Source organism: Myxocyprinus asiaticus, chromosome 8 (genome assembly GCF_019703515.2).
Source record: "Myxocyprinus asiaticus isolate MX2 ecotype Aquarium Trade chromosome 8, UBuf_Myxa_2, whole genome shotgun sequence".
Taxonomy (NCBI): Eukaryota; Metazoa; Chordata; class Actinopteri; order Cypriniformes; family Catostomidae; genus Myxocyprinus; species Myxocyprinus asiaticus.
Window position 1 is genome coordinate 15,165,479 of NC_059351.1, and position 121,896 is coordinate 15,287,374.

The 121,896-nt window shown below is 37.3% G+C and overlaps 3 protein-coding genes and 3 pseudogenes across 9 annotated transcripts; 2 read left to right on the forward strand and 4 right to left on the reverse strand.

The window, feature by feature from the left end:
* Window positions 1-1,840: 1,840 nt before the first annotated feature.
* Window positions 1,841-5,406, forward strand: LOC127445567 (F-box/LRR-repeat protein 18-like; annotated as a pseudogene).
* A 5,537-nt stretch (window positions 5,407-10,943) lies between these two features.
* Window positions 10,944-42,603, forward strand: LOC127445424 (uncharacterized). 5 transcript variants are annotated; one of them, XM_051705490.1, is made up of 21 exons: window positions 10,944-11,057; window positions 11,175-11,290; window positions 11,827-11,932; window positions 12,005-12,098; window positions 12,319-12,475; window positions 12,599-12,788; window positions 13,130-13,252; window positions 16,380-16,433; window positions 16,532-16,651; window positions 18,905-19,066; window positions 25,091-25,144; window positions 25,800-25,842; window positions 25,978-26,194; window positions 26,608-26,687; window positions 29,567-29,674; window positions 29,776-29,856; window positions 38,505-38,609; window positions 38,805-38,926; window positions 39,227-39,349; window positions 39,747-39,795; window positions 41,581-42,603. In XM_051705490.1, coding segments are annotated over exons 1-21 (2,181 nt in total). In that variant the 5' UTR covers window positions 10,944-11,055; the 3' UTR covers window positions 41,656-42,603. The 5 variants fall into 5 exon arrangements, 4 of the variants coding, with proteins under 4 accessions (XP_051561450.1, XP_051561447.1, XP_051561449.1 ...); XM_051705491.1 differs by having other exon boundaries at window positions 10,971-11,036; XM_051705487.1 differs by having other exon boundaries at window positions 10,945-11,290.
* A 137-nt stretch (window positions 42,604-42,740) lies between these two features.
* LOC127445568 (guanine nucleotide exchange protein smcr8b-like) lies at window positions 42,741-46,485 on the reverse strand (annotated as a pseudogene).
* Window positions 46,486-56,210: 9,725 nt separating this feature from the next.
* LOC127445428 (mitochondrial dynamics protein MID51-like) lies at window positions 56,211-65,867 on the reverse strand. 2 transcript variants are annotated; one of them, XM_051705498.1, is made up of 5 exons: window positions 64,637-65,867; window positions 61,253-61,407; window positions 60,707-60,863; window positions 59,490-59,815; window positions 56,211-58,631 (listed from the first exon to the last, which is right to left on the reverse strand). In XM_051705498.1, exons 2-5 carry the CDS (start codon window positions 61,385-61,387, stop codon window positions 57,846-57,848), a joined length of 1,404 nt encoding a protein of 467 aa, XP_051561458.1. In that variant the 5' UTR covers window positions 61,388-61,407; window positions 64,637-65,867; the 3' UTR covers window positions 56,211-57,845. The 2 variants fall into 2 exon arrangements, with proteins under 2 accessions (XP_051561458.1, XP_051561457.1); XM_051705497.1 differs by lacking the exon at window positions 64,637-65,867 and adding an exon at window positions 61,508-61,826.
* Window positions 65,868-66,917: 1,050 nt separating this feature from the next.
* Window positions 66,918-80,186, reverse strand: LOC127445431 (RNA demethylase ALKBH5-like). 2 transcript variants are annotated; one of them, XM_051705502.1, is made up of 5 exons: window positions 80,023-80,186; window positions 74,831-75,580; window positions 72,400-72,480; window positions 72,152-72,277; window positions 66,918-68,878 (listed from the first exon to the last, which is right to left on the reverse strand). In XM_051705502.1, the coding sequence occupies exons 2-5, from the start codon at window positions 75,505-75,507 to the stop codon at window positions 68,686-68,688; spliced, it is 1,077 nt and encodes a 358-aa protein (XP_051561462.1). In that variant the 5' UTR covers window positions 75,508-75,580; window positions 80,023-80,186; the 3' UTR covers window positions 66,918-68,685. The 2 variants fall into 2 exon arrangements, with proteins under 2 accessions (XP_051561462.1, XP_051561461.1); XM_051705501.1 differs by having other exon boundaries at window positions 79,887-80,186.
* Window positions 75,550-121,553, reverse strand: LOC127445569 (unconventional myosin-XV-like; annotated as a pseudogene).
* Between the last annotated feature and the right edge of the window lie 343 nt (window positions 121,554-121,896).

Here is a 121,896-nt window from a genome sequence, read left to right on the forward strand (position 1 = left end):
TTAATCAGTTCGGTTTTACAAATCAACACTTTTGAACAGACCGCACCTAGTGACTTTTACCATACCAGAAATCTGTACGTTTCCGAAAACATTCTGGCGTTGGAAGGTACACAGGTACCCTTACCATGTTTAGCATGGAATTTTCTGACAAAATACTACATTTACTGCAATTATTGTTACTGCTGTAAAAGCATAGAAAATTAATAAATTAAAATGGGTTCTAACAGTGTAAGAAGCTTTCAGAATATTCCTGTCATTCAATTTAAGCCAAATTGGAATATGTATTCTGACTCTTTGCTTCTTTCTGCTTTCCAGGCTTTGTGCTCTTCAGACAGCATTTCTCAAACATGTGTCACCATCTCAGACTTCTCCAATGAGATTTTACTGAATATCCTGCAGTTCATTCTAAGCTTGACCTGATGCACAATGTGAGCCAGGTGTGCTGGAAACTCCGGACACTTTGTCTGGACAAGAGCTTGACTGCCCGTATACATCTGCATAAAGAATACACGGAAAGAATGGATAACACACACAACAAACACAGGGTGGCATTTTCCAAATCTACAATAGGGATACGCAATATATTGTTGTCTATATAGACCATTATTAGCATATTTAAAAATTTTTCATCATCAGTAAAAAATGGCCAATTTTTGAATGTGTAACATAAATGATTATCAGCTATCATATAAACCAATAATTTTCTGTATTAGTGTACCCCTAATTTAGAGCTGTTCAGCTGCGTCTTCAATTTGTAGGCAAACTCGGAATGCTAATTTGCCTTCGGTCCCCTCAGGAATTACTAATTGGTTTTTAGAATAGGTATTTTCTAATTAGTAGTATAATGAAATAAATAATATCTGTGGTGAAAATTACTTGAAGAGGCTTTCATGTTTTGTTCCAAAACATAAATTACACACAGTCATTGCTCAGTTGTGGATTTTGAAGCCTTTGTGTCTTTTAAAATGGTTGCTAAATAAAGCCCAAAATATTCTTTGGTTTTGACATGAATGCTTAGTGTCTGTGTACAGTCGAACGCTAGTCTTTCAAAGTAGGTATAGCTAAAAAAGTGGGGCATGGTTACTCCAAAAGGGTGTTGCACCAAATCCAAAAGGGGGCATCACTTCCTCACACAGTTAAGGTTAGGGAAACGGTTAGGTAAGGGGCTCCCTACATCTTCAATGGCGGTTTGGAGCGACTGCCCCTTTTTTGGAGCAATGCCTGCAGCTATGCCTTTCTCAGTCTTTCTAAAGGTCTGGGTATATGTTGTTTTTGTGCATTTCAGATCAGCTTGCGCACAGTCGATTGCGTTGCTTTTCAAAGTATACTCTTCTGAACGCAAACGAATACGAACTTGTTTGACACATGCCCACTACAACTGTTGTGTGATACTCTTTTAGTACAGTCAATGGGCGGATGCGCAAACGATATGCACAGATGAGCACCACGTCTATCAAGAAAATCTTGGCCGCACGCAATCAGTTAGAAAAATCATGCTGCAAGTGTTTAGTGCTCAAGCACTTTGCTGATGGAGAAATTTGCGTCATGATTCCTGTACGAAGACACCTGGTGTTCGCATCTATCCATGGTGTACTTTGGGCTTAAGGACTACAACAGTTGTCCATTTCGTAAAGCACGTTGCTCACATGCTGATGGTAGTTGGTAGTCCGTATTTAGCATTGTGATAGCAACATGCACTTTTAAAAAACGCAGTAGCTTCAAACTTAAAGTTTGAGGTATTACTGTGCGTAATTTATGTTCTAGAACAAAACTTTAAAGTCTCTTCAAGTAATTTTAACCACAGGCCTTATTTTACTCATATGTATCTAAAACTGCCATTATAAAAACCCATAGAAAATTCCTGAGGGAACCAATGGCTTGAAAATGCTAATTGTCTTCTGGGTTTTTGGACTACAACCTGAACAGCTCTATTTCCAGCACCTCTAGGTAATAAAAGGTTATGTATGAGACTTTGCTGTGCCCCATTCCACATATTTCGATGCCGTTTTGTGGCACGTTCTGCATAACGCGGAGGCCCATGCGGCCCCATTTCATGGTCGGCCCACCGGGAAAAGTCCCGGTTCTCCCAGTGGCCAGTCTGCGGCCTGGCTGTGAGACAACTCCTGAAGAATCTGTCGAGTGACATCCAGATGTTGGACCTGAGTGGCTGTTACTGGTTGGTTGGCACTACTGTGTCAGGTGTCCCGCTGTAAGGGCCTGGTCAGCCTGGACCTTTCAGGTGGCTGACTGATGTTAATACATCTCTCGAATCTGCTGACCTCTCTTCGTTTTCTGCACTCACTGGCTCTGGATGTTGACCCTGGGTTTGACCTCCATCAGCTGAGTGTGGAGGGGAAGGCTGCTTTGTCACACCTCCATGAGCTCAAACAGACATTGCTGACTCCCTCGTATGGTGTGGTGCCGTGTTGCAGTGCACTGCGCAGCCTGTGGCTCTATCTAGAGGCCAGCGAGATCTGGAGAGAAGTGGGTGGTTGTGTGCAGTGTACATACTGTATATACACAGTGCATTCAGAAAGTATTCAGACCCCTTCATTTGTTTCACATTTTGTTATGTTGCAGCCTTATGCTAAAATGCCTTAAATAAAAAAAAAATTTCACATCAATCTACACACCATTCCCCATAATGACAAAGCAAAAAAAAATGATTTTTGATAACTTTGCAAATTTATTAAAAAGAAAAAACTAAAATATCACATTGACATAAGTATTCAGACCCTTTGCTATGACACTTGAAATTTAGCTCAGGTTCATCCCATTTCTCTGGATCATCTTTGAGATGATTCTACACTTTGATTGGAGTCCACCTGTGGCAAATTCAATTGATTGGACATTATTTGGAAAGGCACACACCTGTCTATATAAAGTCTCTCAGCTGAAAATGCATATCAGATTAAAAACCAAGCCATGAGTTCAAAGGAACTGCCTGTAGAGCTCAGAGACATGATTGTGTCAAGGCACTGACCTGAAAATAGCTGTCCACCAATGGTCCCCATCCAAGAGCTTGAGAGGATCTGCAGAGAAGAATGGCAGAATTTCCTCAAATCCAGGTGTGCAAAGCTTGTCGCATCATACCCAAAAATACTTGAGGCTGTAATCGCTGCGAAAGGTGCCTCAAGTAAGTACTGAGTTAATGGTCTGAACTTTAGTATAAGGCTGCAACATAACAAAATGTGAAATAAATGATGGGGTATGAATACTTTCTGAATGCACTGTAATGTGCACATACAGACGGCATTTTATAAATCGTGTGGTAAGAGACTGCTAGTGGATTTCAAGCTGACTGTGTCTGTAAGTCTGCCACCCCTTATACTGTACTTTGTTTGTACATAATGTCTCAAATGTGATTGAAAAGTGTCAATACAAGCTATTTAGAATGTAAGTCATTAAGAATGTTAATACAAAAAAATAGGATATCTTATTAAATGGTGTTTGTTGATTAAATTTGCTGATGATGTTATGAGGAACATGCCATGGTTCAGTACAGGAGCATTGTTTGGATCAGGGTCTTATAAGGGCCAGATTTTAAAAGGTCATGTGAACAAAATCACAAAAAAACACAGACAATTAGTATTGGGCACTTTCGCTTGCTTAGTAAAATTAGTCATTATGCCACTTGCACACTATCATATTAGCATTATTTTACAACTCATAAAATAGTCACTGTTTTATGTGTGAAACTGCAGGCTAGAGCAGCCCTATTTTAATGCGAACGCTACATTGTTTTTGTACATTGCTACAGTGTCTTGTCTCTCAACATGGAACCTTCCAGCCCTCCGCAGTGCCAGCTTTCATGCAGAGCTGCGCTGATGTCATCATGTGCCACAAGTTCATGGGCGGAACACTGGTGGCCTGTAAAACACTGAAGAAATCCTGCTGGACAGGTAAGAATTATTATACTGCCTTGTAATACTAGTGACTCCTCCTGCTCTTCTGTATTGTGTATAATTATTATTCAGGTAATAAACTGGTTTAAATACATTTACACCCTCTGGTCCCACAGTTTCTCAACGTCTCGTCCAGCCCATAGTGTGGTGATTTACCCTTTGCTACATGAAGACCTGGCACATGTGATCAGGGGTATGCCACTTTGCCACCTGGATGAGATCACACTTTTCAAAAGCTGTGTTGCTGAGGAGCCTATGAAACTGTGATGGAAAGCTATAAAAAGAAAATTTTCAGTGCAATTCTTTACCTGGTGGATACCAGGGAAAATGTTTGACCATTGGTCTTGATTTGCGAGATGTGCTTACATCTCACACCAAATGAAAAATCACAGCTTTCATCAAGGTCATCTTTTCATAGTAAATAGTCAGTAACAAACTCTTTACCAACAGCAGCTTTTTAAGATTTGTCTTGTTAAAATGCATTTTGATGAAGCAAGCATTAACAAACAGAAGTAGCCTTTGCATTGCCTTTTGAACTCTAGCATAAGCACATTGCAGCATTGGTTTCAGTCCCTTAAAAAGGACACTTTGGTTGCAAAATAGTTTCAGTTCATAATATGTCAGCCTTTTCTTCTCTGGTCTCACAAGTGGTTACAAAGTTCCATTAACATCAGTGTCTTTCAGCTGTAGAATATGTAATCTGACTATTCACATATACAGTATAAGTACTATGCATAGTGTATATTAAGATGGCTAAAAACCATCAGAGAGTTTCCAATAAATGTTATCCCAGTGCACCAGTGCTGCCATTCATTCAGCTATACAACAAATATTGATTTCAGTGGTTTGCAGGTGGAAAGGAGATAGAAGAGTCTCCAAGTTTGTTGAGAAGGCCAGCAAATTGCTAAACATTTTGTATAGGTGTATGGCTTAAAAACATTGTCTATTTTAAATTACACTAAAGCGTATACATTGGTCTTGTACATAAATGTAGCCTTGTACAGCAGCTTTTAGCTCCCTGTGTTTTAGCGGAGTCAGTAAAATGAAATGGTTGAGAAAGCACATTTTACCAACTGGCAAGTGTATATACTTGTAACAGGTAAAGGATGGGCAAGGAGGAGGCAGGAACCGGCTGAACAATCAACATAAACTTTTTATGCATAAACTTAAACACAGCACGGCCACGTGTGTCTCTCTCTCTCCCGAACTGGCATCTCCAGCTCCCCTTATCTCTCTCTCCTGTTGATTAATTGACTCAGCGCTGGCCGTGCACCCTCACGGCACCGCCATGCCCTCCTCCTCCTCACACACTCCTCCCCTGCCCGATTCAGGCTGGGGCGCCATCCAGACTGGCCTAAGCCACCCCCCCCCATCTCTGGAGGGGAGACGCTGCCCTTCCAGCCGTTCTGCCAGCCGATGGTCCACCCTGCCTCCTGGGAACCTGGAGAGAGACGGGAGAGGGAAAGGGTGAGTGGGAGAGACACAGAGAGAGAGAGAGAGAGAAAGAAACACTTGCTCGCCGGTCCCCGGACATGCCGTCGCCTGGTCCTCAGCCACTCCTCTGCCCTCTGGCGGGCAACAGCCACTCCTCCACAGGTGGACGGAAGGGCTCCTCCCCTTCCTGGCGGATGGCAGCGGTTCCTCCGACTCCCGGCGGCCGTCAGCGACTCCTCCGTGCCTCGGCAGCAGAGAGGACTCCACAACAGCGCATCCCTCCTCCCTCCCGGGTTTCGGCACCAATGTAACTGGTAAAGGATGGGCAAGGAGGAGGCAGGAACCGGCTGAACAATCAACATAAACTTTTAATGCATAAATGAACTTAAATGAATGAGGATTATCTGAGGCTGGCTTTGCATATTGTATGTAATTACTGTACAAATGTTTTCTATGTATAAAATTGTAGTATTGTTTTTCTTTTTAGATTGTATTTTTTATTTTTATTTTTCTGATTAACACTTTTTATTGATTCACACAATTGACACAGAAAATCAAAACATACATTCACAGAATCAACATGTAGTAGTCATGACCCACCCTGACCCTCAACAAATATCCCTGTGGTCACACTTGAGTACACACACACACACACACACACACACAAAGGAAAAAAAAAAAATATATATATATATATATATATATATATATATATATATATATATATATAAAACTGCCAAATAGCTGCCCCAGTTTTTAATTAAATATATCTAAGATGCCTAGCCTTCTACATAACATTCCTCAAATGCCGTTACCCTCCCGATCTCTGTGCACCACTCTTGAAATGAGGGCGCCCCAGCCGACTTCCAACCCTTAAAAATAATCTGTCTGCCGATCATAACACTGGCTAGGGCCCAAATTTATGCATTTATCCCCTATATTAATGACCACCCCATCACCTAAAATACAGAGTCTGTGGCAAAATGAAATTTGAGTGCCCAATACATCATACATAAAACTCTGAACCCTCAACCAAAATTCTTGGATCTTAACACACCACCAAAAAACATGGGTTGTGTCCCCATCTTCTGATTGGCATCGCCAGCAGGTGGGTGTGTCTTTAAGACCAAGCCTATACAATCAGGGAAATTGGACGGTAACTCTTACACTCGCTTGGATCTTTGTCCTTTTTAAGAATCAGACTGATCCGGGCCTGTGTCATGGTTGGAGGAAGCTTTCCATTTTTTAATGATTCCGTATAAACTTATAGAAAAAGTGGAGCCAGTTCTGTAGCATAAGATCTAAAAAATTAGAAGGCCCCGGAGCCTTGCCTGTAGGCAAGGCCTTAATTACCTCGCCAAGCTCCTCCAAGGTTATCTCAGAATCAAGAATTTGTTTTTGCTCAGCCGACAGTAGATGAAGATGTGGAACTATAAAGATCAAGATTTAATTCTTTAAACGCATTATTAATATCAGTGGCCGAGGTAAATATTTCACCACCAGCAGATTTCACTGAGGGATTGGTAGAAAAAGACTCTCTCTGTTTTATATATCTAGCCAGAAGCTTCCCTGCTTTGTCCCACGACTCAAAGTATGACTGTCTTGCCTTGAATAGCCAAAACTCCACGTTCCACAACAAAATAGTATTATATCTGTATTTCAATCGGGTCAGTTCTCTGAAGCCATTAGACAACATTTGGCGCTTCAGCTCTGCCTCGGCACTTTTAATATTCCTTTCCAATTCCACGAGTTCTTGTGCTTTGGATTTTTTGGTCCTGCCGATGGTCCCTAAGAACTGCCTTAAGTGCCTCCCAAACCATGCCCACAGAGGATACTGATGACCAGTTGGTCTCCATATAGACATTGATTTCAGCCTTTAGCATTTGTTGGAATTCAGGATTTTGCAAAAGGGATACATTAAAGTGCCAACTATATGATTTCCTTTTCTTCATATGTGGTGACTCCTCTAAACACACCAGGGAGTGATCAGAGACTAAAATGTTTCCAGTTGAGCAATCAATGACAGATGAAAAAATCTATTCTAGAGTAAATCTTCTACAGTAAATCTTATGGACTGACCAAAAAAATGTATAGTCCCAACCAGATGGGTTCTAGATTGGACTGTTTTGAAAGAAATAGTACAAAGTCAGTAATCTGTCACAAACACCACCATTTGCACTTGGCCATAGAATGGTACAAAGCTCTTCAGGATGGTATCTAAATGTGTGAACTAGTAAGATATTTATATTGCATCAACTCCCCAACCCTGAGATGCAGATGGATGGCAAATAACTTAAATTTGTCCATATTCTTACAAGTGGAGATAACCAGTTCACCATTTCCAGTCTTTTTTGTAATTGCTAATGCTTTCTAGGTGAATAGAAGCTATAATGAGAAATACTTAATCACAGCTTATAAGAAAATATAAGTAATCGATTAAGGTAAGGTAATAACTGCCTGTAAAAGTTTTACTCAGTGCAGTATCTACTCAGACATGTTAATAGATTTAATGTTATGGAAAATAAACATTCCATTTACACAATAGGTCTATGAGTCCTGTATTAATTGAAGTGTATGGAACATTTGCTGTTAAAAAGTTGATAAAACGTTATGAAAGCTTAAAAGGAGTGCACAGTAGAATTGCAATTTTGACCAAATTTTTTTTATGATGTGTAAAAGCGCTTTTTCTGGGCTCCTTGGCAATTCACATTGAACGAATCTGCTGAAAATTATTCATGTGCATGCGCACATCCCCAGTAAACATGATCCCCAGTTGATCCATAACACCTGTACTTTCTATGATACAGCATACACATAAAATATTAATGTCATCATAGTGGGTTATGTATTTTTTGGCAACTGAAAGTAGGTAATTATGTATCCAGGTCTAATATCTTTTGCTTAAACATTCAATTAATGACAATATATACTTTTTAAAATCAAACTAAAGGTAGACATTGACACTACAGAGAGTGAGATTATATTAAAGGAATATTCCAGGTTCAATACAAGTTAAGATCAATCGACAGCATTTGTGGCATTATGTTGATAGCCACAAAAAATAATTTAGTCTCATTCCTCCTTTTCTTTAAAAAACTAAAAAGCAAAATTCGAGGTTACAGTGAGGCTCTTACAGTGAATGGGGCCAATTTTTTCAAGGGTTTAAAGACTGAAATATGAAGCTTATACTTATATAAAAGCACTTACATTAATTCTTTTGTCAAAACTTGTGTGTTTTTTAAGATGTGAAGTCGTTTAAACCAGGGTTCTTTTTCTCAGTTGTTTTAGGCCGGGTTTACTGCGTTAAGTCATCATGGCAACAATTACATTGTAAACATTGTAAAATTGGATATAACTTCACACAAAAAATGTTAGTATGCGATTTTATCACAAAAAAATCATGTTAACACACATATTGTTTACATTTTGTGGCTAAACTTTTGATACAGTATTTTAATGTTTACGGATTGGCCCTATTCACTTCCGTTTTAAGTGCCTCACTGTAACTTCCATATTTGAACTTGTTAAAGGAAAAGCTGAAATAATTTTTTGTGGCAATCAACATTATACCACAAATGCTATCGACTGAGCTTAAAGGAATAGTTCACCCAAAAATGAAAATTCTCTTATCATTTACTCACCCTCATGTCATCCAAGATATGTATGAATTTCTTTCTTCTTTTAGAAGGATTTCTCAGCTCTGTAGGTCCATATAATGTAAGTGAAAGAGCGCCAAGGAGCAAGAAGCCTTGTTAGTATCACCCTGGTAACTGCCTAGCAACCAGATGGAACACCCTAGCAACGTAGAACAACATCCAGATCTCTGCACCAGAACATCTTAGAGAGGTGTGGGTGGGCTTGTTTCACTTCGGGCAGTATACTGAGACCCTTGGTGATGAGTTTTGCCATGGCAAGCACCACTCACATTTTATTCAGGAAATGTACCTATCTAGGTCAACCAATGTAGAAAGGAAGTCCTGCCTTACAGGTAAAAGAGCCAATCACCTTTTAGATACAGACATCACCTGTCAATCAACTCGCTAACGCGCAAGCGCATTAGCTATACAAGCCAGGAACATTGCGTGTTTTAGCGTAATATGTGGTAAAAAATCACAATTTATGATTCCAATATTATACAATTTTATTGCTGATATGAAATACATTCTTTGATCATAATCTTAACCAACCGTTTTACCAACCGTTTAAGATTTTGGTGTCTTCCCATTCAAGTAGATAGGAGCTGCACTGGCATTGCTGGAAATAGCCTACCTAGAGCATTCAAAAGATGGCTGACACGGCTCGACAGTGGACTGACTTGCTAGAAAGACTTTGGTCAATCTCTACTTCACTTTCACTTTCCCGTTCTTCTTCTTCTTCTTCTGTTTTTGGTGATTCAAATCCTTTGTCCTTATCACCCCCTACAGGGAGGAGAATTTATGATAAATAATGATTTAAACATGTATCTGTTTCTCATGCACACCTATTACATTGTGTCTGAAAATATGGATTTAACGACTGGAGTCATATGGATTACTTTAATGCTCCCTTTATGTGGTTTTTGGAGCTTCCAAATTTGGCACCCATTCATTTGCATTGTGAGGACTTACAGAGCTGAGATATTCTTCTAGAAACTTTAATTTCTGTTATGCAGAAGAAAGAAAGACATAAACATCTGGGATGCCAGGAGGGTGAGTAAATCATGAGAGAATTTTCATTTTTGGGTGAACTATCCCTTTAACTTGTATTGACCCCGGAATATTCCTTTAAATTTATATTTTATATTATTACAAAGAAATGACAAGATATTTTTTAATTAAAACTAATGGTAGACATACTCAGTGTAATATTTTATTTTATTTTAATTATATTTTTATTTTATAAGACAAGGCACTGACTTCCGAGTTTGTTAAAGTCACGTGATCCAAAGGAAGCGCGAATCTTTGGCTGCGTTCCACTTCACTTAAAAAAATTCACTGGCTAACTCCCCTAAGCGCTTCCCCTTGGGGGAATCCCCGCGGCCATTTTTGAAGTCTGTTCCACTTCAGTAAGTGAGCGAGGGAAGATTCTGTTGACAGACACTCAACCTCTCGATTTTGACCGAGGGACCGAGTCTACTCTTATGTATTCTTAAGGCAGCTCCATATCTCACAATGCAACTCGATAGTGACGTGCAGCAGATTGCACTTCATAAACCTCACCCCCACACAACTGTAATGATAGAAGTGAAGTTAGGTCAATTATGCAGTTTAGAAAAGTTATATTGAGATTTAACAGCATAATACTTGTAGCTACCTTAAACTGTTTATCACACAGTTATAGCCTATGTGTTCATTGTTATGTTAACATATTTTCTTTGTGTAAATCTTGATTAGTCCTTTCTAATAATTCGTTCTAATGGAAAAAAACAATTAAACACGAGATTTATAAATAAGACTCTGAAATCATTGTTTTCTCAGGTGCAAAAATCACTAAATTATTCCACATATTGACATCAGCCTTCAACATGCTCCAAGTGATCAAAGGTTAAGGGTGTTCCAGTTAAACCCATTGCACGTCTTCCGCCAGTAGTGGACACTGGCGCAACGTAAGCAGTGACGTACTTCCGAGTCCATGAGAAGAAGTGAAGTTTGCGAGGGAAAGGGAAACAAATTTGAAATGGAACGCAGCCTTTGAACGCGCGTAGCAATTCAGTCTTACGTAGGCGTTTCGATATAACATGCAAGTTTTAACTAATTCGCAAACAAATATTTAATGTTTAAGTTTTTATGACACGGACACAAATGTTAAATAGCGTCGAATCTTATTCAGTGTTGTTTCATCTGTGATGTTTTGTAGGATGGAGCAAAATATACCGATAATTATTTTGAGCGATGAAGATGAGGATGATGAAAACTTGATGACTCACAACGATTCCTCTGTGCTAATTGTTGAAAACGAGAAAAACGTAACAGGTAACGTGTTCTTAATCACAAATACTTCAACATGACACTAACAATACAGTAAAAGGACAATGACAAACAAGTTCCATGGTATTAGCATGTTGTTGTTGTTGTTTTTTTGTTTTTGTTTTTGGACGTGTATCGTGGTAACACCATGTTTTTGTTTGTTACGTACTATGGCAATACTGTAGTTTTTGGACCTACACCAAGGTGATACCATGTTTAAAAAAAAAAAACGTATGTACTGTTAAACCATCGTCTTTGGACATGTGACATGGTGATATACCATGTTATCATTTGAAGTACCTTGAAGTACTATATAAACACCGTGGTATTTGCAAATGGTAATCATTCTGTACCATCGTATTACCACCCAATACCATGACTTTATCATGGTACCACCAGAATAGTTTATTTTAAGGGAAGGAAATCATACACTTATGAGGCAGATAATTTGTATGTGACACTATTAAATGAAAAGGCAGCTATAAAATAAATAGGAAGAAGTTGTCATTGCTTTATTTGTCTTTTGTTTCTGTTAATCTCAGATACATTGACGCATATTGAGGAACTGGATGAGGACCTGGCTATAACATACTCCCAAACTGCAACAGTGCTTCCACATGCAAGATATGACTGCTCACTAACCTTCAGGTCAGTATGTGATAATTTTGTGTGAAGGACAATGCTGGTTGTGCAAGTACTTATTTGTGTATGTTGTTCCAGCCGTGCAGAGCAAGATGTCTCAGGACCCTTACATGAGAATGCAATGCACTGTGGTCAGTGTTTTTGCTACATCTGTGACAAACTGGCCTCCATGGTGAGATCACACTAACTATGGAAATGTACACTTCGGTTATATCACATTTAGGTCTAGCTTGCATGTTGAGTGGTTGCATCTCTAAAAGAAAAAATCAAAATGAGAAAATGAATTATGTTTTGCATTAAAAAAAAAAAAAAAACGATAAACCTGTTTTGGGATCAGTAATTTTTATTTCCAACTGTGACATTATTTTCCATTTGATTTGTTTGTTAAAAAGTGTGAGTTCTGGACTGTCCCTGGCATTTGCCACTGTAATGCCCACAAGCACAGCGTCTACTGGAAGGCTCTTCGTGATAAGAGCCTCATGGGATATCTGCATGAACTTAACTTCACCTTTGACCCACTGGATATGGATTCTGACCTACGGCGTGCTGGTGTGTTCTTTCTCGCTTGATTCAAATTTTGGATTTTATTCTCTCTCAGCACATGTAAGAGAAACTGTACCAGTCTAAATCATTATAGTGTGTGCGTGTATGTACATATGTGTGGTGTGGTAGAGACTTCTCTGCAGAAATTTGCTGGTAGTCTGGCGATGAAGTATGCATCGTTTTTAATGGGATTTGAGAATCCATTACGTCCCACAAACTGTCGGTGCAGCTGTCACCGTACCAATAACGGCACTTCACAGAGCCACACCGCAGGATGTAAAGGATGCCAAAAACATCACATGAAGTTGCTCGAATATGAGTGAGTGGACTCTTTATATTATTATTATTTTATTTTGTATTTTACATAATCTGATTTGATTACGATTCTTTACTGAATAATACAGTGCATCATTCAATAAAAAATTGGGACAATTCATTTAAATTTAGTTGAGTTACAGTTCATAACAATGACTGAAAATAGGTCAAGAATTATATTTTTGTTAGGAAATGAAAACAAAATACATGTAAGAAGGTTTACTGGTGCAAGTCAGAAGAGTCCACCTATAGAAAACACCACTAATTATAAGCATTAATTCTGTAATCGATGCATTGCATTTTTAAAAGCATAATTAAAAAAGTTGTTTCTGTTTTTTTTTTTAGTTACACTGCTGTGAGTAACCATATCGAAATGTTTTTGCATGAAGCAAAGAAAGAGAATCCAAAGGCCTGTATTGTTATGCTATTAGGTGCCATCAAGCTTTTCATCACTCACACTGCTCCTGGGTAATATTTGCATACATACTATTACACATATCCTTTTCATGTACCAGTATTTTAGTTGATAGGAATACCAGTGAAATTTCATGATTGTTAATATCAGATCAGAAACGAATATGCTATTGAACGTATTCCTTTAAATTGGGGATGCACCGATACAAAATGTGTGTGCCAATATGGATACCTGTTTATTTAGAACATCTGCCAATAGTTTGTTGGTTCTGCTTTTTCATGCAACCTTTTTCCAATTACCTAGTAATTAATTAAATGACTTTGTAAGAAATTTAAATAATAACTTTATTCTCTATGTTGCTACATGTCTGTCTTGTTTCAGAATAACTGGACTGTTAAAAACAAAACACCGAAACAAAAAGCACATTATTAACTTGTATTAACATTCTTAACTCGCATTAACTGAATTCTGAGTAGGCTTCTCTTAAGTTCACAAAAAATAAAGATTTTTAAAGTTTTTTAATGTACTGATGAATGATGAAGCTTGTTTCATTTCTTTTATACCCAGCAGGAGCTGTAGGCTAATTGCGTTTTTCCGCCCCCTTTTGACTGGAAATAATCTACCTTGATTTTTGGCTGTTGTCTGCATATAATTGCTTTCATTGGCCTGTGCGTCTTTATTTTAAAGTTAAATATGAATATAGAAATGTATTATTACAATATAATTCTATTTAGCATTAGAATATTATTCAATAAGTTTCAAGTAATTGCTCAAGTGAAAAGTTTGTAAACAAATTAAGTTTAAACAACAATATTTTGAGACAAATCCATTTTCTGTCTGGCCTCTTTACATTTCATGTAAAGGGTTAGTTCACCCAAAAATGAAACTTCTCTCATTTACTCACCCTCATGCCATCCCAGATGTTTGACTTTCTTTCTTCTGCTGAAAACAAATGAAGATTTTTAGAAGAATCTCTCAGCTCTGTAGGTTCACACAATGCAAGTGAACGAAGACCAAAATGTTGACGCTCCAAAAAGGACATAAAGGCAGCATAAAAGTGATCCATACGACTCCAGTGGTTAAATCAATTTGTTAAATCAAATGTGTACATGTACACCAATGCTCTAATTATTGAAATAATTCGATTTAAGATGTTTACATGATTTGGGCAAACCTTTTCAATCCCGTTTACATGCTACTTGCCAATACTCTGATTATTTGCTGAGAAATGTGATGTTTAAATGCTTTTTTATAAATTAATCTATATTATAAAATAAAAATCTTATTGTAGTTATGTATCTTTAAATACAGCTTGGCATAAGGAAAATTTGTAAGTTTGTGAGACTTTTTGTACACTTTATTAAAAGAACCGGTTCATAAGAGTAATTTTCAACTACACTGGATGCTGGTCTTATTCACTAAAAATAATTGGTTCATAGGAGTCATTTGTTTGTGAATCGAAATAAATGCGCTGAATGTTGTGTTCCACCCACAAACTCATTTGAAAGACGTGTTTCCATTACATTATTTTGCAGTATATTGGCTTTTTTATCTCACAAACACTCAATTCAGACTGCAGCCGGACATTCACAACTAGGGAAAATATGTTTTCATTTGCCGTAGGGCTGTAAATTCTGCAGCAGGGGAGCACCACTGCTGGAAAACAGTGCAAGAAACTGCAGTTTCACATGGTGCTGAGAAGTGCTGCTGCTTTTGTTTCACGATGTCTTCGAACCTGTGCGTGAGGATAACATCATCCGTCTGCAGCACAGACGCAATTTGGTCAGAGTGGAAGAAATGCAATTAAAGCATTTACATGCTGGTATTAAGCAATTAAAATAGTATTATTCCACATCTTCAATTATCATTACTCTGATTATTAGTGTAATTCCAATAAAATAATCACAGTATTGTTTACATGAGCAACAGTTTTATTGCAGTATTGCCTTAATCACATTGTAATATAGATTATCAGGGTGCATGTAAACGTAGCCAGTGTCTTCTGAAGCGATCCAATTGGTTTTGGGTGAGGACTAACCAAAAAATATGATCATGATTTAAGAGGCTTAAATCATGATCATACCTTCTAGGAACTACCTAGAGACTGCAATAGCAAGATGCGCTGTGAAAAAGGAGTTACATTTTGGTCTGTTCTCACCCAAATGACTGGTTAACTTCAGAAGACTTGAATTAAACCACTGGCGGCTTACTGATTACTTTTATGCTGCCTTTATGTGATTTTTGAGCTTCAAAATTTTGGTCACTATTTGCTTGCATTGTATGTACCAACAAAGCTGAAATATTCTTCTAAAAATCTCTGCTGAAGAAAGTCAGTCATACATATCTGGAATGTGATGGCATGAGGGTAAATGAGAGAATTTTCATTTTTGGGTGAACTATTTCTTTAGAACAATCAACTGTTTACATTTGCGAATTTAAAATTCTTTGACAAAAAGACGCATGCTTTGACGAAGAAGCACATTTGACCATTCATGCGTGCAGCCGCTTGTTACGCAAGGTTTTTTTAATTTATTTTTTTATCCCCTTTTCTCCCCAATTTGGAATGCCCAATTCCCACTACTTGGTAGGTCCTCGTGGTGGCACGGTTACTCCACTCAATCCGGGTGGCTGAGGACAAGTCTCAGTTGCCCCTGCTTCTGAGACAGTCAATCCGCGCATCTTATCGCGTGGCTCATTGTGCATGACACTGTGGAGACTCACAGCATGTGGAGGCTCATGCTACTCTCCGCGATCCACTCACAACTTACCACGCACCCCATTGAGAGAGAGAACCACTAATCATTACCATGAGCAGGTTACCCCATGTGACTCTACTCTCCCTAGCAACCGGGCCAATTTGGTTGCTTAGGAGACCTGGCTGGAGTCACTCAGCACACCCTGGATTCGAACTCGCGACTCCAGGAGTGGTAGTCATCATCAGTACTCGCTGAGCTACCCAGGGCCCCCTATTACCGCAGGGTTTAAAAGCTGCCGCCTTTCAGTCCAACAGTGCGAGGGTACCAAATTAAGCCAGTACTCGGTACTACTGTTACTCTAGAGAAACTGGTATTGTAAGGTTTTTTTTTTTATTTTATTTTATTTTTATTTTTTTTATCGACTTGGTACCTAGTACCACTACTTTTGACATCACTTATATATGGTTACAAATCTTCTTTGCAGAAATGCCCATGCGGCTGTTGTTGTGTCTAATTCTGTGACATTGCTCCTTTGGAGGTAATTTTACAAATCTATTGTTTCATGTATATTTTTGCTGTGTGACTTGTATTTTATTATTTTATTATAAACCATGTGTTTGTGTGCTTATCTTTCAGAGTTATGACAAAGGTGTGGATGCTTTTAGTTGACTTTGATTTTTCCACCTCTTTCACAAAACAGCTACAGTCTTTCTTCCAACGGCTTCCTCTGCCTTCCAACTGCACGTTTTCAAAAAGGTAACAACACTTGCACATACATGTACAGTTGAAGTCAGAAGTTTACATACACCTTAGCCAAATACATTTAAACTCAGTTTTTCACAATTCCTGACATTTAATCGTAGAAAACATTCCCTGTCTTAGGTCAGTTAGGATAATTATTTTAAGAATGTGAAATGTCAGAATGAATATTTCAGCTTTTATTTCTTTCATCACATTCCCAGTGGGTCATAAGTTTACATACACTTTGATAGTATTTGGTAGCATTGCCTTTTAAATTGTTTATCTTGGGTCAAACGTTTTGGGTAGCCTTCCACAAGCTTCTCACAATAAGTTGCTGGGATTGTGGCTCATTCCTCCAGACAGAACTGGTGTAACTGAGTCAGGTTTGCAGGCCCCCTTGCTCGCACATGCTTTTTCAGTTCTGCCCACAAATGTTTTATCGGATTGAGGTCAGGGCTTAGTGATGGCCACTCCAATACCTTTACTTTGCTGTCCTTAAGCCATTTTGCCACAAATTTGGAGGTATGCTTGGGTTCATTGTCCATTTGGAAGACCCATTTGCGACCAAGCTTTTTTTTAAATTTTTTTTTATTGATTCATAAATTAACACAAGAAATACAACAACATCTATATAATGAATCAAAAACTTTTAACATTAAACCCCACTATATCCCCTCCCCCTACCAAACTCTCAACCCACCCTGACCCCCCCACGAACACCCCTGTGGTCAATGGAATATAGACACACACACACAGAAAACTAAAACAACAACATAAAATAACATACAATAATCAAGTATAATAATAATAAAAATAAAAAACTCTAAATTACTCCCTCCACCGCCCCTCCTTGAGATTCCCTCAAAAATGCTAAATAATTAACCCATTTCTTATTGTAAGTTTCCCTAACCCCCATCCTAATGCTCGACCCCCTCCTCGAAGGCAGCCACCCTCCCCACCTCCACGCACCACTCCGGGAACGAGGGTGCTCCATCCGACTTCCAACTCCTCAAAATAACCTGTACGACCAAGCTTTAACTTCCTGGCTGATGTCTTGAGATGTTGCTTCAATACATCCACATAATTTTCCTTCCTCATGATATTTTGTCACCAGTACCCCCTGCAGCAAAGCACCCCCACAAAATGATGCTGCCACCCCCATGCTTCATGGTTGGGATGGTGTTCTTCGGCTTGCAAGCCTCACCCTTTTTCTTCCAAACATAACGATGGTCATTATGGCCAAACAGTTCAATTTTTGTTTCATTAGACCAGAGGACAGTTTCTCCAAAAAGTAAGATCTTTGTCCCCATGTGCACTTGCAAACTGTAGTCTGGCTTTTTTATGGTGGTTTTGGAGCAGTGGCTTCTTCCTTGCTGAGCAGCCTTTCAGGTTATGTCGATTATAGGACTTGTTTTACTGTGGATATAGATACTTGTCTACTTGTTTCCTCCAGCATCTTCACAAGGTCCTTTGCTGTTGTTCTGGGATTGATTTGCACTTTTCGCACCAAACTATGTTTATCTCTAGGAGACAGAATGTGTCTCCTTCCTGAGCGGTATGATGGCTGCTTGGTCCCATGGTGTTTATACTTGCATACTATTGTTTGTACAGATGAATGTGATGCCTTCAGGCATTTGGAAATTGCTCCCAGTTCTTGGCTGATTTCTTCTGATATTCCCATGATGTCAAGCAAAGAGGCACTGAGTTTGAAGGTAGACCTTAAAATACATCCACAGGTACACCTCCAATTCAGTACACCCCCTATCAGAAGCTGATTGTCTAAAGGCTTGACATCATTTTCTGGAATTTTCCAAGCTGCTTGAAGGCACAGTTAACTTGGTGCATGTAAACTTCTGACCCACTGGGATTGTGATATAGTCAATTAAAGTGAAACAATCTGTCTGTAAACAATTGTTGGAAAAATTACTTGTCATGCACAAATTAGATGTCCTAAATGACTTAACAAAACTATAGTTTGCTAATATTAAATCTGTGGAGTGGTTAAAAAAAGAGTTTTAATGACTTAAGTGTATGTAAACTTCTGATTTCAACTGTACCTTCACTTATGGTTGTAAAAGAAGTGTAATTTACCTCTGTCTGCCTCCTTTTAAATATTGCTAATACCTTAACTGACACTTTAAAGGAATGGTTTGGGTGAGTAAATGGAATAGTTGGGGTGAGTAAATGGCTTGCAAACTTGTTGGTTTGTTATTGAGTTGTCAATTTGTTAATTATCAGTGCAATTTCAATTAGTGGCTTTTTCTCCAGCAGTCTGAACGTGCTGCGTTGGGATGATCCCTTGCTCTCTGCAGTGTTAAAAGGTCAGAATGTCACCGGACAGAAGCATGTCAAAGGTCGAAGGCTTGAAGTCTTGTTTGAATCTCTGAACGTGATTCAAGCGCGAGTCTGTAAACTTCAAAAACAAAACAAGTAAGCCCTTTTTCTTAATGTAATTAGGATTTTTGATGTTACATTTACTGCTGTTTATGAAGAATTGTCTACATTTATTTGTATTTACATTGGTATGATCTGTAAGTATCTTTATATAGGCCTGCATGGAATCTGCAAATCTCCACAAAGCCATTTTTTTTTTTTTAAATTTGAAGCAAATTTTACAACCTGGTGTCATAGAATTATTCAATAACTACAAGTTTGCAAACTGAGTTTTACATGCTACGTTCTACGTTTCGCTGCAGTTTCCCAGTGAAATTAACACTAGAGGTGCTACAACAACGTTTTATTCACTTTCACGCAAATCACAAGTACAACGGCTGATTATGAATTTATAAATACTTATTTTTCGCTCTATTACTCGCATCCTGCTATGTTATACATTTTTACTCTAACACAGGGATGGGCGACTTTGAAGGTGGCGAGGGCCAACATTTTTTTTTCTCCTTTCTACCAAGGAGCCGGATTACAAATATGCACTCACAATGTTCACCCCCTTACTCAATTTCCTCATTGTGGGTAATCTATGCACAACTAATGCAATGTGCTTTTAAAGATTTTGATAACTTTACGTATTTTTTATTTAATATTTATAAAAACATAATTATTATTGTATAACTTGAATATTTACTAAAACATGCAGTTCAAATGTACCAATTCATGTTCAATTGACAAGAATTAGATTTCAAACATACATTTTCAAGAAAATTAATCTCATTTGCATTGTCTGTACATTTGCAAAACACATGAAAACAGACAAGGATCGTATTTTCAATATTTTCAACCCCACCTCATGAAACAGCTTATGGATATTAGTTAAAATCTAAATATTATCGCCTAAATCCAAATATTATCATCAATGACAATACTGGATACAAGAACATAACATTTCAGTGCATTAATACAAAACATTTCAGCACCACACCAGCCTCGCAGCACGCACAAAGTGAACTGTCCCATGCGTCAGAGAAACATTCTCATATTCGCAAGACTTTTCAACAATCAGACAATATCATCTCAATAGCGAAACTTTAAAGTTTCTCCCTCTGACAATGACTTTTTAGTTTTACGCAAGCATGAGCGTAACAGAATAAGACGTCTTTGGTGTCACAGATTTTGTAAAAAGTTTTGATACCGATATATTTTACCCTTACATCTGTGAGGAGTGCAGATCTGGCAGCACTGGTGTACGCATCTCTCATACTGTGCATCTCTTTGATCAGTGGTGTAATGGCGAATCAAGCTGAAATCTTTCATGACAGATTTTGTATCCAGGCAAACAAAAGGCATGGGTTTACCCTGCGTACATCAACGTCAGTGCGCACTAGCTCGCTGACTAGCTGAGGTAAAATTTTGCTCAATTTACCTTACAAATGATGAACAAGTGTGAGATGTTGCATGCTAGAATCCTAAAGTGATCAGCAGGTCTGCTAAGAACAAGCGACCTCTTCTGGTGGATAGTTATAGTTATCTGCTGGTTGATAACCTGTATCTGCGGGTAATTTAAAAGGAATTAAATCAATTTGGTGAAAAATAAGGCCATTAAAATGTATTCAGTCTTAAATGACAATACTTGAGGTATTATTATTATTATTTTGTTTGTTTGAACATTTCCCTCATTGGACTGTAAGGTTGAATGAAAACCTTACGAATGAAAACCTTTCACGCCTCACAGATAGCAGAGAATAGAGTGGGCGTGCAGTTTTCACGTGTACGTTCAGCGTATATATGCACTGATCCCATGAGTGCTGCTCCGGACTCTAGATATTCCCCATTCATTTTCTCCATTGTCATTTCAACATTAACAGACTGGGCGATTACACATTTCACCAAGTTGTATCGGATCTTTCAACATACCTCAGAGGTTCATTCATGTTTTATTCGTGCTAGAAGCTGAAGAGAGAGCGCGCAGTGCCCCGCTCTGTTTGAATGGCCAGCTACCGCAATCTGTCACAGGCACCATTAAAGAGTATAAATACAACATTTATTGTTTGAATTTCGAGAACCGTGACATCATTTAAAAGCTTAAATTAAAATTATGTTTCTCCAGAAAATTACATCTGACTAAAATGATGGAGTGTGACACAATTTGTGCATCTGTAGTTGTAACCGGTGCTGTCCTGTGCTTTTACTCTGAGTTGGTGTGTGTGTGGAGATAATGAGACGAGATGCCAGTGACATCCTTTTCAAAATAAAAGACCCACATTGAATTAACTCATTTTGAAGTTAATAAACTCAGCAAAAAAAGAAACGTCCCTTTTTCAGGACACTGTATTTTAAAGATAATTTTGTGAAAATCCAAATAACTTTACAGATCTTTATTGTAAAGGGTTTAAACAATGTTTTCCATGCTTGTTCAATTAACCATAAACAATTAATGAACATGCACCTGTGGAACGGTTGTTAAGACACTAACAGCTTACAGATGGTAGGCAATTAAGGTCACAGTTATAAAAACTTAGGACACTAAAGAGACCTTTCTACTGACTCTGAAAAACACCAAAAGAAAGATGCCTAGGGTCCCTGCTCATTTGCGTAAACGTGCATTAGGCATGCTGCATGGAGGCATGAGGACTGCAGATGTGGCCAATAAATTGCAATGTCCGTACTGTGACGCCCAAGACAGCGCTACAGGGAGACAGGAAGGACAGCTGATCGTCCTCGCAGTGGCAGACAATGTGTAACAACACAGGAACACATCCGAATATCACACCTGCGGGACAGGAATAGGACGGCAACAACAACTGCCCGAGTTACACCAGGAACTTACAATTCCTCCATCAGTGCTCAGACTGTCCATAATAGGCTGAGAGAGTCTGGACTGAGGGCTTGTAGGCCTTTTGTAAGGCAGGTCCTTACCAGACATCACCGGCAACAACGTCACCTATGGGCACAAACCCACCTTCGCTGGACCAGACAGGACTGGCGAAAAGTGCTCTTCACTGACAAGTTACGGCTTTGTCTCACCAGGGGTCATGGTTGGATTCACGTTTATCGTCGAAGGAATGAGAGTTACACTGAGGCCTGTACTCTGGAGCAGGATCGATTTGGAGGTGGAGGGTCTGTCATGGTCTGGGGCGGTGTGTCACAGCATCATCGGACTGAGCTTGTTGTCATTGCAGGCAGTCTCAACGCTGTGTGTTACAGGGAAGACATCTTCCTTCCTCATGTGGAACCCTTCCTGCAGGCTCATCCTGACATGACCCTCCAGCATGACAATGCCACCAGCCATACTGCTTGTTCTGTGTGTGATTTCCTGCAAGAGAGGAATGTCAGTGTTCTGCCATGGCCAGCGAAGAGCCCGGATCTCAATCCCATTGAGCACGTCTGGGACCTGTTGGATCGGAGGGTGAGGGCTAGGGCCATTCCCCCCAGAAATGTCTGGGAACTTGTAAGTGCCTTGGTGGAAGAGTGGGGTAACATCTCACAGCAAAAACTGGCAAATCTGGTGCAGTCCATGAGGAGGAGATGCACTGCAGTACTTAATGCAGCTGGTGGCCACACCAGATGCTGACTGTTACTTTTGATTCAGGAACACATTATTCCATTTCTGTTAGTCACATGTCTGTGAAACTTGTTCAGTTTATGTCTTAGTTGTTGAATCTTTTTATGTTCATACAAATATTTACACATGTTAAGTTTGCTGAAAATACAAGCAGTTGAAAATGAGGACGATTCTTTTTTTGCTAGTTTACAAACATGAATTAGTGTAAAAAGTTAGGTCAATATTTTACAACAGAGATTATTTTAGGATATCGCACGATATGGTGAAATTTTATATTCAAAAGCATAGACCTGGAAGAGTGAATTAAAGTAACAGGGTGCTGTTCCATCGACTTGTCAAAGCCAAGTCATTATACAAATCTAAAAACGTGACAGAATCACGGAAAAGGAGATGACGGTGTTTAACCAGATTTGAAATGAGGAACAATGTAAACTGTTAAATAAACACTGCCCTTTCCACCAAAATAAAGGCTCCAAGTCTGCCAAAATAAAAGCTCCAAGTGAAGAAGTACATACTACAGAAATATATTACTGTTATATAAAAACAAATCTAATCCTCAAAATTATATTAATTCAATTTTATATTATAATAATAAACTTGAAAGGAACCCACAATGAAAATATTATTAATATAATAAAATAATATTCAAATGGGTTCCAAAAAAGTGAGTGAAATTGTATTGTAAGTTTTGCACATACTGTTAATTAACAAATGTTTTAGTAAAAAGATACAGTATGTTGGTAAATACTGCTTTTTATTAGGCGAACTGAATTGCTGTATTGGTGCAAATAAATAAAAAGCAACTGATCCATTGCAAGCTGAAGTTATGTGGTGTCTAAGAACAGTGGTAAAGCACCACTCATTCAGGTTGAACGAAGAATTTGTATTTTCAAACAGTATTCCCCAATATAGCAAAAAATATAGCTCTAAAGAAAAAAGTTTCACAGGTGGCATGACAGAATATATATATATATATATAAATTTTATTTGGTGAAGGAGAAGCTTGTTGGTAGTGTCAGTAATGCAGGGCCATTTGTGCTCCTGTTTGATGAGCCTCAGTGAGTGCACTAAAACAAAAACAAGTGGATGTTTATGTAAAATGTTTGGAGTGACATCCAGTTAAGGTACCTTGTTTATAGTAATGAACAAGCTTAAGTAGTGAACTTTAATAACTACTGTAGATGTCTGCATAAAAGTACACACAGTAAGCATACAGTATCAAACCAGCCCTTTACTCTTGCATTAGCAACATGTCATTTTAATATGTGACTTCATGTTGCATCTAGTGGTTATTATGTATATGTATAAGTATATGCATTAACCCAGCTAGTGATTGAAGTAACGAGCAAGTCTTGAATATTCTTGAGAAGGGTATTAAAAAGTATTAAATTGGATGAGCTGATACCTGCAGATACCCTGTAGCTGTAATAACATTATAGCCTGAATGCAATCTTTACATAATCCCTTTTTCAATTAACTAAAATCAATCCTCAGTCTTGTCCGACGGGCTGTATTCAACGACACTGGGCTGCCAGTTGCCCACCCCTGCACTAACGCATAACATATTTGTATGCTTGTTTTACAGACCCAACTACAGTAACACACCTATTACATTGAGATTAGCTTGCTCGGTAGCTCACCTACTGTATTAGAGCGTTGGACTTTAGACTTGGAGACCGAGGTTTGAACCCAGCCAAAGACGCTTTAAACGAAAGAAGCATATACTATTACTATAGAAGTGACACAAAATGTGCTTTTCTTGTCAAATTTGCATTTTAAAGCACTATTGGTTAGGTTTAGGTGTTTTAGGATGTGTGTTTTGTTTACCTCTCATTTATCTTTTAGGGCACTTTTGGTTAGGTTTAGGCTAAAGTTTAAGGTTAAGGAGGTAAGTTTTACACATTAAAACAGCCATCTAAAATTCACCCTAAAAACATAATTTCACTGGGGTTTGGCAAAATACAGGCTTGTGGTAAGGCAAAATTATTAGTAAATAATGACTTAAATTTTGTTTTATTTTTCACACATCCCAATTGTATGACTATCAGAAGACTTGGGGATATGGTGCACGAGTCAAATTAACTTTTCTTATACTTTTATAGTGCATTTTTGGTGTTTTGTCTTTCTTGGAGCTTGACAGCTGTGGTCACTAAGAACTACTATGAGCTTCATAAAGATTTTTCAAAATCTCTCTTTTTGTGTTGCATTGAAAAAATGACAACTTATGGATTTGTAACAACAGAAGAGTTAGTAATTGTTGTCAGAATTTAAATCTCTGGTAATTAGACAACACTTTCAGTTGCTAATAATAGTGTAGAACTCTCAGCTATGTTTAACATGTTTTACCATATTTAAATCTATTCCTTGGATTTCCCCTTGCAAACAGCGCAGACAATCTGGGGAAAAGTCTCCAGACTTTTGTGGTTCTATAGGAAAGAAAGATGATTATGAGAAAGTGTGCTGAAGAAATGTGTTTTTGTGTATTTTGTGTTTATTAGGTACCGTGAACTGGCACGCTATCTCAAAGTTGTTAAAAGCACCAACAATCCCATGTGAGTGTCCGCTGCACATTGATGTGTTCTATAAATTGAGACTGACTGATTGTTTTTTTTTTTTTTTTTCTTCTGTTTTTGCATATTATATTTATGTCTTAGTGTCCATTAGCCGAAATGCCTAACTTTTATTTCTGCATTTTGACGCAATAAATTATCATGTAGACTACCACAATAAAAACTTATGTATAATGAATATTTTAATAATAGCAAAATTTATAAATATTATGATTTAAAAAAGAACAAAATTATCATTGATGCATGAAATCAATTATGACAAAGTGGGATGTGTCCAAACATAGATTTGGCATTGACATTTATTTGGAGACTTGATATTAATCAAAAAATCAAGTAAAAAAAAATTGAATATTGCTAAACATGTTGGTTAAGTTATTATTGGTCTTATTAATAATAATTATAAAAATAACACCATTAATGTTGATGAAGGAAATCTTATTATGAATGTTTCCTAATAGAGATTTCGACATCGGTAGACCCGATGCTACAGAACCAAAAACCAATCAAGTAGAAAAGAGTGAATATGGCTAATGCATATTGGTCAAACCGATTATTGGTTTATCTCTACATATAAACATTGCATTTTGTTATTTCTTTTTATGGTGCAATCTTTCAATGGATTTTTATTGGGATTTAGGCTGCAGAGAATGAGAGACTTGGTTCCCCTTTATCTGTGCAAGGTACAATAGAAAAAAGACATTCATATATTCTGTTTTTTAGAAATGTTTTGCTAATCACTTGTTAAATTATACATGTTGTTTGCAGAAATGATTGCCCCTTCTAGAATGCATTTGTGTGTGTGTGTGTGTGTGTAGGTTGGAGACTACAGTGGTGCAGTTCACACCATGTTATTCCCAATGCATAGTGCATCTTGCCCTGCTTCCAGACTGATGCCTCAACAATTCAAAGCTTACCTCAGAATTCTCTCATCAGGCCACGCCCCTGACATAAAACATCAAGAATGTGATTCAGGAACTGGCCTTCTGATTATGCCTGATCCTTTAATGGCCACTGTGTGGACACCCATCGAAGGTAGAGAACAGACTGATGTGATTTTATTGTGCTCTTGAGCAAAGGAACCTACAGGAGTAGTTTACTCAGCCTCATGTTGTTCCAAATCCCTTATGACTTTCTTTTTACGGAGGAACAAAAAAATTACGATATTTTGAAGAACTCCAAGATGCTCTTTTACATACAAGAAAAGTATACAGTGACCAGGGGCAACCAAGCTCCAAAATAGAATTAAAAAGCACCGTAAAAGTAGTCCATATGATTCATGTGCATTATTTCTTCACAATTTATTTTGTGTTGCACTGGAGATAGTCACACAGGTTTGGAACAACACGAGGGTGAGTAAATAAAGACTTGAGTGTTCATGTTTAAATGAACTATTCCTTTAACCTCAATGTTTAATGTATAGTATGGATTCTGTGCCTTCACTAAAGGTTCATTTGTGCTCAAGATGTTGGATGTACTGAAGTTTGCACTGAGGGTTCTGGACTGTAACAGTATTGTTTTTGCAGATGTAAGTACAATCAGTAGTATATTACTGTTTTATTTGACCTTATATTGCATTCTCAAATGCTGAGTTGAACTCCTTTTTTTTTTTTTTTTTTTTATATATATAAGTGGAGCAGTTTATCTTGCTTAAAATTAAATATACTAAAATTAAAATGTTTTATATATATGTACATACACACACACTGGCGGCCAAACGTTTGGAATAATGTACAGATTTTGCTGTTTCGGAAGGAAATTGGTACTTTAATTCACCAAAGTGGCATTCAACTGATCACAAAGTATAGTCAGGACATTACTGATGTAAAAAACAGCACCATCACTATTTGAAAAGTCATTTTTGATCAAATCTAGACTTGGCCCCATTTCCAGCAGCCATCACTCCAACACCTTATCCTTGTGTAATCACGCTAAATTGCATATTTGGTACTAGAAAATCACTTGCCATTATATCAAACACAGTTGAAAGCTATTTGGTTCATTAAATGAAGCATAACATTTTGTTTGTTTTTGAGTTGCCACAGTATGCAATAGACTGGCATGTCTTAAGGTCAGTATTAGGTCAAAAATGGCAAAAAATAAAGGCTTTCTCTAGAAACTTGTCAGTCAATTATTGAACACTACAGTATTCAAAGACAAAGGACAACTAGCTCTAATAAGGACAGAAAGAGATGTGGAAGGCCAGATGTACAATTATACAAGAGGATAAGTACATCAGAGTCTCTAGTTAGAGATATAGATGCCTCACATGTCCTCAGCTGACAGCTTCATTGAATTCTTTGTTCAACACCAGTTTCATGTACAACAGTAAAGAGAAGACTCAGGGGTGCAGGCCTTATGGGAAGAAACAGAAAAACAAACAGAAAAGGTTAGAGTGGGCAAAGAAACAGACACTGGACGACAGATAATTGGAAAAGAGTGTTATGGATCTTAACCCTGTTGAGATTTTGTGGGATCAGCTAGACTGTAAGGTGCGTGAGAAGTGCCCGATAAGACAGCCACATCTATTGCAACTGCTACAGGAAGCATAGGGTGAAATGTCACCTGAGCATCTGGACAAACTGACAGCTAGAATGCCAAGGATCTGCAAAGCTGTCATTGCTGCATGTGGAGGATTTTTTGATGAACTCTTTGAAGTAGTTTAAGAAGTTCTGAAAAAAAAAAAAATTCAAATTGTAATAATTTTTCACATTATTAATGTCCTAACTATACATTGTGATCAGTTGAATGCCACTTTGGTGAATAAAGTAACAATATCTTTCCATAAGAGCAAAATCTGTACATTATTCCAAACTTGTTTGTGTGTGTGTGTGTGTGTGTGTGTGTGTGTGTGTGTGTGTGATATATAATATATCTATATGCAATTTTTTGCCACACCTGCTAGTGACGGCTGAATGAGAATTTACTGTCCATAAATGCAAATCAATATTTCTTTTTTATTTATTTGGAAAGAAGCCATCTGAAAAGATGCTTTGCATCAGGGTCCCTGTCTGGGTCCATTTTCCGAAAATGGCCAACTGACTATGTATCGGTAATAACCCTTACTTATGCAACTGCAGTGAATATTTGCAAAGTTTCCAAAAGAGATGAGCAAGGTTCAGCCAAAGTCACTTTAGGCAGGTCAGGTAATTCGAACAGTGAAATTGAATGAATAGTTCACCCAAAAATTTTAATTCTCTTATCATTTACTCTCCCTTAGGCCATCCCACATGTAAATGACTTTCTTCTGCAGAACACAAAGATTTTTAGGTCCATACAATGGAAATGATTGGTGGCCAAAGTTTTAAAGCTCCAAAAAGCACATAAAGGCTGCATAAAGGAATCCATATGACTCCTGGCATTTCATCCTCCTAAAGCGATTCAACTGATTTTTGGATGAGAACAGACCAAAATATAACTACTTCATTTACTATTAAACTTGACATTAGCACTCTCCTTGGCGATCCTGATTTCAAGCTCGATTACACTTCCTAGTGCTATCTAGCGCTCTGCATGCGTCAAACAATAGGAAGTGTAATCGAGCTTAAAATCTTGATTGTGCCTTGAGACTTCAGTGGCAAGATTTTTTGGTCTGTTCTCACCCAAAATTGATTGGATTGCTTCAGAAGTCGTATGGATCAAACCACTGTGGAGTCATGTGAATTACTTTTATTCTGCCTTTTATGTGCTTTTTGGAGCTTCAAGGTTTTGGTCACCATATGCTTGCATTGTATGGACCAACAAAGCTGAGATATTTATCTAAACGTCTTCATTGTTTTATGCAGCAGCAGAAGAAAGAATGTTGTACTAAATGTGAGAATTTTCGTTTTGGGGTGAACTATTCTTTTAAGAAAAATAACTTCAAAGTTGTTGTTTTAGTGTGGAATTTGTAGTTTCCAGAGACCAGATTTGGGTCACCGGGTAGTAGTAAAGCTGTATCTACTTGAATGGGGAAAGACCGCAAATCTCCAACATTGTCAAGAAAATCTTTCGGTAATGTGTCAAACCAACAATGAAGTCTGACAAAAATTATATCATAAATTTGACTGCTTAGCTCGAATCACGCCCCAATTTTTAATTTTAAAACATTTGTGCGGAATGTGTTTTATAGTAAATAAAACATGCAATCTTTCCATCATAAATGTGACTGGCTCTTAACTGAAAGGTGGGACTTCCATTCATAAAGCCACCCTATAGAAAATTATGATTTGTCCATCTTCAACTTACAATTTCACTAGTGGCCCTTCTCTGTTATAAAGTCTCTGGTGTTGAAGGGGTATACTGTTGTGTAGAGACACAGATAAATAAATTAGGAAACTGATACTGTTGCTTTTAAAATTTCTCTGAGTTTGTTAACATTGCTAGTATGTGCTCTTCAGGTTTGGTGTGTTTGTGTATTTGTTGTAGTCAGAGAGCTGGGTGTATCTGCTCAGTGTTATCAGCTGCAGTTATGTTGCTCCAGATGGGCTCATTGTTGGTGCATTCTATACTGAGCCTGATGTCAACTTTCAAATGGTGAGAGGTGTGTGTGTGTGTGAGAGAGAAAGGGTATTGTGTTGTGTCTGTTTGGAGAGTGTTGATGTGTGATGAAGACATGGTTATGTGTTTCTGTTCAGGTGACCAGAGTTGTTGCCAGTTCAATTCTTGAAGAGCTGACAACTTCCAGCCGTATACACATCCCCAGAACATTTGAGAATGTGAGTTTCAATAAATTAGCTCTTTACAAAGTATTTGTCCATTTAAAATATGAACAATTACTTTTTAACAAAGTATTGCATTTTTTTTTTTTTTTTTTTTTTTTAAATAAAAGTGCTTCCTTACAGATCCTCACAGCATAATTTAAAACACAATATTGATCTTATTTTTGTCAAATAAAGTGGTGCACAACATAGCATCACAATATAAATGAAAACATTGATTAAAACTTTTTAGTACAACAGCAACAACCAACTCTTGTGATATATTGCTTAAATACAGGGCACCCACGGGTCCTTAAAGTCTTACATTTACTTTATAAAATTTAAGGCCATAAAAAGTCTTGAATATCTTAAATTACAAGAAGTCTTAAATTTCATCTTTTTTTGTGATTAACATTTTTTTTATTGATTCGCACATCAAACAAAGAAAAGCAAAACATATATACACAGAATCAACGTTTAACCCCCACTACCACCCCTCCCAATCCCCAACCCCACCCTGACCCTCAACAAACACCCCTGTGGTCACACATGAGCACATACACAAAAAATAAAATAATAATCACACACATTAATAACTACACCTCTCTCCAATGCCCCACCCCGAGAGCCCTCCAAGAATGCTAAATATTTGCCCCATTTCCCAACAAACAAATCCAAATTCCCCAGTCTTCTAGATGACCCTTCTTCAAAAGCCACCACCCTCCCCATCTCCGAGCACCACTCCTGAAATTGGGGCGCTCCAGCCAACTTCCATCCCCTTAAAACAACTTATCTGGTGATCATGACACTGGTTAGGACACAATTTATGTGTTTATTCCCTATATTGATGACTGCCCCATCACCTAAAATTCAGAGTCTGGAGCACAATGAAAAATGAGTGCCCAATACGTCACACACAAAACTCTGAACCTTCAACCAAAATTCTTGGATCTTAACACACCACCAAAAAACATGGGTTGTGTCTCCATCTTCTGATTGGCATCACCAGTAGGTGGGTGTGTCTGTAAGACCAAGCTTATACAATCTAGAGAGGGTCCAATAGAATCGATGTAAAATCTTGAATTGCATAAGGCAAACCCTTGCATCTCTAGATGCAGACTTGATGTTTTATTGAATCCTAGCCCACACTCCCTCCTCCAGTACCAAGTTTAAATCTTTCACCCATAATCTCTTGACAGAAGTTAAAGCTCTGTCCCCCAGACTCAGAATTAGCAGGGAGTAATACACTGTTGCCTCATGACCTTTTCCAAAAGCAGTAATCACCACTTCCAGAGTATCTGCCGCTTTAGGGGGGTGTATGCTACTCCCAAAAATAGTACAGAGCAGGTGGCGCAGCTATAAATACCTAAAGAACTGAAATCTGGGAATCCCAAAATGTTGAACCAAATTTTCAAGCATCTCAACACTCCACTCTCATATAGGTCACAGAGTATATTAACCTCCCTCACAATCTACTCTGATCAGCAGAAAGGGGAATTATTAATACATAATTTTGGGTTCAGTCATATGCTCGAAGCGATATTTAAATAAATGTCCAAATTAAACACTCCGGACACTTTTGTCCATACTGAGTGCGAGATAACGTGGTGTAACTTCTCAGATTAGTTTGATAGAAAGGCTTTGCAATGGCAAAATAGGGGCAAGAACTTCCTGTTCAATACAAAACCAGGGAGGGGCTCTCTCAGGTGGAAGCGACCAATGTGCCAAATGTCTGAGACCGAATGCATAATAATAAAACAAAATCTTGGGTAAGCCTTGCCCAAATTTGTCTAATTTTGTCTATGCAATTTACTGAAATGTAATCTGGGACGTTTACCATTCCAAATGAAGGACTTCGCTATGCTATCAAATTGCTTGAAATAAGAGAGGGGACATCTATAGGGAGAGACTGTAGCAGGTAGTTGAATTTTGGAATACAATTCATTTTAATAACATTAACCTTACCAATCATAGATAAATGTAATGAAGCCCACCTGCCCACATCACTCAAACCTTTAACAAAAAGGGTCAAAATTAACTAAATCGCACGGATTTGCTGGGAATAAAATACCCAAATAAATAATGCCCTGTTTGGGCCTATGGAAGGCACCTGGCTGGAAAGCCGTTACTGGGCAGTACACTGTCAGAGCCAAAGCTTCAATTGACTCTGTATCCTGAGAACTTAGAAAAGGAATGAATAATTCTGTGGAGGCAAGGAATAGATCTAGTAGGATCGGAGATGAATAATAAAATATAATCTGCATAAAGCAGAAGGTTATGCGCCATACCTCCCACCATCACCCCTGGAAAATCATCCTCTTTTCTTATCGTGGCTGCTAATGGTTCCAGGGCAAGACAGAGCAATAATGGGGAAAGAGGGCAACCCTGCCGGGTGCCCCTATCCAGAGTAAAATGATCTGAAATCCATTCGTTTGTACCGCCGCTACCAGGTGTCTATATAGTAACTTAATGCAACCAATAAAAGTATTCCCAAACCCGTACATTTCCAAATTCTTGAAGATAATCCCATTCTATCATATCAAATTGCCTTTTCGGCATCAAGTGAGATGGCAGCGACTGGAGTCTGATCATTCACCACTGACCACATGATATTGATGAAATGCCTAATGTTATCAGAAGAGCTGCGGCCCTGAATAAACCCCACCTGATCTAAATGTATAAGAGATGTCATAACTTAATCAGTTAGCCAAAATTTTTGACAATATTTTAACGGCTAGCTGGATCAGGGAAATTGGATGGTAACTCTTGCACTCGCTTGGATTTTTGTCTTTTTTTAAGAATCGGACTGATCCGGGCTTGCGTCATGGTTGGCAGAAGATTTCCATTCTTTAATGATTCCATATAAACTTCTAGCAAAAGTGGAGCTAGTTCTGTAGCATAAGATCTAAAAAACTCAGCGGCAAAGCCATCTGGCCCCAGAGATTTGCCTGTAGGCAAGGCCTTAATTACCTCGCCAAGCTCCTCCAAGGTTATCTCAGAATCAAGAGAATTGTTTTGCTCAGCCGTTAGTTTTGGAAGTTCTTAATGGTTCCACAAAGTTTCTAATGTTCTCATCAGTAGACAAAGACATGGAACTATAGAGATCAAGAGAGAATTCTTTAAAATAATTATTAAGAGCAAAGGCTGAGGTAAATATTTCACCACCAGCAGATTTCACTGAGAGAATGGTAGAAAAAGACTCTCTTATATATCTAGCCAGACGTTTTCCTGCCTTGTCCCCCACTCAAAATATGACTGTCTTGCCCTGAATAGCCAAAACTCCACCTTCTGCAACAAAATATTATATCTGTATTTCAGTTGGGTTAGTTCTCTGAGGCCATCAGACGACATTCGGTGCTTCAGCTCTGTCTTGGCCCTTTTAATATTCCCTTCCAACTTCACGAGTTCTCGTGCTTTTGGATTTTTAATCAACAACAGATGAAATGAGGGACTTTTTCAGCTTGCTGTGGGGAAAGATGCATTTCTTGAAGAAACACTATCATATTTCTTATGCTTAAGAAGAGAAATAACCTTCCTTCTTTTTATGGGGTGCCCCAACCCATTCACCTTCCACGTGGAGAGAGACAATCCATTCATATTAACATTTGACATTTTGACATAATAGAAAAAATAGATTGTGTGTCAAAAACAAAATTATAAAGACCACATTCCAACATTAGTGCAACAATCAAACCCCAAACTTCCCCCCGAACCAAACAAACAGAAAAAAGAAAAACATGTGCATTAACCACAGTGCCAAATGGCGTCCATTCCTCTAAACTCAAACAGTTAATGTATGCCTACGAGAGCCCCGCGACAACTTTGCCGTTGGATTGCTCAAGTCCGGTGTTTCTATACAAATTGTGTGAGACAGAATTACACAACAAAAGATAATCTCTAAAACAAACTCCAGCCAATAGGCAAATAAACACACAGAATGTGTAGATTCATCCACACAACTGTCCCGAAGGTGTGTTCCTCCACAAAACAAACTCCAGCTGCTAGGTGGAACCAGCAAAAAAAAAAAAGAAAGGAAAAAAAAAAAAGGCGCTCATTTTCCTCGGACAGTCAAACGAATGTTCAGTGAGCCGGCCTATTCGGTTGCTACATGAGTGCAACAAATGACCCAGTCACTCCAATGACTTGCAAGAAATACTCCAGAAAACAAACTCCTGCCAATTGGAGGCATAAGCACAAAGAATGTGCAGATTCACCCACGTGAATCGTTGAGCACGTAAGTGTCTTTTAATGTCTCCAGAGCCCGAGGATTTTGAATTCTTAGTGTGTGCATGTGCAGGGAAGCCCAAGAAAGCACATTTTTATTGAACTGACGATGTTACAGATGTATAAACCTGTTAATCAGAAATGCAAATGGAATTATTTTGCGTCTCTGTAAGCGAACGATGTGCTAACACTCCTGTTTATAATCGACAAAACTCTCAATGTTACAGTTTGCAAGCACGTGAGGTTGGAGCGGTCTTTTGATGCCTTTCAAATCTTTATTTTATACCACTTTGGACAATAATTGTAAAGCTAACAGAACTGCTCAGCTGCTGAGTTACACCTGTTATATCTCCATCTCTCTAGAGCTCCATCTGACATATACAGGTATTTTCTCTGCCATCTGAATAAATTAAACAAATGTATAATATACAAAACAATAATATAATTATATAAATATTGCAATATTAATAATATACATATATATTATCTATATTTAGTATTTGTATATCATCTGTTTTCAATATACATCCTAACTAATTATGCAGCACAAAAAAAATATAAATGTTATTCAGCATATTAAACCTTATTCACAGCAGCGCCATCTTTGATATTTAATGGGAATGACAACGAGACTGTGAGGGATAGACATACAGTCTCTTTGATGAGCTGTGCTGCAGTTTAAAGTGGTTTTTGGATCGTTCCGCAGACAAAACATTGAAAAAATATCTTTTCAAGAACACTCAGTAGACAAAAAAACTCAGATGGGATAAAGGAGCTTTTTACAGCTTTATACAGCTTTATACCGTGCCTGCCATTGACGAGATGGTAAGTCTATCCCTCGTAGCCTCGTTTCCATTCCCATTAAAAATCAAACATGGTGCTACTGTGAATAAGGTCTATTGCATCACGTCTTGCTGGAAAACAAGTGACTAAAGAGAAGGGGCACAATATAGGCTATATACTTTAGGCCAAGGGTTTTCAAAGTGTGGGGTGTTAGAGCATGTCAGTGGAGGTGGGAGAGTGGTAAAAAGTATGAAATAATTAATATATACACTACCGGTCAAAAGTTTTGAAACACTTGACTGAAATGTTTCTCATGATCTTAAAAATCTTTTGATCTGAAGGTGTATGCTTAAATGTTTGAAATTAGTTTTGTAGACAAAAATATAATTGTGCCAACATATTAATTTATTTCATTATAAAACTGAAATTTATTTAAAAAAAAAAAAAAAGTTTGACTTGGACCAAATAATAAAGAAAAACAGCCAATAAGTGCCCAACATAAATTAGAACTCCTTCAATACTGTTTAAAAAGCATCCCAGGGTGATACCTCAAGAAGTTGGTTGAGAAAATGTCAAGAGTACATGTCTGCAAATTCTAGGTAAAGGGTGACTACTTTGAAAATGCTAAAATATAACACAGTTTTGATTTATTTTGGATTTTCTTTAGTCACAACATAATTCCTATAGTTACATTTATGTTATTCCATAGTTTTGATGACTTTACTATTATTCTAAAATGTGAAAATAATAATAATAATAAGTGTTTCAAAACTTTTGACCGGTCGAGCGCGTGTGTGTGTGTGTGTATATGTATGTGTATCAAGTTTTAACTTTTATATTATATTTAAAACATTGTTTAAACAGGTCTGAAAATAATAGGCAGAAAAAAAATATTTATCAAGAATCTTTGTGAAGTTTCTCTGATATTTGTCAAGCCCGCCATCAATTACGTTGTGTCACAAGGAAGGCCCACTGTCTTTGATTTTGAAAACCCCTGCTTTATGCTACTTGCATTCATCATGATTTCATTTAGAGTTTTAATGTTGTTTTATAAAAAACAAAAAAGAAAATGCATAAATGCACAATAAAATATAAAAACATGTCCAGAGACATCCAAGTAGCCTCAGTTGTTTTGTATTTTCCTGCTAATTAATTATTTAATGTGTTTTATTGCAAAAGTGGTCTTAAGCCTTTTTAAGGCCAAATAAAAGAAAAATGTAAGTCTTAAAATTAATTCATTCAAACTTGCAGATACCCTGTAAATATTATTTTTAATAATTACTTTCAATGATAATTATAACAAATTATTTATTATTAATTATAATTATCATATATTATTACTATTATTATTAGTAGTAGTATTACATTTTACTATACATTATTAACATATTTCTGTCACAAGTTGAATTGAGCTTTATTTTGACGTGAATGCTTTTCAGTTTTTGTGTTTTTGACAGTAGCTTCACACCTCCTCTGTATAAGCAGTTGATCATATGACCCAGAGTGATTATTTAGCGCAAAATACTGCAATTTTATTTTAAGTATGTAGACTGCAGGTGCTACACGCTTCACAGTGAATGAGCTTTTTGAGTGATAAGCATAAGAGTGGCTTCACACATTCACTGTAAAGTGTGCAGCACATGCAGACAGTGTATTTATTTAATTAAATTGCATCCTTTTTGTGGAGTAATCACAATTGGTCATGTCATAATTTTAATTTGATTAATTGTGCATTTATTATTTCCTAAATATGTCATTCGTGTGAGCATTTGAAAGCAGTCGTGTGTCAGTCAGAAAGTGTGCGGATATCTAATTGAGTCTATAATTGGTACTAAAGAAACACTGGTATCATGACTTTGTTTTTTTGTTTTTTTTAATCGACTTGGTACCAAAGTACCAGTACTTTTAAAATACCTAGTTTAGATGAAACATACTTTCAACAAATCAACCCAGGGTTCCCGTGGATCCTTAAGTCTTAATGTCTTAAATTCAGTTTTCCAAAATTTAAGGTCATAATAAGTATTAAATATCTTAAAAGATTCAACAAAAGTCTTAATTATCATTTAAAGAGGTCTTAAATTTGGGGCCGGAAAGACAGGAATCCTGATATGACCTAATGTGATTAATGTTAATGTGAACATTAATGTTAATGTTATTAAACTTCAAAAGAAAACGATCTAATTAAATAAATGCATGCACTGCGTCCTCCTTCAGAGTGAAAACGCAGCACTGTATTTTCTCCAGGCACGTGGGGGGCTTGTGAGTGTTTTCAGCTGTTGCAGAGCAGTTCGCAATCATTAGGACATATCGGAAATTTATGACAAGCGATCACTCACTAATGATCAACTGTTGATGATGATGATATAGTGTTGATGAAATATGACAGTTTACTTTTAATTGTTTACGTTGTAATACGTTGTAGATTATTGTAGGAGTGAACATTTTATGTCCCTTATCTATTTGAATGAGCAGTTGGAAACAGTGAAGCACATACATTTTAAAATAAGAGTCCCCAGTGTAAAAAGTCCCCGCTATGAATCAGAGCTTTTTTTTCCTCCGTGGTTATTGGTATTTTGGTTGCACCATAAACTGCATCTGGAAATTAATTCAATATGGACTCTTGTAGCCTCTTTCTGGCCCTCCCCATCACAGGAAGGAATGTCTAAGAACATTAAATATAGGCTAACAGTTTTAAAAACTGTTGGCAGATTAATTGCCTTTCAACACATCATATCAGCAACCATCCAATATCCTCTAATTTGTATTTATTTTTATAATGGTATATAAACCTGTTTTAATGTAATATATATGTGGAAAACATGTCTTGAGTATTTTAAACTTGCATATATCCTACCCTGTTTTACTGTTAAGCATTGTTAAGGCCATGTTGAATGTGTGCCCCTGCCTGTTTAAGAGTGTGATACATGATTTATTTTGAAATTGTGTGGGTTTGTTTTGGGATGGGGATACGGTATTCATTTTGTTTGTTCAGGTCTTGAAAAAGGTCTTAAAAAGTCTTAAATTTGATTTTTCAGACTCTGCAGCAACCCTGCAACCATAGTTGGCAAGTAGATTCAAAATATTTTATGTGAGAACTAAATGCAGAAATATAGTTAAAAATTAAGGCTTATTTTCTATATAAGACTATATTATGGACACTTTCATGGAAATGAATCAAACTTACCAACTCTAAAGCCATTTTTGCTACTGAAGTTTAAATCACAGATGCTATTAAAACATATATTGTTATGCTTGCATACTCCTGAGATGTGAAAGTAGTATAAGGACACGGTCTCTAGAAGCATAATGGCCAAATAAAAAGTGCAATATTTTTGTTGCTTTAATATCACCACCAAAATCAGCATAAATATATTTTGAATTGCCCTAACTCTGAACTCCAACTACTGTTTTGAATTAAGGAAATGGTAGATTGTGGAACTGACACCAGGGGAGCTAGCACCTGTTAATGGCCAATGGGCATGGTTATTGGGTGGCGTCTGTTTATGTCAGTGTACAATTATTGGCAGAATAATTCGAATGGCAGACATATATAGGCTTATCCATTTTATTTGTGTGAATGGTAGCTTCTAAGTATTAAAATATTTAATGTATTTTTTTATTATTGGTGCAGAATGTAAGTTTTATTTCCTTCCCATTAGGATTATCCTGACCAGGCTAGGCTGCTACTAGTCACTCAGGCTTTGGTACTGCGCATTTTCCATTCACAGCTCAGCCCCATTCTGAAAGTCATCATTTCTTTTAGGGTACTGTCTTGGTCTGAGTTTCATACTACTTAAGATTTACAGTACTGCATGTGATGTGTGTGTGTGTGTGTCTGTGTATTTATGTAAGTGTAATACTGTAAACTCTGTTTCAGATGAACAAATGTAAAAATACAGATATTTGCACTGACACAAGTGCAAATTCCTTGGCATAATCATGTGTACTTTTGCTTTCAGTCCAACCGCTGGGCTCTTCGTTGGTTCTTCTACAGTCTGCTGGTGAGGCCAGAAGTGCTGCACTATCTCTTGTGCAGTGTTGTGGAGGAATTGTTGAATGAGCAATACCAACCCATACAGAGGTATCAGTGTATGCTCGCACACAAACTTACCAAAACAGAACAAAAACATTCAGGGTTAAAGATGAAGTGTGTCATTTCTGTGCCACTAGTGCCCCAAATAGAACTGCAAAAATTACTTTTCAAACAGAACAATGGTTTGATAGTAAAATCAACCTACGAATGTCTTCCTTAAAGATGTCTATGTATGATAATCTTTAGTTTTGTTTTTTGTTTCTTTTTACATTACCCTATCAACACCCCCCCCCCCCCTAAATGCATGGTACATGCACAACTTGATTCTATATCTGTTGATCACCTCAGAAAATGGACCGAAACGGAGCATTCCCTGATTGCATACTTCCTCTGCCTGTACTTCCTGGAGAACAGTGTGGCACTAGATCTTGGCTCCTATCCCACCAATAACTTGCTTGCTACTTGGAATGAGTAAGAAGCAGCAATCAATCACTATAGTATTTTTTTTGTCATGCCATGTCAGACTTGTTTTTTTATTACATAAATCTGTAGATATCTTTCATTTGTTGATGTGTTGAAGCACTGATGGTTGTTTAGTATAACAATTTAGATACATGAAAATGATAATAGATGATATTTAATAAAATATCTAAGTTTTATTAGACTTTTTCGATATTCCTCGTAACCCTTGTCTAGGGGGACATAAGGAAAAGGATGATTGGGTGATGAAACCTGATGGCCACTAAAGCATCAACACAGCAATTGAATTTAACTCTGTTTAAATGAAAAGTACACATTGCATGAACATACCATGAAATTCAATTTGTCATCATTTTACAAATCCACTGTTTGCTGTCCATGATTTCAGATTGCACTTCCCTTGGCAACTTGGCTTGAGACTGCATCTTGAATACAATGTAAGAATCTCTTCCCTTAATTCAAATGTCTACAAGAGAGAGGCATTGCCACAAAGATTGTAGAATCTTTCTTTGAGTTTTAAAAAATTTATAATGAACAGGCATTTGTAAACTCAAATCTGTGTAAATTAGGGGTGGGCAAGAGAACTCTGAAGAGACAGCAATGATCCATCATGACAATGCAATAACTGAATGACTTTCAACAAGTTTTTCAACTTCAACTTGTAATTTTGAGTTTGACTAACTCGGGTCAACCATGTCCAGGGCTCCAGACTAAAAAAATTACTTAGGAGCCATTGGCTCCTAAACTGAAACATTAAAGAGCCAAATGGCTGTTTTTAGTAGACAACTCACAGATTTTCTCTATTTAAATTGCTGTTCAGAAACAAGATAGAAAGCTGAAGAAAAGTCAGCTGATAACCCATTTGAATGTTTAATAAACAGTATAAATAGTTGAGAAGATAAGTCTGAATTCCATTTTGTCTCATAATTGTTCATACCCCTTTCATAATTTATACAAATATAAAAGATAAGAGATTTTTTTCATTTAGTACTGCTCTTCAGAATCTACATTACATATATTTAAATAAAGTATAGTATGCATATAGTAGTGTATTGTTTTCTTGAGCATCAATGAATGTTTGCACCTTGTGTAATAGTTGTGTACAAGTCCCTCAATTGTCCCAAGTGTCAAAAGCTTGATTATTTATATATATATATATATATATATATATATATATATATATATATATATATATATATATATATATATAATATTTTAATTGTTTTAAAAGATTGCCTCAATCTTTCTTTACTGTTACCGGTTGGCCCCAGACACAGAGACTACAAAAGTGCAAATTAAATGAAATCCCAGATGCAGTTTATTGTGCTACTTCAATCCCAATCAGTAATTACCAGAAGAAAAGTGGTACACAATACAGGACTTTTCATTATAAAAGTGAGCTCACTGATGGCTGATTCGCTGAGAGAGTGAATCTGATTCAAACTGCTAACCTGAGCTCCTGAGTTCAAACTCTCCGTTCTTTTCGGGTGTTTCATGTAGAAGATCCGGTTCAAAAGAGTAATTTGTTCACGACTCTCTCGCGCTGCATTTGTTGTTGCGTGCGGTGCAGCGAGCTTATCAGAAACAGAATGGGTGAAAAGTGTGCCCGAGACAAACTGGTTGTGCACGTTCTAAAAATATATTCAATAACTCTCATGATATCTGACGAAACCGCATATGAACGTACACAAACAATAGATTTTTAAATTATTGTCGCAATTATTTTTGGTCGCATTTGCGACCATTTTAGTCGCAGTCTGGAGCCTTGATTGTCAGTATCGCACCATATGTTGGAGCACTGTCCACAAAGGTACTGTTCCAATGAGGCATGTTTTTAAAAGTTTAACTATATTTACTTTGACCCACTGTCTTATGAACCACTGTCATGGTGCACAATGGTGAAATAAAACAGTGAGACATAATCCAGCAGTAACGGATGTTCCTCTGACACATTTACATTGATTAACTGTTTAAAAAAAAAAAAAATGGCATGGAGAGAGCTTGTTCATCACTCCTTTTCTCCTCCTATTACACAAGTACTCGAGCAGTCAAACTGACCAAAATGCCCATCCTTAGTGTTTTTCAAATGAGCTTTTAACAAGTGCATCATGCCACTTCATTATTAACAGTGAAGTGATTCATTTAAGGTCTAGTTTTTAAACACTACAATCTGTTTAAATGTAATTTCAATAAACAAGCATAACATTCTCATCCATTTGCAGGTGGCCAGTCTTTCTAAAGAAAAACGACAAATCCTGCATGAAATCCAACGCATAAGCCTTGTACCCACATCCTGAACAAGGAAACGTTCACTGCATTTCATTCCATGGATTAAGTTCGGACCAGGTCTATTATTATGTCTATCGTTATCTGCTGGGGACATTTTGGTAAACAACGATAACTTTTTGTTTATGGCACTCTGAGAAAGCCACAAGACATGATTCAAATATAACTGATCTTATTGAATTATTACTTTTCAGTCAGTTCTGCATTTTAGAATTTTAAAGTTGTAAAAATAAAGGACTCTCTTTATTGAATATTAACATTTTTTGCATTATTTATTTTTTAATCCCCTTTTTCTCCCAAATTGGAATGCCCAATTCCCACTACTTAGTAGGTCCTCATGGTGGCGCAGTTACTCGCCTCAATCCGGGTGGCAGAGGACAAGCCTCAGTTGCCTCCGCTTCTGAGACAGTCAATCTGCACATTTTATCACATGGCTCCATATGCATGGCACTGCGGAGACTCCGCATGTTGAGGCTCATGCTATTCTCCGCAATCCACACACAACTTACCATGCGCCCCATTGAGAGTGAGAACCACTAATTGCGACTGTACCCTCCCTAGCAACTGGGCCAATTGGTTACTTAAGAGACCTGGCTGGAGTCACTCAGCAGCACACCCTGGATTCGAACTCACGACTCCAGCAGTGGTTATCAGCGTCAATACTCGAAGAGCTACCCAGGCCCCTCATTTTTTGCTTTATTAACATGCTTTGAAATGTTCTTTCAAAATTCACAAGCCCTTAGTTTAAGCTAGTGGTTTGAAATTATTTCAGCTTCCAGACATTTGTTGTCTTTGCCTTGGAATTAACCAATACTTACCAATACAATACAACATTACCTGCAGTTACAGTGCCATGATTAATGTGTTGCATGTTAAACAAAAATAATCACATTGAGCATCAGGGCAATGTACAAATCTCTGAACATCAAAAATTATATCAATAAACAAGAATTCAAACATCATGACTCCAAAGGTTCACAATGCTATGTAGCCATTCAGAATTGATTTGTTATATATTATTTAAGGTTGTGTTATGAATTGTGATGACATGATTCTGCAGGGCTCTTTAAACATGAGATCAGGCCACAGTATTCATGTAAATACTCTGTTTAACGCTGCCTTTTTAAACACAAGAAATCAAAGCATGAAAACAATGCAAAAAATTATACTGTTATAGATGCACAAAAACAACTTTTTAAAGCAGTCAAAGCTAAATAGATCTACTGTACACAGTGCAAAAGATTAAAGGCAAAACACTGACTAGTTTCAGTGCAATTGAGTGTTTCAGAGCTTGAAAAGTGAGTTTGTGGTGTAGCTTAATCTGAGGACATTGGGTGAAACTTCCATGAAATGTAGTTTGATGAGCTCTGATATATAGACAACAATTTTCTTATCTCGTTGAAGTACAGAATGAAAATGCTCTGTCTGTACGCTCTCAAGAGGGCTTCTTGGAGTATTGAGAAGGTGTGATGGAATGCTGTGGTGACAAGCTTGCTTAGCACTTGCTGAACAAACAGGAAGTACGTGTTACCACGTATAACGCGGCTTCTTGGATCCACCAGCTGATTGCTGAGTACCACAATAGGTTGGGCAGTGCAGCGTCTTTTGATCCAAATCTAGAACACTGATGTATTGCCTGTAATGGCCCAAAAAGTGAGGCAAGCTGGGAGTATGTGCACACATCCTGAAAGAGGAAATGTAAAAGGAGAAAACTAAGAACAGGGTCAAAGCAAATGGCTTCACCAAAATAGCTAACCATTTATATTATGTTTAACTCAATGGGCACCATTCATGAAACACAAGCGGAGGCATTTTGTGCAAATCATTTGTTAAAACCGTTCTTATGTAAATTGTCGCACTGAATTGAAAGAAATTTGTTCTGCTTGTGTTTTGTGAATGAGGCCCAATTAAAGTATTCCTAAAGAGTTCCTAAAATTCTGTTTCCAGGCAAGGGTGACTAAACATCCAGTTTTCTTGGTTTATCATGTGTCCTGACTTATTTGAAATTTGCTCCTTAGTTTAACATCTACTGTAACATTTATGCCAGTCCTAAATGAATATTTATGTTGTATACCAGTGACATTGCTTCAAGTAGTGTCACATCAAGACCTATGGGAGTCACGTCTAGATGGTAAATCTCATTCTGTGAAACTCACAAGATTTGCATTTGCTGCTACAAAGGTTCCGTTGCTGCATCAACAGTTGATCATTAGTGATCGCTTGTCATAAATTTCCGATATGTCCTAATGATTGCAAACTGCTCTGCAAAGATTCAGGGTTCCCAGTGTTATGGAAAACCTGGAAATGTCTGGGAAATTTAAAAATAGGGATATCCAGGCCTGGAAAATTTATGGATACTAATATAATTTTAAAAAGTCATGGAAATTTCTATAGCGAATATAAAAAAAAAATTCTAGTTAAAATATTTAATTGGCTAGAAATTGCTCTTTGTGAGTGCAATATCTATAAAAAAAATTATTTTGATGGAAAAACTAATTAATTAGTCAAAAAGTGTGGAAACCCTGTGGATTTTAAATAAAACATATAAATAACGTAAGGCTTTTCACAAGTAAGGCACGCAGTTCCTCTGGTAGGATTGAGTTGTCGTACTAAGCACCTCAGTGCCTCAAAGGTGGAGGTCTTTGTGGTGCTGTATACATGGGTATACTTAACTCCTGAGTTCTAATGGATTTTTCTGTCCCTAAGACCAGAATACTGTCCCCACTGCTTATGCTGGTCTTCATAGCTGACACATGTTCCTCATCTAGACAATCACAATCCGATGCCGAAACTACCCCCTCATCTGCAATGTCGGCCTCTACTTGGGATGAGTCAGGTGTCAGGGTTAGGCTTTCCTTGGAAGGGACAATTGCGGGACTGGGTACAGCTGCAGAAAGCCTAGAGCTAGCCAACTCTAGTTTGATAGGCACCATTTCAACACAGGAGGCGTAGGACTCAATGACTGGTTCACTCAGAATGTTGGCCGCAGTAAGAAAGGATGGTTGATGGACTGAATGATGGCTAGCAATTCCAGGCAGTAATCCTGCCCCGTCTTCCAAGTCATAAGGATCTTCAAACAAAAAAATTGGTGGATTTGAGATTGCAGAACAGATTTTGGCAGAGTTGGTTTGTGTAGATATGGCTGGCATCTCCTCTGAATGTCCTCTCAATGGATTGCAGTTGCTGTAGTGCCTGTTAGTGGAAGTACTCATCACACAATTCCTCAAGAGTTTTCAGACGCCTGTCAAATCGCTGAAAAGTGGAGTTAATCAGCTGTGGAGAATGCAAGGGTGTGTTGGTGTAGGACAAAACATTGCATTATATCACTGGCCCAGCAAGCTGACCATGCAATCTTGAATCATCCAGGTCAAGCTCCAAAGAATGAGGAAGGTCATCAGGTTCATAAGAGGAGAACTCAGACTTTCTGAGCTTCCTGGTTGGGTAGGAGGTGACCTGTTTTAGAAGGATTTTATGTTCCTGAATAGATTTCTATACACTGGCCAACTGATCAGCTTTGTTAGTAAATGGCACTGACCAATGTCCTTTCTCCTTGTCCTTTCTTTCTCTAAGTTGTTTAAACTGTTCATCTTGTATTCATCTTGCTCATATTGTTAATTGTCCCTTCTACTTCACAATTTATAAGCTATAATCTGTTATTGGAGACTCTTTCACTTTCAAGCTTTAATGTAAAAAATTTTTGTCTCTACCTTCTCTCTCGAAAGTTCACGTCTTTCTCTTGTATTTTTACTTCACCTTTGCATAATAGTGATTTCTCTTTCAGTTTCTCATCTTCTGCATCTCTCTCTAATGTAGGTATACTACTCAATCTCTGTTCCCTTTCATTGGTGTTCTTTACAGATGAGCCATTTAACTTCTCTCTTTCTATATCACCAAGTAATACACCTCTTTTGTACTCCAAATCTCTTAGTTTTGTCTCTAGTTCATTTGTGAAGTTCTTCCTGTTTCCTGTTTTTAGACATCCAGAAACTTTTGAGAACTCAGCTTTTTGTAGAAAGCTGTTGGAATTGTTATATGATTTTATATTCATCGGCTGACACGTAGGCAAGGCATAGAGGTCGCACAAACCCTCGAGTCTCTAAATCATAGAGTATGAGGTGGTGCACATATGCAATCACTCCTTCTCCAGAATCCCCTAAAACTACTTTTGAGTCTTCCACAAAGTTCAGTTTAGGAGAGCTACAGCCTCCCGAGCCTGTGAGGGAGGTCTGGTAGTCCACTGACATGATTCGGAGGGAGAAGTGGTTCAAATCAAATGTCCCACAAGCCTTGGTTTAAGGAGGAACAGTAAGTCAAGGTTGGGGCCCGACTTGCTCAGAGAATTCTGATATAAGGATAAAATCCTTTTTAAATTTAGCATTGTATATGTTGGACCATGGTGTGGTGTTTCCAGAATACATGGGCACAGACATTTCCTCTGGAAGTGCTGAAGGGTCTGTGGGTTTTTCTCTGAAATCAGTCTCATTAGTGAAAGCCAGCAAGTCTGTAGAACCAATTATGGTGGTACATATCTGTTTCAAACAAACCAGCCAGGGGTGTAATAAGTAGAGCGAACTTATACTTAAGTATGGATACTGTCAAAATTTTACTCAAAAGTCATTTTTGAAAGTGTGTGTGTGTGTGTGTGTGTGTGTGTATATATATATATATATATGTATGTATATATATATATATATGTATGTATGTATGTATGTATGTATGTAGAGTGCATCCGGAAAGTATTCACAACGCTTCACTTTTTCCACATTTTGTTATGTTATAGCCTTATTCCAAAATGGATTAAATTCATTATTTTCCTCAAAATTCTACAAACAATACCCCATAATGACAACGTGATAGAAGTTTCTGAAATCTTTGCAAATGTATAAAAATAAATAAATAAATCACATGTACATAAGTATTCACAGCCTTTGCTCAATACTATGTTGAAGCACCTTTGGCACCAATTACAGCCTCAAGTCTTTTTGAGTATGATGCTACAAGCTTGGCACACCTATTTTTGGGCAGTTTCTCCCATTCTTCTTTGCAGGACCTCTCAAGCTACATCAGGTTGGATGGGGAGTGTCGGTGCACAGCCATTTTCAGATCTCTCCAGAGATGTTCAATCGGGTTCAAGTTTGGGCTCTGGCTGGGCCACTCAAGGACGTTCACAGAGTTGTCCCGTAGCCACTCCTTTGTTATCTTGGCTGTGTGCTTAGGGTCGTTGTCCTGTTGGAAGATGAACCTTCACCCCAGTCTGCAGTCTAGAGTGCTCTGGAGCAGGTTTTCATCAAGGATGTCTCTGTACATTGCTGCATTCATCTTTCCCTTGATCCTGACTAGTCTCTCAGTTCCTGCTGCTGAAAAACATCCCCACAGCATGATGCTGCCACCACCATGCTTCACTGTAGGGATGGTATTGGCCAGATGATGAGCGGTGCCTGGTTTCCTCCAGACACGACGCTTGCCATTCAGGCCAAAGAGTTCAATCTTTGTTTCATCAGACCAGAGAATTTTGTTTCTCATTGTGTCTCATGAGTCCTTCAGGTGTCTTTTGGCAATCTCCAGGTGGGCTGTCATGTGCCTTTTACTGAGGAGTGGCTTCCGTCTGGCCACTCTACCATACAGGCCTGATTGGTGGAGTGCTGCAGAGATGGTTGTTCTTCTGGAAGGTTATCCTCTCTCCACAGAGAAACGCTGGAGCTCTATCAGAGTGACCATCGGGTTCTTGGTCACCTCCCTGACTAAGGCCCTTCTCCCCCGATCGCTCGGTTTGGCCGGGCGGCCAGCTCTGGGAAGAGTCCTGGTGGTTCCAAACTTCTTCCATTTACAGATGATGGAGGCCACTGTGCTCATTGGGACCTTCAATGCTGCAGAAATTTTTCTGTACCCTTCCCCAGATCTGTGCCTCGATACAATCCTGTCTCGGAGGTCTACAGACAATTCCTTGGACTTCATGGCTTGGTTTGTGCTCTGACATGCACTGTTAACTGTGGGACCTTATATAGACAGGTGTGTCTTTCCAAATCATGTCCAGTCAACTGAACCACAGGTGGACTCCAAGTTGTAGAAACATCTCAAGGAAGATCAGTGGAAACAGGATGCACCTGAGCTCAATTTTGAGTGTCATGGCAAAGGCTGTGAATACTTATGTACATGCGATATTTTATTTATTTATTTATTTATTTATTTTAAATAAATTTGCAAAGATTTCAAACAAGCTTCTTGCACGTTGTCATTATGGGGTATTGTTTGTAGAATTTTAAGATTGGTGTGTATGTATGGATGTACAGTTGCAATCGAAATTATTCAGTTATACCGCCCCCGGGATTCGTCCTCCGCCACCCGGACTGAGGCGACCACGAGGACTTAAAAGCGCATTGGGAATTGGGCATTCCAAATTGGGAAAAAAAGGGGAAAAATCCAAAAATTACATTTATATCAGTTGAAATTTTTGAAGTGCAAAATTTTTTTTTATTACATCTATATCAGTTGAGTGACACATTCAAAGTCATAGTGTGAATATATAACCTAATATGTCTAAATAGCAGGATTTTTTAAAATACAACCATGTCATAATTATACAACCCCTATTGCATGTAGCTGTTCCTTAAATGTGTAAGGCTACACAAGTAATTGTTTTAAAACAAAATTAAGTCATCAATCTGCAATGACACTTATTTAAGTTTTAAAATGTTTAGCGTTGTAAGCAAAAATGTATTTCTATGCAAAAAATGCAATTAAAAATAAGCTGTCTCAAAAGCTAATAGAGGAGATTATTTCATTACACAAGAAAGGTCATGGCTAAAAGTACATTTCCAAGGCACTTCAATTTCCAATAGACAAAGTTGGCAGCACCATTCATACATTTTTTAAATATGGTACAACAGCAACCTTCTTGGGGTGTGGAAGAAAGCAAAACTTCACCAAGGGAAATGTTGAATTGAATATTCAAGGAGGAATAGGAAAGACCTGTGGAGTCCTGGAAGAAGGTTTTATAGACATAACACTAAACTAAAAATGAGTTTTATACCCATGGGTCAGCAGTACATCTGGAGTAAGATGACAAGGGGATGACAAGAACGACACCATCCCCACAGTCAAGCATGGAGGTGGGTCAGTCCTGTTATGGGAGTGTTTTGTGGCGGCAGGAAACGGCTATCCTGACTATGTGACTGACACCATAGATTCTTTCAGGTATCAGACCGTTTTGGTATGAAAAATGTGATGCCTTCAGTGTGTAAATTGAAGCTTGGTAATCACTGGACTTTCCAGCAAGACAATAACGCCAAAGATACATCCAAGTTGTCTGAAATCTGGTTCAGGGATAGGTCGTGGAATGTCCTTAAATGGCTCTTCCAGTCCATCATTAAAATCCAATTGCAAACCTTTGTTGGGATTTCAGTGGGAAGCAGTGGCAGCACAGAAACCAAAGAATGTCAGTGAGCTGGAACCTTTTGCTCATGAGAAATGTGTAAAAATTCTTATAGAGAGGTGTCCGAAGCCTGAGAACACTTACCTGAAACATTTATTTGCTGTTATTAAAGATAAAGGATGCTCCACAAATGATTGACTTTTGGGGTTGAATATTGTTGACATGATATTTGTGGAGAGAATTCATTATTTTTTATTTTAAAATGTGGGTAAACTGAACCCTTTGTTCTCAAAATCACTCAAATGTGTATTAAAAACTTACTTTGACTGTTTACTGAGGTTTTAGTTTATGTGTTTTAATTCACATCACCAGAATGTATTGCTGATCAGGGGGTTGAATAATTTTGATTGCAACTGTATATGTACAGTGTATATATAGCTATACAAGATCATAAAATGTTTAAAATAGTTAGCTCAAAAAGTGTCACACAGCAGGACAATGATGAGAATGCTGAACATTTCATGTCAATTACTCATATCACTATGTGTAAATGTTTATTTAAAAAGAATGAAAACAAAGTTGGCCAGAATATGTACATATATAAATATAAACAAATATAAAACAAAATAAGCATACGTCTTGAAGTGTAGAACTTTGAAGACATTTTGCAGATTAATTGCTCATATTTTCACTCTGAGTTTGTTGCGTCTTTATATCTGCAGTGTTTTAATTCATTCCCCAGATTATTCTTGAGAAAAAGTGAAAAGCCCAATGCTTTGACAAGTGCTGTTTCTGCTTTCCTTTAAACAAAGTAAGACTCAAATAGCCACAAAGTAATATTGTTCATGACTTATTTTCCACATTTGTATCAGTTGTGAGCATTATTCAGCAAGCCGCACTTCAGCTCACTGCAGTATGAATAAATTGTGGAAATGACTACGTACTGCTCATAGCTTTACTGTTTGTGGATTTTATATATGCTGCTGTTATTGTATTTGTTGTAACTTGCAGTTATTTGTCATTTTGTGATTATTCAGAGCTCATCTAATACTTAATATGCTATCTTTGGTTGTCACCATTATTGTGATTTGTATGTCAAATAATGAGCTCCATGCAAGGTATGGAGTCACGCTATAATGTGAAAGTAATTTTAAAATAAAAGCAATTTCAGTTTATTAAAACAAAAGCCATTGTATTGACTTTACCGTACAAAGTTTTTTGAACATTCCTATTGTGAAAGTGGTCTGTGCAGGCATGTTGGAGCCCAGGGCGGCCGCCTATATCGCCTGTAGGATGTTCCGGTACTTGTGCAGCAGCAGGCCGGCCCAAATTACCCAGAGGCCCACCGGGAAAACGCCCGGTGCTCCCGACGGCCAGTCCACCCCTGTGCAACAAAAACAGGTCTCTAGCTTGCGAGCAAATGTGAGTGAAAATAACTGTTTGAGTGTGGAAAATTATTTGGCCACACCGGATGTCTGACACCTGTCATCAAAGCTTATGAACTTATACCATCAAAACTCTCTATCTAACCTTAAATACAAATTACGTTTTAAAGTGCAAAAAAAATAAAAATAAATAGACAAACTAAAATCATGGACAACTGACGTGCGAGTCTGGTAAAACAGTGAAGTATCAATTTTACTTGCTATCACTAAGCTAGTAGTGTGGCTGATTTATTGATTTTATCTGACAGACCCCCAAAAACTTTCCCAGTCCGTGTACTTTTGCGTCCATTCTTTTTTACTTTTTAAACCCAAAAATTAAAAACGAAAAATGCGGTTTCTTTATTGGTTTTAACACTGATAAATAAAATAAGCAGATGCAAACTAATTTTCTGTTGACTATTTCATTTTAAAAATTAATAAAGAGAAAGGGGGAAATGGCTTCATTTTCGGGGTTTTTTTAGTTTTTATTTACAGCTTGAATATTTGATATGCACATGTGAGCGACACTGAAACGCCCCTTTTATCTGATTGATCATCCCGCCCCATCTTCTGTACTGCCTTAATCCTATCAGCCAGAATTAGAGTTGGGATTGCTCTGCAAATTTGTATCAATTTTCATGAAATATTGTCCCGACCCAAAGCACCACTACTGTGGGTGAGGTGGGGATGGTTGCAACATGGGGCAGTTGCAACATGGCTTATTCCTCCAATCAGGAATGAGCTAGAGTGATGATACTCATACTGCACATGCTCAGTAAGCCCCCCCCCCCCCTTCTGGAAGAAAGCAGCCACACGTGACCATTCCTTCTGCAAAAAATACTTTTTAAGGTAAAAAGGTATTTTTTTTTTTTTCATGCTCAGAGTTTTTGTCATACTGTCTAAACTGTTTGCATGAAGCATTATAAAGTCATATCATTGTAATCAGTGTTTTCTTAGCTTCTAAAAGGCATAGCTACCATGTGTCAAGGCTATTGTGTCAAGCTAGCATAGCAAGTTTTATCATGGCTTCAGTGTAGGGACAATGACAACATTGAGGTAAAAGCTTGTCATAACCAGTATTGTGTAAGTTACTCCAAAAAGTAATTAATTATTAACTACTAATTACATCTTTCAATAGCCAGGTATCTCCCCATTTTTAAATAAATACTCAGACTAGGCCACAATTTAGCCTACATTTTATCTGTTCTGTGTTTTCAGTATGCCAATTTAACTGTATACACACACACACACACACAATTCAGTTCAGAATTTCAGTCTTGATTTTAATTTAAAAAAAAATTTTGTAGTTCAAATTTATTGTAATAATGAACCAAAACATGGTTGTTACTTGTTACTTGAAAATATGTTTTTCCTTTTACTAGTCTTTGTCTTTAGACAGTTAATTTAACTTAGTGAAGACCCTGTCTGTGCACAAATAAAGAAATTGCAAAATGATGTTAAAGAATGATTTTTATTAAATTTTAACGAATGTTGCAACTGTCCCAGTGGACTGTTGCAACCGTCCCCTCTTATGGGGTCAGTTGCAACATTTTACTTTGTCTATTCAAGTATAAATTTTATGTATATTATCATATGTACGCATATTACAGCAGTGTGTGTGGGTAGCTGAGAGATGTGGATTTAATGTATTAAAATTTTGGCTTTCCAATACAGACAGTCTCTGAGAAACTGAAGGAAATGCAAAAAGTGTTGCAACCGTCCCCGCTCTCCCCTAAACTATGCATGCCATATGTATTAGAATCTTGCTGCTTGGCACATCATTGTGTTGTTGCCTCTTAATGGACGACTCTTGAGAGATTGCAAGCCACATCACTTCGCCATACGCTGACTGGGGGTTGGTCTATTATATATATATTTTTTTAATAACGTATGAATTTGTAGTACCTGTGTATTCGTGTCCCATTGATAAATGTAATAAAAAGAGTTATATTGCTTTAGATAAAAGCAAATGCTAAATTAATGTTTAGGCATCATGAATATGGATTGGAGTACACATAAAATTCTAATAGCTAAGGTTTGGACACAAGGTGTCCCGGGACATGGCGTGTAAAATCAGGACTATCCCTGTTATTGGGACGCCTAGTCACCCTATCTCCATAAGTGCAATGTTAATTTCTGCAAGCCATAGATTGCTGATAGAGTGTGCTGCCGACGTCATTGCCTCAGCCTGGATGAACATTTAGTAAATATATTATTAAATGTAAAAAATAAATTAACTTGTGTTAACTCATTAACTCGTGGGGCTTTTATACAAAGTGACGCAACTTTTTTAATTACATGTATCAATGGGACGCGGCACTACAGTCACTACAAAATCATACAATGTTATTAAAAATAAAAATTATATACAGGTGCATCTCAATAAATTAGAATGTCGTGGAAAAGTTAATTTATTTCAGTAATTCAACTCAAATTGTGAAACTCGTGTATTAAATAAATTCAGTGCACACAGACTGAAGTAGTTTAAGTCTTTGGTTCTTTTAATTGTGATGATTTTGGCTCACATTTAACAAAAACCCACCAATTCACTATCTCAAAAAATTAGAATATGGTGACATTCCAATCAGCTAATCAACTCAAAACACCTGCAAAGGTTTCCTGAGCCTTCAAAATGGTCTCTCAGTTTGGTTCACTAGGCTACACAATCATGGGGAAGACTGCTGATCTGACAGTTGTCCAGAAGACAATCATTGACACCCTTCACAAGGAGGGTAAGCCACAAACATTCATTGCCAAAGAAACTGGCTGTTCACAGAGTGCTGTATCCAAGCATGTTAACAGAAAGTTGAGTGGAAGGAAAAAGTGTGGAAGAAAAAGATGCACAACCAACCGAGAGAACCGCAGCCTTATGAGGATTGTCAAGCAAAATCGATTCAAGAATTTGGGTGAACTTCACAAGCAATGTACTGAGGCTGGGGTCAAGGCATCAAGAGCCACCACACACAGACGTGTCAAGGAATTTGGCTACAGTTGTCATATTCCTCTTGTTAAGCCACTCCTGAACCACAGACAACGTCAGAGGCGTCTTACCTGGGCTAAGGAGAAGAAGAACTGGACTGTTGCCCAGTGGTCCAAAGTCCTCTTTTCAGATGAGAGCAAGTTTTGTATTTCATTTGGAAACCAAGGTCCTAGAGTCTGGAGGAAGGGTGGAGAAGCTCATAGCCCAAGTTGCTTGAAGTCCAGTGTTAAGTTTCCACAGTCTGTGATGATTTGGGGTGCAATGTCATCTGCTGGTTTTGGTCCATTGTGTTTTTTGAAAACCAAAGTCACTGCACCCGTTTACCAAGACATTTTGGAGCACTTCATGCTTCCTTCTGCTGACCAGCTTTTTAAAGATGCTGATTTCATTTTCCAGCAGGATTTGGCACCTGCCCACACTGCCAAAAGCACCAAAGGTTGGTTAAATGACCATGGTGTTGGTGTGCTTGACTGGCCAGCAAACTCACCAGACCTGAACCCCATAGAGAATCTATGGGGTATTGTCAAGAGGAAAATGAGAAACAAGAGACCAAAAAATGCAGATGAGCTGAAGGCCACTGTCAAAGAAACCTGGGCTTCCATACCACCTCAGCAGTGCCACAAACTGATCACCTCCATGCCACGCCGAATTGAGGCAGTAATTAAAGCAAAAGGAGCCCCTACCAAGTATTGAGTACATATACAGTAAATGAACATACTTTCCAGAAGGCCAACAATTCACTAAAAATGTTATTGGTCTTATGATGTATTCTAATTTTTTGAGATAGTGAATTGGTGGGTTTTTGTTAAATGTGAGCCAAAATCATCACAATTAAAAGAACCAAAGACTTAAACTACTTTAGTCTGTGTGCATTGAATTTATTTAATACACGAGTTTCACAATTTGAGTTGAATTACTGAAATAAATTAACTTTTCCACGACATTCCAATTTATTGAGATGCACCTGTATAATAGACCAACTCCCAGTCAGCATATGGCCAAGTGATGTGGCTTGTGATATCTCACGCGTCATCCATTATAGCAGCAAGATTTTAATACATATGGCATGCATAGTTTACAGTTAGTGGTGGTTTGGGACTATATTTAATGAAAATTTAGACAAATTTGCAGAGCGATCCCAACTTTAATTCTAGCTTAAGGCAGTGGGATACAGACAGGGCAAGTTGACCAATCAGATGAAAGGGGCGTTTCAGTGCCGCTCACATGTGCGTATCAAATATTAAAGGCGTAAATTAATTTTTTAAACAAAGAAGGAAATCAGAAACTGAGCCTTTCCCCCCCAATCTCTTTATTCCTTTTTAAATAGAAAATGAAATGGTCAACAGGAAATTAGTTTATATTTGCTTATTTTATTTATCAGTGTTAAAACCAATAATGAAAAAAAATATATAGTTTTTTATTTTTGGGTTAAAAAAAGAAAAAGGAATGGACGCAAAAGTACACAGACCTTTCCCAGTGGTCGGTCAGTTTTGACTGCGAATACCAAAGGTGTCGCTTTATTTTGTTTTTGTTTTTTACGACCACTTAGACTTATCAAATCAAGCCCAATTTTTATTTTTGTTTTTTTTTATTTTTATGTTCAGATGGCAAATGATCTGCTCAGTTAAAGGAAACCATTTTTATTAAATGAGGAACACTGATTTTGGTCAAAAAAGACCTAATAACATAAGAGGGTTAAGGCATGAATGAAAGTGTCCAATAACAGGGCAGTTGCTGAGATTAAAGGGATAGTTCACCCCAAAATGAAAATTTCCCATCATTTACTCACCTTCATGCCTTCACAGATGTGTATGACTTTCTTTCTTCAACAGAACAAATTTTTTTTGAAGAATATCTCCATACAATGCAAGTGAATGGTGGTCTGGATTTGAATCTCCAAAAATCACATAAATCCAGCATAAAAGTAATCCATAAAACTCCAGTGGTTAAATCCTTGTCTTTAGAAGCGATATCACTTTTTTTTTATTTTATTTTTTACTATAAATCTCCACCTTTGTCCAGCTCTGACCAGTAGGTAGCGATATGCAGAAGAATGTGAAAGTGGAGATTCATAGTAAAAAAGAACTTAAATATTGATCTGTTTTTCACCCACACCTATCATATTGCTTCTGAAGACATGGATTTAACCACTGGAGTCATATGGACTACTTTTATGCCTCTGTCATTTTTGGACCTTCTGAGTTCTGGTCACCATTCACTTGCATTGTATGGACCAACAGAGCTGAAATATTCTTCTAAAAATCTTCATTTGTATTGAAGAAAAGAAAGTCATACATTTGGGATGGCATGAGGGTGATGGGTGAGGAAAGGATGAGAGAATCTTCATTTTTGGGTGAACTATCCCTTTAAGGTTACTGATATGATGAGTCTTCATCATATATGTAAAAAATCATGACAACACGTTTAAAAATTAATTCCTTTAAAAAAAAAAACTAACAACTTGTAAATGAGGACAAATATTACTGAGTGCATTGTCTGTCACCATTTCAAAATAAAAGACCTCACAATAATATACCATGGTAACCATGGTTACTAAAGTGATTGTTTCTACAATGAAACTGTAGTAACTGATATTTTGAAAGAAACAATGGTTACCATAATAAAAGTCTGTAAGGGAAGTGATATTCGCGATATGACTTCACATAAACCATGACTTACCTTTTATTGTATTTTCTCATGTTTCCTTGTGTACAAAATTGCTCAGAATGATAAATGATCAGGTGATCAATAATAATGGACATGACAAGCACAAATAACACCACAAACAACTTTAAAATTAGGTAAAATCTCTTTATTTAGACACGAGTTGCAAAGATGAATTCATATGAAGTACGGTTTCATTAACCCTCAGTGGTGTCAGTGTGCATATTGGTAGGAGCAATTTTGTTACTATTGTTGCGGTTTATTTTTAACACAATTAGTTTGGCACATTATAAGCTGTAGTAAAGGGTGACCCACTACATTTATTTCTGTCTATTTTTGTTATTCAGCCATTTATGCTGACTATGACTGAAGAGGTAAAATTTGGGCAGGTAAGAAAATGACACCACCATTATTGGTAGGGGAAAGTCCATTTGCCAATCACCAAACTGTACACCTATAAACTTTATTAAGGTTTACACAACCCTCTAATGCACTTACATGAACATGTTTCCAAATCAAACACACCATGCAGTTTTGTCATTTCATAGTAGAGAATAACTGAACTTAATTTCATGTTAGAAAACATTGAAAGGCAAAATGTAACAACTGTCACGCTCAGCAAAAGCACCGTAGTACTGTTTTATTGTCTTAATATTTCCCGTTTTCCTATTGAAAGTCAACGTAGTTTCACATTATCTATGCATAATGCCATTTCTTCAATTTGCAATATACTAGAACAGAATAATAATAATAAAAAGAAATACATCTAAAGTGATGGACAGTGCTTGCTCAGAAGCACAGAATAAGGTTTTGTAAACCCTGAAATATCATTAGTGAAATCCTATAGTTATATCTTTTACATCTACATCCAAGAAAATTGTCTGTCTAGGAAAGTGCTGCATAGTAAAAAAAAAATAATAATAGTTGCCTATGTCAGTTATTGTAGGCAAAGAGGTATTGTGTGATCATTTAAAAATCGACAACTTATAGCAATTACTTGTAATGTCACAATGATGATAAGCAACTGTTCACCTAGAAAAACTAAAATTCTGAACAATGTATTCACCCTCATGTCATTCCAAAGCCATATGACTTTCTTTTGTGGAACACAGAACACAACATAGTAACAATGTTCAGCTGCCCTTTTACAAAATGTTTTTTTAAACATAGTGCCTATAGTGGCTGTCATGCAACAAAGCACCAGAACGTACAATTCAAGTAGTCTTCAAGACTTACAGTATGTTCTATATTCCAAGTTTTCTGAAGCCATACAGTAGCTTTGAAAGAAACTTAAAGTCATTATATTCGATAAAGTCTCATTCGCGCTTGTGCATATTAAACCATGGCACATGAAAACGGAAATTTGACGTCAGTGATCCCAGATGCCATTGGTATGCTTGTTCGTCTTGTAACCCATCATGACGTTCCAAGTTTAAATATGGTGAAGCACGATTTGAGCAGTGTTATTTGAGAATATTAGGATTTAAGAATAGATTTAGTGAATTTGAGACTTTCATTCAATCAGTTCCTCACACAAAATTACCGATTTTGCAGCTTGGACATTCTGCAAGATCTCTTGTTTTGTGTTCTTTGGAAGTAAGTCATATTGGTTTGGGATGACATGACGATAAGTAAATGAACCCAGAATTTTCATTTTTGGGTGAACTATTCCTTTAAAGGTGCACAAATGGCAGTTGCCATGGTGACAGATGTCTTCATAAACGTACTACTCTGCGCGTGCGCATCTATGAGTTACAATTATCAAACCAGTAGTATCTCAGATTCGGTTACAGCACAGTAGAGCATAAAGCCCATTTCATCGATGTCATCGTCAGTAAAACCCTGAAACAGATTCACATTAGGTTTGAAATAACTAGGTAAGATTCCAGTCTCCAGGTATCCAATCAGCTCAGTGATCACCTGTTGGAACCTATCAGCGAAGGCCGATTCCGACCAATCAGTTTCCTTCTCACTTATGTGCAGAATAACATTGCTAAGATGGCTGCCGTTAAGCTTGCGTAGCGCAGGGCAGTTGCGGCACACTGCCTTTAATGTTTTCAGGCACTTCCTTCTGACCTCCGACCCAGAGTCCATTTTGTCAAGTGTTGCCAATTTAGTCGTTTCGCTGGTGTACAAACTCTGGTACCAAACGTAGTCATATGACCCTGTGATCTCTCGTTGTGCCGTAAGCGTCATCTCACCGAGCCGCACTGTTGGCAATATGATAATATAGAAGCATTCTGCACTGTCGTATCTACTTTGACTTAACCCCCGAATCTCTAGTTTCAGTTCAGGAGACCCCAGCACTGGTCGCACCTCACACTCGAGGGTTCCGGTCAGCGATGGCCAGTTCATAGATTCCATCACCGCCTTGCCAAGTTGCTCAGAAACGAGTCGCGATGACAAGTATCCGCCCAACAAGTGTCGATCCCAGTAGCTCCGCCCCCGCGGGAAGTACTCAAGGTTTTCGCGGCGCACCATGCAATACTGAGGGTGACCCAAAAATGTGTCCTCTCCTGCAATGGCCGTCCACAGACTAGACTCCAACTGTAAAAGCACACATATAAAACAAAGTATAAGCATATTAAGTTAATATAAGTTGCCTAGAATGGCAACTATTGTATACTTAAAAATAGGTCTGTCAATTTAACGCATTAATTTAGTGTGATTAATTATAAGAAAACGCAATTAATCATGCCCCCAACCCATTCGTAAATTCCGTTATAAGTAATGTTCCTACAATCGGAGTAATTCAAGCCTGATCTTGATGTTTTTGTGACTCTGTGGCAGTATGGGGCAGTCAATGCGACTCCAGCTGTACAGGCAACGTGCCCAGTCAAACAAACGAGAACAGGCAGCTCAGGCTTCCACAGATAACGTGCTCTTGTGCTCAAAGACAGCTGGATGGAGCACACTGGAATGCAGTGATCTCGAGACATGTTTTTCAGAGTTTCAAACTATGTTTAACTCGACACAGCGCCATAACAACTAGAGACGCTGAAAACTAGTTCTGTCTGTCTGTGATACGAGTACATAGACAACAATTAAAAAAGTGAAGACAGAAGTAGGCCAATAATAGGGTAATTTTCAATGATATGGAAATAAAACAAGCAATATTTCGACTTTTAAAGACTTTTTGCAACCACAATATATCGATATGATGTAATGTATTTGAATTATCTGAATTAAAATATTATATATTAAATGTATAATTTTTTCATTATTATATAGAAAATTCTTTATTTGGGGGCCTCTCTCATTAAATGATAAATGCAATATCATTTGATAAATTAATCAGCACATCACGCAATACATTTTTTAATTAATCGATGTACAGCCCTCCTTAAAAGCATTTTGGACAGTAAAATACACAATCATACACACACTCAAAAAGTCACATCATACCTGCAGGGGCACGATCAGGCAGGCATGGTCAGCTTTAACCACCTGCAGGTCGTCGAGCAGTGACCCCGCTAATGTCATGTCGCCCAACGGCATGTCTGGGTGTTTAGAACGCAGGAAAGCCTGGATCTCCGTGGCGATGTCTAACGCTTGCTGCTGTGCTACAGAAACCTCCTCTGCTGTCAGACACACTCGTGTTCTGTAATACTGCTGCAGATGATCAGCAAATGTCAGCTCACAAAGATCCATGCGTTTACGTCGTTGAGGTGGGTCGTCGTCACACTGCTGGAGCTCAGGTGAAGGAAGGGGAATGGGCTGGGACAGTTCCGCTAAAATACATACACAAAACAGGTAAGTAAAGCTAAAAAAAAAAAAAGCTCTTGAGCAATCAGAAGAAAAACTTATACTATTTAAAGATAAAGTATATGAAATCTGTGCCACTAGGGTCACCAAATGGAATTGTAAAATAATGATTGCTTGCTGTGTTCCTCATTTGTAAGTTATCGCTTTGGATAAAAAAGTCTGCTAAATGACTAAATGTGATTGTAATGATTGATTTCAAACTGTCTACAATTGGCCTGCTAGTGTGTAATAATTCACCATTATTGAAATTTCTGTATCATTACAATTGCGATCGGTCTGGTCAGCCTGACTGGTCCAGCCATAACAACACTGGCTCAGCCAACAATGCGAATTCTGGGGCAGGACTATTTGTTTGCCCAAACACAAGCAGACAGGGGAAGGGTTTGAAACTTATTTAGCCGGTGCTGCTAGTGGCGCAAAAATTATGCACTAGGGATGGGTAAAATATAGATTTTCTGATGCATCACGGTCTTCATTTGAACAATCTCGATATCTTAAAGGAATATTCCAGGTTCAATACAAGTAAAGCTCAATCGACAGCATTTGTGGCATAATGTTGATTACCACAAAAATTCCAAATGTGACCAAATGAAGAAAAACGAATGAAAAAATTAAATAAGATGAATATTTTCATAATGTACCTAGTTAGAAGGTCCCGTGTATAATTAACCATTAGATGGGTAAGCAAAATGAACATTATAACTGAAATATGCCCATATAAATCGAAATTGAATCTGGAAATTTGTATCAATACCCAGCCCTGGTACGCACCTCACCTTTAAAAAAGTCTAACAAGACTATACTTTTAAAAACGTAACAGTCAACGATGACTTTTCACATTGTTTTCGAGTGTGTACCTTTCTTGGTTGCTGCGGCAATCTGTTTTACAACCACTCCTTCAATTCCCTTGTGCAGCAGTTTGGGGGATACGCTAACCAAGCTTAACTCCTCCCAGCTGCCCGTCATCTTATTCTCAGGCTTTTCATCAGGAGGCCTTCCTGCACGCTCTATCAGCTATGACATCACAGGGAGAGGAAAATGACATAATAAACAAAAACTGAATCCAAAACACATTGTCTAAGAGCACTTTGCACAGAACTAAAAATAAGTAAAAAACATGTAATGCTTAATAAATCAAACACCATTTGTGGGGCACAGAAGTTTTTAATGGCTTACACACAAGTAAAAACAATGACATCCAAGAAGGTTTCACTTTAAAAATGAATAGCTAATAAATAAGTCAAATCTCAATAAATGTACATTAGGTGTGTAACTGAGTAAAAAAGGAAAATTATTTGCACTGGCGGGATTCATTTTCTTTCATAATAATGCTTTGAAAAAGAATGTTAATTTCAGATGAGGACAACAATCGCATAATGAATTGTAAAATAATGAATAATCACCCGTTTCACAGCTAATGTTGCAATGCCCAGCATTGCAGCTCCGCTCACCCCGAGCACCAGCCGGGCATTGGACAACAGGAAGTCAATGACAGCAGTGATTCCATCTTCACCTCGCCTTTTACTTGAATAATACATCACTTCCTCTGTGAGACTGCCTGAAAATGTCAAAAGATAAAAACATGACCATTTGATTTTAAATGCACTTCCTCAAAGTCCAAAGTTTGTTTGCTTTTGATTGTAACAAAGCCATTTCACCAAAGCTGGTCTGCATAACATCATCTCTGCAGTTGTAGATAACGGACACTCTACATCAGAATGTTTTTTTTTTCCTCATTTGCTGGAAGATTTCTTAAGCTCAGAAAGAGAAAAGTATGAGCCCCTTAGAGGACAGGGAGGGAACTTATTTTCTGAAAAAGTTGTGTGTTCCTTCACAATAGTTTTATCCATCCCATAAGAAAAAAAAAAAAATCATAAAAAAAAAAATCAAATTGAAATGTGTTATTGTGAACAAAATTACATTAATAAAACTTAAAATATTTAGTTTTAAGATTACTCAATTCGATTAGATGGAATCTTGATATAAAACTAAAAGCATAAATATTTGAGTTTCTGTATTATTACTGTGGTTTTTAATACAAATATAATGATTAAAATATGATTACTGCAGTAAAACCATCGTAAATACAATAAGATTGGATTATAGTTACTGTAGTTAAACTATATTTTATTTTCACAAGGAGTATTGCAAGATGCCCTAAATAATTGCGAGAGAATGTAAAACTATTGTAAGGCAATGCAAAACTTTTAGTGAGAGAATGCAAAATTATTTCAGAAAATAAATTCTAACTTTTCAATACTTAGGACCTCCAAATATCATGAACACATTGCAAGCAACCCCCATTCCTTGTTAAAATAAGATTCACACTCTAAAAAACACTCTAAACTTTATACAAAAATATTTTGAGCATTTTTTTAACAAATTAAAAAAATTAATATTTTATATAAAGTTTTAATGTTTGTTTTTCTTAACATCTTATTTTAACAATGTTTGAATATAAACTTTATATTCAATATAAGCATTTTCAATTAAATTAAAATGTGTTTGTAGACCTTTCACACTATACATAAGCCTATTTCAAAACAGCTTTACTGATAATATGGCCCCAAGTAAGCAAGTTAAACAGTGGAATGTTTAAGAAATATTTATATATATATATATATATATATATATCACACGAGCAAGAGTGCGATACGGTCCTGCATCAGCACTGCTGTGATTCGGCCACAGGCATGAAGTAAATTGTATAAAAATGAGGAAAAACTGATTACGGTCACAAAAAACGCATTTGTGCATGGAACTACTTTCTTACGCAACGGATCAGAATCTGCCGTTGCTGGTTCAACAAAATGATGCGTCCAAGCCTTCGTTAGTAATTCAAAAATGTCACAATAGAACTAGTATTGGCTTGGGCTGTGTCTAACAAGCTATTGGAGAAACAAGTATGTATGTATGTATGTATGCGTGTGTGTGTGTGTGTGAGAGAGAGAGAGAGAGCGTGAGAGAGAAATGGAGCGTGTGCGATCACCTGTTGATGATGCTGTAGTTTGTTAGTCAGTTCTGAAGATAATGTAATTTTAGTGAAATTCATCCTATTTTCTCAGTGGAAAAACAACCGTCCAAGCGGGGGTACTTCTCTCTATTTCGCGGTAGCTGGTGCGCAAGAGTCTTTCACTATAGAAACTGCAATCTCCTCCGCCATTTTGTCTTCTCCAATGTGGAAATTCCGGTAAGAGGCAAGCACCTTGAGTTTGTGTAATTAATCGGTCTGTTGTGTCTCTCAACTCTGATGAGCCTTAATGCTGAAGTTGTTCGTTTAAAGCTGTTTCCTAGCTTTAGTAGTGTAGTAGTAATACGAGCGATCACGGAGTGCTGTTGAATGTAAACACTGACTGACACTGACTCACTTCACTTCACCAACTGGCTCATATTATACACAAAAAGGGTCTTTTGCCTCCACCTGCTGGCTAAAATATGTAATGTCACAAAATTAAATGTAACACATATAGCTCTTAACACATCTGCACTGCTCTTACACTTTAGTTTAGAACGGCACGAACACAACAGAGTGATACATACAGCGAAGCGTCCGAGTGCTGATGATGCGAGACCATCAGCACTCATGGAACGTCTCTTGTCCAATCAGATTCGAGGACCGGAACTAACTGTTGTGTGTGTGTGTGTGTGTGTATATATATATATATATATATATATATATATATATATATTTGATTTTTTTTCTTACATTTAAAATTTAGGATTGTCAATAGAATAAAATACTACTACCGATATTACCCTACTAATAATACCCTACTGTCACTACAAAATGCAAATTTTTTACACGGTACAGTATCAACACCACGGATACTTGGACAGGCACAGTGGTTGCACAATTGTATTTTTAAGTACCTTGGAGTACCATAAATCCCACGGCCCATGAATATGGTAATCATTCATGGCCTGGAATATAGCAAAGTACCATGTATTGCCATCTGATATAATCACTGTAGAATGGTACACCCACAACACATGCACACAGGGGGTCTGAAGCTGCACCTGGCTCTTACTCTCTGAGGATCAGAAACAGCTGTGGATCTTCATGAACTCAGAGGACACCATTGAGTATACACTCTTACCATGTCTAAATTTGGACCAATGTGGCCTAGTAACACGCCACTAATTCATATGATCATTTTGAGATCTTTTCTTAGGGCTCAGTTTCCTGTGATCTAAAAATGACACTGCAAACTGGCCTAAAACACTAGTGCTTGGGTGATTTATAATTTATGCCACTAATAGATTTAAATATATTAAGGGTTTTACATGCTTGAAAAGAACTACCTTGCCCAGAATAACCAAAAAATGAATACAACATAGACTATACACTCGTATTTCCCTGGTTAGTGGGTAAAAATGCGACGCCAACAGAGTTAGTGTACACTTATAATGTGAGGCCTTTAAACTGATTGACTTTTTAGCTTTTAAGATAAGATAATATTCTTGACTCGTTCAGATAAAGACTGTTTATGACTGACCTGTGTACAGACGCGCAGTTTGCACGTACATTCACATCTAATAGTAACGTCTAGTTTTTCCTTGATCAATATTTTGGAAAATCTCATGACAGTGTGGAATGATGGAATAATAAAGATCTGCAGCTTGTTAAGAAAGGGCATGAATTTAATCTATACCAAACAATAGTGTTTTTTTCTGTTAGAGTTTACTATCTTCACCTTCTGTCGAATGCAGAAAACGAACAAGTTTGGTGATATATTAAACAGACAACTGTTCAGAAGCGCCAGTAGCATTTTAAACAGGTTACTTACCTTTATAAGGTATTGTCAGTTCAGTACTTTTGACTAGCACGTAACGCCCCTCTCACCTAAAACAAACACGTCCTACGTCATTCGACGCTCTTCTTCTGATTATCGGCAGTTGGTAAATCAGCTTTTGGTGCATTACCGCCACCATCTGAACTGGAGTGTGGAACAGCGGTGCGGAAGAACAACTCTTACTTTATATTAAGAGGGTAAAAATGATATTCTCGAATATAATCCTGTTGCTTTAATAAACCTCCAAACATCATCTCTCATATCTAATTTTCCATGTTTTTTTTTTTTTTCGCCAAAAGACTTGAATTCCTTTCCCTGCAAGTTTGAGTGCAATACTTGTGTTTCATTGTTGTAGGCTGTGCAATGTAGTATGACATGTTCATCTGTCTCTACTACACACTATCACAATGACTGTTTAACCCAGTATGGTGTTTTTGTATTTGATATACATTTCCATTTAATCCAGTGTGACCTATGCATATTCTTGTTATTAATGATTCTTCTTAGTAACACTTTGATTCCTCCTGTACCCACATTTTCCTGTATCTTATACAAGTGTCTCCCCTTAATTTCTCTATCCCAAAGCGTCTGCCAGATATATACGAATAAGTGCCTTGGCTTCTGATTTGCATATGTGTATTATGAGTTCTACATTATTGCATTTAAATGAGTTGTTTGCCCAGAGAAAGCTATTGAGATTTCCTCGATTATGCAGTTTGTACAAAAGTTGCAAAATGTCATATATTATGTCTTGTCTACAATCAGAATGTGCAGATTGCAGACTTTTCAGTGCTGCCAGAGAGTCTGTGCAAATGACTACCTTGTCTAGATTTACTTCCTCCACCCACTGGAATTGTAAATACCATTAAATTGTCTGGTGTTCTCTTCCTAATAGATACCTGATATTTAGGTACAAACACAGCTGCTCCTGTTTTTCCAGATTCCGGGTCTTTAGAGCCATATGTGAAGATGTCTACCATATTGCTGTAGTCTTGTTTAATATACTGGTTAACTATACAATAATCTGGGAAGTCTTTATTTTCCATTATTTGTTCTAGTAGATGTGTGTCAATGCAGGGCCCTCGACACTCTGATTGACGTGCATCTTGACCAATGAATGGGATACAGCACTCGTAGAACACATCAACAGTGGCCGCCTAAACCTCGAGTTCAAGATTACCCCGAAGTCGCAAATAACCCCTCCCAATTTACTCACGTCCCGGCACGGCAGCTCCGGCACAAATAAAAACAAAACAAAAACAATTAGCAGTACCAAACAAGACCCCCCCAACAACGGAAACCATTATACTTTTATAGCTTCACGCCCATACTGCTAACACAAAACAGGTGTGTGTTATAGCCCCCCCCATTATTCAGCTATATAGCCACAGAGGAAGCGTTAAAAGCATAAGATTACATATTTACTGATAGTGGCACCTGGTGGCCAAGGTTGGTACCGCATGCATTTTATTGAAGAGAAAAAAAATATATATTTTTTGAAGAGAAAAAAAAAAAAATGTTTTTTTGAAGAGAGAAAAAAATGTTTTGAAGAGAGAAAAAAAAAATTTTTTTGAAAAGAGAAAAAAATGTTTTTTTTTTGAAGAGAGAGAAAAATGTTTTGGAGAAAAAAAAATTGGAAGAGAGAAAAAAAAAGTTTGAAGAGAAAAACATTTTTGAAGAGAACATTTTTGATTTATTTTTTTGATGAGAGAAAAACAAATTTTAGGAAGAGAGAAAAAAAATGTAAGACTTAGGCTCAGGAAGGAACTGAGACACTATTTTTATTTTTTTCCCCACCTTGCGGTTCAGGGCTTCCGTATTAACTTGCTTCGTTTGTGAAACAAAATAATAATAAATAATAAAAGAAAGAACAACAGCCAAGTTGTTCTTTATGAATAAAAATAATGTCAACATGTTACAATATGTTTATCCTCAGTGTTTATGGACAAAAACTGAATGGGAAATTTCAATATTTTGTGAGTTTGAAACTCAAATTTTTTTAAGAATAACCCATTTGCAGTTTGGGTCAGTTCCTCACATAAATCTGTTGTGCGACTTCAGAAAACATGGAACACAGCACGAGTCATATAGACTACTGTTTAAGGACCCAGTTATTCACTTTTGATGGAAAGTGCATTTTAAGGGAGCACACTACAATTGCACATCAATTTCATCATGAATGAACCAAGAATTGTTACTGAGAATATGTAGTTATAGATGTACATTGAGATATGTTGTACTTGTAATAAGTGCTGTTTCATGAAAATAAATGAACTGAATGAATAAAAGATTTTTATTTAAAATTAACAAATAATGAATTAGTTTTAATGACATCTCGAGCATAGTCCTTGAAAATAAAATAAAATGTGCTTGAAAAGTGCTTGAAATGAACTTTGAAGCATCTGTACGAACACTGCTCACGATAACCTCGAAATTGTATTTTATTTTTTAACGAAAAGGAGCAGCAAGTCAAAATACATTTTTGTGGTAATCAACATTTTGCCATAAATGCTGTCGATTGAGCTTAAATTGTATTGAATCCAGAATACTCTGTTAATACACCCTGCATTTGGATATTTCGGGTAAATTGTCCAAGATGTGAATAAGATACAGAGTGGCACTGATACGCAACCACACTAAAAATCCTTTTATTTATTTTTAATCTTAAGTAGACAAGTGCATAATTTATAAATATCAGATGGGAAGAAAAAAAACTTGTATTTTACCAAACTTTTCCCCCAGGCCTGTACATCTTTAATACAAAAATATTTATTTCATTAAAGTGAACAGCATTTAAACTGCAGATTATATGTATATTTATGTGGATAATAGGAAAAATGCTGCATGTTGTCAGATACATTGTCTTATAAACCCATTATCTTATTGAAAACTGGAAAAACACAACCTAAATTTACTTCATTTCAACCTTAGAAACAACATATGAGCAGAATAAAGAACATGTTGCCATTATGATGACAGCTGTCATGTTTGCATTAATAAATGCTTTTTACATTGTTTCCTGCAGAAATAAAGATCCAAAGATCAACTCCAACAAAAGACCAATTACCATGCCAGTTCTAGTCATTCTTATGTTTTTCATCAAATCTGTTTTACAAACTGTTTAGCTACAAATCTTGGATGTAAGAAGCAGCGATAAAGAAAAAAAACAATTCAAATAACTACATAACTAATTCTCCCATTTTAGTTAGAAATATTGTGCATGTCATTTCAAATTTGATTCTTTGCTCTAGGTTTGACTTCCTTTTCAAGATGTCAGTAAAAGTAAGGATCCACTTTACACACCATGTACACATTGAGGTGAATGCACGGAGAAGCCACTGTATGCCATTCAAATGCATGTTTATTAATTAAATACAATGTATATTAACTTTAATTGCATTTTACTTTGCCTCTCGCTTTTGATTGCATGGCTTTTATAGTTTGTCACTAGTGATGCCTAAAATTGATTTGCTGGCCTGCACCAGAAAGCTACTAGTAGGTTATGCACTGAATGACAGAACTCAACCAACTCTTACAGCAAATAAAAAAATAATTTTCAACAATTTTGATTCAAAAGAGCCGTTCATAAACATATCTTTGAGAAAATCAACCAATTTAGACCACTTTTATTTAATATTGCTCTTTGAGTGAGCATTTTGCTTGAAACCAACATGTTAAGTCAGAGAAACCTAAAATCATTTGGGAGTGCATTGATTTTGAAGTAAACTATTCCTTTAAGAATGGGCTATTGGTGAATTGTGATTGAACTCCACTACTCGGTTTAGATGTCTTTTATTCCATACAGTTCTTTTAAACACAAAACAAAATATAGTGGATATTTAAGTAGCATTTTTTGACATGTCTGAATAGATAGATCAAGCCTCTTAATAAGTAAAGCGAAATGTCCTGCAGCCTCCATCTACTGTCTTTGAGACCCACACTGGAAGCATTTCTTTAACTGTTCACTCCATTTGCTTTCAATCCCCATAAGCAACTTTAAATGTGCCGGAGGGGATCACCATTGAGTTCTGACTGTGAGTGTCTCAGTGACGTCTTACTTTGACTCGCCGTGCAGGGGTGTGATCATGTGTGTGATGCGAGTGTGTGTAGCGCGACCCTGGATCTCCCTCTTCAGCTCTCCTCCAGGAGTTTTCTGAACCGGTGTCACAGTGACGTCTCTGTCGTGCGGATAGGGAACGCCTCTGTAACTCTTTGTCCATCTCTAGTACACGAGGCCTAAGAAAGAGGAATGGTTAATTTAATTGAGGGTTATTCCATACAATAGAGGGGTTACTAAGATAAAATGATAAATATTCAACTGTGATTTCAATATGAAGGCCATCGTGGGGGAGAACTAAGCCACTGATATTACTGGAGTCTTCCTTTCATGCAAGTGTACATCATTTGAAACATCTGTCAAAAGTACTATTCATTAGAGGTTGACCGATAGTGGATTTTGCTGAAACCAATAACTAAGTTGGTGAAAAATGCTGATAACGGATTCATCGGAACATAGTTTTTAAAACTGATTTATAGAATGTAAGAAAAAATTCTTAAGTCTTTCCTTGCTATGATGGGTACAGACTTAGAGACTACAAAATTAATAAAATCCCAGATGCAGTTTATTGTTTATTCCAATAATAACCAGAAAAATTTGATTTGCTGCATAACACACAAGGCCACAGTGGAAAACGGAAGAATAATTTAAAAATGTATATTTATATACACACTGGCAGCCAAAAGTTTGGAATAATGTACAGATTTTGCTGTTTCGGAAGGAAATTAGTACTTTAATTCACCACAGTGGCATTCAACTGATCACAAAGTATATTCAGCACATTACTCATGTAAAAAACAGCACATCACTATTTGAAAAAAGTCATTTTTGATCAAATCTAGACAGGCCCCATTTCCAGCAGCCATCACTCCAACACCTTATCCTTGTGTAATCACGCTAAATTGCTAATTTGGCACTAGAAAATCACTTGCCATTATATCAAACACAGTTGAAAGCTGTTTGGTTCATTAAATGAAGCATAACATTTTGTTTGTTTTTGAGTTGCCACAGTATGCAAAAGACTGGCATGTCTTAAGGTCAATATTAGGACAAAAATGGCAAAAAAGAAACAGCTTTCTCTAGAAACTCGTCAGTCAATCATTGTTTTGAGGAATGAAGGCTATACAATTCTTGAAACTGCCAAAAAAAAAAAAAAAAAAAAAATAACAAAATACATACAAAGGTGTACACTACAGTCTTCAATGACAAACGACAACTGGCTCTAATAAGGACAGAAAGAGATGTGGAAGGCCAGATGTACAACTAAACAAGAGGATAAATACATCAGAGTCTCTAGATTGAGAAACAGATGCCTCACATGTCCTCAGCTGACAGCTTCATTGAATTCTACCCGCTCAACACCAGTTTCATATACAACAGTAAAGAGAAGACTCAGGGGTGCAGGCCTTATGGGAAGAATTGCAAAGAAAAAGCCACTTTTGATACAGAAAACAAAAAGAAAAGGTTAGAGTTGGCAAAGGAACACCGACATTGGACAACAGATAATTGGAAAAGAGTGTTATGGATCTTAACCCCATTGAGCTTTTGTGGGATCAGCTAGACTGTAAGGTGCGTGAGAAGTGCCCGACAAGACAGCCACATCTATGGCAAGTGCTACAGGAAGCGTGGGGTGAAATGTCACCTGAGTATCTGAACAAACTGACAGCTAGAATGCCAAGGATCTGCAAAGCTGTCATTGCTGCACTTGGAGGATTTTTTGATGAGAACTCTTTGAAGTAGTTTAAGAAGTTCTGAAATTGTTTTTTTTTTTTTTTTTTTTTTAATTGTAATAGTAATTTTTTACGTTATTAATGCCCTGACCATACATTGTGATCAGTTGAATGCCACTTTGGTGAATAAAAGTACCAATTTCTCTCCATAAGAGCAAAATCTGTACATTATTCCAAACTTTTGGCTGCCAGTGTAATAATAATAATAATAATAATATATATATATATATATATATATATATATATATATATATATATATATATATATATATATATATATATATATATATATACACACACACACACACACACACACACATCGATCAGCCACAACATTAAAACCACCTGCCTAATATTGTGTAGGTCCCCCTCATGCCACTAAAACAGTGCCAACCCGCATCTCAGAATAGCATTCTGAGATGATATTCTTCTCACCACAATTGTACAGAGCGGTTATATGAGTGACCGTACTGACTTTATCCAAACCAATCTGGACATTCTCTGTTGACCTCTCTCATCAACAAGGCATTTCCATCCGCAGAACTGCCATTCACTGGATGTTTTTTGTTTTTGGCACCATTCTGAGTAAATTCTAGAGATTGTTGTGTGTAAAAATCCCAGGAGATCAGCAGTTACAGAAATACACAGTTCAATATTCATTTCATCAGACCATAGGATCTTGTTTCTCACAGTCTGAGAGTCTTTAGGTGCTTTTTTGCAAATTACAAGCGGGCTTTCATGCATCTTGCACTGAGGAGAGGTTTCCGTCTGGCCACTAAAGCCCAGATCGGTGGAGTGTTGCAGTGATGGTTGTCCTTCTGCAAGTTTCTGCCATCTCCACACATGATCTCTGGAGTTCAACCAGAGTGAGCATTGGGCTCTTGGTTTTGTAGCCTTCCCCAGATCTGTGCCTCGACACAATCTTGTCTCTGAGCTCTGCAGGCAGTTCCTTTGACTTCATGGCTTGGTTTTTGCTCTGATATGCATTTTCAGCTGTGAGACCTTATATAGACAGGTGTGTGCCTTTCCAAATCATGTCCAATCAATTGGATTTGCCACAGGTGGACTCCAATCAGAGTGTAGAAACATCTCAAAGCTGATCCAAAGAAATGGAATGCTAAGTGTTATAGCAAAGGATCTGAATGCTATGTCACTGTGATATTTCAGTTTTTTTCTTTTTAATAAATTTGCAAAGTTATAAAAAAATCAGTTTTTATCTTTGTCATTATTGGGTATGGAGTGTAGACTGATGTGAAAAAAAATTATTTTAGCATAAGGGTGCAACAACAAAATGTAAAAAAAAAAAAAAAAAAACCCAGAAGAGGTCTGAATACTTTAGGTATGCACTGTGTACGTGTATGTGTGTGTGTGCATATATATATATATATATATATATATATATATATATATATATATATATATACATACATACATACACACACACACACACATATATATATATATATATATGTGTGTGTGTGTGTGTGTGTGTGTGTGTGTGTGTGTGTGTGTGTGTGTGTGTGTGTATATATATATATATATATATATATATATATAAAACTATCTGCATAACTGATAATTCCAAAAAGTAACTATTAGCACTGATTAATCTGTAAAACAGATATATATCGGTCTATCTCTACTATTCATTTAACTTTCTTAAATGACTTGTTCACATTTAACAAAGGCATCTTGATTTGGTGCGACAGCCTTTAAAAGTACCTGTGTGCAGCATCGGGGTCAGCCCTGCGATGTGAGCGTTTGGCTTTGAGTATGTGCCGTCTCTCAGAAGAATGGATGGAAGGGCTCAGTGAATTTGTGTCCAAACGAGGGGCATCCGGTCTTGTTCTACAATAAAAGACAACAAAACACACTATAAAGTCGATTATAACACAGATGTACACCCCCAGAATACCACATTATTTCACACCTTTCAAGAGCAACTCTTATTCAAAACAAGAACAACTCACTTTCTCAGAATGATGACAGCTCTTCTCTCTTTGATATCCTGTGGGCGGATGCAGTGTGTGATGTCATCAGCCGCATAGCCACTGAAAGAGAATCAAAGCAGTGGTGAGCACGAGCGTACATTCATTCTTTAAACCTCCTAATGTCATAGGGTCTTTTTTGACTCGGGACAGGTAAAAATTACTTTATATATACAGCATAAATTTTGGTACTGGAACCAAATGTTGTGACTTTAAGACCATCAAAACAAACAAAATAAAATGTATTTCTTTAAAACAAATTGTTCCCTTCCATTGTCTTAACGGGTCAATTTTAACTGTATGGAAGGAACCAGTTCTAGATGTTATACAGAGATACAGATGATGTGGACTTTCTAGATGTTATACAGCTTTAAATTGTTTTTTGTACATCTTTGAATCAAATTGACAAAATATTGAGAAATGTTTCATATATATTGAGAAATTTCACATTTTCTCGAATTTAACCCCTAGCTCCACACTGTTCTCTAGCTTCCCCACCTGCTCCACTGGGTATTGCATCTTTCTCACAAATTGCAGACTTTCCTCTCAAACGGGGTTTGTGCACACAAACACAGTCACACACACAGAGAGACTATTTTTTTAATGTTTTCGAACAGGTAAATAAGTTTACTAACATGATTTTATGAAATAAGGTACAATGGAGCTAAAAGTCCCTCAATGGTTAAAGAACTATTAGATACAATTTTGTCCTAAAACATTTGATGGCAGAAAGAACTATTACGGCACCTTTCTAAACCCTGTAACACTTCAACAAATTGTTTGACATAGTGGGAAGGAATGGATTTGTTGCAATGAACGTGCAAAGTGAGCCCATTTTGACTGCTGGAAAAGGAAATAGACATTAATTTGTGAAATAGTACTAAAATTGTAACTCTAATAAGTACACTGTTCATTTTCTACTACAGAATAAATCAGAAATTGTTGTGATACAGGCCTAGTTAAAGGAATAGTTCACCCAAAAATGAAAATTTGCTGATAATTTACTCACCCTCAAGCCATCCAAGATGTATCTGAGTTTCTTTCTTCATCAAAACAGAATTTAAGATTTTTAGGATTTCATTTCAGGCCGCCTCCTCTAAACAATGCAAGTGAATGTACTCCATTTTTTGACGGTCCAAAATGCATATTTAGGGTGCTTCAAAATAATCCACACGACTCCAGTCGACAAATAAAGTTTTTCTGAACCCAAACGATTGATTGTTTTTAGAAACAAAACAATACTTATATACTTTTTAACTACAAATGTTCGCTTCCGTATATCTCTGTGACGTGTGCTCATGAGAGGGATGACATAAGCTCGTTGGTAAGGTCACGCGTAATGTGGAGGAGGAGTCAGGAAGCGCATCATTGTTTATATTGTTTTTTTTTTGTTATTATTATTATTATTTGGAAAGGATAGTTTATTTTATATTGTTTTGAAATTGCTGTTTTGGATTGTGAACAGCACAAGATTCTCTTGTAAACAATGACGCGCTTCCTGACTCCTCCTCCACGTGACGCGTGACCTTACCGATGAGCTTATGTTATCCCTCTCATGAGCGCACGTCACAGAGATGTACGGAAGCGAACATTTGTAGTTTTGATGCACCCTAAATATGCATTTTGGACCGTCAAAAAATGGAGTACATTCACTTGCATTGTTTAAGGGAGGAGGCATGAAATGAAATCCTAAAAATCTTAAATTCTGTTTTGATGAAAAAAGAAACTCAAGATACATCTTGGATGGCCTGAGGGTGAGTAAATTATCAGCAAATTTTCACTTTTGGGTGAACTATTCCTTTAAGATATTAAAAAAATGCCCAAAGTGATTGAAATAAATGTAAATTAAGACATTCTTGGCTAATGTTTGCCAAGTTTTTAAACTTTTTATTATTATTTTAATCTTTAAAATGATGTTACTCTATTAATATTCAGTATACATATATATTCCCTTTTATTATACACCTTAGAACCACAATAAAGTAGTTTACTAATCACTGTTTACCAATCAAGAATTTCTGCATTTTGCACATTTCCCCCCCTCCCCAATATGGATCAGAAATGACCCAAAGTACAAAAGGAGGGTGCCGTTTCTTTAGACAATAGGAGGGTTAACTACATGTAATTAATAAAAAGTACCATGTCATTTTTTTATGATTGTTTGTACATGGTACTGGTAATAGAGTTGAGTTTTTGAACTCTACCATGATGGGAATACCATTATTGTAGTGTCTAGAAACATTGTATTACCACAGTAATATTGTACCTTGATATCATGGGACTTTTTGGACACTACCTTGATGGTAATACCATGGTTTTCTATGAATGTAAATGCTACTATGTTTTATAAATATGGTAATCACAAAGTACAATATAATGTTACTACTGTGAGTATACTCCAAAGTAAACACACCTGAGTACAGTGACACTGCCGCGCCTCACGGGCAGGTGAAGCACCGGCTCGGACACGCGGATGGGCTTGAACTGGAACTTGCAGCCGAAACATAGCGCGCTGTCACTAAAGAACGACACAGTCACGATCGGCCGCTCAAAGATGTGAATGGGATCCACATGCGACACGATGCACCCCCCAGGCTGGTAGTCATTGATCACGGCGCTATTAACGAAGCCCTCCGGTATGACACCGTGTGAGACAAGCCGATTGATCACCATCTCATGCACCCAGTCCGGGATCTCATCCACCTCGCCTTTGGAGTACAAGCGCTCCTGCCCAGGACCGCGCTTCTCCAGCTGCGAGCCATACGTGTAGCCCTCCCCGAAGAAGTATTTGTTCCGCAGGGGTGCCCGGTCCACAGTGTGCTCCCGGTAGAGCCCCTTGTCTGCTTTGGCAACCACTTCGTCGATCTTTGCCTCAATCCGAGCGCAATCCTCCGCTGTGAAGATGCATGCCTGCTTTATGCCACTCTTCACTTTGCGGGCCTCCTCTTCTCGCCACTCCTCGTAGTCGCCGCTCTCGCCATCATCTGACTCGTGGTGTTTACGCTTCTCGCCATTGCTGTGCTCGAATACTTTTTCCTTGTGTGGTGTCATTGACTTTAGCTTCTCCCGCAGATCTGTAAAACCGGCCATTTTTCAAGACCCAAGTCCCAAATTTGCTGTCAGATGTTCTTATTACTGCGTGATGTCATCAGCTGCATAGCCACTAAGAGAAAAATTAAAGCAGAGAGCAAGAGTTTACATTCATTCATTTAAATTTAACATGGTATTTTCGTATTTTTTAGACATGACATCATGGTAATACTATGTATTTTTTATGATAATACAACTGTACATTTTAAGAACTGTGTAAATACCATGGTAAATAGGGATGTGCAAGAGTAATCAATTAATCGAGTACTCGATCAGCCATAAACTCGAATATTGCAATTTATTTTTCCTTTGTGCCTTCGCCTGCCAAGGGCAACAATAGCTGGGTTTTTACATATTTTTACATGCATTTTGGGATATAGCATAAAAGCTGCTGGATGGAAACACCAAGATGCAAACGAAATCTCCAAAATGCACATACATTTTTTTTTTAAATAAACAAAAACGCTTGCGTGAGCTGGATAATTTTTTTATTCGATAAGAAGAAATGAGCATAAACTATGATGGAAACACATTTACCAAATAAACTCCTATTGAATTTATAGGGAATACAACATGCGCATAAAAAAAGTAATGTGACTGGACTAACCAGCAGACCAATCATCACACCTGAAATGTTGCTCTGGTCATCCTGAAATAAAGTTGTCTAGAAGGACCTACAGAGATGAGATATTCTAAAAAGCTTCTGCCTTTGTGTAAAATTAAAATATACTGCGGTAAAGTTAGTTTTATGTTTGACATTCGTTGGACATTCAGTTTCAAAATCATTAAACTCTCTGCGCATTTCATGTTTTGAGCCCAAAACAACTTAGATATACATAAACAACCGTCCTTTGCATAGCACAAGGCTTAAATAAAAAAATAAATAATAATAATTAGCCAGGGGGGCTTGGGTAGCTCAGTGGTAAATGATGCCGGCTACCACCCCTGGAGTTCGCTAGTTTGAATCCCAGGGGTTACATGGGGTAACCTCCTTGTGGTCGCTATAATGTGGTTCGTTCTCGGTGGGGTGCGTGGTGAGTTGAGCGCAGATACCGCGGTGGATGGCGTGAAGCCTCTGATGTCTCTGTGGCAATGCGCTCAACAAGCCACGCGCGGGTTGATGGTCTCAGATGCGGAGGCAACTGGGATTCATCCTCCGCCACCTGGATTGAGGCGAATCACTACACGACCACGAGGACTTAAAAGCGCACTGGGAATTGGGCATTCCAAATTGGGTGAAAAAGACAAATGACGTTATAACATCACGCTAGTGTTGTCACTGTACCAAAATGTCAGTAGTCGGTACCGATACCAGTGAAATTTCACAGTTCTCGATACCAATTTCAGTACCACAGCATAAATATGCTATTATATGACAATGTGCTATTGAACACACCCGTTTAGCCTATTTAAAAAGTTACATTTAATGTAAATAATAAACTAAAAGAAATGCATGTTTCCTTCAAGTGTTTCTCAATCAAGGATGCATTGCTTAAGTGTTTTAAAGTAGCGTCCTACTGACATCTGTTTTATTCTTTAATAATAATAACAAAAAGGAAAACATAATTTGGTATTTTCCAGAACTCAATGTTTTAGAGTTTAATTTAATTTCATCATCCAAAATGGTGTCTAATCGTTTCATTCTTTAATCTTTTAACAAGTGAAAATTGAACTTTTCAAAATGTCATTGCATTTTTTTGCCAAACCTTTATTCAACAGCAGTCTTGCCTGTGTGATATATTGCTTTATTATTATTATCATCATTATTACAGTGAATATTACATTTTACAAGACAGTTGTAATATATTTCTGTCACAATTTCTTCAATTTCAGGGCTCCAGCTTATATTTTGAAACGTGCTTTTATTATGACGTGTATTTTTTACCTGAATCTTCACTTTCCGGATAAACAGTTAACGTCACTTTTAAGTCACATCTGAAATCTCATCTCTTTAAACTGGCCTTTGAGTCTGACAAATTAAATGTTGGACACAGTTAGAGGTATTTGCATTTTGTGTTTTAGATTATTGGAGTTTGTGTATATTGTCTTTTTTAAATGTTATGTTTTAAATGTTATTACTTTGAAGCACTTTGGTCAACTCTGTTGTATTAAATGCTTTATAAATAAAGTTGAGTTGAGAGATTAAAGCACAAATGCTGTGATTTAATTATATACATATATAGTTTACATGTGCTGCGTGGTTCACAGTAGATTAGTGCTCTGCTCTGTCATCTGATACAACATGTTGTGAATGATTCTCAACATGTATGAGCGGTCAGAATTATACAAAGTACGCAGCTCTTCCACACTAAAAGATTGCAGCCTTTAGCGGTTTAATAAATCACACTAGGACATGTCACGATTTTAATTTGATTAATTGTCCATTTCAGTGTAAGGAGTAACAGAGCACACGCTCAAAATGAGCATTTTAAATCAGTCGTGTGTCAGTCATACTGCACGCTGGTACCGGATGGAATCGGTGCTCGGTACTACCAGTACTACAGAAACACTGATACCGTTACATCTTTTTTATTTTAGTATCGACTTGGTACCGAAGTACCGGTACTTTTGACAACACTACATCACGCTAATAGTGAAATGCTCAGAAAAATATCCCATTCAAAGCACAAGACTCCGTTTGGGGAATATACGTTTTTATAAATGTTATAATAATTTTAGAACTTTAAATGTATGCAATAAGCCAAATCAATTAAACTCAGGGACCGTATGAGGTAAAGATGTCAAACCAACTTCAGTAAACTCAGAATATTATTCTATATATATAGCACAAGGCTTATTTTTTTTAGTTTTTATTTGGTATTTTTTATATAGAATATTTATTCAATGTAAATCAATTAAACTCCAAGACCGTTTGACCTAAAGATGTCAGACCAATTTCAGTAAACTCAGAATATTAATACCTACATAGCACAAGGCTCAAGTTTGTTTTTTTTATATAAAAAGTTTAATCCAAATAAATCAATTAAACATGGATGTTAACACTACGTTTTTTTTAATTTTGTTTTTTTTTTACTACTCACCATTCTTTTGTACCTTCTGCAAATCAGCAAAAAGTTTGACAACTTTAGGTTAAATGGTCTTGAAATTAAATGGATTTAAATATATTCTATAACATAAATATTATATATAAAAGTACCAAAGAATATTCCCAAAATAAGCCTTGTGCTATATAAAGAATAATATTCTGAGTAATTTACAGTTGGTTTGACATCTTTAGGTCAAATGGTCTTGGAGTTTAATTTAATTATATGGATTAAAAATTCTGTACAAAGAATACCAAATAAAAACTCTCAAAAATAAGCCGTGTGCTATGTAGGTTGTTTATGTATATCTTGGGCTCAAAACATGAAATGCGCATTGAGTTTATTGGTTATGAAACCGAATGTCCAACGAATGTCAAACGTAAAACTAACTTTACCGCAGTTTAAAATATTTAAATATCTTTCAAATCTTATTTTTTTACATGCTGTTTTGCTTTAAACTCGGTTTAAAATAGTGATTTTGACCCCCTCTACAGAATAATGGACTACTCAAAAAATTTTCCGTAGCAGTTAGTATTTGGCTTTCTCGACCCCAAGCACATTACAATGGTTCAACCAAAAAACACAATGTTCAGGACTATATGGTGTTAACCTCATGGTATAATAGTAACAGAGACTATTTAGCAGAGACGAGTCACTTCTATTTAAATAAATGGGATAAATTGGAACGCCCAACCAAGACGCTAAATCACCTAAAAGAGCCAATCACCTTTTAGATACAGACATCGCCTGTCAATCAAATCGCTACCGCGCATGCGCATTAGCTATACAATCCGGGAAAATTGCGTGTTTTAGCGTAATATGAGGCAAATAAGCACAATTTATGACTCCGATATTATAAAATGTTATTGCTGATTTGAAATATGTTCTTGATCGTTATCTTGACCAACATCGTTTGAGATTTCGGTAATCCCCCCCCCATTCAAGTAGATAGGAGCTGCACAGGCATGACTGGAAAGAGCCTCCCGATAGCTTTCCAAAGATGGCCGACAGTGGACTGACTTGCTAGAAACACTTTGATAGAAAATCAAACAGTACTATAGTATAAATCAAGCTAATCAAATCAAGCATATTACATATGATAAAAAGCTGTTTTTAGAATCCATTTTCAAGACACAAATGTAAAATTTGCGGTCAAATGCTACTTTTAAGCTGAATTAACTTCAGTTCACCATGTACAGTAGGTTCGGTCACTCAAGTGCGTGCGTGATCGAAAACACGCCGCGCTGCTCGCGCTCTGTCGGCCATAGTTACCTTTGCGACAAACGGACAAAATTAAAGAAAATAAAAATCGTACTGCTTAATTTAGCAACCAACCTGAATGAATTCGTAACGCAACGCTTCAAGTCGGCTGTCAATCACGGGCGGCGGCGGCGTTCCCTGCAGTTCAGTCCATAACATTAGCAACTAGCACAGCTACGCCACCCCGAGCTTACAATACACACAGGCTTACATCAGCATATTGTTGGATTCACAAGCCTTTAGGGGATTGCATCAGATGCGTTGATCAGTCTATTTCCATATATCCCATTAACGATGATTAAACGGCTGCTGCAAGATTGCAATGAGCCGTGGAGAGAAAATAAACTCGCGTGTTTCCAAAACTGGGGAACTACTGAACTGCGCATGTGCACAGTGTCTTGAGCTTGGGCACGAGGGTCTGGTCCAGTGACAGACAGAAACAGCTCTGCAGCTATAAAAGGCATTTTTAGTTTAGTAAGATTGTCACGATTACATTTACGTTATTGTATATGTATGTTAAAGAGGACCAAAGTTAAAATTAAATAATTACATATATAAGTAAATACCCTACAAATGTATTTTTGTCATGTGCCATATCAATGGCATTGGACCCATAGGGTCAAAACACCATTATTGTTAAATAATGTCCAAAACTAGAACTGCATTTAAAGAATGTTCTTTTCATAAATTACATTTATATTTCCAAATGTTCCTTTTAATAACAACAACAACAATAATAATAATAATAATAATAATAATAATAATAACAGGCCATTTAAAGTGTGAATATAGATAATTATTAAAGTAAACAAGCCAAGATATAATCTGTATTATTCCTTTTCTATTCATTTCTTGTCTATGCACTAATTTTTTCTTTTAACTGCCCAGATCTGAGTTTACAAGAGTATATTCCTTGGCCCAAGAGTTATTCATTTGCTGTATTTTAACCTTACCTTTCTCAAACCTTTTAAGGGTTTTCATTAATTAGATCTAAAGATCTTAGAATTGTAGTAAGCATAGAAGTAATCTTCATATTTCAGTTTCTCCAAAATATTGACAGTAAGAGTATGATAATTAATAAAATCAATCTTCAATCAGTACATTTATTAAGAAAACTGTAAAAAAAAAGAAAAAAAAGAAAAGAAAAAAGAAACATGATAAAAAATAAACGTAACGACTTTATTTTCCATGTGTTATCTGAGAGCTAAATATACAAAGTTTAACAGTTAAAAAATATTTCTTTACTCTGTAAACTACCATTTCATTCTGTCAAGCTATGTGTGTGCAACAACTGTATGCATATATATATATATATATATATATATATATATCGGATTGGAGGATTGGTGATGATCTGGGGGTGCTTCAGCAAGGCTGGAATTGGGCAGATTCGTCTTTGTGAAGGACGCATGAATCAAGCCACGTACAAGGTTATCCTGGAAGAAAACTTGTTTCCTTCTACTATGACAATGTTCCCCAACTCTGAGGATTGTTTTTTCCAGCAGGACAATGCACCATGCCACACAACCAGGTCAATCAATGTGTGGATGGAGGACCACCGGATCAAGACCCTGTCATGGCCAGCCCAATCTCCAGACCTGAACCCCATTGAAAACATCAGGAATGTGATCAAGAGGAAGATGGATGGCCACAAGCCATCAAACAAAGCTGAGCAGCTTTAATTTTTGCACCAGGAGTGGCATAAAGTCATCCAACAATAATAAGAAAAACTGGTAGAAAGCATGCCAAGACACATGAAAGCTGTGATTGAAAATCAGGGTTATTCCACCAAATATTGATTTATGTACTCTTAAACATTAGTATTGTGTTGTTTAAAAATGAATATGAACTTGTTTTCTTTGCATTATTCAAGGTCTGAAAACACAGCAGCTTTTTTGTTATTTTGATCAGTTGTCATTTTCTGCAAATAAATGCTCTAAATGACAATATTTTTATTTGTAATTTGGGAGAAATGTTGTCAGTAGTTTACAGAATAATAATAATTAAAAAAAAATCATTTTACTCAAACACATAACTATAAATAGTAAATCCAGAGAAACTGATAATTTTGCAGTGGTCTCAATTTTTTCTAGAGCTGTATACATATATATATATATATATATATATATATATATATATATGGATTGATTATGATCCATACAACTCCAGTGATTAAATCCATGTCTTCAGAAGTAATTTGATAAGTGTGGGTAAGAAAAAATCAATATTCAAGTCCTTTATGTACTAGAAAGCTCCACTTTCACTTTGTATTTCTTTTGTTTTTGGCAATTCACATTCTTTGTGCATATCGCCACCTACTGGACAGGAAGGATGAATTATAGTAAAAAGTACTTACCTTTTGATCTGTTTCTATACCCACACCAATTATATCATACATGGATTTAATCACTGGAGTTGTATGGATTACTTTTATGCTGCATTTATGTGCTTTTGGAGCTTCAAAGTTCTGGCCACCATTCATTTGCTTTGAATGAACCAACAGAGCTGAGATATTCTTCTACAAATCTTCATTTGTGTTCCGCAGAAGAAGGAAAGTCATACACATCTGGGATGGCACGAGAGTGAGTAAAAGAAGAGAGAATTTTCATTTTGGGGTGAACTATCCCTTTAGTTTAATTGGTGTCTGTCTAGGAGAAACAATTAAGATATTAGAGTGATCTCAATTGTGAATTTTATTTCAAAAGAGTTGATAAACATTTCAGTATGCTCAGTTTCTTGAGATTTGCTTGTAGTTTGCTTGTATATTGAAAATTAGGTCAAATGTATAGTTGATAGTTCATACAAAGATGATAACAAAACAAAAGAAATGAAGGAAACATACATGGTAGGTGCGTAGAGACTGTATTTGGCTCTGTGTTGAAGAGCAGCAAGTTTGGCAAACTGGTTGAACTGCTGTTCACTGATCTTTCCCTGTGGCACCAGATTCAACAGACCCGTCAAGAAGTCTGGTAGAACCTGTGAATCCACACATAAATATAAAGTAATTATAGATGAAGGTACATTTTAATTAGTGTGTTTTAATGTAATGTAATTGTTAAAATGTTCTATAATACTGTCACACACGTGCTTCATTAAAGCTGCAGTATGGAACTTTGTGCTCTCTAGCGACATCTGTGGTTGAAACATAAAATTGCAAGCAATTTGCAGAAGAACACTTTATGTGAGTTGTGTTTTGGCACTGCTATTTGAGCTTCCTTGGACATCGTGTGATCATGACTTGGAGATATTCAGAATCGGAAACATTTGTTCTATTTTCATGTTGATATTATGTTATTCTATTAAACATTTAAAACCAAAATATGACTTGCTTTGATAAAAATAAACAACACTTGTATTTACATATTTTTAATGAATGAATTTTACACTTATATGTATGTATGTATGTATGTATGTGTGTGTGTGTATATATATATATATATATATAGTCTATTGTGTATTCTATATACATGTATACTTTTTTCTTTTCAATATTTATCTATTTTTTATTAAATTTTAATTATTTTGTTTTGTTTCCCCTGTTTTTGTATTGTTGTGTACTGGAAGCTCTTGTCACCAAGACAAATTCCTTGTATGTGTAAGCATACTTGGCAATAAAGCTCATTCTGATTCTGATTCTGATACTGCTGGGGTAAACACTCCTGCCTCCGTACTGAAAGGTCTTTCTCAGGTTCTGCTCACAAGCTTTAGCAATTCCTAGAGATCACGCATTCAACAGTATTACACAATGCTTCATTAATAATGCTTCATAAAATGTATTTTAAGAATATTAAAAATATTTTAAGGCAGGCTATTTTTTAACCCTGGTGTAAATAAAGGTATCGGTAGATACTTCAGTGCAAATAGTGACAAATATTATTTTCACTCCAAACCAGTGCAAATAATGGTATGCTATTTTCACTACAATGCAAATAGTGGCAGATACTATTTGCACCCATATTTAAACACTAACATACAGTATAGGGAATCACTGATTGTGTTTATTGTGTTTATTTAGAGTCCCACAGACACCCTACACCAATCCCTACCCCTAAATCTAACCCTAACCTTACCTTACAAAAATCAACCATGGTTTTACTACAGTAACCATAGTATCACCATGGTATTTTGTAGTAAAATTATAGTAACCACAAAGTTAAACATGATTACTATACATTCCTGTAGTAACACCATGGTTAACTGCATTAAAACTATGGCTTCTGCCAAAAAACCTGGTTACTACAATATTACTATAGTAAACCATGATTAACTGCATCAGAACTATGGTATATTTATTATTATAAGTAGTATTAAAGGAAATATTAAGAGTGGAAACAGGAAACAGAATGGGGAAAAGAGTGGTGCAAAATTCAGATCTGAACCCAGGTCGATCGCACGACAAAGCACATTTGCACCGGCATTATGCCCTATGTCACTACAGTGACACTTATTGTGCGGGTTGTTCTAAATTTCTGTGTTTCCACCAGACTACTGGGGTGCAAATAGCCGAGCTGTGTGGCAGGTGCTATTTACACCTGGGTGCAAATAGTCACTCCGTTATTTTAAAGGGGTCATAACATGTATTTTTATTCATACAATTGGCAATTTTTTCTATCTTGCAATTATTTGCAATTACAGTCTTGCAATTTTACACCCAATCATTGACCCTCAAAATTGCTGAGCATCAAATAGGCATTGTTAAAGTAAATTTGAGTGGTCATGTGTTAAAGTATTTGGATTTTTGATGTCAGAAAGTTGTGGACGTTCAAAAAGGGTCATTTGGCAGCTTAGATTCAATAAATTCTCTTTTTGGAATGGGGAGGGAGTTTTGAGTACTGAAAGTTACAGTATGTTTTTTATATACTTCACAGAATTTTTATTACAAAAGGAAAATTTGATTTCTCACAACATGCATGCTTTAACATATGTTAAAATTGTACGTGTATATGTATACTGTATTTACCATGAAAAAACACTTCTGGACTTCTACAGACATCTCGTAGGAATTTGAGCAAGAATGGTTTCAGCACTTCAAAGCAGTGGTAAAACGCTGTCAGAATGTAGAGCAAACACCAGCCCTTCTGACAGCTGTCATTGTTACACACATGTACACCAGCAAAACCCTCTGTCAGCTTAAAATACAGACACATACCAAACAAACACAAAAAGGTGAAGTGTATATCACGGTTTAGAGCTGGTATTGGCTGTGATCTGTTTGAGGATTTGACAGTATGCCTTATCCTTCATCAGTCCATATTCCCCAGTTAACTATAAGAACAATGATGTATTTTAGTCCTAAGAACAACTTCATACAGTTGTGCTCAAAAGTTTGCATACCCTGGCAGAAATTGCAACATTTTGGCATTGATTTTGAAAATATGACTGATCATGCAAAAAAAAACAAAAACTGTCTTTTATTTAAGGATAGTGATCATATGAAGCCATTTATTATCACATAGTTGTTTGGCTCCTTTTTAAATCATAATGATAACAGAAATCACCCAAATGGCCCTGATCAAAAGTTTACACACCCTTGAATGTTTGGCCTTGTTATAGACACACAAGGTGACACACACAGGTTTAAATGGCAATTAAAGGTTAATTTCCACACATGTGGCTTTTTAAATTGCAATTGGTGTCTGTGTATAAATAGTCAATGAGTTTGTTAGCTCTCACGTGGATGCACTGAGCAGGCTAGATACTGAGCCATAGGGAGCAGAAAAGAACTGTCAAAAGACCTGTGTAACAAGGCAATGGAAATTTATAAAGATGGAAAAGGATATAAAAAGATATCCAAAGCCTTGAAAATGCCAGTCAGTACTGTTCAATCACTTATTAAGAAGTGGAAAATTCGGGGATCTCTTGATACCAAACCAAGGTCAGGTAGACCAAGAAAGATTTCAGCCACAACTGCCAGAAGAATTGTTCGGGATACAAAGAAAAACCCACAGGTAACCTCAGGAGAAATACAGGCTGCTCTGGAAAAGACGCTGTGGTTGTTTCAAGGAGCACAATATGACGATACTTGAACAAAAAGGTGCTGCATGGTCGAGTTGCCAGAAAGAAGCCTTTACTGCGTCAATGCCCCAAAAAACACCTTGACATGCCTCACAGCTTCTGGCACACTGTAATTTGGAGTGACGAGACCAAAATAGAGCTTTATGGTCACAACCATAAGCGCTATGTTTGGAGAGGGGTCAACAAGGCCTATAGTGAAAAGAATACCATCCCCACTGTGAAGCATGGTGGTGGCTCACTGATGTTTTGGGGGTGTGTGAGCTGTAAAGGTACGGGGAATCTTGTGAAAATTGATGGCAAGATGAATGCAGCATGTTATCAGAAAATACTGGCAGACAATTTGCATTCTTCTGCACGAAAGCTGCGCATGGGAAACTCTTGGACTTTCCAGCACGACAATGACTCTAAGCACAAGGCCAAGTTGACCCTCCAGTGGTTACAGCAGAAAAAGGTGAAGGTTCTGGAGTGGCCATCACAGTCTCCTGACCTTAATATCATCGAGCCACACTGGGGAGATCGCAAACGTGCGATTCATGCAAGACGACCAAAGACTTTGCATGACCTGGAGGCATTTTGCCAAGACAAATGGGCAGCTATACCACCTGCAAGAATTTGGGGCTTCATAGACAACTATTACAAAAGACTGCACGCTGTCATTGATGCTAAAGGGGGCAATACGCTGTATTAAGAACTAAGGGTATGCAGACTTTTGAACAGGGGTCATTTAATTTTTTTCTTTGTTGCTATGTTTTGTTTTATGATTGTGCCATTCTGTTATAACCTACAGTTGAATATAAATCCCATAAGAAATAAAAGAAATGTGTTTTGCCTGCTCACTCATGTTTTCTTTAAAAATGGTACATATATTACCAATTCTCCAAGGGTATGCAAACGTTTGAGCACAACTGTATATAAACCAAACCATTTGGAAATAGTCCACAATAAAAAAACTAAAACAAAAGCTAAAATTAAAACTAAACCAAATACTAAAAATAAAAGTAAAACTATACTTTTAAATTGATCCAGTTCATTAAGTAAATATAAAATTGTCCACACACAAGTGGGTCTGGGTTCTTGGTGGGTATTGGTACAGATGGTCATATGCATTACCTTCTCTGATTGGCCTCTGAGAGGATGATCTCCCATGAACTTCATTATGGGTACAACCAAACAGAAATACATCCACATTAACTTAAATTAACTTTGACAACTGCATTACAAACCACACACACACACACACACACACGCACACACACACACACACACACGTTGGTGCAGCTATCATTATGAGGACTCTCCACAGACATAATGATTTTTATACTGTACAAACTATAGATTCTATCCCCTAACCCTACCCCTAAACCTAACCCTCTCAAAAAACTTTCTGCATTTTTACATTTTCAATAATACATCATTTAGTATGTTTTTCTTTAAGAGATTTTAATTATGGGGACACTAGAAATGTCCTCATAAACCACATTTATAACATAATACTCTTGTAATTACCAGTTTGTAACCTAAAGAAAAATCCTCGTAAACCACTTAAACCTGCCCACACACACACACACACACACACACATACACACGTTGGTGCAGCTATCATTATGAGGACTCTCCATAGACATAATGATTTTTATACTGTACGAACTATAGATTCTATCCCCTTACCCTACCCCTAAACCTAACCCTCTCAGAAAACGTTCTGCATTTTTACATTTTCAATTAAACATCTTTTAAGCGATTTAAATTATGGGTACACTAGAAATGTCCTCATAATCCACATTTATAGCATAATACCCTTGTAATTACCAGTTTGTAACCCCCCAAAAAAGTCCTCGTAAACCACTTAAACCTGACCACACACACACACACACACACACACACACACACACTCACACACACACACAGACACACACATATATATATATATATATATATATATATATATATGTACTGTATATAATGTATGTGTATAAAATCTAATTACATGATATGATGATTAATTAAACGAATGAATCGCATTATAAAATATTTGCCGAGAAAGGTTCCCAAATAATAATAACTCAATATATAATGATTAAATAATTATAAATTATTGTATTTAAATAATAATATATAATGTATATTACAATTAAAATAATTCAGATAATTAAAATGCATTACATCATTGTGGCAGATGAGTAAGGCATTGATAAGACAATAAGTGGCTTTAGAATGCAATAAATAAATGTTTATTTTCATATTATTGAACTTAAGCCTATCAATGGCCTTCAGTCCACAGCAATCCATTGCAATTGAATTCGTCAATCTGTCTGAGATCGATTTATTATAATGACTTTTCTAAGGACGCTTCAGTGTACACCTGTGTCAGTGTGTGCGCTTGCCATTATATTATTGAAACTTGATTTGATGAATATATTCTTAATAAATCCAAATAGTTGAAGTATGTGACCATTATTGTTTATTTAAACTGTAAAGGTGAAACTTGAATTAAAACTATTGTACCAGATGTACAGTAAAAGCGTCCTTAATGATGGCGGACTTTGATAGGTTTCTGGATCACAGGCTCGAAGATGGAGGAGCGAGGAAACGAGGATGCACAATTTAGGAAATGAGAAGCACCCCTGGATTTTTGCTTACTGCCCCCTGCTGAAAACAGGTGGTCCTTCAAGCTTGAATTTCTCTAATGGTTGGAATATTCCTCATTACTGTCCGAGGACATGATTAATTGTATAATTTTTTAACACATTCTTTTTTAAAATAATTTATTACACTGAATTAACGCATACATTTGACAGCTCTAAAAATAGCATAAACATTATTTTTCACATATCATTGCATATCTCACCAAGAAACATTTAAGAAGTGACCCGCTTCATGTTGGGATCCGTGAAGTCTATGAGGGACTCTTGGATAAGGTTCTGGAGTCAGGGAGAGATCACCAGTTTTATAAGGACATTATTTTATTTGTATTATGTGTGTGTGTGTGTGTTAGGAGTATGTAAGTATACACATACCTTACTAAATTTCACCATCTATGCAGGGTCTTTGGTTCCTTTCCCTTTTTTGGACTTCTCTGAAGGAGTCATTGATCACAGAAAATGTACACTCATTCCTGCACTAATCTGATTCATGACTAAATAGCATGACTTTTTGTATTATTATAACAATTATATCCCTTTTACCTCTTGCTTCCATTTGATGTTCTGAAATATTTCTTGGCAAACCATGTTGTACTGGCTGTCCAAAAGAATGTTACCTTCAACTTCAGAGTTACCAAAATTGCCAAATCATTCAGACTCCAACTATCATCACAAAACAGACAGAGAAATTACACAATATCTCACAGAATGCTGTGCATGCTCATTGTAAATCAAGATCTAAGAAACAAAGTACACACCATAGGAACATAAATACACAAGTTTAATAACACAAAGATCTACAATGAGAAGCTACTAGGGAGCAAAGGTATAGAGATATATAGGTGACCATATTTGTAATCGGCAACATTCCATAAATTAATAAGTTGTCATAAAATTGCATATATAATAATGACATGAGCTGTCAATGTTTGAAATAATTTGTACAATTTACCAGTACTATATATATTTTTTTACTAATTTGCATTTACATTTATCTATCTAAATGGCACTAAAACTATACTGTCTCTTTAAGGAAACCAGCAGTTCAGAGAGCGTCTGATGTATTTTTGTTGAGCGGACATTAACGAGAGAGGAGTGGAATGGTTTCTTTACAACATCTGTGCTACATGTGATTAAAATTCTTCTTCTTTTTTTATTTTATATTATCAGCTGTGGAATCAGCCGCATATCGGAAGCAGATGACATTAGGTCTTATTGTGAACTGTATACTCTTTTTCTACAGGTTACCAAATACACTATATGGCCAAAAGTTTATGGACACCATATGTGCTTGATGAACATTTGATTTCAAAACCTTAGGCATCAATTTCCCCCTTTGCTGTAATAACAACATCCACTCTTTTGGGAAGGCTTTCCACTATACTGTATGTAGTAACATTGCTGCAGGGATTTGCTCTTATTCAGACACAAGGCTATCAGTGAGGTCAGGAACTGATGTTGGTCGATGGGGCCTGACTTACAGTTGCTGTTCCAGTTCACCCCAAAAGTGATCAGTGGGGTTCAGGTCTGGGCTTTGTGCAGGCCAGTCAATTTCTTCCACGCCAGACACAGTAAACCATTTCTTTATGGACCTCACTTTGTTCACAAGGGAATTGTCATGCTGGAACAGAAAAGGGCTATCCCCAAACAGTTGCCACAAATTTGGAAGCACACAAAGCCATTACATAAAGAAACATTAAGATTTTTCTTTACTGGATTTAATGGAGTAACCACATTCGTTAATTAGAAGGAGGTGTCCACAAACTTTTGGCCATATAGTGTATGTATTTATACATTTATATACTGTATATATAAAACAGACAAAGCAGTACATATTCATAATATCAGCCATAATTTTGGTTATTGGCCAACAGCATCAGCCAGATTCTATTAGTGGATCACTAGTTGCAATATAGTAATAAATGCTCATCTGTGATTATATCGTGTTACAGACAACATGGTTCATACAGGCATCACTAAATGAAAATCCAGGACTTTCAAGTACTTTGTCCAGCACCAACTTTTAATTTTCAAGGACTTTATACAAGTTAGAAATCATAGCTTTTCTATAATTCTGTGTGTTCAACTTGTATTACGAGTGGCATAAATGGTATTTACTAATCATAAGCTAATAATTACAGTAATTCCAAAATTGCATGAACAGACCGTTAACAAATGTATAAAAGATGTAACCAGCCAAGAAAAGTTACACATTATGTGAAAATGTATGTTTTATTTTTAATTTGTTTATAATTATTATAATAACATTTTATCTTTTTTAAAATATATAAATTCCACATTCTATCCATTAATTTGATGTCATGAAATTGCATACATAACAATGATATGAGCTGTCACTGTTTGAAATAATTTGTACAATTTACCAGTATTTATTAACCAATTTGCATTTCCATTTATCTGTATAAAAGGCACTAAAATGGTACTGTCTCTTTAAGAAAACCGGCAGTTCAACAAGCATCTGATGTGTTTCGGTTAAGCACCATAAATCACTCCTTTATGTGTGATTAGAAATAATGTTTTTTTTTATCAGCAACTGACCGTAAAGAATAGAAAGGATATTAAAACAGACATTGTTCAATAAAAATCGAGTGCGTGGATCTCATCTTTGATGGAAACACATTACAGCAGTAGTGATTTATCAGAGTAATGTCTCCTCAAAAATTTGGGTGAGAAAAATAAACGACTGAAGATAAATAAAACTAATAAAATATTATGAAATGTGAGCTCAAATAAGGTGTATAACAGTCATATTTCTAAAGTCACTCTGTCAAACAGTGACAACCCATGGATAAAGTTTCAGAGGGAGGCAGCATCTCTCATGCCTCCTTTAAAGGGATAGTTCACCCAAAAATGACAATTTACTAACCCTACTGGCATCCCGGATGTGTATGACTTTCTTTCTTCTGCACAACATAAATGAAGATTTTTAGGCTCTGTTGGTCCATACAATGCAAGTGAATGAGTGCCAACATTTTTAAGCTCCAAAATCCACATTTAACAACAACAAGATAACAGTGGCATTTGTGGTACAATGTTAAATACCATTCAAAATAATTTTGACTTGTCCCTCTTTTATTTACACACTGTTTCAAAAGTATAACCACAAGATGTAAACATGATTTTTAGAGTGATAAAATCGCTTACTCACCTTATTTATGTGAAGTTATATGCAAAATTACAACTTTGTTTCCATGAAGACATAATGCCAGTAAATCCCATAAGGGATTTTATTACTCTAAAATTATGTTAGCATGTAAATGGTTTATATCTTGTGGCTATACCTTTGAAACAGTGTGTATTTGAGTGTTTATGGACTGGCCCCAATCACTTCCATTGTAGGTGCCGAATGTTCCGGGATCAATAAGTTAAGATCAATCGACAGCATTTGTGGCATAATGTTGATTACCACAAAAATTAATTTCGACTCGTTCCTCCTTTTCTTAATAAAAAGAAGAAGAGAAGCAAAAATCAAGGTTACAGTGAGGCACTTACAATGGAAGTGAATGGGGGCCATTTTTTGAACGTTAAAATACTCTTTCAAAAGACATAAACAATATGTGTGTAAACATGATTTTAGTGTGATAAAATCACTTACAAACATTTTCTATGTAAAGTTATAGCCAATTTTACAACTTGGTTACCATGACGATGCAATGTCAACAAACCCTAAACAACTATAAAATGACAATATAAACAACTTTACAGCTCAAATAATGCATGAGATTTAACAGAAGAATTCATGTAAGTGCTTTTATAAAATTATAAGCTTCACATTTCTGTGTTTAAACTCTCCAAAAATTGGCCACATTCACTTCATTCTCCCCATTCACTTCCATTGCAAGTGCCACACTTTCTATTTTTTTAAAGAAAAAGATTAATGAGTCAAAATGAATTTTTGTAGTAATCAACATTATGCCATTGCCACAAATTCTATCGATTGAGCTTAACTTGTATTGAACCCGGAACATTCCTTTAATGTAACAGCAATTTTTAAATAAACGAGGGACAGGTTGTAAATATTTTTTGTGGTAATCAACATTATGCTCTAAATGCTGTCGATTGACCTTAAATTGTACTGAGCCCAGAACATTATTTTAAGGTCTATCACAAACAGTACATAAAGCACTGCTGTCTGTCATTTGTTAAGTACCATGATTAAATATCATTCTCCATAAGTGTTATACAAACTGATAGCACACTTTTGTGCAGGATTATATCAACACTCGGCACCTGTGTAGTCATGGTGTTTCATGTTTGGGGCGTTTGGGGGCTGATCTTCCTTAGGGGCTCACGCTGGCCCTCTATGCTACTAGGTGGGGTGTAAATCGAGGTTGCGGCAACAGTCGGGGGGGGGGGGGGGTCACCGGGGGGCTCGTGTATGTGGACATGGGAAGAGGAGCATAAGGACTTGGGAGATGTATGCATAAGGGCTAGGAGGAATGGCGGGGTAGGGGCTGGGCGGCAGTGTGTTGTAGTAGGGAGTGGGTGGAGGGCTGGTAGGGGGGCTGGTGAGAGGAGAGAAAGGTGGGCTGGACACTGGACTGGTCACCATAACCATTGCCTGCATGGTCATCTGCTGAGCCTGATGATGGAGAGAGAGTTAAGAAACATAAGATGATGCTTTTTTTTTAAACAGTTTTTTCATATATTTTGTCTTTTGACATAAATGTCCTTTTAATTTAGGCAATGTCATACTCATTAATTTTAGTAAATTTTACTATGACTAAAAAGATATTTATACAATTTTAGTCAACGATAATGTGCAAAATGACAAAAACATTTCAAAATGTAACAGTCCAAATTGTAACCAAATATTCTATTTAAAAAAAAATATATTTATAAACAGTTATTAAATTAAGTAACAGATTAAGCAAATCTCCAACATACGATTGGATTAAGTAAAACACACACACACACACACACACACAGAAAACAAAACACAAAAAAACACAAAAACCCCCAGAAAAACTACTGTAGGTGTGTTGTAAATGTGTCAAAAACATATAGCCAAGGTCAAGGTCAAAGATATCTTTATTCTCCCTGAGGGGCATTTTGTTGTACATTCAGCAGTAAACACACAACCATCAGACAACATTAATAAATGGACAATAAATACAACATAAACAAAAAATTACATTGAATTATTTAAAAAGCCAATGGCAGATGGAACAAATGAGTTCTTAAGCCTATTTGTCCTACATGTCCTACACTGGTGCTCACTGGAAAAAGGGGTAATACAGTTCTTTAAAAAAGAGAAAAATCCAAGACACCCACATGGTATGGATAAAAAAAAAAAGCCATTATTCAACTGGGCTAGGACATCTTAAAAACATATTTTTGGCCAATGTGTTTCAGCTAAATTGGAATAGGATTGAATCAACCATGTTGTTTAGATTGTTGTTCTTAAAAACATTTTTAATATCATAGTGTTGTTATTTTTTTTCTTGTCATATTTCTGTCAACAGTATGTTTATGTTAAATATAACAGTATCTTATATTTAATTTGTGTCTCTATCATCATGAAGTACATTTTTTTTCGCTAAACTCAGAAAAACAATGGTGTCTTTTATCATATTGTTCGTCATTTTATAAAAGCAATAAACCTATTGCTTATGTGCGTTACAGTGATTTTACTCCCAATCCACCCTCTTTTTGGTGTAAATAACAGATAGGTCAGACTCCTAATCCTAAGGGATGAGGCACATTCAAAGTAATTTTAAAATAGCTAATATCCGCACTCCTGTAACCACACATCATTTAAATTTCTATGTAAATAAATCAAGCTATTTGGCAACCATAACAGCCTATATTTACGCTAATGAACTATATCACTTTGCAGAATAATTGTTTATTGTGATTATTAAAAATAAATTAAATTATTTATTGAGGATTGGTGTATTTTCTAATATTGTTTTAAGACTGTGCATTATAGTGATTTTACAGAAACCACTTATGGCTAACTGGTTTAATAAACAATGCATCACTCGTATACCATAATGACAGCTTGCTGGTTGATGATGGTCTGTTGCCAGTACAGTCTGCGGGTCTGAAGAACAGAAATACAAAACATAATACTGAATGCTGGTCCATAATTTATTTTTGGAGCTCTATAAAGATGAAGGCATAGTGTATTTTGATTAGAATACCTGGCACAGGGGGCACAGTTGACATATTGGGCATGAGTGGAGTCCCTGGTATAGGTGGGAGAACTCTCACTGCTACAGATGACCCATAAAAAAAACCAACTAAAAAACACATACATGCACACTCACAGACATATTCTAATGAGATTATTTCAAAATTCAATGGTGTGTATGTGAGTCTTGATCAAAAGATCAACATAGCTGGTCACCAGGATGGGATGCTGGTGTGCTGGTGACCCCACCAGGTTTCTTGCAAAACCAGCAAGATTTTTCTGGTCAAACAGCAACCTCAGAAAGACCGTACTGGTTAAGCAGCTTCATCAGCTACTTCAAGTTTTGTTGGATGTTCTCCAGCTAGACCAGCCTCAAAACCAGCCTGGACCAGCATGGAAATTCATGTGAGTGTTAAATGTGTGTGTATGTACCTCCAGGCTGAAGAGCAGCAGAGTAAGGGACCCTAGAGGTGGATTGAGCTCCATCACCACCTACACCTCCTCCACCCTTCATCCTGCCAGACAAAACTAGTGCATCTAGATCCTACAAATTTAGAGAGGAGCAGTGTTTGTTTAGTAAGCTGTGCCCTAACAATCTCCTCCTGGACGACGGTCATGACATCTGCCCGTCGTGTTTGGGTGTTCAACATCTGAGAGAGGCTCTCACGGACCCATGTCTGCACTGCAGTCTTTTACCTATGTCGGAACGACGGCTCCGTCTTGCTGAAACTCAGGCAGCTGGATGTAGTCCCTTTGCGCACTCAGAAGCGCAGAGCGTCTGTGGCAGCCGGCGCTCCCCTCCCATTTAAGAAGAGGGCCACATCGCGAAGTGATGTACATTCACGTGTCAAGGAAAATTAACTTTCTAAGATGGTTTCTGTGCTTTCTTCAGAGATGGCGGAGCTGAAACGCCTGCTTCACTGCTGTCACATCTGCTACACTTGTGAAGACAACACAGTAGGATGAGAATGTTCAGAATCAGGGAGATGGGGGAGAGTTTCTTGATTCCCCTTGTTTTTCCACATCATTCTGACTTGGATGTGCTTTCTACGAGTGCTTCGGATTCTTTTTTTCGTGATCATGGGGATTCTGTGGATGTTGCTGCACAACCATCACCTCAGGATATTTTCAGAAGAGGGGTCTAGTGGGGGGTCTGTTCGGTCATCTGGACAGGCCCAGTCCTCTTCTAATGATACTTTGGCCGTGCTTTGAATGGCAATTGCTCGTTTAGGACTTGATGAGTCACCTGTCCAATCTGCCCAAACCAACAAACGCCACAGCTGTGACTTCTTTTACCATGTCACCATGTAAAGATTTTGTGGCTGAATTTTCAAATACCCTCACAAGTTCTGGTCCGCCTAAGTGGCACTCAAAGATTGCTCGGACGCTAGCATCTATGGCTGAAGCAGATTCCATCGGGGTGAGCCGTGCTCCGGAAATAGAGCAGCCCGTTGCAGCTTTGGTTGTGTCTCCTGACGAGGCTCTACGAGGGAATGTGCAATGTCCCAGTGCGCAATGTGGTCGCACAGATTCATTGCTAAAAAAGTCATACGAGTCTGCAGGGCTTTACTGGTTGTTTAGATCAGTGTTACTATCAGAAATAATTGATAATTATTTCTTTAGTTATTAATTAATATTTAAATTAATTAATTGAATCTAACTCATTAAAACCTCATATGTGGCTCCAGTAAATGTAGTGCACTATGTTTAGGAGCGGGTTTGGTTATTAGCAATAATTAATAATTATCAAAGATAATTATTAATTATTAAAATCAATAGAACATTGATGAGAATCAATGTTAGTTTTTTTAATCTTTAAATCAACATTTATCAAAGATAATCATTAATTGTTAACATCGATGAAACATTAATTAAAATTAACACTAGTTTATTGATCATTCAAATTCAACAATCATCAAAGATAATTATCAATTATCAAAACTCAATAGAATATTAATAAGGATTAATATTGATGGGGCACCACCCTGGAATCAGGGACTAATAACCAGATAGTATAACAGTCTCAATATTAGATTGTTTTCTTAGGAAAATTGACATCCAAAGAATATCGATTTTCGGGAAAAAAAACAATGAATGAAGGCTTGAATCTGAGCACTGACATCCCGTCAGCATGACACAGGTGTATGCAAAACAAACCAAAACACTTCTCTTTGTAATATAACAAAGAGAAAGTTTATTTATGCAGTAATATCAATTAATAATTAATACAATAAACTTCCGACTTACAACTACAAACTAAACAGTGATATGATTAGATATGAAAACCAAAATAATCCTATAACACATAAGGTGTGTGTGTGTGTGTGTATGTGTGTGTGTGTGTGTGTGTGTGTAAGGAGGGACGCGCACAAAATGGCAGACGTGACTCTTGTGGAGAGTATGTCACGCGAGACTTCCGACCAGAGAATATGGCCGCGAATGTGGGTGGAGAGAAATCAGTCAATGGTGTCTACCAGTTTACCACGTGTATCTGCTTGTACGATAGCTTAGTGATGACTAGCCAAAAATGTGTGCGAGAATGTTTTTGAGGGGTCGTGTGTGTGGTTAGTACGAGAGAGAGAGAATTAAGTGACGGCCCCAAAGCCGGTTTCATGATCGTGGGAGAGAAAGCAGCTGTTTATCACTCAGAGACGTGGTGGACGGCTCGTAAACCGTCCCGCGGTCTTTGATTCTTTAATGGATAAACTCAGTTTGCTGGTCTCACCCGTGATGGTGGAAATGCACAACAGTCCAATGTGGTTGGACTACAATACAGCAAATCTCATTTGTGATAATTAAATACCTTGAGTATTAGAAATGAGCGGACACGGCGGTCCGTAAACTGTACAAGCAATAATGTTGATACACAAGAATATCACACTATAATATTCTATCTCTGCCCAGACATAAACCTCTTACTTGAATCGCATGAGGACACAGGTAGAATGTGTGTTCATCTGTCCTTTAACTCCGACTCGGTTCCTTGAGGCTCGGGTGATGACGGGAGGCCGTTTCCTCACTCTGTCGGCGGGCGGTATGGCTGCTGATTCTCGGCGGGCTGGTGGAGAAATCAGCGACGTCGACTTGATTGAAGATGGAAGGGAAATCTTTTATCTCTTCACTTCTGCAGGCAAACAGATGAAGGTGCGGATTGCTCTGCGGTCTCCTTCGGATCTGTTAGTGTTCGGTGGAACACAGAGTAATCTCAACTCGTCCAGCGAGATGGAGATTGTATGGCCACAGTTTCAAGTCGGACGTTACTTCCTCATGCCACAAGGCTGCACCTGAAAGCAGCGATGAGCTGCGTCTACACAAGGTGGGCAAAGTTGCTGGAAGCAAATCCCGGAAGCATTTCAGAGGTATTTGTACTCCTGATGATGTCATGGTTGAGGTGCGTTCTGTCGTGTGCCTCATCCAATAGGAGTTGAGAGTTCGATCCTTTAGTAAGCAAGTCTTCATGGGATTTGTAGTCTGTTTTGGACTCCCTTTGTTTGATTTTGGCGCGATTTTTATCAGTAAAATTTATGACTTGGTATGTGGGCCTGAGTTAGGTTTTACGACTGTGTTAGGCCTGCCTTTGTCTTCTATCGGAATACATGAGGCCCAACAAGTCTGTTGCCTACATAACTCCTGCAGAAAACACAATCTGTCAGTTACTTCTTGCTGCCACCAGTATGCTGGAACCAGCAAATGTTGATCCCTCGATTTCACAGTTTCTGCAAACAGCTCTTTTGGCAATGGGCCATGTGACCCGCAAGCTGGGTAGTCTTACAGCCACACTTCTGGCAGCCCGCCGCCAAGTGTGGCTTGCCCAAGCACGGCTACCTGAAGACTGTAAGAAAACCTTGAGAGATCTTCCATTTGTTCCCAGGCATCTTTTTTGTCCTAATGTTCTGGAACTGTTGGAAAAGAGGGTAAAGATGACTGAGGCCACTAATAAACTGATGCAGGTGCAGCGCAACCCTACCTTTAGGATGCCAGCAGCTCAGACCCAACATCGCTATGCCACATCGGAGCAATGTTTCCACCAGCTCGCTACACCTCAGTCACAGCCCTCTCAAAGGCCTCGTGTTATTGAGAATGCTTGAGTTTTTTGGCCACCTCATTGACAGTTGCCAGGAGGACCCTGTCAGCATCCCCCCGCGACCACTAAAAGTCACACACATAAAGCCTGAGACACTCAGGCTAGTGGTCAATCGTTTTTCAATAGAACAGCTGGAGTACTTTAGGACCAACACAGCAGACCCCTGGGGTTTGACGACTCTGAGCAGGGGATATACTCTACAGTTTTGAAGCCGGCCTCCCAGATTTTCAAGAATTGTTCCTATGGTTGTCAGAGACGCAGTTCGTTCAATGGCTCTCTCTCGGGAAATTCGTTCACTGTTAGAGAAGGGAGCCATAGAAAAAGTTCATCCCCTCGTTCAGGGAGACGGGTTCTACTCAACATATTTTCTTGTTCCGAAGAAGGACGGTGGTTTCCGCCAATTCTCAATTTGAGGCATTGAATTTGTTCCTGAAGTTCCTTCCTTTTCGAATGCTGCGCACAGCTGATGTTCTTCGGTCTGTGGCAGCAGACGATTGGTTTGTAAGTGTCGACCTGAAAGATGCATACTTTCACATCCCAATTGCTGTTCATCACAGAAAGTTTCTGTGTTTCAGTTTCCTGAATCAAGCCTACCAGTTCAAAGTTCTACCTTTCGGTCTTTTCCTTGCTCCTCGCATCTTCACAAGGTGTGTGAGCGCAGCTTTGTCTCCTATTTGGATGAGAGGTATGCGTATTATGCCTTATCTGGACGACTGGCTTCTTTGTGCCCCCACAAAACGGCAGGCTGTGCAAGACTCCAGACTGCTTTTGAGACATGTGCAGAAGTTGGGTTTTTCTGTGAATGAGAAAAAGAGCTGCTTGATTCCAACACAGACCACTACGTCCATAGGAATGACCCTGAATTCCTGCCTAATGTCTGTCTCCCTGTCTCAGGAATGTGTGATGAACATTCTGCAAATCTTGGCTCGCTTTTGCCTGGGTATGTCTTTGCAGTACTGGGTGGTCTTATGACTAATAGAGATGTTAGCGGCTGCTACAGTGGTGATTCCCTGGGTTTACTCCACCTCACATCACTCCAGTTATGGAACAACAGTTTGTAGCTAGATACCACCAGACATCGGCATCGACTGATTATAATTTCTCACCATTGCATACGTGCGTTGAGGCGGTGGAGACAGGTAGAGTTGCTGAAGGCAGGAGTGCCCCTGGGTGTTGTTCCTTCTTGTCGGGAGTTGGTCATGACCGACGCTTCCCTCACAGAGTGGGCGGCAAATGGAATCAGAGGGGAATTTGCGGGCGCTGGACACCAACCCAGGCTACAGAACATATCAACCTGCTGGAACTACGTACAGTGTTCATGGCTTTAAAGTATTTCATGCTAGTCCTGGCAGGCCGCCATGTTCTCGTTCGGTCCGACAAAACCTCAACAGTGTTCCATCTGAACCACCAGGGCGGCACAAAATCCCGCAGGTCTCTACAGCTTACTCACAAGATCCTGACATGGTGTCAGCAGCAACTTGCTTCACTGAGGGCAGCTCATATTTCGGGAGCATGCAACCAGACAGCGGATGCTCTTTCCAGGGATCGAGTACATCCAGGAGAATGGAGACTTCATATAGAGTAGTGCAGGAGATCTGGCTATGATTTGGAAGAGCAGAGGTGGATGTTTTTGCTTCAGAGATGACCACTCACTGTTGCTTATGGTTCGCAAAGACAGAAGTGTCCAGTCCCTTGGGCCAGGATGCACTGTCTCACGAATGGCCGAACTGCCTACTATATGCATTCCCACCTATCTCTCTGTTATGGGAGACGTTACACAGGATCTCCCTGTGCAAGCACAGAGTGCTACTTGTGGCACCGTGATGGCCAGCCAGACCATGGTTTCCTTTGTTGCTGAGACTTCTGACAGGAAATCCATGGAAGCTTCCCCCCAGGAAGGACCTCCTCTCCCAGCTAGAGGCCAGTGTCTGGCACCTGGATCCAGCTCGTCTGCAGCTTTGGGTCTGGCCATTGGGTTAAATCCTTCTCTGGAGCATTGTGACCCTGCGGTTATTCACACCATCTCCAATGCTAGGGCTTCTTCCACACGAAAGACTTATGCTTCCCATTGGAAGCTTTTTTCTGCATGGTGTGAGGAGCAGGGGCTCGATCCTGCAAATTGTGAAATTCCGAGCATCTTAAGCTTTCTTCAATATTTATTGAAGGAGGGCAAAGCGGCTTCCACATTGAAAGTGTACGTCATTGCGATTTCTGCATATCATGTTCCAGTTGGGGGATCTTCTCTTGGATCTCACAGTCTTGTCTGCAGTCTTCTGAAGGGTGCACACTGTCTGAAGCCTGCTCGGAATCCTCACGTTCCTGTGTGGGATTTGCCACTTGTGCTTACATTCCTTTGCTCATCCCAGTTTGAGCCCTTGCAAAGCATTGACATTAAATGGTTATCCTTGAAGACTGCTTTTTTGTTGGCTATTGCATCTGCGAAACTAGTCAGTGAGTTGCACGCGCTGTCTGTTAGCGAATTGTGTTTGCATTGGTTGCCGGATGACTCCGGGGTGGTACTACGACCCAATCCTTCTTTTCTTCCAAAAGTCCTTCTTCCTCAGTTCATAAACCAGCACATTGAACAGGCCTCTTTTCAGACTTCTTCAGGGTCTGATTCAAGTGCTCAACTTTTGTGTCCTGTTCGTGCCTTGAAGTGTTATGTGGACACTACTGCTCAATTTAGACAGTCAGACCAGTTATTTGTCTGCTATGGTGGTGTGAAAAAGGTGCTCCAGTGTCGAAGCAGAGGTTGTCGAACTGGATATTGGAAACTATTACACTGGCTTACAAGGCAGCAGGGAAACCATTGCCCTGGGGTCTAACTTGCCATTCCACTTGGGCCATCTCATCTTCATGGGCTGTTTTTAGAGGAGTTTCCTTGGCGGACATCTGCACTGCCGCTACCTGGGCTTCTCCATGCATGTTTGCCAGGTTTTATAAGGTCAATGATGCTGCTCATCATGCCGTGAGTTCTGCAGTTCTTCAGGAGCGGCTTTAATTTTTCATCAGGTGGGTGGCATTCCTCATGACAATGTTGGTATGTGTCACCCAATAGTGTTTACACTGCTTCTGCCAGAGTTCTTAGTCACTCGGAATGCGCGAGAAAGGCGTACCGAGGCAGAGTGCTGACCTACTGTGCCTTATAACCCCCAGGGCTCAGCATACATCACTACGTGACTTTGTTGTTATATTCTCTCGACCTATCTCGCTGGTGCTGCGATAATCCAATAGTGTTTACACTGCCTCCGGCGGTCATCTGGAATTCACAGAACCACAGTTACAAGTGTAACTAGCGATTTCATCAGGAGTCATTCTGTATATTTTATACTACTTGTCACGTTTGAAATAAAGTGTTGTGACTGCAGATCTGCCTGTTATGTTTTTATATTGTCAGCAAATGGTTATGGTATATTGTTGACTGTTGAGAAGGTTTAGAAAAGGCACACACATTTAGAGGCAAATTCGGGCAATTTCAAACTTGTCGTGCTACAAAACATGAGATTAATCGTGAATAATTTTAATTTACTGACAACTCTCAAACTTTTGAACAGTAATTTTACACATTAATCTTTCTGGATAATGAAATGATAACAAAATTATTTATTTACATTTCCTTGTGGTTTTTGAAATGTCTGATGAAATTCGAGGTTGTGGTGGTTGTATCGGATAATTTTGTGTTGCATATTGTGCATCTAGCCAGTCTTTTTTTAATTCACACGGTCCAATGCGAAATCATTATATCCAAAGGAGATTATTTTGGGAACTCGACAATCATCTGTCATTGTGGCGCGTTGTGAGTGCAGCGTTAACAGTGTAGATGCAGATCAGTGATGCTGGCAGGCTTACATTTTTGCATATGAATTAATTGATGTTGCAATATTACTGTTTATAATAAGTTACTGAAAATAATAATAATAAAAAACATTCAAGTCATTGTCAAGTCATGCAGTTCAAGTCAAATCAAGTCTCGAGTTGCTGGTTCTCAAGTCAAAGTCAGGTCAAGTCATTTTCTTCATTTAGTCAAGCAAGTCACAAGTCCTTAAATTTGCGACTCGAGTCAGACTCGAGTCAAGTCATGTAACTTGAGTCCCCCACCTCTGCTGATAACTATCAAAAATAAGCTTGATATTATCAGGTTATTCTCTACCTTTGTCATCAAAACGTAAACAGGCATGCTTGGGCACATTGAATACGCCGGCAAGAACGCAAGTAAAGGTATTTACATGCAAAGCGAAATCAGGGTAATGGGCCATGCCCACATTAATACATTTTAGTTTGAAAATGCATATTTTTCACTACCTTTTGGCCTTTTGTCCAAATTGAGACAGCATTTTGAAACGCTCCCTCAAGTGGATACATTTTAAAATGCTGTCTTCACGTTGTAGTGTGGACTGGGAAAACGGATATATCTGAAAACGATGACACATTTGTTGTCATGTGACGCAGCCATGTGATCCATTCAACCAAAACAATCAAGATGGTGGCCCGTGTTATAGCAGCACTGTTGTGTCTGATATTCACTTTGATAGCATTGTTAAAGATAAATGTTACTTTATACAACATTTACATTGCATTCCTTCAAAAGTGACGGGAAGTTCACTCGGAATTGGTGTCTGGCAACGGAACATGAGGACAATTGCATTTCAGACCGTACATGCAACAGTGATTTTTCCTATGCGCAGTAAGGGGATTTAAGCATTTTCGTATGTTTCAATGTGGACGAGCAACTTTTTGAAAATGGCAGTGTGGACGGAGAGCGTTTTGAAAACAAAAACGCCATTTTCAAATGTATCCAGATTAATGTATAAGTAGCTTGAGTAGGACAGCATGTGGCGATGTAATGTATGTTTGTTTCGTGTGTAGTCACCAAGGACAACACAGTAAAAATTACATTATTTTGGAGCACCCAATCTTTCTCTCTCATCATATAAAGTTCACAAGCTCAACTCAAAATATATATTTCCTGTGGCATGGCAGATTCATGGTCTGTATGTGTCAGAAAGCATGAGGTGGCTACCTTGACTGAAGTGGCCTTCAGAAATCGGTAGACTGTTGATTGCAATGGCGCTAGTTCGATTTGCATATGAGAGCGACCCTTCCTCATCCTCATCAAATTCAATGCCAAAGAGACTTCTGCATATACACAAACATGTACACATGTATTAAGCATTTGAGATCTTTTGAGAACTAGAGCGCAACAGCACCCGCCCACTTTTCAGCCATCTTGGTTCCGGAAGTGTTTTCCCCATTCATTGTTTTCAATAAGGATTTCATAAGATTCTTCATAAGAGTTCTAAGCCATGAACCAAGCCAACCAGCTCTGAGGTGAATCACATCATTACAAGCTTCGATTTGACAATCGATCTATGTTAATTTCAACATATATAGTTTTGAAATCAAAAGTTGTATTTGTTAACATTAGTTAAGGCACTATGAACTAACATGAACTAACAATGAACAATTGTGTTTTTTATTAACTAACATTAACAAAAATTAATAAATGCTGTAGAAAATATAATGGTCATTGTTTGTTCATGATACCTAATGTATTAACTAATGTTAACAAATGGAAACTTATTGAAAAGTGATACCAAAATATATTTATTTTATGCAAAACATTCAGATATATACAAATGTATAAGTAGTTTGAGAGTGTAGGGAGACAGACTTGATTGCATCACTCGCAATGCATCATGGAAGTGGGCGGTCGCAGCAGAGCATGTTTGCCGCAACTCTCTGATTGGTGGATCTTTCTCTGCTGCATCATGGGTACTGTAGCTCTTCATCAGAAATTCCACAATTAAACAATTTTTTTTTAAACTGAAGAAATAACATGGACTGATATCTTCAACATGAGCATACACCACTGATTAGCAACCTCTGAGCTCAAGGTAGGTCTGTCTATAACGGTTTATAATTAATAGCTAAAAATAAATTCTCCAGTGGAAAGAAAATAAATGGGACTGTTACTTCCGGAACCAGACTGTTGCGCTCTACAATGCATTTAAACAGAAACACATATTTTGGGATGCATTCATGCTTGCATTAGGTCGTGCCCTGTTAGGGTCTTCGGTAGAGAAGATGAAGTAGGTTTTCTGCATGGGGAAGTCTGGTAGCAGCTCCTGGTCGCACACCAGATATAGAACATAATCATGACCTTCTAACTCCACCCACTCTGCCGGCTCTTCCATCAGAACAGACCAACCCTGTTGACTGTCTGAGGACATGCCTTTCAACACGACGTCACTATGGTTATTGACCCTTTGATGCAATAGATTCAAGAAAATCTCTCAAAATTCATTGTTTCAAGAGTTATCACCTGTGTTGTAGAACGTCTCCTACATGGTCCTCTTCATTTGACCAGGAATTGCCAGGGCATAAGAAAGACACACCTACGAAGTTATTATTACATAGTCTTAATAACATATAAACAGTTGTAAGATTAAGTGAGTTAATCATGCACTCCGTTAAAAAAAAGAGCAATTGGTAACCATTAGGTTGCTGGTTCGAATCCCCTAAAGTGCGAGCCATGAGCCATCTCCATCATTATGTCTTTGAGCAAGTCACGTAGGTTGCCCCAGGAGAACTGTCCCTCTTAAAAGTTTAGATACTAGATTAGTCTATTTAATTACTCTCATTAATTGTTCTCTGGTATATTCTCTCGAGCATGTGAAGTTATACATCATGCAATGAGATAAGCTGTATACTATACAAATACTATGCGCTATTCACTATGATTTGGCACATACTACTCCTAATTTTGCATACTATATGAACAATATGCATATATATAACTTGTAATGGTTACATTATGCAACAGTTGATAGGTGGAAACAGTAGTAAGAGATAATGAAGACTGAATGTCTTATCTGTACCAGCACACACACACACACACACACACACACACACACACGCATTTGCACACACACTATCACATATCGACTAATCTGCTCCAGCACAAACAGGCGAGGACAGAGAGACTGTAACTGGATGAGCAGAAGAATTAAAAAAACAAAAAAAAACAGAGACAGCAAGCAAGCAAGATTAGATGAAAGAGTAGAGACTAAAAGAAAGATATAGGGAATGACAGAGGAACTGATTAAATAGATAAGAGGAAAGTGGAGACAGATGACACAAGTCCTGATTTCCACTCTGACCCAGATGGATGTATTAACATGTATTAATTGACAGAGACAGTACTAGAGTGGGGACAGGATATTATTGGGGAGCGGGGGGATGCAAATAAGTGTGCGAAGAATCATATGTCAGTTGAGTGTTGTCTGTATAATGATAACATTTGTATGGATATGGCACCAAAACTTTGTTTTCATTTTCTGAATATTTTTCCTTGCTTGAAATATTGAGTCATACCAGTTTAAATTGGTCAAGCTGGCAAACTAGGTTTGTTTTGAAACATGGTTAAATCAGCTCAACCAGGCTACCATTTTTAACAAAATGGTCAGATTATCCAGGGTATGTCTTCCTGGTAAATTTTGGCCTTACATATATTTTACTTACATGGTCTTTTCATTGTAATATTGTTTTTTGAACACTACCATGGTAGCTATACAATTATAAGTACCTTGGAATAACTTATAAATACCATGGTATATGAATATGGTAATAATACTGTACTATGGTGTATATTCATGTGCCATGATGTTGTTGCATGATACCATCACTGTACCTGGGTGGAAATGGAAATGGTGTTTTGTTTATTGGCCAGACTTTAACTAGGTGAGAATTATTAATGATCAATTATTTTTATCTTGACAAAGAAGAAAAAAATAAAATAAATACACTATCAGGACTGTTAATAAATGGTGCATTACAAACATATGAGCTTTAAGGTGTCTCTTACCATCAAAACAGTGCACCTGGAGCACCGTGTGTGCTTTCTTGCGGTTGGTGGTCCACTCCAGAAGTAATGGAGAATAGGTGCGAAATTCTTCTGGGATCAGGTAAGATTTCTGCATGGCCTAGAGTAGTTTGTGTTGGCACAGTGCCTTAAAGCCATTCAGAACATAGTCTGACACAAATCTGACAGAGACAGATTAACTGTCTAAGTTCATGGCCTTAAAGGCTCATTTATACTTCTCCATCGAACCTACAGAGTAGGCACCTGACATGCACCTCTCCAAAAATGTAACCATGCATCATCTTAACACAGACCAATCGTTCCACTTTGTGACCATCCCCCAGGATAACAAAAAGGACATCTCCAAGATTATTTTAAGATCCATGCATCATATCACATTTGGGCTTGTTTTAATTGGTAGCATCTGCTGTTTTTACATTCTGTTTATGTTTCTTGAAGTTACAAGCAAAAACGCTACAAAAATCATCCGTTTACAACTTATTAACTCTAGGCTTTTTTTCTCTGGGCTTTTACTTGAGTGAAACAATATTTGTTGTATTCTAGTCAAGACCTTTCCCATCTGTATGATGTTTTGACCATATGTTTGACAGTATGTACAGTCAGTAAACATATTTCATAAGCTATGAAAACAGAACACTAAGGTTTGTCAGCAAATTAAAAAGCATCTATTAAGAGTTGGTAATATTGCCTTTATGCATTTGTAACAGTTCAAGGATGGGCAAGGAGGTGGCGGGAACCGGCTGAACAGTTAACGTAAAGTTTAATCAGAAAATGTACTTAAAACAAACATAAACTATCACAGACACACATGCAAACATATGTGCCTCCGACTCGTCTTTATCCCCCTCCTGGTTGATCCGCCCTCCTCCTCGTCACAGCATTGTAAAGTCCAGCTTGTAAGCTTTAAAAAATCACCTATTTTGTGTTAGTTAACTTAGTAGTTATTAAATAATTTGATGCTTTTTTTTTTTTTTTCAGCAAATAGTGTCAAAGTACACCAAAATATTTATTTATTATTATTTAAGCAACTCAAGAGCAAGCACACACTACAGTATATGTCTGATTATTTTTTTCTCTGCATGGAAGACAACATGTCTAATAAAAAAAAATATGTATACCTAAATCTCAGCATGTTCACATGTACTCACAGAACGATGCAGACACACCAACACAGAACTATAAATGCAGAGCCTTTAGCATAGTCTCAATGCAGAAATATAAACCAGCCTCAAAGAGGTCACTAAAACATCCTTATTGCACAAAATATACATCAACTCTTGCTTTATTCAAAACTGCGAATGTGCTTATATGTTTTTGTGTGTGTTTGCATGTGTTGTCTCACTTTAGTAGATATTTCTCCCTCTTCTCAGATGGGGCAAAGGAACTCAAACAGGCTGCCATCAACAACCAGCCTCTCTCTGCGTTTCTGCTGTTTTTATCCCACCACACTTGATTAGCCATCTGTGCTAAGATCTCATCTCTGATTGGTGGAGTGGCAAGGCCCCTCTGAATGATATAATTTCCAAACAGGGTTTCTTGAGCACCGTTCAGGTTTGTATCTCCCATGAAATGCAAGATCTGTCAAACAAAACACACATACACCAAACATTCAAACCAACGCTGCTAGAAAATCCTTTTGATGCTGGCTGGTTTTACATGATTTTAGGATAGCTTTTTATTAGCACATGTTGCTAAACTGACATAATTAATTAAGCACAAATGCATAACACACAAAAATAGTAGGTAACATTATATATTTTGATTTAAAAATGGAACAAATTCTTTTTCAGACTTTCACACTAACTCTGCTGGAAAATCCAGCTATAACTGATGTAGGCTGGTTTTACATGGTTCCTACTGGGTCTTGATGGTTGATCAAAGTTTTGAAGTTGCCAGAATCAGAATGAGCTTTATTGCCAAGTATGCTTACACATACAAGGAATTTTTCTTGGTGACACAAGCTTCCAGTGCACAAACAAGACATCTATAAAAATATAGAATAAAAATAAAAGTGAATAGAAGATAAAGTATATATGGAAATACACAATAAGACAATATTATATATATATATATATATATATATACACACACACACACACACATATTTACAATATACAAATACAAATCTGTTATATACAGAAGCAAGGGAATGTAATGGCAGAAGAGGTGTGGTATGTTGGATAAGCTGTGTATTACACATTAATTATTGCTCAATGGGGCAGTTTTAACTGTTCATGAGATGGATAGCCTGAGGGAAAAAATTGTTCCTGTGCCTGACATTTCTGGTGCTCAATGCTCTATAGCGCCTCCCAGAAGGCAACAATTCAAAAAGGTAGTGGGCTGGGTGAGTGGGGTCCAGAGTGATTTTTCCAGCCTTTTTCCTCACTCTGGAAGTGTACAGTTCTTGAAGGGAGGGCAGGGGGCAACCAAAAATCCTCTCAGCAGTTCGAACTCTAAGAAGTGTGACTAGTAGACTGAGTTTATGGCAAATGATACATTACTAGTATAAACACATCAAGAGCATCTTGCTTCAGATCATCTTCAAGATGTGTCAGTGAGTTCTCCAATGGTGCTATGAGCATCCCAAACTGCAACTCCTGGACACACATTAGGCAAAATGTATTGCATTATGTCCTTAATGTGAGAGACATATGATTATGCTGTGTTTGTGTGTGCAAGCAGGCAAGAAACTCACCCTGAAATGAGTACGTATGTATTTGGTCATCAGATGGTTGTTGATGTCCAGTGGAAGGGTGAGCTGCGAGTCTGTCTGTATTCTAGGAGCCTGAACCAAAGCCAAGCATTCTGAATGACGCTCTCTACCAGCTACGAGAAAGAAAAAAAAAAGCACATATTCCTCAGCATTGGCATTATTTTAGTAAATTTCATTTTCTGAATATTTTTCCTTGTTCGAAATATTGAGTCATACCAGCCTTTAATTGGTCAAGCTGGTAAACTAGGTTTGTTTTGAAACATGGTTAAATCAGCTCAACCAGGCAACCATTTTTACCAAAACGGTCAGATTGTCCAGGATATGTCTTCCTGGTTAATTCTGGCCTTATCTATATTTTACTTACGTGGTCTTATCATTGTAATATTGTTTTTTGAACACTACCAGGGTAGCTATACCATTATAAGTACCTTGGAATAACTTATAAATACCATGGTATATGAATATGGTAATAATACTGTACTATGGTGTATATTCATGTATGTACATGTTCATGTTCAAATGAATGTCTAGTTCTGAGGAATATTTTGTCACAGAAATGCAGGTGGTGATTAAATATGTGGTTATGATGTGCAGAAAGCAATAAACAGAGGGTGCGTCTCAATCAGCTCCCTAGTTCAGTAGTCAGGGCAGGCCATTTCTAGAGCTGTCCCAATCGCAGAATTGTTCCAGTGCACTGAAACATTCCCTCCCTAAAAATTCCAAGTATGCACCGAAAAACAAAACAAAACAGGGATCGTCATTCACTATGTTCCTTTACCGGAAATGTCATTATGTCTTCTGAAAACCAAAATGTGCATGAAAGGGAAACAACCTTTTAAACAGAGTGTTTAGCAGAAGATTAAAAATACTCTTCTTTGTATTTTTATTTATTCTTTTAAGTCATTTATCTTTCGTAATAACACTGTTAATTTTAATATCTACCACAAAAATGCATGACAGTGTCATGTATACAGTGATGTTGTTAATTCAATAACAGCTGTGTTTAAAGACGCAACCTTGTTATCGTGTTGCAGGTGAGTCATACGTGTCCCAGTGTTCAGTGGTTCATCACCGTTGCCAGTGCTCGGATTTGTGTTCATTATATACTGATTCACAACAAAAGGAGCAAGGGAATGAAATGAGACAACCCAGAGAAATGCACCCCTCTGAAAAGCCTCACAATATCTACCCTTCAAGCGCATCTGACATTGCTCTCAGTGTAGACTGTATGTCAAAATGTAAACAAAAATATTATTAAGTAATTAAGAAGACAGTCTTCCACAAGACACAATGGGGCACTTGAACAATCTGCTGTGGCTTGTAACAATACTGGAACATTTACCACCTACCTACTTATTCACTCCTACAGAGAGAGACAACATCAAGAACAGTGGAAAATGTTAAAAGCTTGAGATCTGCATAACATTGAGTTTTGTCTGTTTGAAATTTTGATGAATCATTGATCATTAAAAGTATTCTATTCTTTAATAATATTGGGTAAAAATTAGCACTCGTTATTATTAGATAGCGTACCCTGATGTATCTTTTCCGATTAACAATAAGATGTACCATTGAACAGAATTTGATCAGGTTGATACGCATTTTCAGAAACTGTTGCCTAAAAAGCAGAGGGAGGGTGAGGGGAAGTTACTGTGATTTAAGTGGTATATTACATTAGAGGCTGTTCACACCAAACATATTTTTGTGTCCATCTGTGCTGTTTTTCAAATGCTTTTCAATGTAAATATGCTAGAGGGAAATCTTTGACTTGTAGCGTGCCCTGCTGTTTTTTCAGCATCAAGTGCAGGAGTGCCAAGTTTTCAGATGCAGAAAAAAACACCTGTCAACTTTTAAAACATGTAGAGACACCTACGTTCGGTTCTATTCATAGTTCTGCATATAGCTTTTTTTGATGCAAGAATGCGTTCTGTCTGAGTGATCCTTTAGTCTGCAACTTTGTTGTGGTTGCATAGTTTTGGAAATGTGTTGAAAAATGTTGCTTTTATTTTCAAATAATTTTTTTTACAGTTTGTAAAACAAGCCAACACAAGCCTAAGATGGTTAAGCTTGTCAATCAGTTCAAGCTGTATTTTAGAACATGGCTAACCAGCTCAACCAATTCCCCATCAGCTTACCCAAAGTGATCTACCAGCCCTAACCAGGTTGACCTGGGTGCAACTGGCTGGTAGTCTAGCTGATCAATCTCCAAAACTAGCTTGTGTCCAATTGCAACCAGCTAGAAATCATGTAAAACCAGATACAAACAAAAACTGGTTTTGGCTAGATATTCCAGCAGGGTTGAAATCCCTGAACTTCAAAATATCACCTGGATTCATAGAAAGAACTTTAGCAAAACATTTTTCTAGCTGTGAATCTTGAAATTATGTCAAGTCAGCATGCAATACGTTTGCAAATTGCACGTCATTGAAGTTGAATTTCATGTTTACCTGGTAAGGAAGCCCTTGCAGTGGGCCTGGAGTCTTGTCATGTCCAAATGGAACATTGTTTGTGGACAAAATGCATTTGCACGTAGCTCTGAAGTGTCAGCGCAGCTACGTGCATCATACAATCACGTTTACTCTCCATTAACCTCCTTCAGGAAGAGCTGAGACCAGAAGAATATAATTCAAACAAAGATTAAACAATGTAAAAAAGACATTGTTTTTATCACCACATCCAGAAAATGAAGTGTTGAGAAGGAGTGATTCTTGAAAGTGCTGTCTTTTTATTATGCTTACCTTTGACACACCTACTTGATAATCTCCTTTTAGGATTGGGTAGAGCTTCATAAATTATCACACAGTTATCTCCATCTGGAGGTGGTGGCTTCTTCATTCCCAGCAGGGCTTTGTACTTGAAGACACATTCCCAATGATGCTTAAAGCAGTATTCTACACTCCAGTTCACATCTATACTGTATATAGCACTAGACTACATTACACACCACTTGCACCAATTGCTTTGTGTAATAAGCAACAGATGTTGAGTAGGTACCAATTTAAGAATTTATGGAGCAGCACTCTGATTGGATTGTCCTCCTTCCTGATATAGATTGTGTCTAAGATTCCTGAATATCTGAGCTGAGTAATAACCAAATCAGAGTCAAATATACCAGGTTCCTAAACACAAACACACACAAATACTTATAGTCATGCACATAGGGGGCCTGGGTAGCTCAGTGGTAAAGATGCTGGCTACCATCCCTGGAGTTCGCTAGTTCGAATACCAGGGCGTGCTGAGTGACTCCAGCCAGGTCTCCTAAGCAACCAAATTGGCCCGGTTGCTAGGGAGGGTAGAGTCACATGGGGTAACCTCCTTGTGATCGCTATAATGTGGTTCGTTCTCGGTGGGGCGCGTGGTGGATGGCGTGAAGCCTCCACACGCGCTATGTCTCCGCGGCTGTCTGAGAAGGCCACCTCCGCCACCCGGACTGAGGCGAATCACTACGCGACCATGAGGACTTAAAAGCACATTGGGAATTGGGCATTCCAAATTGGGAGATAAAGGGGAAAAATCCAAAAAAACAAAAAACAAAACAAAAGCCATGTAATAAGTGGGCCACTCAGACAGTTTGGGGTTCCTGATCACCCTGTTGGGATTTATTTTGCAATGACAACTGACTGACTGTACTATCCTACCCTTACTATCAAGCATACATTGACTCCAATACTAAAATATTTTGAGTAGTATGGACCTTATTCTGAGTAGCACCATCGTTAATTTGACAGGGATGAAAACGAAGCTGTGAGGGATAGAAGTACAGTTTGTTCTCAATATGTTGTCTACCTTGAATAAGGTTTATTAACCTAAGAATTAATGTCTGCTTCTACCTTGTTCCTATTTGGCTTTATGCAGCGCACAAAAAATGTGTTGCACCTGCAAGAGAAGAAGAGATTCAATTGATTAAATAATGTCAGTTAAAGTCACAAAATCTAAGAATAGACACATTACAACACATGTGTATGTACTGATTTGTGTGTGTAATGCTGCCTTCAAATCTGAATGATCGTATTTACAAGATAAGCGCACATGAATGCCATCGCAATGTGGTAATAGGAAACTCTTTCCTTTACACCCGGACTTTCCAAGTTGGAGGAATTTCAATTAAAGAATGATTTTTTATGCATTTTAAGCATTGTCAGTGAAGACTAGCTTCAGCTTGCCAGAAAATTAACTGGCAACACTTTACAATAAAGATCCATTTGTTAACATTATTTAACAACATTAGTTAACATTAACTAACAATGAACAATACTTTTACAGCATTTATTAATCTTAGTTAATGTTAATTTCAACAAATACTAACACATTTTTAAAATCAAAAGTTGCATTAGTTAACATTTGTTAATTCACTATGAACTAACATTAACTAACAATAAACAATTGTACTTTTATTAACTAACATTAGCAAAGATTAATAAATAATGTAAGAAATATATTGTTTATTGTTTCTTCATGATACCTAATGCATTAAGTAATGTTAACTAACGAAACCTTATTGTAAAGTGATATCAATTCATTTAGCCAATATACAGTATGAGATAACAAAACAAGAATCACTTGAACACACATCACATTATAATTGCTTCTTCAGAGCTCATAATTAGGAACTTCTCAGGGAAATAATACATCTCTGTGTGTGAGTAAATATGTGTGCATATGTGGGACCTCTCCATCTTGTCAAGGAGCTCCTGTAGTGATTGCTGGAACTTGGCGGCCACTGTAGAGGGCTGAAATCTCTGAGTCACTGAGCTGTTCCTGTTCATTGCTCCTTTTTGCTGATTAAGCATCTCAGCATGCTTTATGAAGAGATCTGACACCATCTAGAAAACACATTTATACACGCACAAGAGAAAATATGTTGACATTCATACTTCAGGTACCACTGGTACACTGCCCCTATATTTTGAAGTATATATCTCAGATGTTTCTCTTAAAATTCATTAAGAGAAATAAAAATAAATTCAAATGAGAAAATTTTGACATAGATTTAGAGCTTTAAAATAATGTGGATAGCATTCATCTTGGGAAAATTTGATGATAAATGTTTGTATTGAAATCTCTGACTTTGGTACCACTGAAAAATGCACACAGTTGATACATAGTTGAAGTCTCTTCTGAAACTCTGGAGGAGACACATTTGAGATTACTAAGGTCTTTTTTATTCATTAGCATGTCTTTATAGGCTCTCTATCATTTTCACTTAATTGCTGTTAAAGTGCAATGTCTGAGATATGAAAGAAATGTTTTAATTTTTCACAAATACAGAAATTAAGAGGCTCATTTTGTCCTGGCTCTGCATAAATAAATCCAATACTTCCTGTCGGACCTGATCATGGTTCTTATCCAGGAATTTATGGACCTAAAATCAGAACATTCAAAAATGCAAAAATGGTAAATTCATAAAAAATCAGGATATGCATTAGAGAGTACTATGCTATCTTCCGTTTGGCATTATATAATGGTATAATTAAAATACTGCCTGTGCATTATGCAATTACTAGTACATGGTAAGTTACACTGCCAGCATAGTGATTCACAGTGAACTCTGGCAGTGGCATTTTTGGCCTGGAGTAGAGAGGGCTGTTTCCATTTTGATAGTGGCACTTTTGAAGGAAGGTGTTGTCAGTGGTCTGCCAGTGTAGTGTAAAAACACAAAGTAAATATGGATATTGTGATCAACTAGAATAAACTCTGCAGTGCATTCATCTAACAAAAGCATAGGTTTATGCTACAGAAGGCATTATAAGCATGTAACATTAAAATACAAGTGTGTAAAATAGTTACCTGAGGAAAGCAGCTCTGCTCATCAAGAATGTGGAGTATCCCATGGGGTTTTGCAGATATAAGGTCTATGCATGCATGGTTGTCAGTGAAGGCCAATACTTTCCAGCTGATTTGCTCTCGAATGTACTCCTCCTTCAGGTAAAGACAGAGAGATTGACTGTGTGTTTTTATCTGGAGAGATTTTGTTATTTTTATCTTCCCCTGATTCTCAGAGTTTCAGAATATCAAAGTGTGAACTAAATACATACCAGGGTTATTTAATTTACCAACTAACATTTGCATTCATGTCTGCATGTGTGTATTTTCTCACCTGCTCCTGTTTGAAAATAATTTTGGTGAAGAAAAACTGGAGGGTTTCATTGGCATAATTGATACAGAGCTGCTCAAAACTGTTGAAATTCAAATTCTGGACAACACAAAACCAAGATAAGAAAATATGGAGAAATACATCTGAAATTTTTAATGATAAAGGTGCTTTTTTGAATGATATAAAACTGGAGCTAAATTCCAATGTAATAAAGAATTTGAATAAAAAAAAAGGTGATGCAGAAACTAACCCCATTTGCCCTTTACATGGAATGACATTGCAAGGTAACACATGCAACTTATCTGGACCTTGTTTGTGTATATGTTTGTGTGAGTACATGGGAGTGGTGTTATTTACCTCAAACCCGCATATATCCAGTAAAGATATGGACAGAGCATCATTTTTGGGGTAGATGCATTCTGTCAGTCAATGAAAGAGTAAGGAATAAAGAATCTTGGCAACTGTATCTCTGTGATTGGAGTTGAGAAAGATGTACTTCAATGTAATAAAATATATCTATTTAAAGAGGGTGCTCTGGGACTGTACAGGTCTTGTTAATGCTGTAAGATAATGCTACTGAGTGCAATGCATCCCTGGCATCCACGGCACTTTCTACTGTGAGGGGAGTATAAATCTTTTCTGTCATTGCATCTTGTAAAACAACAAACAACATGCTACACAGTTATATGTCGATCACCATTCAGTCAAATTAAAAGTCAAGAAAAAACTGACGGCCATAAAAAGTCATATTCACTCTAAAATCAAAAGAAATAAATTATTTTTGAAATAACTTTCAAATTTTTAAAGAAAGAACTTTTCTTTTTTCAAATTAATAATAATAATAATAATAATAATAATAATAATTATTATTATTATTATTATTATTATTTTAAAGAAAATTAAGCCTATTTTTTGGACTATGTTTTTAAAACAATTTTGTTTTAGCATTGACAAATTTTAAAGAAAATTAAGCACATCCCTCCCTCAGTAAAAACATAATTCATTTAAATATAACAGTAAAAAATAAATGCTGTAATTTGATTATATTATGGGGAATGCTTAATTGTAATAAAAATCTGCACAATGGAAAAATGTTTCTAAAATAGCCTTAATGTTCTATATGTTTTCAAGAGATTCACCCTTAGAGTCATTACACTGCAGAGTAAAGTTATTTCTGAGTTGCCTCCAAATTTAGTTTAAAAATGCAATGCTTTGTAACAGAGATTGCTCTGATTCAGTTTATGATTCGGTGTACATAAAAAGCTTCATTAAAATGTCCTTTTTGCACCTTTTCACGGTATACAAGCCACTTTCGATGAAGCTTTTGACTGTTTTTGGTTAAATCGATAATCATGAATCATCTTGACCCAGAAGCTGACCAGGATAAAATATTAGCCTCACCTAAACACACTCTATGTCACTTACACAGTTATAGGCAGTGTATTCAATTGATAATGTTATGTGACAGCTGATCCACGTAAGTGGTGCTGTAAACACAAACCTGTGGCCTCTGGAAAACAGAGCTTTACTTATTAAATAAGCAAGATGCTCAACATGACTCAAACCACAAACACATTCACACAATCAAACATAGTATTCATGTAACACCTTTCTTTATTTCATAAAGCCTCTTTCCATAAAGCTGACATAAAAAAACAGGGTGACACAAGGTGTTAAAAATATTCAGGTGAACATCATGAAAACATGTCCAGGTTTCACCCCCCAATTTCTTTTTTTTTTTTTTCTTTTTTTTTTTTTACAGGTTTCATGAGATTCATGCATTCATTTAATAGACTGTTATTGATTAAATCAAGATGAGATTTCTCTTAGATGAGTGCAGATATAAGTGGTGAAGTCTTAACACTTTAGACATTGTATTATTTATATGGACTTTAAAGGTTTTCAGTAAAATTAACCCAGCTTTACAAGGTTTTCAAGACACCTGAGGCAACTTTCTCCACAAATAGCCACTTTTACATTTTCTTTGATAAATTTTGAATCTGATATTTTTAAGAAACTTTAGAGGTTGATGTAATGGTGCTCTGTGTATAATACTTTTCAAATATTTCTTATCGGGTGTCCTCGCTAATCTTCATTGATCTGTGTGTGATGTAATGTTAAGGTATTCTGGCAGTGAGTAAGCTATTGGGTGTTAAGATTCTCAAGCCCTGAGCAACCCTGATTGTATTACGGTGGTTTACATAGAGCTGAACTCAGAATAATTAAATTAGGTTACTGGAACTCATTAACACAAACCAGCTTACATGTCATTACAAGGTGGCTTAGCGACAAATGCATGTGCTCTGACATATTTGACCCATAAATAAAAATTCTGTTATTATTTATGAACTTTAATGTCGCTCCAAACACGCATGCGCATGTTATTTTTTTCTAAGAACATTTTTAGGAATCTTTACGCTGCTCTTTTCAAATGATGATAGTTCATAGTGACTACATCTGTCAAGCTCCAAGGGGACAAAGAAACAACATACAACCACAAAAAAGTCTTTCTTTAAGATTCTCCTAAATTAATTTTGTGTTCCACTGAAAAAAAAAAAAACTTTGAAGGTGATGGCTTTCTGTAGACCCTCTGGAGAAATCCAAAGCAGATCAGCAACTGCTCGAATCTCCTGTACTCACATCAATATCTGTTATCAGATATTTAGTGCCATTTTACTATGATATTTACCATGGTTCTCGTACAGTTCCAAATAAACATGGCATTACCATTGCACAAGTCAAAAATCCATTGTATTTCCAGGCTAACAAGTTTAAATAAAATAATAATCTTTAAATAATAAGGTACTTCAAAGAAAAACATGGTATTACCATCATTATTCTCTGCAGAACAAAAATTGGTATTTACCAATCAGTGGGCGTTTTTCAACTGCTATACACGATTTGACTACTACATTGAGGTTCCCACTTTCATTGGATAGTTCAGAAATGCCCATCTCAGTTTGAAAATGCCCACAGATTGGGAAATGCCCATTATTGTTCCACAGAGACATACATCTAGTATTATCCAGATACTTTTTGATACTTTTTTGTTAGTGTTATACCTCCACTCAATGGAAAAAGACATTGCCCAGATGCAGTATGGACGACAGAACTCTGAATATGCTGCTTTGGTCTTCAGGACTGAAGTGGAGAGTGTCCATGGCACTCTGTAGCCTTCTAAAATCCTCCCCATCATCCTTCCCAATGATCTCAAGTTACCACCCTTGAAATAACAAGACACAACCATGACAAATTACATTTGTATTATTATATGATACATCTATTTATTATTGATCTGCATATCTTTGCAACTTGCATCTGTAAATGTCTTTACCTGGTTCAGGTAGTAGTAGGTTTTGGCCTCCTGTAGGTAGAATGACCGTTTTGTATGAGTAGGAAGCCCAGCCAGCATCTCATAAAAGATGTGGTAGTTTCTCTCTTCTTTGGACTGCACATGCACAGTCCACATAAGGTCCCAAATCTCAGTGACGAAAACAAAGCTTCATTAGTCTTTCATTAGTTAAGGGGACAAGAAACAACAGACCTGAAAAACAATCCCGGACTTCTCCAGTAGATACTGGGAGGTTATGGCACCACTGATCACCCCTCTGATAAAAACAATACACATCCAGTCGATTAACCAGTCCCTTCTCAATCAGTCTTTCATTCCATTTCTCACTCTCTCTCTTTGACATTCTGAGGTTAAGTAACAACCTTACTGCCCTACTTTCACACAAAGGTCAGGAAGGGGGGTACAGATTCAGTTCCCTTACTGTGTCGCCTCTCAAGCAACTATTTTAGGTTTGAGAAATGTTACGATGACATGGCGACTAAGTGTAACTACATAATATTTTAGACATTTTAATTAAACCTACATGCTCCCACTGACCAACAGACTGAACTACGATCTCCTGAATATGTTTCAGAATTGAAGTGATATCTGATTTCTACATTTACAATAAAACACTTTACTTATTCCTCCAAAAAGACCTCCACAAAATTTCCAAAGCAGCTGGAATTGCAATTTCCAACCATCTTAGCATTCCCAAAGGACAAACAGAGGAGTTGCCTCTACAGTCTAAATATTGAGAAATAAAACTTAATATATTAAATGTAACACTTTTCAAAGAAAGGAGGCGGCGAGAAGCAGACTTCCTGGTTCAGGTAGGCATTTTATTTTCCTCACTGCAGCAGATACACTCTTTCAGGGTTTTCACTCCGTTCAGTACTTCACTCTCAAAAATAAACAAACTTCTTCACAATAATAAACTCTCAACTTCACAATATGATCTCTGGTACCCAGGCTCTCTCTCTCATCTACTTGCGGTGTGGCTCTTTTTATGCCGCTCTCCCTGTGCTCACTGAAATTAGAGACAGGTGTTAGACATAATTTAGCTCAGGTGTAAGTGCACTTACCGCTTTCTCTCTCTCTGGAGAGATGCTTGACTACACCCCCGCTGCCACAATTAACTAACACTAGGTTAGTATAATTAGAATATCAACAAAAAAGATAAATACTAAATTACACAAATTTACCTCAATCTGTACAGAGGAAAGCATTAAAGAGAAAAATTTATATATATATATATATATATATATATATATATATATATATATATATATATATATATAAAATAAACATTTTATATGTTCATTTGCTAACATTTGTTTGACATTTTTTTGCATTCCATGATTTTTTTTTCTGTTATGAATTCTTAACAAATGTCTTTGTCAGTGGCTTTTACATGACATTCAATCTAGTTCTATTATATGAATGCAAGTCTGTGGTGACCGGGATTTTGCAAAGTGAAATGTATTCCTGGATCAACATCTTTTGTTTGTCCTGGAGCAACAATCCTGTGAAACAAACATAGTCCTACAATAGCCTTATCCCTAAAACTATCTTAAAACCACCCCCAAAATTGGATGGAAATGAAAGGTTGAAAAATATGTGATTGAAGCCCCAACTCCAGTCCTAAGCACAACCCATTTTCTAACCCAAAAATCTGATTGGTTGATAGGAATGTTGTTCCAAGCCCAACAATGGCGTCGATCCAAGAACAGGTCCTGTTTGGCGAAATCACTTTAAGAGTAAGGATGTGTGAGTGCAACTTGTATTAACAAGGTCTATGAAGGAAATTAAGTATGTATTTTATTATTGTTTACACATACCTACTGTGTAATGGTGAATTGCAGTGAGGTACCCCAGAACCAGTTTGGTTGCCTCCGTTTTATCAGAACCACTTTCCCCACTACAATACAAACACTTTACTAATACAACATTACATAGGCACACAATAATACACAAACTTACACAGTCTGCATGCTTTATTTTTTAACACAGTCAACTTCACAACAACAAATGACAAACATACACAAACACTTTCACCTCACCTTATAATGATGCACTGGTTTCTCTTGATGTCCATCACTGTTGTGTAGGCAGTGGTTGCAATGGCAAATAGATGACTGATAACAAAGAAGCATAATCAAACAGGGTAGGTGTCTTTCTCTTACTTTGAATTATACACAGTATATGGTGGTAAGTTTTACATATATGCATTAGAGTATAGAGGAGATCGAGTTGTTGTGATTGTGTTGTTGATTGTTCAGACTCATGGTTGGTTATCTCCCAAGCATGGCCCTCGTACTGCAGAACCATGTCTGTTCTGTAAATATTAAATAGTTTGTAAGGATTCACTGATACCACAATACTGCCAATGTAGGTCTGTTTAGATGACACGGGAGAGAATGACCATGTGGTTAGGTTTAAAAATGATCTTAATAACAATGATATTGAAGATATTTTGAGTGTGTTTGTACACAGTAATTAGCATGCTATTCTTTTCAAATGATGTAATATTTAACAGATGTCTTGGTGATGTATGTGTATGCTTACTGGGGTATAACTACATAACTCACATAGACAAGCTCTTGGTCAAAGCAAATCTTCAGGTTTATTAAAATTGCTGCTTCATTTAGCTCCCTGCCAGAAATGGACAGAGAATTTATTCATTTAGAATCTAATTATCCACATACACTAACTGTGCGTTTATTTTTATGTTGACTCGCTCCATTGGTGTCATGTCCTCAGTTCCATCCCTTTCCCTTTTCTCCCTGTACCTCACAGTAGGTAGGCTCCTTATTGAATACATCTGTTTAAAAAATGGTACTCATGGTCATGAAAAACCATTATGCAAAAAAGTCTAGTTATGCAAATAATTAAAATACAAAATAAAACATATGGGAGCATTTCATAATTGTCAATCCATTGAATTACACTAGAGAATACATTTTCTGGGGAATTACACCAAGTTGCCTTTATTAGGGGCTGCATTACATTAATGCAGAGATTCTATCACTGGTCAGAAAGGTAACCTGAGCATAGTTATAATCAGCCTTGTAAATCTTATCTGACATCTGATGTAGTTGCAGACTGCAGCCAAACCCCAATGAAGATAGGTGAGCTTGACTGGGCCTTTTGTTAATGCTCAAACC

Bases quoted from the DNA above. Each gene is read 5' to 3' on its own strand.
- LOC127445424 (XM_051705487.1), top strand. From the start codon at position 11,164: ATGTTTTGTAGGATGGAGCAAAATATACCGATAATTATTTTGAGCGAT. The intron at 11,291-11,826 runs GTAACGTGTTCT...TGTTAATCTCAG, and splicing joins AAACGAGAAAAACGTAACAG to ATACATTGACGCATATTGAG. The intron at 39,350-39,746 runs GTAAGAAGCAGC...CCATGATTTCAG, and splicing joins TTGCTTGCTACTTGGAATGA to ATTGCACTTCCCTTGGCAAC.
- LOC127445428 (XM_051705497.1), bottom strand. The intron at 59,816-60,706 runs GTACACACTCGA...TATGTATTTTAG, and splicing joins TGCCGCAGCAACCAAGAAAG to CGGAACTGTCCCAGCCCATT. The intron at 58,632-59,489 runs GTATGATGTGAC...GTGCTTTTACAG, and splicing joins GCCTGATCGTGCCCCTGCAG to TTGGAGTCTAGTCTGTGGAC.
- LOC127445431 (XM_051705502.1), bottom strand. From the start codon at position 75,507: ATGGCCGGTTTTACAGATCTGCGGGAGAAGCTAAAGTCAATGACACCA. The intron at 72,481-74,830 runs GTGTGTTTACTT...ATTCTCTTTCAG, and splicing joins GGCAGTGTCACTGTACTCAG to TGGCTATGCGGCTGATGACA. The intron at 72,278-72,399 runs GTGAGTTGTTCT...CTTTTATTGTAG, and splicing joins GCTGTCATCATTCTGAGAAA to AACAAGACCGGATGCCCCTC.